Source organism: Dendrobates tinctorius, unplaced genomic scaffold, assembly GCF_039654945.1.
Source record: "Dendrobates tinctorius isolate UK_male_01 unplaced genomic scaffold, ASM3965494v1 ptg000432c, whole genome shotgun sequence".
Lineage (NCBI taxonomy): Eukaryota > Metazoa > Chordata > Amphibia > Anura > Dendrobatidae > Dendrobates > Dendrobates tinctorius.
Window position 1 is genome coordinate 1 of NW_027362095.1, and position 139835 is coordinate 139835.

General features: G+C 44.6%; 62 non-coding genes across 62 annotated transcripts; all 62 read left to right on the forward strand.

Moving 5' to 3' along the window:
• Positions 1-650: 650 nt before the first annotated feature.
• TRNAV-CAC (transfer RNA valine (anticodon CAC)) lies at positions 651-723 on the forward strand. The gene has a single exon. It is a non-coding gene; the product is annotated as a tRNA-Val (tRNA).
• Positions 724-819: 96 nt separating this feature from the next.
• TRNAV-UAC (transfer RNA valine (anticodon UAC)) lies at positions 820-892 on the forward strand. Its single transcript has one exon. It is a non-coding gene; the product is annotated as a tRNA-Val (tRNA).
• Positions 893-2831: 1939 nt separating this feature from the next.
• On the forward strand, positions 2832-2904 carry TRNAV-AAC (transfer RNA valine (anticodon AAC)). The gene has a single exon. It is a non-coding gene; the product is annotated as a tRNA-Val (tRNA).
• Positions 2905-3161: 257 nt separating this feature from the next.
• Positions 3162-3234, forward strand: TRNAV-UAC (transfer RNA valine (anticodon UAC)). The gene has a single exon. It is a non-coding gene; the product is annotated as a tRNA-Val (tRNA).
• Positions 3235-8123: 4889 nt separating this feature from the next.
• TRNAV-AAC (transfer RNA valine (anticodon AAC)) lies at positions 8124-8197 on the forward strand. Its single transcript has one exon. It is a non-coding gene; the product is annotated as a tRNA-Val (tRNA).
• An 86-nt stretch (positions 8198-8283) lies between these two features.
• Positions 8284-8356, forward strand: TRNAV-CAC (transfer RNA valine (anticodon CAC)). Its single transcript has one exon. It is a non-coding gene; the product is annotated as a tRNA-Val (tRNA).
• Positions 8357-8453: 97 nt separating this feature from the next.
• On the forward strand, positions 8454-8526 carry TRNAV-UAC (transfer RNA valine (anticodon UAC)). Its single transcript has one exon. It is a non-coding gene; the product is annotated as a tRNA-Val (tRNA).
• Positions 8527-9294: 768 nt separating this feature from the next.
• TRNAV-AAC (transfer RNA valine (anticodon AAC)) lies at positions 9295-9367 on the forward strand. The gene has a single exon. It is a non-coding gene; the product is annotated as a tRNA-Val (tRNA).
• A 256-nt stretch (positions 9368-9623) lies between these two features.
• Positions 9624-9696, forward strand: TRNAV-UAC (transfer RNA valine (anticodon UAC)). Its single transcript has one exon. It is a non-coding gene; the product is annotated as a tRNA-Val (tRNA).
• A 768-nt stretch (positions 9697-10464) lies between these two features.
• Positions 10465-10537, forward strand: TRNAV-AAC (transfer RNA valine (anticodon AAC)). The gene has a single exon. It is a non-coding gene; the product is annotated as a tRNA-Val (tRNA).
• Positions 10538-11295: 758 nt separating this feature from the next.
• On the forward strand, positions 11296-11368 carry TRNAG-ACC (transfer RNA glycine (anticodon ACC)). The gene has a single exon. It is a non-coding gene; the product is annotated as a tRNA-Gly (tRNA).
• Positions 11369-12465: 1097 nt separating this feature from the next.
• On the forward strand, positions 12466-12538 carry TRNAV-AAC (transfer RNA valine (anticodon AAC)). Its single transcript has one exon. It is a non-coding gene; the product is annotated as a tRNA-Val (tRNA).
• A 10862-nt stretch (positions 12539-23400) lies between these two features.
• TRNAV-CAC (transfer RNA valine (anticodon CAC)) lies at positions 23401-23473 on the forward strand. Its single transcript has one exon. It is a non-coding gene; the product is annotated as a tRNA-Val (tRNA).
• Positions 23474-27028: 3555 nt separating this feature from the next.
• Positions 27029-27101, forward strand: TRNAI-UAU (transfer RNA isoleucine (anticodon UAU)). The gene has a single exon. It is a non-coding gene; the product is annotated as a tRNA-Ile (tRNA).
• Positions 27102-27869: 768 nt separating this feature from the next.
• Positions 27870-27942, forward strand: TRNAV-AAC (transfer RNA valine (anticodon AAC)). Its single transcript has one exon. It is a non-coding gene; the product is annotated as a tRNA-Val (tRNA).
• Positions 27943-28028: 86 nt separating this feature from the next.
• On the forward strand, positions 28029-28101 carry TRNAV-CAC (transfer RNA valine (anticodon CAC)). The gene has a single exon. It is a non-coding gene; the product is annotated as a tRNA-Val (tRNA).
• Positions 28102-28198: 97 nt separating this feature from the next.
• Positions 28199-28271, forward strand: TRNAV-UAC (transfer RNA valine (anticodon UAC)). Its single transcript has one exon. It is a non-coding gene; the product is annotated as a tRNA-Val (tRNA).
• A 12037-nt stretch (positions 28272-40308) lies between these two features.
• On the forward strand, positions 40309-40381 carry TRNAV-AAC (transfer RNA valine (anticodon AAC)). Its single transcript has one exon. It is a non-coding gene; the product is annotated as a tRNA-Val (tRNA).
• An 86-nt stretch (positions 40382-40467) lies between these two features.
• TRNAV-CAC (transfer RNA valine (anticodon CAC)) lies at positions 40468-40540 on the forward strand. Its single transcript has one exon. It is a non-coding gene; the product is annotated as a tRNA-Val (tRNA).
• Positions 40541-40639: 99 nt separating this feature from the next.
• On the forward strand, positions 40640-40712 carry TRNAV-UAC (transfer RNA valine (anticodon UAC)). The gene has a single exon. It is a non-coding gene; the product is annotated as a tRNA-Val (tRNA).
• A 768-nt stretch (positions 40713-41480) lies between these two features.
• TRNAV-AAC (transfer RNA valine (anticodon AAC)) lies at positions 41481-41553 on the forward strand. The gene has a single exon. It is a non-coding gene; the product is annotated as a tRNA-Val (tRNA).
• A 10594-nt stretch (positions 41554-52147) lies between these two features.
• Positions 52148-52220, forward strand: TRNAV-CAC (transfer RNA valine (anticodon CAC)). Its single transcript has one exon. It is a non-coding gene; the product is annotated as a tRNA-Val (tRNA).
• A 3554-nt stretch (positions 52221-55774) lies between these two features.
• TRNAV-UAC (transfer RNA valine (anticodon UAC)) lies at positions 55775-55847 on the forward strand. The gene has a single exon. It is a non-coding gene; the product is annotated as a tRNA-Val (tRNA).
• A 768-nt stretch (positions 55848-56615) lies between these two features.
• On the forward strand, positions 56616-56688 carry TRNAV-AAC (transfer RNA valine (anticodon AAC)). Its single transcript has one exon. It is a non-coding gene; the product is annotated as a tRNA-Val (tRNA).
• Positions 56689-58113: 1425 nt separating this feature from the next.
• On the forward strand, positions 58114-58186 carry TRNAI-UAU (transfer RNA isoleucine (anticodon UAU)). The gene has a single exon. It is a non-coding gene; the product is annotated as a tRNA-Ile (tRNA).
• Positions 58187-58954: 768 nt separating this feature from the next.
• Positions 58955-59027, forward strand: TRNAV-AAC (transfer RNA valine (anticodon AAC)). The gene has a single exon. It is a non-coding gene; the product is annotated as a tRNA-Val (tRNA).
• An 86-nt stretch (positions 59028-59113) lies between these two features.
• Positions 59114-59186, forward strand: TRNAV-CAC (transfer RNA valine (anticodon CAC)). Its single transcript has one exon. It is a non-coding gene; the product is annotated as a tRNA-Val (tRNA).
• Positions 59187-59283: 97 nt separating this feature from the next.
• Positions 59284-59356, forward strand: TRNAV-UAC (transfer RNA valine (anticodon UAC)). The gene has a single exon. It is a non-coding gene; the product is annotated as a tRNA-Val (tRNA).
• A 12037-nt stretch (positions 59357-71393) lies between these two features.
• On the forward strand, positions 71394-71466 carry TRNAV-AAC (transfer RNA valine (anticodon AAC)). Its single transcript has one exon. It is a non-coding gene; the product is annotated as a tRNA-Val (tRNA).
• Positions 71467-71552: 86 nt separating this feature from the next.
• Positions 71553-71625, forward strand: TRNAV-CAC (transfer RNA valine (anticodon CAC)). Its single transcript has one exon. It is a non-coding gene; the product is annotated as a tRNA-Val (tRNA).
• Positions 71626-71724: 99 nt separating this feature from the next.
• Positions 71725-71797, forward strand: TRNAV-UAC (transfer RNA valine (anticodon UAC)). Its single transcript has one exon. It is a non-coding gene; the product is annotated as a tRNA-Val (tRNA).
• Positions 71798-72565: 768 nt separating this feature from the next.
• On the forward strand, positions 72566-72638 carry TRNAV-AAC (transfer RNA valine (anticodon AAC)). The gene has a single exon. It is a non-coding gene; the product is annotated as a tRNA-Val (tRNA).
• An 86-nt stretch (positions 72639-72724) lies between these two features.
• On the forward strand, positions 72725-72797 carry TRNAV-CAC (transfer RNA valine (anticodon CAC)). Its single transcript has one exon. It is a non-coding gene; the product is annotated as a tRNA-Val (tRNA).
• Positions 72798-72894: 97 nt separating this feature from the next.
• On the forward strand, positions 72895-72967 carry TRNAV-UAC (transfer RNA valine (anticodon UAC)). The gene has a single exon. It is a non-coding gene; the product is annotated as a tRNA-Val (tRNA).
• Positions 72968-74053: 1086 nt separating this feature from the next.
• TRNAV-AAC (transfer RNA valine (anticodon AAC)) lies at positions 74054-74126 on the forward strand. Its single transcript has one exon. It is a non-coding gene; the product is annotated as a tRNA-Val (tRNA).
• An 86-nt stretch (positions 74127-74212) lies between these two features.
• On the forward strand, positions 74213-74285 carry TRNAV-CAC (transfer RNA valine (anticodon CAC)). Its single transcript has one exon. It is a non-coding gene; the product is annotated as a tRNA-Val (tRNA).
• Positions 74286-75219: 934 nt separating this feature from the next.
• On the forward strand, positions 75220-75292 carry TRNAV-AAC (transfer RNA valine (anticodon AAC)). The gene has a single exon. It is a non-coding gene; the product is annotated as a tRNA-Val (tRNA).
• An 86-nt stretch (positions 75293-75378) lies between these two features.
• On the forward strand, positions 75379-75451 carry TRNAV-CAC (transfer RNA valine (anticodon CAC)). The gene has a single exon. It is a non-coding gene; the product is annotated as a tRNA-Val (tRNA).
• A 97-nt stretch (positions 75452-75548) lies between these two features.
• TRNAV-UAC (transfer RNA valine (anticodon UAC)) lies at positions 75549-75621 on the forward strand. The gene has a single exon. It is a non-coding gene; the product is annotated as a tRNA-Val (tRNA).
• Positions 75622-76388: 767 nt separating this feature from the next.
• Positions 76389-76461, forward strand: TRNAV-AAC (transfer RNA valine (anticodon AAC)). The gene has a single exon. It is a non-coding gene; the product is annotated as a tRNA-Val (tRNA).
• Positions 76462-76547: 86 nt separating this feature from the next.
• On the forward strand, positions 76548-76620 carry TRNAV-CAC (transfer RNA valine (anticodon CAC)). The gene has a single exon. It is a non-coding gene; the product is annotated as a tRNA-Val (tRNA).
• A 1265-nt stretch (positions 76621-77885) lies between these two features.
• On the forward strand, positions 77886-77958 carry TRNAV-UAC (transfer RNA valine (anticodon UAC)). The gene has a single exon. It is a non-coding gene; the product is annotated as a tRNA-Val (tRNA).
• A 927-nt stretch (positions 77959-78885) lies between these two features.
• Positions 78886-78958, forward strand: TRNAV-CAC (transfer RNA valine (anticodon CAC)). Its single transcript has one exon. It is a non-coding gene; the product is annotated as a tRNA-Val (tRNA).
• Positions 78959-81067: 2109 nt separating this feature from the next.
• Positions 81068-81140, forward strand: TRNAV-AAC (transfer RNA valine (anticodon AAC)). The gene has a single exon. It is a non-coding gene; the product is annotated as a tRNA-Val (tRNA).
• An 86-nt stretch (positions 81141-81226) lies between these two features.
• On the forward strand, positions 81227-81299 carry TRNAV-CAC (transfer RNA valine (anticodon CAC)). The gene has a single exon. It is a non-coding gene; the product is annotated as a tRNA-Val (tRNA).
• A 37719-nt stretch (positions 81300-119018) lies between these two features.
• Positions 119019-119091, forward strand: TRNAV-AAC (transfer RNA valine (anticodon AAC)). The gene has a single exon. It is a non-coding gene; the product is annotated as a tRNA-Val (tRNA).
• A 256-nt stretch (positions 119092-119347) lies between these two features.
• Positions 119348-119420, forward strand: TRNAV-UAC (transfer RNA valine (anticodon UAC)). The gene has a single exon. It is a non-coding gene; the product is annotated as a tRNA-Val (tRNA).
• A 768-nt stretch (positions 119421-120188) lies between these two features.
• TRNAV-AAC (transfer RNA valine (anticodon AAC)) lies at positions 120189-120261 on the forward strand. Its single transcript has one exon. It is a non-coding gene; the product is annotated as a tRNA-Val (tRNA).
• A 255-nt stretch (positions 120262-120516) lies between these two features.
• On the forward strand, positions 120517-120589 carry TRNAV-UAC (transfer RNA valine (anticodon UAC)). The gene has a single exon. It is a non-coding gene; the product is annotated as a tRNA-Val (tRNA).
• Positions 120590-121357: 768 nt separating this feature from the next.
• TRNAV-AAC (transfer RNA valine (anticodon AAC)) lies at positions 121358-121430 on the forward strand. Its single transcript has one exon. It is a non-coding gene; the product is annotated as a tRNA-Val (tRNA).
• A 256-nt stretch (positions 121431-121686) lies between these two features.
• Positions 121687-121759, forward strand: TRNAV-UAC (transfer RNA valine (anticodon UAC)). The gene has a single exon. It is a non-coding gene; the product is annotated as a tRNA-Val (tRNA).
• A 768-nt stretch (positions 121760-122527) lies between these two features.
• On the forward strand, positions 122528-122600 carry TRNAV-AAC (transfer RNA valine (anticodon AAC)). The gene has a single exon. It is a non-coding gene; the product is annotated as a tRNA-Val (tRNA).
• Positions 122601-122686: 86 nt separating this feature from the next.
• On the forward strand, positions 122687-122759 carry TRNAV-CAC (transfer RNA valine (anticodon CAC)). Its single transcript has one exon. It is a non-coding gene; the product is annotated as a tRNA-Val (tRNA).
• A 97-nt stretch (positions 122760-122856) lies between these two features.
• On the forward strand, positions 122857-122929 carry TRNAV-UAC (transfer RNA valine (anticodon UAC)). The gene has a single exon. It is a non-coding gene; the product is annotated as a tRNA-Val (tRNA).
• Positions 122930-123697: 768 nt separating this feature from the next.
• On the forward strand, positions 123698-123770 carry TRNAV-AAC (transfer RNA valine (anticodon AAC)). Its single transcript has one exon. It is a non-coding gene; the product is annotated as a tRNA-Val (tRNA).
• Positions 123771-123856: 86 nt separating this feature from the next.
• Positions 123857-123929, forward strand: TRNAV-CAC (transfer RNA valine (anticodon CAC)). Its single transcript has one exon. It is a non-coding gene; the product is annotated as a tRNA-Val (tRNA).
• Positions 123930-124026: 97 nt separating this feature from the next.
• TRNAV-UAC (transfer RNA valine (anticodon UAC)) lies at positions 124027-124099 on the forward strand. The gene has a single exon. It is a non-coding gene; the product is annotated as a tRNA-Val (tRNA).
• Positions 124100-125876: 1777 nt separating this feature from the next.
• TRNAV-AAC (transfer RNA valine (anticodon AAC)) lies at positions 125877-125949 on the forward strand. Its single transcript has one exon. It is a non-coding gene; the product is annotated as a tRNA-Val (tRNA).
• Positions 125950-127038: 1089 nt separating this feature from the next.
• TRNAV-AAC (transfer RNA valine (anticodon AAC)) lies at positions 127039-127111 on the forward strand. The gene has a single exon. It is a non-coding gene; the product is annotated as a tRNA-Val (tRNA).
• Positions 127112-128047: 936 nt separating this feature from the next.
• TRNAV-AAC (transfer RNA valine (anticodon AAC)) lies at positions 128048-128120 on the forward strand. The gene has a single exon. It is a non-coding gene; the product is annotated as a tRNA-Val (tRNA).
• Positions 128121-128206: 86 nt separating this feature from the next.
• Positions 128207-128279, forward strand: TRNAV-CAC (transfer RNA valine (anticodon CAC)). Its single transcript has one exon. It is a non-coding gene; the product is annotated as a tRNA-Val (tRNA).
• A 97-nt stretch (positions 128280-128376) lies between these two features.
• TRNAV-UAC (transfer RNA valine (anticodon UAC)) lies at positions 128377-128449 on the forward strand. Its single transcript has one exon. It is a non-coding gene; the product is annotated as a tRNA-Val (tRNA).
• The last annotated feature ends 11386 nt before the right edge of the window (positions 128450-139835 follow it).

The following is a 139835-nucleotide window of genomic DNA, read 5'->3' on the forward strand; positions in this document are numbered from 1 at the left end:
AGCAATGCCAGCGTGTCAGGAAGCCTTAAAAGGCAGCCCAACAACCAACACCACTGATACACCACAATATAGCCTCCCCTTACACTGCACACACAGTGACTTGTGTGTTGTGCAGGCCAAATCGCTAGCAGCAGAAGCAGTTTTTTTGTCTTCTTCCCTGCCTAACGCTCTCCCTACAGAATCAGCAGCAACCTCTCCCTATACTAAGATCGGCAGAAGTAAGATGGTGGTCGGCGTGCACGCCCTTTTATACCCCCTGTGACGCCCACCAAAGCAAGCCAATCACTTGCATGCCATTCTGAAAGATGGTGGTGACCCGTGCCTAGGTCATCACGTTGCTCACAGTGTCCGTGGATCCTGATTGGCTGAAAAAGAGCGCAAAACAAACTTTTGAAACGCGACTTTGGCGCGTAAGTCGCTGACCTCGTGGCCGACCTCATCCTAGGGTCGGGTTTCGTTTCATGAAACCCGACTTTTGAATTTTTTCGACCCGTTTCGCTCAACTCTAGTTATCACGTTCGCCTAACACGCGAAAGGTCCCCAGATCGAAACTGGGCAGAAACACGCTGTTACCCTTTGGTATCCAAGCTTTTGACTTTCAGTTCTTGATCTCGATTGCTTGTTGTCACCACAGTAAGCGCTTGCATCCGGTTTCTGTAGTGTAGAGGTTATCACGTTCGCCTCACACGCGAAAGGTCCCCAGTTCGAAACTGGGCAGAAACACAGCTTTTTCTCTTGGAAAACGATCTTTTTGACTTTCAGTGCTTGTTCTTTATTGCTTGCCATGACCACAGCATTTTTTTTTGTTTGAATCAGTTGGTTTCTGTAGTGTAGCGGTTATCACGTTCGCTTTACACGCGAAAGGTCCTCAGTTCGAAACTGGGCAGAAACACAGCGTTCCTCTCGCAAACTAGCGCTTTTGACAATGAGTGCTTGATCTTTAATGCTTGCCATGACCACAGTAAACGCTCTTGTCTGGTTACTGTAGTGTAGTGATTGTCCTGTTTGCCATCCTCCTGAAAGTTCCCTGTTTTGATCCCGGGCAGAAACATGTGGCTTTTCTTTATTTTGATCACAAACGTATATTGTTGGCTTAATTAGCCTTAGTTAGCATATTCTATTGCTGGTTTAATGAGCATTACTTTTACCAATGTGATTATTTCTACCCGTTTTTGCTTTTGGCAAGCATGTGTGTTTTTGACAGTGTCTAAGGCTGGTTTCACATTTGCGTTTTTTAGAGCTGGAAAAAAATGCTAACCTGCGCATGCGTTTTTTCCCCTATATTTAACATGGGTGCGCATACCTGCGAGCTGCCATGCGCATGTATGCGATTTTCATGCGCTGCGTTTTTTTGGTGTATGCGTTGGTATTTTCCAGACGCAGCATGTTGCATTTTTTGGCCCTGCAAAAAAGCGCATGCGCACATATGCGCACGTTTTGCGCTAAAAATGGCCATTATAGCCTATGGGTGCGCATATGTGCGCATTGGCATGCTTATGTATGCGTTTTTTTGCACAAGCGTTTTTTTTTTTTAACCATGGAATTTACGGGTTTGGGTTAGAGTTAGGGTTAGTTAAAGGGGTTTAGGGTTAGGGTTAGGGTCAGGGTCAGGGTTAGGGTTGGGGTTAGGGTCAGGGTTAGGGTTAAGTATGGTTTGGTTAAGGGTTGGGGTCAGGGTTAGGGTTAGGGTTAGGGTTAGGGTCAGGGTTAGGGTTAAGTATGGTTTGGTTAAGGGTTAGGGTCAGGGTTAGGGTTAGGGTCAGGGTTATGGTTAAGTATGGTTTGGTTAAGGGTTAGTGTCAGGGTTAGGGTCAGGGTTAGGGTTAGGGTTAGGGTTCGTTAGGGTTAGGGTTAGTTAGGGTTAGGGTTAGGGTTAGGGTTAGGGTCAGGGTTAGGGTTAGGGTTAGTTAGGGTTAGGGTTAGGGTTAGGTTTAGGGTCAGGGTTAGGGTTAGGGTTAGGGTTAGGGTTAGTTAGGGTTAGGGTTAGGGTTAGGGTCAGGGTTAGGGTTAGGGTTAGTTAGGGTTTAGGGTTTGGGTTAGGGTTAAGTATGGTTTGGTTAAGGGTTAGGGTCAGGGTTAGGGTTAGGGTTAGGGTTAGTTAGGGTTAGGGTTAGGGTTAGGGTCAGGGTCAGGGTTAGGGTTAGTAAAGTCTTGGTTTGGGTTAGTGTGAGGGGCCACCTAATGTTGGAAAAAAACGCAAATGCGGTAAAAACGCACTAAAAACGCTTACAAACGCATAAAAACGCTGCGTTTTTTTCATGCATGCTCATAAAAATGCTTGAAAAAAATGCAGCAGTTGTATGCTTTTGTATGCGTTTTTTTAATGCGTTTTTTTGCGGGAAAAACGCGCTGCAAAAAAAAGCAAGTGAGAAACTAGATTAAGTGTTCCTAATTCAAGTAACACCTGATAGGATCAAGGTGCGAAAGCAGGCATCTAGGTGCTTTTTCTTTTTGGCTTTTGGACAAAGGCATGAGAATGTTTTGTGGAGCATGGTTTTGTTTCCCTGTTTGTTCTTTTTCTCCAATAGCCTGACAAATGAAAGGTTCCTGTGTTGCAAAATGCACTTTGTCCTGTCTTCAGACATAGAGGAAGACCTCTTGACTTTGGCTGGCTGTTTTTTTCTTTTTCAAGTTCATTTCAGCATGTTAAAACATCTTTAGCTTTGCATGGAGTTTCTGAAGTGTAGTGGTTGTCACGTTCACCTCACATGCGAACGGTCCCCAGTTAGAAACTGGATAGAAGCATGACATTAGGCGTTGATATTAAAGCTTTTGATGTTGAGTCTTTGTTCTCGATGGCTCGTCATGACTACAGTAACCTTCCGCAGCCGGTTTCTGTAGTGTAGTGGTTATCACGTTCGCCTAACACGCGAAAGATCCCCAGTTCGAAACTGGGCAGAAACACGCTGTTACCCTTTGGTATCCAAGCTTTTGACTTTCAGTTCTTGATCTCGATTGCTTGTTGTCACCACAGTAAGCGCTTGCATCCAGTTTCTGTAGTGTAGAGGTTATCACGTTCGCCTCACACGTGAAAGGTCCCCAGTTTGAAACTGGGCAGAAACACAGCTTTTTCTCTTGGAAAATGTTTTTTTTGACTTTCAGTGCTTGTTCTTTATTGCTTTTCATGACCACAGCATTTTTTTTTTTGTTTGAATTGGTTGGTTTCTGTAGTGTAGCGTTTATCACGTTCGCTTTACACGCGAAAGGTCCTCAGTTCGAAACTGGGCAGAAACACAGCGTTCCTCTTGCAAACTAGCGCTTTTGACAATGAGTGCTTGATCTTTAATGCTTGCCATGACCACAGTAAACTCTCTTGTCTTGTTACTGTAGTGTAGTGATTGTCCTACAGGGGAAGAGTCTTGAGGAGATCATTTGCATATTCCCAGTGCCTTCTGGGATAAGTGAAGAGTCTCCGCGAGCTCAACGATCACTGGGTTTTGGCCGTTGCAGCTGAAAAGAGGAAATCGGAAAAAACGAATTTTGGCTCATCTTTCATCGTTTTTAAGAAATCTCAAGATGGAAGAGGCCAGGAGCCATTTGGTGAGCTGCATTTCTTGCTACATGTTCACAGACTTACCAGTGGAAAAGCCAAACTTCACATGCCACAAATGCAAGCTTGTGTCCCTGTTGGAGGAAAAGTTGCAAAATCTCGAAGAGAGTTTGGCTACGTTGAAGATCATTAAGGAAGGTGAAGAGTTCTTGGACAGAGCAGAATTATCTCTTCATGTTACAGAAAGAGAAGAAATTCGAAGTGCACCTGAAGAAACAGAGGAATGGAGACATGTGACCCAGAGAAGCAGGAGGATCAGGAGGCAGTCAGCACCCATACTGCTCAGAAACCAGTACCAGGCTTTCACGCAGGAAAATGATGAAGAAATACATCAGGATAAGACTTTGCCAACAAACAGCAACCTTGTACGCCTTCAGAGTCCTCCTGGATGGAGAAAGAAAAATGTTGTGAAGAAGAAACAGAGAGTGGTGGTCATGGGGGATTCCCTGTTGAGAGGAACAGAGGCCGCTATCTGCAGACCGGATATAACTTCAAGAGAAATGTGCTGTCTTCCAGGTGCAAAAATTAAAGATGTGTCTGACAGGATATCAGGACTCTTCAGACCTACAGATGACTACCCATTCCTGCTACTACATGTGGGGACAAATGACACCGCAAGAAATGACCTGGAAACCATCTGCAGAGACTTTGAAGACTTAGGCAAGAAAGTGAAAGAACTGGGAGCGCAGGTGTTCTTCTTTTCCATCCTCCTAGTGGATGGCCATGGAACAAGGAGGTGGAATAAGATTCTGCAGGTGAACAACTGGCTACGTCGATGGTGCCGTCAGCAACGATTTGGATTTCTGGATCACGGAGTGAACTACTTATACGATGGACTACTTGCTAGAGATGGGGTGCACCTTACGAAGACTGGAAAGCATGTATTTGGAAGTCGCCTTGCTACACTTGTAAGGAGAGCTTTAAACTAGAATAACATGGGAAGGGAAGCAAAAGACCAGAAAAAGCCATACACCGGACAAATGCTATTGAGAACTCTGCTAATAGAAGTGGAAAGGAAGAACAAAGACGAAAGAATCTAATTAATAAAAATATTGGAGAAAGAGAAACCAATCACAAACTAAAATGTTTCTATACTAATGCACAAAGCATGGGCAACAAACAAGGAGAATTGGAACTACTAACACAGGAAAAGAAATATGATGTCATTGGAATCACTGAAACTTGGTGGGACGATACACATGATTGGAATACAAGACTAGAAGGATACAACTTATTTGCAAGAAACAGACTTGATAAACGAGGAGGGGGTGTTGCATTGTATGTTAGAAACGCATATATCTGCACAGAGATTGAAGCTTCAGAGACTGGGAGTTCTGTGGAAACTGTTTGGGTAAGAATACAAGGACAGAACAATGGAAAGGACACCATTGTAGGCATTTACTACAGGCCGCCTGTGCAAGCTGAAGATATGGATGAACTCTTTATGCATCAAATGGCCAAGTTCTCCAAAAAATATGACATAGTTGTCATGGGAGATTTCAACTATCCAGACATTTGTTGGGAATCTCTCTCAGGCAAAACTAACAGGTCAAGGAAATTCCTATCCTCTCTTGCTGACAACTTTATCTTCCAAAAGGTAGGGGAGAAAACAAGGGGAACTGCTACCTTGGATCTAATCCTTATAAACAGGGAGGAAATGGTTGAGGAGGTAAAAGTGGCTGGAACCCTAGGAGGTAGCGACCATGCTATTTTAGAATTTTGGATAACTAGAGGCGGAAGACCTGTGAAGACTCAGACGTCAAGGTTAGATTTCAGAAAGGCAGATTTTAAGGGATTCAGAAAGAGAATTGGAGGGATCCAATGGCTGGATATCCTTAAAGACAAAAATGTCCAGGAAGGATGGGAAATCTTGAAAAATGAAATTCTCAAAGCACAGTTGTTAACAATTCCGAAAAGAGGGAAGAATAGGAAGCATTTAAGGAAACCAGGATGGGTGAACACAGAACTTAAGCACATGCTAAAAAGGAAGAAAAAAATGTTTATAAAATGGAAAGAGGGAGGCATATCTAAAGAAGAATATAATGCTGTCTGCAGAATCTGCAGGGCACAAATCAGATTAGCTAAAGCTGAAAATGAATTGAGGCTTGCAAGAGATGTCAAAAGCAATAATAAAGGATTTTGGGGATATGTCAAAAGTAAAAGAAAAGTCAAAGATGCTATAGGATTTTTACAGGATGAAAATGATGAAATGGTAAGACAGGATGTTGAGAAGGCTGAACTTTTAAATTCCTATTTTGCATTTGTTTTCTCTCAGAAAGGAAATGTAACACCAACTGTTATTCACTGTCCTATTAAGGGAATAGAAGAATCCAGGATATCTATAAACAGAAAGATAGTGAGGAAACACTTAGCTAACCTAAATGAATTCAAGTCTCCAGGTCCAGATGAATTACACCCCAGAGTACTGAAGGAGATAGCAGAAGAAATTTCTGAACCACTCTCCATAATCTTTGAAAATTCTTGGAGAACAGGAGAAGTGCCAGAAGACTGGAGAAGAGCAAATGTTGTTCCTATCTTCAAAAAGGGGAAGAAGGTGGACCCAGGCAACTATAGGCCGGTGAGTCTGACTTCTATACCAGGAAAGATCTTTGAACAAATTATTAAACAACATGTAAGTCAATACCTGGATAAGAATGAAGTGATCAAACAGAGTCAGCATGGGTTTGTAACTAATAAGTCATGTCAGACTAACTTAATTTCCTTCTATGACGGTATCACTGATTGGTTGGATCAAGGAAATGCTGTAGATATAGTATATCTTGACTTCAGCAAAGCATTTGACAAAGTCTCTCATACAATCCTTATTGAAAAAATGACTAAGTATGGAATGGACAAGGCAACTGTTAGGTGGATTCATAGCTGGCTTAGTGATCGGACCCAAAGAGTGGTCGTAAATGGCTGCACATCCAGTTGGAAGAATGTCTCAAGTGGGGTACCACAGGGCTCTGTCCTGGGCCCTGTATTGTTCAACATCTTTATCAACGATTTAGATGAAGGAATTGAGGGTAAACTGATTAAATTTGCTGATGACACAAAGCTAGGAGGGATAGCTAATACTAGAGAAGAGAGAGAGAGGATTCAAAAAGATTTAAATAAACTGGAGAAGTGGGCAGTAACTAACAGAATGGTTTTTAACAGGGAGAAATGCAAAGTACTACATCTGGGCAATAAAAATGAAAAAAACATATATAGAATGGGAGGAATAGGGCTAAGTGACAGCACATGTGAAAAAGACTTGGGTATACTAATAGATCACAGACTGAATATGAGTCAACAGTGTGATGCAGCAGTAAAAAAGGCAAATGCAGTTCTAGGATGTATTAACAGAAGCATACAGTCTAGATCACGTGAAGTCATTATTTCCCTCTACTCCTCTTTGGTCAGACCTCATCTGGAATATTGTGTCCAGTTTTGGGCACCACATTTTAAAAAAGACATCAACAAACTGGAGCAAGTTCAGAAAAGAGCGACCAGAATGGTGACCGGTCTGCAAACCCTGTCTTATGAGGAAAGGTTGCAGGATTTGGGAATGTTTAGTTTGCAAAAGAGAAGACTGAGAGGAGACTTAATTGCTGTCTACAAATATCTAAAGGGCTGTCACATTGTAGAAGGATCAACTTTATTCTCATTTGCACAAGGAAAGACTAGAAGCAATGGGATGAAACTGAATGGGAGGAGACACAGATTAGATATTAGAAAAAACTTTTTGACAGTTAGAGTGATCAATGAGTGGAACAGGCTGCCACGAGAAGTGGTGAGTTCTCCTTCAATGGAAGTCTTCAAACAGAGGCTGGACAGACATCTGACTGGGATGATTTAGCGAATCCTGCTTTGAGCAGGGGGTTGGACCAGATGGCCCAGGAGGTCCCTTCCAACTCTAAGATTCTATGATTCCTGTTTGTCATCCTCCTGAAAGTTCCCTGTTTTGATCCCGGGCAGAAACATGTGGCTTTTCTTTATTTTGATCACAAACGTATATTGTTGGCTTAATTAGCCTTAGATAGCATATTCTATTGCTGGTTTAATGAGCATTACTTTTACCAATGTGATTATTTCTACCCGTTTTTGATTTTGGCAAGCATGTGTGTTTTTGACAGTGTCTAAGTGTTCCTAATTCAAGTAACACCTGATAGGATCAAGGTGCGAAAGCAGGCATCTAGGTGCTTTTTCTTTTTGGCTTTTGGACAAAGGCATGAGAATGTTTTGTGGAGCATGGTTTTGTTTCCCTGTTTGTTCTTTTTCTCCAATAGCCTGACAAATGAAAGGTTCCTGTGTTGCAAAATGCACTTTGTCCTGTCTTCAGACATAGAGGAAGACCTCTTGACTTTGGCTGGCTGTTTTTTTCTTTTTCAAGTTCATTTCAGCATGTTTAAACATCTTTAGCTTTGCATGGAGTTTCTGAAGTGTAGTGGTTGTCACGTTCACCTCACGCGCTAACGGTCCCCAGTTCGAAACTGGATAGAAGCATGACATTAGGCGTTGATATTAAAGCTTTTGACGTTGAGTCTTTGTTCTCGATGGCTCGTCATGACCACAGTAACCTTCTGCAGCCGGTTTCTGTAGTGTAGTGGTTATCACGTTCGCCTAACATGCGAAAGGTCCCCAGTTCGAAACTGGGCAGAACCACGCTGTTACCCTTTGATGTCCAAGCTTTTGACTTTCAGTTCTTGATCTCGATTGCTTGTTGTCACCACAGTAAGCGCTTGCATCCGGTTTCTGTAGTGTAGCGGTTATCACGTTCGCCTCACACGCGAAAGGTCCCCAGTTCGAAACTGGGCAGAAACACATCTTTTTCTCTAGGAAAACGATCTTTTTGACTTTCAGTGCTTGTTCTTTATTGCTTGCCATGACCACAGCATTTTTTGTTTGTTTGAATCGGTTGGTTTCTGTAGTGTAGTGGTTATCACGTTCGCTTTACACGTGAAAGGTCCTCAGTTCGAAACTGGGCAGAAACACAGCGTTCCTCTTGCAAACTAGCGCTTTTGACAATGAGTGCTTGATCTTTAATGCTTGCCATGATCACAGTAAACGCTCTTGTCTGGTTACTGTAGTGTAGTGATTGTCCTGTTTGCCATCCTCCTGAAAGTTCCATGTTTTGATCCCGGGCAGAAACATGTGGCTTTTCTTTATTTTGATCACAAATGTATATTGTTGGCTTAATTAGCATTCGTTAGCATATTCTATTGCTGGTTTAATGAGCATTACTTTTACCAATGTGATTATTTCTACCCGTTTTTGCTTTTGGCAAGCATGTGTGTTTTTGACAGTGTCTAAGTGTTCCTAATTCAAGTAACACCTGATAGGATCAAGGTGCGAAAGCAGGCATCTGGGTGCTTTTTCTTTTTGGCTTTTGGACAAAGGCATGAGAATGTTTTGTGGAGCATGGTTTTGTTTCCCTGTTTGTTCTTTTTCTCCAATAGCCTGACAAATGACAGGTTCCTGTGTTGCAAAATGCACTTTGTCCTGTCTTCAGACATAGAGGAAGACCTCTTGACTTTGGCTGGCTGTTTTTTTCTTTTTCAAGTTCACTTCAGCATGTTTAAACATCTTTAACTTTGCATGGAGTTTCTGAAGTGTAGTAGTTGTCACGTTTACCTCACACGCGAACGGTTCCCAGTTTGAAACTGGATAGAAGCATGACATTAGGCGTTGATATTAAAACTTTTGACGTTGAGTCTTTGTTCTCGATGGCTCGTCATGACCACAGTAACCTTCTGCAGCTGGTTTCTGTAGTGTAGTGGTTATCACGTTCGCCTAACACGCGAAAGGTCCCTAGTTCGAAACTGGGCAGAAACACGCTGTTACCCTTTGGTATCCAAGCTTTTGACTTTCAGTTCTTGATCTCGATTGCTTGTTGTCACCACAGTAAGCGCTTGCTTCCGGTTTCTGTAGTGTAGCGGTTATCACGTTCGCCTCACACGTGAAAGCTCACCAGTTCGAAACTGGGCAGAAACACAGCTTTTTCTCTTGGAAAACGATCTTTTTGACTTTCAGTGCTTGTTCTTTATTGCTTGCAATGACCACAGCATTTTTTGGTTGTTTGAATCGGTTGGTTTCTGTAGTGTAGCGGTTATCACGTTCGCTTTACACGCGAAAGGTCCTCAGTTCGAAACTGTGCAGAAACACAGCGTTTCTCTTGCAAACTAGCGCTTTTGACAATGAGTGCTTGATCTTTAATGCTTGCCATGACCACAGTAAACGCTCTTGTCTTGTTACTGTAGTCTAGTGATTGTCCTGTTTGCCATCCTCCTGAAAGTTCCCTGTTTTGATCCCGGGCAGAAACATGTGGCTTTTCTTTAATTTGATCACAAATGTATATTGTTGGCTTAATTAGCATTAGTTAGCATATTCTATTGCTGGTTTAATGAGCATTACTTTTACCAATGTGATTATTTCTACCCGTTTTTGCTTTTGGCAAGCATGTGTGTTTTTGACAGTGTCTAAGTGTTCCTAATTCAAGTAACACCTGATAGGATCAAGGTGCGAAAGCAGGCATCTAGGTGCTTTTTCTTTTTGGCTTTTGGACAAAGGCATGAGAATGTTTTGTGGAGCATGGTTTTGTTTCCCTGTTTGTTCTTTTTCTCCAATAGCCTGACAAATGACAGGTTCCTGTGTTGCAAAATGCACTTTGTCCTGTCTTCAGACATAGAGGAAGACCTCTTGACTTTGGCAGGATGTTTTTTTCTTTCTCAAGTTCATTTCAGCATGTTTAAACATCTTTAGCTTTGCATGGAGTTTCAGAAGTGTAGTGGTTGTCACTTTCACCTCACACGCGAACGGTCCCCAGTTCGAAACTGGATAGAAGCATGACATTAGGCGTTGATATTAAAGCTTTTGACGTTGAGTTTTTGTTCTCGATGGCTCGTCATGACCACAGTAACCTTCCGCAGCCGGTTTCTGTAGTGTAGTGGTTAACACGTTCGCCTAACACGCGAAAAGTCCCCAGTTCGAAACTGGGCAGAAACACGCTATTACCCTTTAGTATCCAAGCTTTTGACTTTCAGTTCTTGATCTCGATTGCTTGTTTTCACCACAGTAAGCACTTGCATCCGTTTTCTGTAGTGTAGCGGTTATCACGTTCGCCTCACACGTGACAGGTCACCAGTTCGAAACTGGGCAGTAACACTGCTTTTTCTCTTGGAAAACGATCTTTTTGACTTTCAGTGCTTGTTCTTTATTGCTTGCCATGACCACAGCATTTTTTTTTTTTTTTTTTTTTTTTTTTTTAATTGGTTGGTTTCTGTAGTGTAGCGGTTATCACGTTCGCTTTACACGCGAAAGGTCCCCAGTTTGAAACTGGGCATAAACACGATGTTACCCTTTGGTATTCAATCTTTTGACTTTCAGTTCTTGATCTCGATTGCTTGTTGTCACCACAGTAAGCGCTTGCTTCCGGTTTCTGTAGTGTAGCGGTTATCACGTTTGCCTCACACGTGACTTGTCCCCAGTTCGAAACTGGGCAGAAACACAGCTTTTTCTCTTGGAAAACGATCTTTTTGACTTTCAGTGCTTGTTCTTTATTGCTTGCCATGACCACAGCATTTTTTGTTTGTTTGAATCGGTTGGTTTCTGTAGTGTAGCGGTTATCACGTTTGCTTTACACGCGAAAGGTCCTCAGTTCGAAACTGGATAGAAGCATGACATTAGGCGTTAATATAAAAGCTTTTGACGTTGAGTCTTTGTTCTCGATGGCTCGTCATGACCACAGTAACCTTCCGCAGCCGGTTTCTGTAGTGTAGTGGTTATCACGTTCGCCTACCATGCGAAAGGTCCCCAGTTCGAAACTGGGCATAAACACGCTGTTACCCTTTGGTATCCAAGCTTTTGACTTTCGGTTCTTGATCTCGATTGCTTGTTGTCACCACAGTAAGCACTTGCATCCGGTTTCTGTAGTGTAGCGGGTATCACGTTCGCCTCACATGCGAAAGGTCCCCATTTCGAAACTGGGCAGAAACACAGCTTTTTCTCTTGGAAAACGATCTTTTTGACTTTCAGTGCTTGTTCTTTATTGCTTGCCATGACCACAGCATTTTTTGATTTTTTGAATCGGTTGGTTTCTGTAGTGTAGCGTTTATCATGTTCGCTTTACACGTGAAAGGTCCTCAGTTTGAAACTGGGCAGAAACACAGCATTCCTCTTGCAAACTAGTGCTTTTGACAATGAGTGCTTGATCTTTAATGCTTGCCATGCCCACAGTAAACGCTCTTGTCTGGTTACTGTAGTGTAGTGATTGTCCTGTTTGCCATCCTCCTGAAAGTTCCCTGTTTTGATCCCGGGCAGAAACATGTGGCTTTTCTTTATTTTGATCACAAACGTATATTGTTGGCTTAATTAGCCTTAGTTAGCATATCCTATTGCTGGTTTAATGAGCATTACTTTTACCAATGTGATTATTTCTACCCGTTTTTGCTTTTGGCAAGCATGTGTGTTTTTGACAGTGTCTAAGTGTTCCTAATTCAAGTAACACCTGATAGGATCAAGGTGCGAAAGCAGGCATCTAGGTGCTTTTTCTTTTTGGCTTTTGGACAAAGGCATGAGAATGTTTTGTGGAGCATGGTTTTGTTTCACTGTTTGTTCTTTTTCTCCAATAGCCTGACAAATGAAAGGTTCCTGTGTTGCAAACTGCACTTTGTCCTGTCTTCAGACATAGAGGAAGACCTCTTGACTTTGGCTGGCTGTTTTTTTCTTTTTCAAGTTCATTTCAGCATGTTTAAACATCTTTAGCTTTGCATGGAGTTTCTGAAGCATAATGGTTGTCACGTTCACCTCACACGCGAACGGTCCCCAGTTAGAAACTGGATAGAAGCATGACATTAGGTGTTGATATTAAAGCTTTTGACGTTGAGTCTTTGTTCTCGATGGCTCGTCATGACCACAGTAACCTTCCGCAGCAGGTTTCTGTAGTGTAGTGGTTATCACGTTCGCCTAACACGCGAAAGGTCCCCAGTTCGAAACTGGGCAGAAACACGCTGTTAGGCTAGTCTCACACTTGATTCTTTTTGCAGCGCGTTTTTCCCGCAAAAAAACGCATTAAAAAAACGCATACAAATGCATACAAATGCTGCGTTTTTTTCAAGCATTTTTATGCGCATGCAGGAAAAAAACGCAGCGTTTTTGTGCGTTTGTATGCGTTTTTTGTGCGTTTGCGTTTTTTTACAGATTTTGGAAAAACCCCACAAAAAAGAAAAAACAACCAATCAACAACACACAAGACCAATGGGACTGCATTGTGGGTGTGGTATGTTAATATATAGACCCTGTCTACAGTATTCTTCACATTTGCTTGATTCTTCTCGTGACCATGGATCTGCGCTGGAAGAGTTTTCACTTCAACTTGGATTTGGACATCGTGATGGCTCAGACGTATGCAGTTGCTTGCCATGAACAAAGGAAGAGAGAGAGGCAGCGAAGACGGCGGCGTATGTGGATACATCCGATTGTTGAACTCCGGGAGAGCCGTGGGGCATACCACACCCTCTACAGCGAGCTCCAGTCAAACCCGGAGAAATTTACAGATTGTATCCGGATGTCCCACGAAAGTTTCATGGATTTGCTTGCTCGTGTCCAACAATCCATCCGGAGACAGGACACACAGCTCCGTCGTGCGATTCCTCCTGAGGAACGGCTACTGGTGACATTACGGTATGTTTTAAAAACCAAGGGGTGCGGTCTGATGTTTTTTTTTTAAATTTAGTATTCAAAACCTTGGGTAATTAGTTTTCGTGAATGTACTAATATTTTATTTTATAGTTTTTTAAAATAATATACATAAATATTAATTTTACTTCTTTGTCTGTTCACAGATTCCTGGCGACTGGAGAAACCCTATCTTTACTACACTTCCAGTACCGTATTGGAATTTCTACCTTGTCTGGAATTGTTGCTGACACCTGCCGGGCTCTCTGGAATGTTCTTTGTCCAGAATTTATGCCCCTGCCCACCGCTGAAAAGTGGATGGAAATTGCTGACAAATTCTGGACAGTATGCAATTTTCCCAACTGTTTGGGAGCTGTTGATGGTAAACACATACGGATCATCAAACCCCAAAGAACGGGATCTGAGTACTATAATTACAAAAAGTACTTTTCAATAGTACTCATGGCGATTGCGGATGCCGGATGTATGTTTGTAGCAGTGGACATTGGAGCATTTGGCCGTGGTAATGACTCACAGGCTTTTAAAAACTCAGACATGGGCCGGAGGTTGTATGGCAACTAGAGTTGAGCGATACCGTCCGATACTTCAAAGTATCGTATCGGATGGTATCGGCCGATCTTTAAAAAAAGTATCGGTATCGCCGATTCCGATACCGGAAGTCCCATTCAAGTCTATGGGACTTCCGGTATCGGAATAAGAAAAACCCTTTCCTGCCCTTGTACAGCCTCTCTGGGGTCTGTACGGGCCTTTCGGGGGGCTGTGCCGGCCTGCCAGGGGGTCTGTGCAGGCTCCGGTGGTCTGTGCCGGCCTGCCGGTGGTCTGTGCAGGCTCCGGGGGGCTGTGCCGGCCTGCCGGGGGGCTGTGCCGGCCTGCCGGGGGGCTGTGCAGGCTCCGGGGGGCTGTGCCGGCCTGCCGGGGGGCTGTGCCGGCCTGCCGGGGGGCTGTGCCGGCCTGCCGGTGGTCTGTGCAGGCTCCGGGGGTCTGTGCAGGCATCGTCCGATGGGACTACAAGTCCCATCGGGCGATGCCTGCTACCATGACAGTGATTGACACATTAGCCAATGATGGGACAGTAGTAGTCCCATCATCCGGCTAATGTGTTAAATGTAAAAAAAAAATAAAAAAATTACATGCTACATACATACAACATGCATACTACATACATGCTACATTCATACTACATACTACATACATGCTACATTCATACTACATGCAACATACATACTACATATATACTACATGCATGCTACATACATACTGCATGCTACATACATACCACATATATACTACATACATACTACATGCATGCTACATGCATGCTACATGCTACATACATAACACATATATACTACATGCATGCTACATACATACTACATGCTACATACTACATATATACTACATGCATGCTACATACTACATGCTACATACATACTACATATATACTACATGCATGCTACATACATACTGCATGCTACATGCATGCTACATACATACTACATACATACTACATGCTACATACATACTACATATATACTACATACATACTACATACATACTACATGCATGCTACATGCATGCTACATACATACCACATACATAACACATATATACTACATGCATGCTACATACATACTACATGCTACATACATACCATATACATACTACATGCATGCTACATACATACTACATGCATGCTACATACATACTACATGCTACATACATACTACATATATACTACATGCATGCTACATACATACTACATGCTACATACATACTACATATATACTACATGCATGCTACATACATACTACATGCTACATACATACTACATATATACTACATGCATGCTACATACATACTGCATGCTACATGCATGCTACATACATACTACATACATACTACATGCTACATACATACCACATATATACTACATACATACAATACATTCATACAATACATACATAGACATACAGTACATATAACATAGAGTAACATACTTACCAATACTTGTCACATTGTTCCCCGAAGCCATTGTCTTTCCGGAATAAATATTAACATAACAAACCACAAAAATACTCACCCACGATCCGAAGCAGTCCACGAGTGTGTCCCACGACGATCTTGGGTAGAGAACGGCAGCAACAGATGATGCTGCCGTTCTCTACGGGCTGCAGGAATCCAATGACGGAAGGTAGGTATCCTTCCGCACTGTATTCCTCCGCCACTTAAAAAAAAAAAAAGTCCCTAGTCTCACTTTATGCCATTGCTGTGTGGGAAATTCCCACGCAGCAATGGCATAAAGTGAGACTAGGGACTTTTTTTTTTTTCTAAGTGGCGGAGGAATACAGTGCGGAAGGATACCTACCTTCCGTCATTGGATTCCTGCAGCCCGTAGAGAACGGCAGCATCATCTGATGCTGCAGTTCTCTACCCAAGATCGTCGTGGGACACACTCGTGGACTGCTTCGGATCGTGGGTGAGTATTTTTGTGGTTTGTTATGTTAATATTTATTCCGGAAAGACAATGGCTTCGGGGAACAATGTGACAAGTATTGGTAAGTATGTTACTCTATGTTATATGTACTGTATGTCTATGTATGTATTGTATGAATGTATTGTATGTATGTAGTATATATGTGGTATGTATGTAGCATGTAGTATGTATGTAGTATGTATGTAGCATGCATGTAGCATGTAGTATGTATGTAGCATGCATGTAGTATATATGTAGTATGTATGTAGCATGCATGTAGTATATATGTAGCATGTATGTAGTATGTATGTGGTATGTATGTAGCATGTAGTATGTATGTAGCATGCATGTAGTATATATGTAGTATGTATGTAGCATGTAGTATGTATGTAGTATGTATGTGGTATGTATGTAGCATGTAGTATGTATGTAGCATGCATGTAGTATATATGTAGTATGTAGTATGTATGTAGTATGTATGTGGTATGTATGTAGCATGTAGTATGTATGTAGCATGCATGTAGTATATATGTAGTATGTAGTATGTATGTAGTATGTATGTGGTATGTATGTAGCATGTAGTATGTATGTAGCATGCATGTAGCATGCATGTAGTATGTATGTAGCATGCATGTAGTATGTATGTAGCATGCATGTAGTATGTATGTAGTATGTATGTAGTATGTATGTAGCATGCAGTATGTATGTAGCATGTATGTAGTATGTATGTAGTATATATGTAGTATGTATGTAGCATGTAGTATGTATGTAGCATGCATGTAGTATATATGTAGTATGTATGTAGCATGCATGTAGTATGTATGTAGTATGTATGTAGTATGTATGTAGCATGCAGTATGTATGTAGCATGTATGTAGTATGTATGTAGTATATATGTAGTATGTATGTAGCATGCATGTAGTATGTATGTAGCATGTAGTATGTATGTAGCATGCATGTAGTATGTATGTAGCATGTATGTAGTATGTATGTAGTATTTTTTTTTTTTTTTTTTTTTAACATTTAACACATTAGCCGGATGATGGGACTACTACTGTCCCATCATTGGCTAATGTGTCAATCACTGTCATGGTAGCAGGCATCGCCCGATGGGACTTGTAGTCCCATCGGACGATGCTTGCACAGACCCCCGGACATCAGCACAGCCCCCCGGCAGGCCGGCACAGCCCCCCGGCAGGCCGGTACAGACCCCCACAGGGTGCACAGACCACCGGCAGGCCGGCACAGCCCCCCGGCAGGCCGGCAGAGACCCCGGGCAGTCCACACAGCCCCCCGGCAGGCCGGCACAGCCCCCCGGCAGGCCGGCAGAGACCCCCGGAAGGCCCGAAATGACGGCGCATCATGATGCGCACACACCGCGCATCATGATGACGTCAGGCCGTCAATCAACTGAACTTCCGATTCCGATGCCGAATTCCGATATTGAAAAAATATCGGAAGTCGGTATCGGAATTCCGATACAGCAAGTATCGGCCGATACCCGATACTTGCGGTATCGGAATGCTCAACACTAATGGCAACCAATTTAATTTCCCTATGCCACGGCCTCTTCCTCACACCGAAGCTCCGCCACTGCCCTTTGTAATGGTTGGCGATGAGGCTTTTCAAATGTGCGGAAACTTACTGAAACCCTACTCCAGCCGTGACTTGGACCACACCAAAAAAATATTTAATTACAGGCTGACCAGGGCCAGAAGAACTGTCGAGTGTGCTTTTGGGATTCTTGTCTCCAGATGGCGAATTCTGGGCACGGCCATTAATCTTAAACTTGAAACAGTCGATGAGGTGGTGAAGGCCTGTGTGGTTCTACATAACTTTGTGATGGCTAAAGAGCACCCGACCTTTGAACTGGACGATGATGCTCCTAACCCATTGCCTCAATTCACTCAGCACACTCTCAGGTCATCCGTTGAAGTTGGCCAAATGAGGGACCAATTTGCGGCCTACTTTATTTCTGATGTAGGACGGGTGCACTGGCAAGATGAAATGGTGTAATGTTTTTGTTTGTTTATGGTAATAAAAAACCTTATTTGATACCATTACTGAGTGCACTATATTTTTTAAACTCCAATTAAATAAAAAACTACCCATGTATAACTGAATTTTTTGATGTTCACACACCTGGGCAGGTAAATACACATACGAGTTAAAATGCAGCATTGCTAGTCTGCGTGAAATATATTGGAACGAGCAAAGCTGCAGGCCATGAATCAGGAAACCAAATTTTTTCAAGAGAAAATTGTGCAACTAGTTGAAAAAAAAGTATGTGATTTTCTCAAAACACAACCCTCAAAACCCAACCCCAATGAAAGTCAATGGTGAATACAAGTCAGCATTGAGTGGATGAATGTAATCTGCTCCATTCCAACTTACAAGTTATTACACTAGGCCTTGGAATAACTATACTAGGCCGTGGTATTTCAAATATGAGTATAGTAGGCCTTGGGCCTACTAGTATAGTCATATGTGAAATACCACGGCCTAGTATAGTCATACCAAGGCCTACTCGATTTTTACCAACTAGGATCTTGTTTCACGAAAAACAAACTGTTGAAACTTGACAAGTTTCAACAGTTTGTTTTTCATGAAACCAGATTCTAGTTGGTAAAACTAGAGTTATTACACTAGGCCTTGGAATGACTACACTAGGCCGTGGTATTTCAAATATGAGTATAGTAGGCCTTGGGGCTAGTAGTATAGTCATATGTGAAATACCACGGCCTAGTATAGTCATACCAAGGCCTACTCGATTTTTACCAACTAGGATCTTGTTTCACGAAAAACAAACTGGTGAAACTTGACAAGTTTCAACAGTTTGTTTTTCATGAAACCAGATTCTAGTTGGTAAAACTAGAGTTATTACACTAGGCCTTGGAATGACTACACTAGGCCGTGGTATTTCAAATATGAGTATAGTAGGCCTTGGGGCTAGTAGTATAGTAATATGTGAAATACCACGGCCTAGTATAGTCATACCAAGGCCTACTGTAATAACTTGATTTTTAACAACTAGCATCTTGTTTCACAAAAAACAAACTGGTGAAACTAGAAAGAAACTTATTTTTTAGACAAGTTTCAACAGTTTGTTTTTCATGAAACCAGATTCTAGTTGGTAAAACTAGAGTTATTACACTAGGCCTTGGAATGACTACACTAGGCCGTGGTATTTCAAATATGAGTATAGTAGGCCTTGGGGCTAGTAGTATAGTAATATGTGAAATACCACGGCCTAGTATAGTCATACCAAGGCCTACTGTAATAACTTGATTTTTAACAACTAGCATCTTGTTTCACAAAAAACAAACTGGTGAAACTAGAAAGAAACTTATTTTTTAGACAAGTTTCAACAGTTTGTTTTTCATGAAACCAGATTCTAGTTGGTAAAACTAGAGTTATTACACTAGGCCTTGGAATGACTACACTAGGCCGTGGTATTTCAAATATGAGTATAGTAGGCCTTGGGGCTAGTAGTATAGTAATATGTGAAATACCACGGCCTAGTATAGTCATACCAAGGCCTACTGTAATAACTCGATTTTTAACAACTAGCATCTTGTTTCACAAAAAACAAACTGTTGAAACTAGAAAGAAACTTATTTTTTAGACAAGTTTCAACAGTTTGTTTTTCATGAAACCAGATCCAAGTTGGTAAAACTAGAGTTATTACACTAGGCCTTGGTATGACTATACTAGGCCGTGGTATTTCACATATGACTATACTAGGCCTTGGGTTGGTTTTTAACATGTATTTACCCATCAGTGTGTGTGAGCGGCGCAAACAACATTAATGAAACTTTTTAATGGTGAACCACAAATGTAAATTTATTTTTAATCAAAAAAAGTAAACCAAAAAATTATTTTTTACGGCGTTTGGGGGCAGATGGTTTCAATTTGGGGGTGTGCAGGGAATATGCAACACTTGAAGTTGAAGACGGTGTTTGAGGGGAAGGGGCAACAAAACTTGTGGGGGAAGGTAGTCCAGTTAAGGGAATTAAACTAGGAACACTTGGAGGAGAGGAAATCTGTTCAGGTACATTAGTTGTAATGGCATGTCGCCGTAGGCTTGTGTGCCTGGACCGACTTTGGCCCAATGCCCGCCTTGATAGATTTTGCCTTGAACTAGGGGCAAATATTGAGTGTAGGTCCCCCGTCTGCTGGTGTGGCTGCTGCTGCTGCTGAGGTGGCGGCTGCTGCTGAGGTGGCGGCTGCTGCTGAGGTGGCTGCTGCTGCTGGTGTGGCTGCTGCTGAGGTGGCTGCTGCTGCTGGTGTGGCTGCTGCTGCTGAGGTGGCTGCTGCTGCTGCTGAGGTGGCGGCTGCTGCGGTGGTGGCTGCTGCTGCTGCTGTGGTGGCTGCTGCTGAGGTGGTTGCTGCTGCTGCTGAGGTGGCTGCTGCTGCTGAGGTGGCTGCTGCTGCTGCTCTTCGTTGGCAGTGCTCGTCCTTGCAGGAGGACTGGTGGCGGCAGTGATGGTCCAGGTTTGCAGAGTGGTGGTGGCAGGGCTACTACATGTTGTTGTAGCGGCAGGGCTGTTCCATGTTTGCCTAGTGGTGGCTGAGCTCCACGCATGCATGGGAGTGGCGGTGGTGCTCCAGACAGGAGCAGCGCTTGCCATGGTGGTGTCGGTGAAGTGACCAGCTGCACTCAGACTTGTGGTGGTGTAACGGTGGGTGTCCTGGCTTTGAATAGAGGTGTCCGTGCAGTGGTATGCAGCACAAGTCGGTAGTGAGGTGAAGCGAGTCAATGGTGGCACAGGTGGAAATGACACCACTGACTGCTGACCGTACCGATTATGCTGCATAGCCTGCAAGAAAGCATTGTTGCAGGCCTGCAGCACATTCAGCTGTTGCTCAGGACTAAGGTGTTCCGCCATGCCCTTTTCAATCTTACTAAAAAAATGTTGTGCTGGTCTGTTGAGGTCGGCCTCCAGACGGTCAAGGCGCTGTTCTACAGAATTGAAGCGGTGTTCAAAGTGGTTAAAACCACGTTCCATGAGTGCAAAACCGCTTTCAACTCTGTCGGACAGTGACTTGAGGCTGGAATTAAAGACCTCGCTCAAATGCATAAACTCGGGCAAGACATTCCTGTCCAAGGCCCTCTGCCGCTGGCGGGTAGTGCCCGCATAACCAGTGGCAGAGACCTGGGACAGGGGAACACCTGATGGCCCAGCTTCCTGGTCACCAGCTGTGTGTGTGGCTGACCTGCAAGGTGCTTCCTGGCTGTCGGATGGCTGGGACGGGTCAGAGGACGTCCGAGGAAGGACCGCTCCAGGGCCAGGTTGCAGGGTGCTGCTCCAGGTGCTGTGGAATAAAGGAAAATCATTACTACAATGCCTTTACAAGAAGCATCAGCTGTGGATTAGAAAAACACAGATTAATAAAAATAAAAACCCAAAATTTATAATACTTACGATCTCGTGGCAAGGACCGGTCTTAGGAACTGCAACGCGTGATAGTGACGGTATCTAGTTCTGGTCCTTGATGCAGCTCCACTGCGAACCTGGCCCTCAGCACGAACATCACTGTTGAAGCGGTCCTTGATCGAACGCCAACGTGTTCGTACTTTGTCCACTGTTGTTAAAAAAAAAACAGTGCCGTCAAGGACAACAGTCACTGCGGCACAATATAGCAATACAATACTCAAAGCAGTCACTGTAGACCCCGATGACACTGTTGGGTTTCCTGCTAGAATACACCTAGCACGAAACCCAACAGTGCCGTCAAGGACAACAGTCACTGCGGCACAATGTAGCAATACAATACTCAAAGCAGTCACTGTAGACCCCGATGACACTGTTGGGTTTCCTGCTAGAATACACCTAGCACGAAACCCAATAGTGCCGTCAAGGACAACAGTCACTGCGGCACAATGTAGCAATACAATACTCAAAGCAGTCACTGTAGACCCCGATGACACTGTTGGGTTTCCTGCTAGAATACACCTAGCACGAAACCCAACAGTGCCGTCAAGGACAACAGTCACTGCGGCACAATGTAGCAATACAATACTCAAAGCAGTCACTGTAGACCCCGATGACACTGTTGGGTTTCCTGCTAGAATACACCTAGCACAAAACCCAACAGTGCCGTCAAGGACAACAGTCACTGCGGCACAATGTAGCAATACAATACTCAAAGCAGTCACTGTAGACTCCGATGACACTGTTGGGTTTCCTGCTAGAATACACCTAGCACGAAACCCAACAGTGCCGTCAAGGACAACAGTCACTGCGGCACAATGTAGCAATACAATACTCAAAGCAGTCACTGTAGACCCCGATGACACTGTTGGGTTTCCTGCTAGAATACACCTAGCACGAAACCCAACTGTGCCGTCAAGGACAACAGTCACTGCGGCACAATGTAGCAATACAATACTCAAAGCAGTCACTGTAGACCCCAATGACACTGTTGGGTTTCCTGCTAGAATACACCTAGCACGAAACCCAACAGTGCCGTCAAGGACAACAGTCACTGCGGCACAATACAGAGCAGGGAAATACTCACTAAACGCCTTTTTGGAGGATGCTGTGGCGCTGTCCCAGCCATCCATCAACGCTGCGGCCACCTCATTCCATAGCCGCCGGGTCACCACAATGTCCTTGTGCAGCCGGTCACGGCTGTCCCACAACGGCGAACGATCCTGGACCAGGCTGATGAGCTGCTCATTATCCAGGTAGATGTCTTCATCCCGTTGTGGAACCAAGACAAAACACATTCATTAGAATAATCAAATTTAAATTGAATAAAACGTTACAAAAAAAGAAACATAAAAAAGAGTAAAAATAGAAGATAAAAAATAAAGAACATTACAAATCATTTGATACATACATTCCGTATCACCACCGGGACTTGGCTTCGCTGCTCCTGCTCTTTGCCCTCACTAGTCCCGTCCGCAGAAGATGATGATGATGACGATGTCTTAAAAAAGTAGAAAAAAACGTAAGAGATTTGGAGAAGCAGCAGATATACTTACCAGATGCACGAAAATAATCACCTCACGGTCTGCTTGCGCCAATTCCTGCCGCGATGGGGAATACTCGGATTCTGAAGACATACTGCATGTAAAAATAATAAAAATCATTAGTACATACATAATTTAAAAGGACAGGCATATAATGTAATATACTCACATTCTTCGCTGATAGAAGATGGGTTCCTTGTTGACTGTCTGCTCTCCAATCTGTCAGTGTAGTAGTGGCAGAGTTTTGGCAGGCACCTCCTTTATATAGACTTTTTTTTTTGACTTTAGAAGATTATAACTAGTACAACAAGTGGACACTACCAAAAAAACGCAGCGCTAAAAAAACGCTTACATGCGCATGCGAGTGCGCACGTATGCGCATCTATAGGCTATAATGGCCATTTTTAGCGCAAAACGTGCGCATACGTGCGCATGCGCTTTTTTGCAGGGCCAAAAAATGCAACATGCTGCGTCTGGAAAATACAAACGCACACCCCAAAAAAACGCAGCGCATGAAAATCGCATCCGTGCGCTTACCAGCGCGCAGGTATGCGCACCCATGTTAAATATAGGGGAAAAAACGCATGCGCAGGTATGCGTTTTTTTCCAGCGCAAAAAAACGCAAATGTGAAACCAGCCTTACCCTTTGGTATCCAAGCTTTTGACTTTCAGTTCTTGATCTCGATTGCTTGTTGTCACCACAGTAAGCGCTTGCATCTGGTTTCTGTAGTGTAGTGGTTATCACGTTGGTCTCACACGCGAAAGGTCCCCAGTTCGAAACTGGGCAGAAACACAGCTTTTTCTCTTGGAAAACGATCTTTTTGACTTTCAGTGCTTGTTCTTTATTGCTTGCCATGACCACAGCATTTTTTGTTTGTGTGAATCGGTTGGTTTCTGTAGTGTAGCCGTTATCAAGTTCGCCTCACACGCGATAGGTCCTCAGTTCGAAACTGGGCAGAAACACTGCGTTCCTCTTGCAAACAAGTGCTTTTGAGAATGAGTGCTTGATCTTTAAAGCTTGCCATGACCACATTAAACGCTCTTGTCTGGTTACTGTAGTGTAGTGATTGTCCTGTTTGCCATCCTCCTGAAAGTTCCCTGTTTTGATCCCGGGCAGAAACATGTGGCTTTTCTTTATTTTGATCACAAACGTATATTGTTGGCTTAATTAGCCTTAGTTAGCATATTCTATTGCTGGTTTAATCAGCATTACTTTTACCAATGTGATTATTTCTACCCGTTTTTGCTTTTGGCAAGCATGTGTGTTTTTGACAGTGTCTAAGTGTTCCTAATTCAAGTAACACCTGATAGGATCAAGGTGCGAAAGCAGGCATCTAGGTGCTTTTTCTTTTTGGCTTTTGGACAAAGGCATGAGAATGTTTTGTGGAGCATGGTTTTGTTTCCCTGTTTGTTCTTTTTCTCCAATAGCCTGACAAATAAAAGGTTGCTGTGTTGCAAAATGCACTTTGTCCTGTCTTCAGATTTAGAGGAAGACCTCTTGACTTTGGCTGGCTGTTTTTTTCTTTTTCAAGTTCATTTCAGCATGTTTAAACATCTTTAGCTTTGCATGGAGTTTCTGAAGTATAGTGGTTGTCACGTTCACCTCACACGCGAACGGTCCCCAGTTCGAAACTGGAAAGAAGCATGACATTAGGCGTCGATATTAAAGCATTTGACGTTGAGTCTTTGTTCTCGATGGCTCGTCATGACCACAGTAACCTTCCGCAGCCGGTTTCTGTAGTGTAGTGGTTATCACGTTCGCCTAACACGCGCAAGGTCCCCAGTTCGAAACTGGGCAGAACCACACTGTTACCCTTTGGTATCCAAGCTTTTGACTTTCAGTTCTTGATCTCGATTGCTTGTTGTCACCACAGTAAGCACTTTCATCCGGTTTCTGTAGTGTAGCGGTTATCACGTAAGACTCACACGCGAAAAGTCCCCAGTTCGAAACTGGGCAGAAACACAGCTTTTTCGCTTGGAAAACGATCTATTTGACTTTCAGTGCTTGTTCTTTATTGCTTGCCATGACCACAGCATTTTTTGTTTGTTTGAATCGGTTGGTTTCTGTAGTGTAGCGGTTATCACGTTGGCTTTACACGTGAAAGGTCCTCAGTTCGAAACTGTGCAGAAACACAGCGTTCCTCTCGCAAACTAGCGCTTTTGACAATGAGTGCTTGATCTTTAATGCTTGCCATGACCACAGTAAACGCTCTTGTCTGGTTACTGTAGTGTAGTGATTGTCCTGTTTGTCATCCTCCTGAAAGTTCCCTGTTTTGATCCCGGGCAGAAACATGTGGCTTTTCTTTATTTTGATCACAAACGTATATTGTTGGCTTAATTAGCCTTAGTTAGCATATTCTATTGCTGGTTTAATGAGCATTACTTTTACCAATGTGATTATTTCTACCCGTTTTTGCTTTTGGCAAGCATGTGTGTTTTTGACAGTGTCTAAGTGTTCCTAATTCAAGTAACACCTGATAGGATCAAGGTGCGAAAGCAGGCATCTAGGTGCTTTTTCTTTTTGGCTTTTGGACAAAGGCATGAGAATGTTTTGTGGAGCATGGTTTTGTTTCCCTGTTTGTTCTTTTTCTCCAATAGCCTGACAAATGAAAGGTTCCTGTGTTGCAAAATGCACTTTGTCCTGTCTTCAGACATAGAGGAAGACCTCTTGACTGTGACTGGCTGTTTGCCGGGTTCGGAAGTGTAGTGGTTATCACGTTTGCCTAACACGCGAAAGGTCCCCAGTTCGAAACTGGGCAGAACCACACTGTTACCCTTTGGTATCCGAGCTTTTGACTTTCAGTTCTTGATCTCGATTGCTTGTTGTCACCACAGTAAGCACTTGCATCCGGTTTCTGTAGTGTAGCGGTTATCACGTTCGCCTCACACGCGAAAGGTCACCAGTTCGAAACTGTGCAGAAACACAGCTTTTTCTCTAGGATAACGATATTTTTGACTTTCAGTGCTTGTTCTTTATTGCTTGCCATGACCACAGCATTTTTTGTTTGTTTGAATTGGTTGGTTTCTGTAGTGTAGTGGTTATCATGTTGGCTTTACATGTGCAAGGTCCTCAGTTTGAAACTGGGCAGAAACATAGCGTTCCTCTTGCAAACTAGCGCTTTTGACAATGAGTGCTTGATCTTTAATGCTTGCCATGACCACAGTAAATGCTCTTGTCTGGTTACTGTAGTGTAGTGATTGTCCTGTTTGCCATCCTCCTGAAAGTTCCCTGTTTTGATCCCGGGCAGAAACATGTGGCTTTTCTTTATTTTGATCACAAACGTATATTGTTGGCTTAATTAGCCTTAGTTAGCTTATTCTATTGCTGGTTTAATGAGCATTACTTTTACCAATGTGATTATTTCTACCAGTTTTTGCTTTTGGCAAGCATGTGTGTTTTTGACAGTGTCTATGTTCCTAATTCAAGTAACACCTGATAGGATCAAGGTGCGAAAGCAGGCATCTAGGTGCTTTTTCTTTTTGGCTTTTGGACAAAGGCATGAGAATGTTTTGTGGAGCATGGTTATATTTCCCTGTTTGTTCTTTTTCTCCAATAGCCTGACAAATGAAAGGTTCCTGTGTTGCAAAATGCACTTTGTCCTGTCTTCAGACAGAGAGGAAGACCTCTTGACTTTGGCTGGCTGTTTTTTTCTTTTTCAAGTTCATTTCAGCATGTTTAAACATCTTTATCTTTGCATAGAGTTTCTGAAGTGTAGTGGTTGTCACGTTCTCCTCACACGCGAACGGTCCCCATTTCGAAACTGGATAGAAGCATGACATTAGGCGTTGATATTAAAGCTTTTGACGTTGAGTCTTTGTTCTCGATGGCTCGTCATGACCACAGTAACCTTCCTCAGCCGGTTTCTGTAGTGTAGTGGTTATCACGTTCGTCTAACACGCGAAAGGTCCCCTGTTCGAAACTGGATAGAAGCATGACATTAGGCGTTGATATTAAAGCTTTTGACGTTGAGTCTTTGTTCTCGATGGCTCGTCATGACCACAGTAACCTTCCGCAGCCTGTTTCTGTAATGTAGTGGTTATCACGTTCGCCTAACACGCGAAAGGTCCCCAGTTCGAAACTGGGCAGAAACACGCTGTTAACCTTTGGTATCCAAGCTTTTGACTTTCAGTTCTTGATCTCGATTGCTTGTTGTCACCACAGTAAGCGCTTGCATCCGGTTTCTGTAGTGTAGCGGTTATCACGTTGGCCTCACACGCGAAAGGTCGCCAGTTCGAAACTGGGCAGAAACACAGCTTTTTCTCTTGGAAAACGATCTTTTTGACTTTCAGTGCTTGTTCTTTGTTGCTTGCCATGACCACAGCATTTTTTGTTTGTTTGAATCGCTTGGTTTCTGTAGTGTAGCGGTTATCACGTTCGCTTTATAAGCGAAAGGTCCTCAGTTCAAAACTGGGCAGAAACACAGCGTTCCTCTTGCAAACTAGCGCTTTTGACAATAAGTGCTTCATCTTTAATGCTTTCCATGACCACAGTAAACGCTCTTGTCTGGTTACTGTAGTGTAGTGATTGTCCTGTTTGCCATCCTCCTGAAAGTTCCCTGTTTTGATCCCGAGCAGAAACATGTGGCTTTTCTTTATTTTGATCACAAACGTATATTGTTGTCTTAATTAGCCTTAGTTAGCATATTCTATTGCTGGCTTAATGAGCATTACTTTTACCAATGTGATTATTTCTACCCATTTTTGCTTTTGGCAAGCATGTGTGTTTTTGACAGTGTCTAAGTGTTCCTAATTCAAGTAACACCTGATAGGATCAAGGTGCGAAAGCAGGCATCTAGGTGCTTTTTCTTTTTGGCTTTTGGACAAAGGCATGAGAATGTTTTGTGCAGCATGGTTTTGTTTCCCTGTTTGTTCTTTTTCTCCAATAGCCTGACAAGTGAAAGGTTCCTGTGTTGCAAAATGCACTTTGTCCTGTCTTCAGACATAGAGGAAGATCTCTTGAGTTTGGCTGGCTGTTTTTTTCTTTTTCAAGTTCATTTCAGCATGTTTAAACATCTGTAGCTTTGCATTGAGTTTCTGAAGTGTAATGGTTGTCACGTTCACCTCACACGCGAACGGTCCCCAGTTCGAAACTGGATAGAAGCATGAAATTAGGCGTTGATATTAAAGCTTTTGACGTTGAGTCTTTGTTCTCGATGGCTCGTCATGACCACAGTAACCTTCCGCAGCCGGTTTCTGTAGTGTAGTGGTTATCACATTCGCCTAACACGTGAAAGGTCCCCAGTTCGAAACTGGGCAGAAACACGCTGTTACCCTTTGGTATCCAAGCTTTTGACTTTCAGTTCTTGATCTCGATTGCTTGTTGTCACCACAGTAATCACTTGCATCCGGTTTCTGTAGTGTAGCGGTTATCACCTTCGCCTCACATGCGAAAGGTCCCCAGTTCAAAACTGGGCAGAAACACAGCTTTTTCTCTTGGAAAACGATCTTTTTGACTTTCAGTGCTTGTTCTTTATTGCTTGCCATGACCACAGCATTTTTTGTTTGTTTGAATCGGTAGGTTTCTGTAGTGTAGTTGTTATCACGTTTGCTTTACACGCGAAAGGTCCTCAGTTCGAAACTGGGCAGAAACACAGTGTTTCTCTTGCAAACTAGCACTTTTGACAATGAGTGCTTGATTTTTAATGCTTGCCATGACCACAGTAAACGCTCTTGTCTGGTTACTGTAGTGTAGTGATTGTCCTGTTTGCCATCCTCCTGAAAGTTCCCTGTTTTGATCCCGGGCAGAAACATGTGGCTTTTCTTTATTTTGATCACAAACGTATATTGTTGGCTTAATTAGCCTTAGTTAGCATATTCTATTGCTGGTTTAATGAGCATTACTTTTACCAATGTGATTATTTCTACCCGTTTTTGCTTTTGGCAAGCATGTGTGTTTTTGACAGTGTCTAAGTGTTCCTAATTCAAGTAACACCTGATAGGATCAAGGTGCTGTCGGGAACCCTCAGATTACTCTTTCATCTGAAGGACCGATGTTCTTAGGTGTGAAGCACCATATGTCTCTAATCAATTGCTCCGTCGATAAGGATAACACAGACACGGGCTGTATAATACCACTCGGGATGCCTGCCAAGACACCTCTGGCTTATCAGTTAGGCTTCCGTCTTTTATAGTAAAGAATTTAAACATTTACAGACATGCGCAGTACAAATGATTTCACAACTTGTTTTCTACAAAGAAAGTCACTTAGGTGAAAAAGCAGAGGTATTTGACCTTGGTTCACAAGGGAGATGTCTGAGACATCTCCTCGAAGAACAGATAAGGTTTTAAACAAGAGAATGCAACATAGACAGAACTCAATTTAACTCCTTCAGTTCCTATCATTCCCCCCTTTGACATCTTCATTTTCCACAATCTGGAACACTGGATCCTGCAACAACAGCGTATAGTGGCTCGTTCACCAGGTACTATCCCAGGCCGACGGGTTGCCCAAGGGAGACAGGTCTTCTACCTTCTCCATCCCCCAGATACTGAAGCCACGTCCATCATTGCAAGAGTACGCTCCTTCATGCCAGAAATGAGATGTCAATCTAGGACTCAAAGGAATAATAGTTAAATTCTTGTTGTTTACAGTCAAACTTCCTTATCTATTTCTACATCTTTTCTTGCATACAGAGATACACAAAAAAACAAGTTTCAATAGCACATATATTACGAAGATACAAACAACAATACATAATAGACTTAGTATAATCCCAGCTATCCAGCCTCCAATACCCTTAAACCAATTAGCTGGATTAAGAAAGGAGAATGTATCTGACCACCAACTATCCTTAGTACGATCATTGTCTTTATCGTACTGATCTCTAAGTTTTTGAACATCCTCTATTTTCAATTTTAACTTTATAATGCTGTTGGGATCTATATAATGACAGCAAGCTGGTCCGATGACTTGACACATACCTCCTTGCGCTGCAGTTAAATAATCTAATACTATGGTATGCTGATTAGTGGCTATGATGAGCTGATTTTGGACAGCAACGGTGGTGTTCAATATATCCAATATATCCCATATTTGGTCATCTAAGTAATCTGTAGCCCTGACTAATTTATCCCACATTTGAGTAATCATAGGATAAATAAAAATAGAACTGACAATTTTATTAGCCACACTCATCTGCACTATATGTGGTCTCCCAGAGAGGTGAGGTGTATTGTCAGCAGCTCTTTTGTACAACGTGTGTTTAGGTATGCTCTGAGTATTCAACTGGTCATTCGGAATAACAAAGTTAGCTGGAGTCAAACGACCCAGAGTACAAGCACCTTTTACCCCTACTGGCAACCATTTATATGCATTGTCTCCACATATCCAGTACATGTCACTAGGTAGGTCCCATAGGGCTGAATGTTGTAATACCAGTCTATGAACTAAATCTATGAGCGCAGATACATTCTGAAGCATACACCAATTTGGAAGTTGTCCTAAAGGGCTACAATTCCCTACATCGGGATTTCCACAGGTGGGAGTTCCTTTCTCATATCCAGATGACTCATTGCAAGGTATATTACCTGAAATATTAAAACAAGTTTCATTGTTGCCCTGGGGAAATAAATTGGAATACTCACAGGACGTGTTATGCAACCTTCTTTCTAGCAGTATTGGTTTGAAGGCATCAGTAGAGTGGGAAGTTACATTAAAACTAACTTGTAGGCCATACATTGGAATTTGCCCCAGGTAGGTTAATCGAGTTCTATTCCTGGGTACCCAAGCCCCCCCTTTATATGCCAGATATTGAAGGTATGTATTACTTCCTGAAAGATTACCCTGCCACCAAGGGTATCCTACCCATCCCACAATAGGTATTCCAACAGTTGTGTTCCATAACTTCACATTATTTGTGGCATTATTAGCAAGTGTATCAGAACAACTGGTCCAGGCAAATAATTCCTCGGGTGGCATAGGAATAACAAGGAACGGAATACTAGTGGCTGATACTGGTGAATGTGTTCAGATCCAGCAATCTGCTGGAGACTGAGTGTCATTTGACCAATCATTCAGTAATTTTTCATGATGTTGTATAAACTTATTATTCAAGGACATTGGAGCATTTAGACTGTCCCACGCAGCTACCATTATTACAGATAATGCAACAAAACCAAACCAAAACATTATGCACTCTTATGCTTTGTTAACTCCTGTGGCTAGTTTGCAATGCGATGCGTGGATCCAGGTTGGTCGTCCTTCCAACTTAACAGAAGTAGGCGTTGTTAGGAGTACTTGGTAAGGTCCTTGATATCGGGGTTCAAGGGTCTTTCTGGAGTGTTTCTTGACATATACGTAATCACCAGGTTGAAGACAGTGAGTTCCTTCCACACTATCTGGATCTGGAATGAAAGAGAAAACTAGAGAATGCATTTGAGTTAAATGCTTTTGCAACTGGATTACATAACTTGTCAAATTATCCACATTGAGTGTTAAGACCTGTGGGTAGTACAACCCTGTGTTCGGTGGTCTTCCAAACAGTATCTCGAAGGGTGACAGTTTAGTTTTCCCCGTGGGTGTGTACCCTACTGAGAATAATGCTAATGGGAGACACTCTGGCCATGGTTTATGGGTTTGTTCCATGGTTTTCTGTATTTTCAATTTTAGTGTCCCGTTCATTCTCTCTACCTTCCCTGAACTCTGTGGGTGGTAGGGTGTATGAAATGCTTGTTCTACACCTATCTTGCTACATGTTCACAGACTTACCAGTGGAAAAGCCAAACTTCACATGCCACAAATGCAAGCTTGTGTCCCTGTTGGACGAAAAGTTGCAAAATCTCGAAGAGAGGTTAGCTACGTTGAAGATCATTAAGGAAGGTGAAGAGTTCTTGGACAGAGCAGAATTATCTCTTCATGTTACAGAAAGAGAAGAAATTCGAAGTGCACCTGAAGAAACAGAGGAATGGAGACATGTGACCCAGAGAAGCAGGAGGATCAGGAGGCAGTCAGCACCCATACTGCTCAGAAACCAGTACCAGGCTCTCACGCAGGAAAACAATGAAGAAATACATCAGGATAAGACATTGCCAACAAGCAGCAACCTTGTATGCCTTCAGAGTCCTCCTGGATGGAGAAAGAAAAATGTTGTGAAGGAGAAACGGAGAGTGGTGGTCATGGGGGATTCCCTGTTGAGAGGAACTGAGGCCGCTATCTGCAGACCGGATATAACTTCAAGAGAAATGTGTTGTCTTCCAGGTGAAAAAATTAAAGATGTGTCTGACAGGATATCAGGACTCTTCAGACCTACAGATGACTACCCATTCCTGCTACTACATGTGGGGACAAATGACACTGCAAGAAACGACCTGGAAACCATCTGCAGAGACTTTGAAGACTTAGGCAAGAAAGTGAAAGAACTGGGAGCGCAAGTGGTCTTCTCTTCCATCCTCCCAGTGGATGGCCATGGAACAAGGAGGTGGAATAAGATTCTGCAGGTGAACAACTGGCTACGTCGATGGTGCCGTCAGCAACGATTTGGATTTCTGGATCACGGAGTGAACTACTTATACGATGGACTACTTGCTAGAGATGGGGTGCACCTTACGAAGACTGGTAAGCATGTATTTGGAAGTCGCCTTGCTACACTTGTAAAGAGAGCTTTAAACTAGAACAACATGGGAAGGGAAGCAAAAGACCAGAAAAAGCCATACACCTGACAAATCCTATTGAGAACTCTGCTATTAGAAGTGGAAAGGAAGAACAAAGACGAAAGAATCTAATTAATAAAAATATTGGAGAAAGAGAAACCAATCACAAACTAAAATGTTTCTATACTAATGCACAAAGCATGGGCAACAAACAAGGAGAATTGGAACTACTAACACAGGAAAATAAATATGATGTCATTGGAATCACTGAAACTTGGTGGGACAATACACATGATTGGAATACAAGACTAGAAGGATACAACTTATTTGCAAGAAACAGACTTGATAAACGAGGAGGGGGTGTCGCATTGTATGTTAGAAATGCGTATATCTGCACAGAGATTGAAGCTTCAGAGACTGGGAGTTCTGTGGAAACTGTTTGGGTAAGAATACAAGGACAGAACAATGGAAAGGACACCATTGTAGGCATTTACTACAGGCCGCCTGTGCAAGCTGAAGCTATGGATGAACTCTTTATGCATCAAATGGCCAAGTTCTCCAAAAAATATGACATAGTTGTCATGGGAGATTTCAACTATCCAGACATTTGTTGGGAATCTCTCTCAGGCAAAACTAACAGGTCAAGGAAATTCTTATCCTCTCTTGCTGACAACTTTATCTTCCAAAAGGTCAGGGAGAAAACAAGGGGAACTGCTACCTTGGATCTAATCCTTATAAACAGGGAGGAAATGGTTGAGGAGGTAAAAGTGGCTGGGACCCTAGGAGGTAGCGACCATGCTATTTTAGAATTTTGGATAACTAGAGGCGGAAGACCTGTGAAGACTCAGACGTCAAGGTTAGATTTCAGAAAGGCAGATTTTAAGGGATTCAGAAAGAGAATTGGAGGGATCCAATGGCTGGATATCCTTAAAGACAAAAATGTCCAGGAAGGATGGGAAATCTTGAAAAATGAAATTCTCAAAGCACAGTTGTTAACAATTCCGAAAAGAGGGAAGAATAGGAAGCAGTTAAGGAAACCAGGATGGATGAACACAGAACTTAAGCACATGCTAAAAAGGAAGAAAAAAATGTTTATAAAATGGAAAGAGGGAGGCATATCTAAAGAAGAATATAATGCTGTCTGCAGAACCTGCAGGGCACAAATCAGATTAGCTAAAGCTGAAAATGAATTGAGGCTTGCAAGAGATGTCAAAAGCAATAATAAAGGATTTTGGGGATATGTCAAAAGTAAAAGAAAAGTCAAAGATGCTATAGGATTTTTACAGGATGAAAATGATGAAATGGTAAGACAGGATGTTGAGAAGGCTGAACTTTTAAATTCCTATTTTGCATCTGTTTTCTCTCAGAAAGGAAATGTAACATCAACTGTTATTCACTGTCCTATTAAGGGAATAGAAGAATCCAGGATATCTATAAACAGAAAGATAGTGAGGAAACACTTAGCTAGCCTAAATGAATTCAAGTCTCCAGGTCCAGATGAATTACACCCCAGAGTACTGAAGGAGATAGCAGAAGAAATTTTTGAACCCCTCTCTATAATCTTTGAAAATTCTTGGAGAACAGGAGAAGTGCCAGAAGACTGGAGAAGAGCAAATGTTGTTCCTATCTTCAAAAAGGGGAAGAAGGTGGACCCAGGCAACTATAGGCCGGTGAGTCTGACTTCTATACCAGGAAAGATCTTTGAACAAATTATTAAACAACATGTATGTCAATACCTGGATAAGAATGAAGTGATTAAACAGAGTCAGCATGGGTTTGTAACTAATAAGTCATGTCAGACTAACTTAATTTCCTTCTATGACGGTATCACTGATTGGGTGGATCAAGGAAATGCTGTAGATATAGTATATCTTGACTTCAGCAAAGCATTTGACAAAGTCTCTCATACAATCCTTATTGAAAAAATGATTAAGTATGGAATGGACAAGGCAACTGTTAGGTGGATTCATAACTGGCTTAGTGATCGGACCCAAAGAGTGGTCGTAAATGGCTGCACATCCAGTTGGAAGAATGTCTCAAGTGGGGTACCACAGGGCTCTGTCCTGGGCCCTGTATTGTTCAACATCTTTATCAACGATTTAGATGAAGGAATTGAGGGTAAACTGATTAAATTTGCTGATGACACAAAGCTAGGAGGGATAGCTAATACTAGAGAAGAGAGAGAGAGGATTCAAAAAGATTTAAATAAACTGGAGAAGTGGGCAGCAACTAACAGAATGGTTTTTAACAGGGAGAAATGCAAAGTACTACATCTGGGCAATAAAAATGGAAAAAGCATATATAGAATGGGAGGAATAGGGCTAAGTGACAGCACATGTGAAAAAGACTTGGGTATACTAATAGATCACAGACTGAATATGAGTCAACAATGTGATGCAGCAGCAAAAAAGGCAAATGCAATTCTAGGATGTATTAACAGAAGCATACAGTCTAGATCACGTGAAGTCATTATTTCCCTCTACTCCTCTTTGGTCAGACCTCATCTGGAATATTGTGTCCAGTTTTGGGCACCACATTTTAAAAAAGACATCAACAAACTGGAGCAAGTTCAGAAAAGAGCGACCAGAATGGTGACCGGTCTGCAAACCCTGTCTTATGAGGAAAGGTTGCAGGATTTGGGAATGTTTAGTTTGCAAAAGAGAAGACTGAGAGGAGACTTAATAGCTGTCTACAAATATCTAAAGGGCTGTCACATTGTAGAAGGATCAACTTTATTCTCATTTGCACAAGGAAAGACTAGAAGCAATGGGATGAAACTGAATGGGAGGAGACACAGATTAGATATTAGAAAAAACTTTTTGACAGTTAGAGTGATCAATGAGTGGAACAGGCTGCCACGAGAAGTGGTGAGTTCTCCTTCAATGGAAGTCTTCAAACAGAGGCTGGACAGACATCTGACTGGGATGATTTAGCGAATCCTGCTTTGAGCATGGGGTTGGACCAGATGGCCCAGGAGGTCCCTTCCAACTCTACGATTCTATGATTCTATGATTCTATGATCATTTGCATTACATTTTGCATTACCTCAGCAGTAAAGTGTGTACCTCTGTCTGATTCAATTGTTTCAGGGACACCGAATCGTGGTACTAGTTCCATCACCAGTTTCTTTGCAGTGGCTCGAGCTGTAGCCGTTTTCACCGGGTAGGCCTCTGGCCATCCAGAGAAGAGATCTACACATACTAGGATATTTGCATACACTCCTACCTTGGTAGCTGTATGTCGTCAATCTGCCGTCTCTGAAATGGGTAGAGAGGCCTAGGTGTCGCTTTCTTAGGGACTTTTACTGTTTTACCTGGGTTGTGCTGTGCACAGATGAGGCATGATTGTACAAGTTTCGCGGCTGCGCAACTGAAGCCAGGAGCGATCCAGAAGGCATCTACCATGGCACACATGTGACTTTTTGAGGTGTGATTGGGGCCATGTGCTGCTTGCGCCATGATTGGGAACAGGGACTTTGGTGGGCACATTTTATCCTTATTCTCCCATACTCCATTTGAGTTCAGCTCAGCTCCCAGTCTCCCCCGGTTTACCTTCTCTGTTTGGGCAGCCTTTTGCTGGAGGGATTTCAGGACTTCTAGACCCAATGTGGCTGGAATACGCTGACTCCCCGCCACCATCCACTGCTCTCTCTAGGCCGCCTTGTGCTATTTTAGCAGCCTCGTTCGCCCTTCTATTGCCCTCTACCTCCACGGAGTCACCTTTGTGTGTGCTTTTACCTTGACAATGCCAACCTGGACTGGTAACATCAATGCCTCCATCAATTGTTTCACCAGCTCTGCATTTTTAATGGGCTTCTAATCTGTGAAAATATCAGCGACTTTACCTGCAGCGGCTCTACACGCCTCAGTGAGTGCCTTCAACTCTGCCTCCTGCGCCGACATGTGAGGAGAGAGTGGCTCCGCTCGGATTACCTCATGTGAGGATACTACTGCATATCCAGTGTAGAATCGTCCATCCTGGTGGTATCTGGGGCCATCTACAAAAAAGAAACTCAAAGTCTGCATTAGGAACAGGTTTTTCATGAATGTGTGCAAACCCAACTGTCTCCTGACTCATCAGTTCTATGCAGACATGTTCATGCGTCATGTCAAAGTATCCTTCCTCACTTGCCAATACGGTCACCAATTCCCCCTTTTCTGAATCCACAGGCAGGAGGGTGGCTGGATTCAGAACATTACATCTTGTGAGGAGTGACATACTCAGGAATTAGTAGAGCACACTCAAGTTGGAGCTATCTGGCCATAGACAGATGTTTTGGTTGAACTTGTAGGAGTATGGCATGGATGTCATGTGGGGAATAGATTGTCAAAAGAAACGTCAGTGTCATCTCACATGCCTTCCCTATTACGTCTCCACTTTTTTCCTTGTGCTCCAGCATACATGACAGGTCGTTTTATTGTCCTTGTTTGCTCAATTTCTTTAGCTACCTTAAGGAGGTCTTTCAGATCTACATATCTCCATTCAGGTCTGGCTGTCTGTACTGCGTCTCGTAAGTCTTTGTTCATACCGTCAATGAATGCATTCACCAGTATTCTAACATCAAGTGGGTTTATGCAAATGTACCCCATGTCTGCCCATTTCAGCTGTAACCGTCCAAGGTATATCTCTACTCTCTCTCATCTTTGCTGTGTCACATTAGTCAGGAGTACAGACTGCTCTGATTGTTCCACTGCAGCCCATTGTCTTAGTGACTCACAGTACGTCTCCCCAGATCGTGCAGATTTATCATCCATGCCCCAAGCCTGATTCTTTGTCACATCTGTGTGTCTTAATTATATGATCTAGTGCGTCACCTGCCTTTAAACTCACCAACCTCTCTAAGTCTGCCCAGGTACACTTATATGTTTGCTGTACTTCCTTTATGTGTCTGTAAAACGGGAATGGTTGGTCTTCAGGGGCAGGCAGCTGCTTCAGCAAAGCTAGCTGGTCAGAGGGGCTCCAGGGATAATACACCTGTATCTTTCTTATTCTAGTCACACTTCTAGGTCCTGATGGGGTTGGTCGTCTGATGTCTACTGTCAGCTTACTCCTCAAGGGCCAATGTCCCCACTACCCACTATCCACACTATTATGTCAGCTTCTTATAATCTTGTCTGGATAGGATTTAGTGCAATTCTCTTAGGTCAGTAGCACAGGTCACACAAGTAGCTATTCAGTCTGGATTTGTCTGAGTCTGACCACAGTGTTTACAAGTCCATCTGTTTTGTCTGGGTCTCTGATTACACTTTGTCAATCAAACATTCATAATACACCTTCCACACTGCTGCACATTCTCAAGCATCATTTATTCACTTGCTATTTTCTTCCCTTGTCTGTGCCTTTTTGTACATCCAAACATTCACACTCTGGTATTTTTGCCTTTTTCAATATTTGTCCCACTTGTTTTACTGCTTCCTTCCTTCTCTGTCTCTTGTAATTTGACACAATTTGCTATACAAATCAATCACACAACTAGAAGCAGGTTCAAACACATTAATGACCAAGCAATCACTTACAATTCCCTTCTAAATTAGGCACCATATCTTACTTTTAACTTCCAATCTTCAATTAAGTACTGTTGCTTTAAAATGCACAAATCTTTCAGCGTGTACCTTACGGATAGAATTACAGAGAATTTTGAGCACAGCTCACACTCAGCAGAGATAAGAGCGAAGGGAGAAGAAAAACTGCGCAGCGCCATCCTTCACCCCTCCCATCAGAATGCAGCGTCGTCCTTCACAGAATTCTGTAGTTCTTTAGACTTATCAAAATCAATTTCTACAAAGAAACTCAAAATCACGGGATTTCACTGTAAGGGCAGATAACTGTATAATGAGATTAACCATGCCTTGCCCTTTTTCTGGCCAAATGCATTCAGGAAACTTTACAATGTAATGCCACATATAACACGAACTATATCATTACTCAATTCATTCAGTCTCAGATGTAGATTTGAATTATCTATAACGCATCTGTCCGGGATTCCACCACAACTAGAAAGGTCACAAATCTCTTGACACAAAAATGATGTGTGATGATTCATTCATACGTGCTCATTCACTGATTTTTTTTTATTTATTTTTTTTTTTTACTCAATTACTCATCTCTCATCTTATTCAGAGGTTCTCATAGACATATATACAAGGATTCACACAGCCTGCCTATCTTGCACTTTGGATTTGATTAATACTTTTTCCAGGTTCTTTGCTGCACTACTTCCATATCTATCCTCAATTATATCACATAACCGATTTCCTTCTTCAGGTGTCTTTCCCTGACTGTTCCCCATTTTATCTTTTATTCTTATCCTGTTTCTCTTGTTGTCTTCCTGTTAGTCCCCTGCCTTAGGTGGTGTATTGGGTAAGCTCAAGACTAGGCTCTACTATACCTCGTTACCTTCTTCCTAAGGTGCTAACAGGCTAAATGGAGTGTCTGTTCCTCGGTGTACTACGTGTTTTGTGTACTTATATGCTATGTAGCATCCGAACAGAAATACTCCCACAACACACAGGATTGTAAACAAAGTGTCCATCTATCGGGGTTCTTCAGTCATATCCTGTCACAGGCTCATTTCGTGGTCCTGTGCTCATTCTATCACACTCTTATCTGTCACAAGGTTTATTCGTAAAGGGTGTTGATTTAAGCTTAGGCGGTGACCTCCCCGAAAGGACGCTGTCACATGACCCAGTTAGGCAATATCACCACTCTTTGAACGAATACCTACTGTGCAGCTTATTTGTCTACTTTTCACAGTCCTTCAAATCAAGGCAGTCACTCAACAACCTCCTCTATTTCTAGTGCGGAATCGTCTATTGTGAAAAACTTGTCCGTCCGGGCTGCGCAGTATGAACTGTTCACCCAGCCTTATATTCCGTAATGTCAGACCTCTCCCATTTTGATTTGCATCAGCTCTTTTTCTAAAAATAGCTGTGCACAGACAGAACCTACAGTAACCTCTCATTCGAGCAGAAATTACATATGCGTGTCACACCCGATTTCCTCAGAGTTCTTATATGGACCTGATTTTACGGCCCCCTCCTCTACTAGATTCCCCTTTATACGGACCTTAGTTATAATGATAGATTATAAAGAGCAGAGAAGAGAAAAATTGATCTCTTACCTGGCCAGGTGTTTAGGTCTGCTGTTCACAATTTCATCAGTAACTGGAGTGGTCTGTAGATCGGGTAGTCTTGGAGAGGTGCCTATATCAGGTCCCTGTTTCGGGCGCCAGGAAACTGTCGGGATCCCTCAGATTACTCTTTCATCTGAAGGACCGATGTTCTTAGGTGTGAAGCACCATATGTCTCTAATCAATTGCTCCGTCGAGAAGGATAACACAGACACGGGCTGTATAATACCACTCGGGATGCCTGCCAAGACGCCTCTGGCTTATCAGTTAGGCTTCCGTCTTTTATAGTAAAGAATTTAAACATTTACAGACATGCGCAGTACAAATGATTTCACAACTTGTTTTCTACAAAGAAAGTCACTTAGGCAAAAAAGCAGAGGTATTTGACCTTGGTTCACAAGGGAGATGTCTGAGACATCTCCTCGAAGAACAGATAAGGTTTTAAACAAGAGAATGCAACATAGACAGAACTCAATTTAACTCCTTCAGTTCCTATCAGTGCGAAAGCAGGCATCCAGGTGCTTTTTCTTTTTGGCTTTTGGACAAAGGCATGAGAATGTTTTGTGGAGCATGGTTTTGTTTCCCTGTTTGTTCTTTTTCTCCAATAGCCTGACAAATGAAAGGTTCCTGTGTTGCAAAATGCACTTTGTCCTGTCTTCAGACATAGAGGAAGACCTCTTGACTTTGGCTGGCTGTTTTTTTCTTTTTCAAGTTCATTTCAGCATGTTTAAACATCTTTAGCTTTGCATGGAGTTTCTGAAGTGTAGTGGTTGTCACGTTCACCTCACACGCGAACGGTCCCCAGTTCGAAACTTGATAGAAGCATGACATTAGGCGTTGATATTAAAGCTTTTGACATTGAGTCTTTGTTCTTGGTGGTTCGTCATGACCACAGTAACCTTCCGCAGCCGGTTTCTGTAGTGTAGTGGTTATCACGTTCGCCTAACACGCGAAAGGTCCCCAGTTCGAAACTGGGCAGAAACACGCTGTTACCCTTTGGTATCCAAGCTTTTGACTTTCAGTTCTTGATCTCGATTGCTTGTTGTCACCACAGTAAGTGCTTGCATCCGGTTTCTGTAGTGTAGCGGTTATCACGTTCGCCTCACACGCGAAAGGTCCCCAGTTCGAAACTGGGCAGAAACACAGCTTTTTTTCTCTTGGAAAACGATCTTTTTGACTTTCAGTGCTTGTTCTTTATTGCTTGCCATGAACACAGCATTTTTTGTTTGTTTGAATCGGTTGGTTTCTGTAGTGTAGCGGTTATCACGTTCACTTTACACGCGAAAGGTCCTCAGTTCGAAACTGGGCAGAAACACAGCGTTCCTCTCGCAAACTAGTGCTTTTGACAATGAGTGCTTGATCTTTAATGCTTGCCATGACCACAGTAAACCCTCTTGTCTGGTTACTGTAGTGTAGTGATTGTCCTGTTTGCCATCCTCCTGAAAGTTCCCTGTTTTGATCCCGGGCAGAAACATGTGGCTTTTCTTTATTTTGATCACAAACGTATATTGTTGGCTTAATTAGCCTTAGTTAGCATATTCTATTGCTGGTTTAATGAGCATTACTTTTACCAATGTGATTATTTCTACCCGTTTTTGCTTTTGGCAAGCATGTGTGTTTTTGACAGTGTCTAAGTGTTCCTAATTCAGGTAACACCTGATAGGATCAAGGTGCGAAAGCAGGCATCTAGGTGCTTTTTCTTTTTGGCTTTTGGACAAAGGCATGAGAATGTTTTGTGGAGCATGGTTTTGTTTCCCTGTTTGTTCTTTTTCTCCAATAGCCTGACAAATGAAAGGTTCCTGTGTTGCAAAATGCACTTTGTCCTGTCTTCAGACATAGAGGAAGACCTCTTGACTTTGGCTGGCTGTTTTTTTCTTTTTCAAGTTCATTTCAGCATGTTTAAACATCTTTAGCTTTGCATGGAGTTTCTGAAGCATAATGGTTGTCACGTTCACCTCACACGCGAACGGTCCCCAGTTCGAAACTGGATAGAAGCATGACATTAGGCGTTGATATTAAAGCTTTTGACGTTGAGTCTTTGTTCTCGATGGCTCGTCATGACCACAGTAACCTTCCGCAGCCGGTTTCTGTAGTGTAGTGGTTATCACGTTCGCCTAACACGCGAAAGGTCCCCAGTTCGAAACTGGGCAGAAACACGCTGTTAGGCTAGTCTCACACTTGATTCTTTTTGCAGCGCGTTTTTCCCGCAAAAAAACGCATTAAAAAAACGCATACAAATGCATACAAATGCTGCGTTTTTTTCAAGCATTTTTATGCGCATGCAGGAAAAAAACGCAGCGTTTTTGTGCGTTTGTATGCGTTTTTTGTGCGTTTGCGTTTTTTTACAGATTTTGGAAAAACCCCACAAAAAAGAAAAAACAACCAATCAACAACACACAAGACCAATGGGACTGCATTGTGGGTGTGGTATGTTAATATATAGACCCTGTCTACAGTATTCTTCACATTTGCTTGATTCTTCTCGTGACCATGGATCTGCGCTGGAAGAGTTTTCACTTCAACTTGGATTTGGACATCGTGATGGCTCAGACGTATGCAGTTGCTTGCCATGAACAAAGGAAGAGAGAGAGGCAGCGAAGACGGCGGCGTATGTGGATACATCCGATTGTTGAACTCCGGGAGAGCCGTGGGGCATACCACACCCTCTACAGCGAGCTCCAGTCAAACCCGGAGAAATTTACAGATTGTATCCGGATGTCCCACGAAAGTTTCATGGATTTGCTTGCTCGTGTCCAACAATCCATCCGGAGACAGGACACACAGCTCCGTCGTGCGATTCCTCCTGAGGAACGGCTACTGGTGACATTACGGTATGTTTTAAAAACCAAGGGGTGCGGTCTGATGTTTTTTTTTTAAATTTAGTATTCAAAACCTTGGGTAATTAGTTTTCGTGAATGTACTAATATTTTATTTTATAGTTTTTTAAAATAATATACATAAATATTAATTTTACTTCTTTGTCTGTTCACAGATTCCTGGCGACTGGAGAAACCCTATCTTTACTACACTTCCAGTACCGTATTGGAATTTCTACCTTGTCTGGAATTGTTGCTGACACCTGCCGGGCTCTCTGGAATGTTCTTTGTCCAGAATTTATGCCCCTGCCCACCGCTGAAAAGTGGATGGAAATTGCTGACAAATTCTGGACAGTATGCAATTTTCCCAACTGTTTGGGAGCTGTTGATGGTAAACACATACGGATCATCAAACCCCAAAGAACGGGATCTGAGTACTATAATTACAAAAAGTACTTTTCAATAGTACTCATGGCGATTGCGGATGCCGGATGTATGTTTGTAGCAGTGGACATTGGAGCATTTGGCCGTGGTAATGACTCACAGGCTTTTAAAAACTCAGACATGGGCCGGAGGTTGTATGGCAACTAGAGTTGAGCGATACCGTCCGATACTTCAAAGTATCGTATCGGATGGTATCGGCCGATCTTTAAAAAAAGTATCGGTATCGCCGATTCCGATACCGGAAGTCCCATTCAAGTCTATGGGACTTCCGGTATCGGAATAAGAAAAACCCTTTCCTGCCCTTGTACAGCCTCTCTGGGGTCTGTACGGGCCTTTCGGGGGGCTGTGCCGGCCTGCCAGGGGGTCTGTGCAGGCTCCGGTGGTCTGTGCCGGCCTGCCGGTGGTCTGTGCAGGCTCCGGGGGGCTGTGCCGGCCTGCCGGGGGGCTGTGCCGGCCTGCCGGGGGGCTGTGCAGGCTCCGGGGGGCTGTGCCGGCCTGCCGGGGGGCTGTGCCGGCCTGCCGGGGGGCTGTGCCGGCCTGCCGGTGGTCTGTGCAGGCTCCGGGGGTCTGTGCAGGCATCGTCCGATGGGACTACAAGTCCCATCGGGCGATGCCTGCTACCATGACAGTGATTGACACATTAGCCAATGATGGGACAGTAGTAGTCCCATCATCCGGCTAATGTGTTAAATGTAAAAAAAAAATAAAAAAATTACATGCTACATACATACAACATGCATACTACATACATGCTACATTCATACTACATACTACATACATGCTACATTCATACTACATGCAACATACATACTACATATATACTACATGCATGCTACATACATACTGCATGCTACATACATACCACATATATACTACATACATACTACATGCATGCTACATGCATGCTACATGCTACATACATAACACATATATACTACATGCATGCTACATACATACTACATGCTACATACTACATATATACTACATGCATGCTACATACTACATGCTACATACATACTACATATATACTACATGCATGCTACATACATACTGCATGCTACATGCATGCTACATACATACTACATACATACTACATGCTACATACATACTACATATATACTACATACATACTACATACATACTACATGCATGCTACATGCATGCTACATACATACCACATACATAACACATATATACTACATGCATGCTACATACATACTACATGCTACATACATACCATATACATACTACATGCATGCTACATACATACTACATGCATGCTACATACATACTACATGCTACATACATACTACATATATACTACATGCATGCTACATACATACTACATGCTACATACATACTACATATATACTACATGCATGCTACATACATACTACATGCTACATACATACTACATATATACTACATGCATGCTACATACATACTGCATGCTACATGCATGCTACATACATACTACATACATACTACATGCTACATACATACCACATATATACTACATACATACAATACATTCATACAATACATACATAGACATACAGTACATATAACATAGAGTAACATACTTACCAATACTTGTCACATTGTTCCCCGAAGCCATTGTCTTTCCGGAATAAATATTAACATAACAAACCACAAAAATACTCACCCACGATCCGAAGCAGTCCACGAGTGTGTCCCACGACGATCTTGGGTAGAGAACGGCAGCAACAGATGATGCTGCCGTTCTCTACGGGCTGCAGGAATCCAATGACGGAAGGTAGGTATCCTTCCGCACTGTATTCCTCCGCCACTTAAAAAAAAAAAAAGTCCCTAGTCTCACTTTATGCCATTGCTGTGTGGGAAATTCCCACGCAGCAATGGCATAAAGTGAGACTAGGGACTTTTTTTTTTTTCTAAGTGGCGGAGGAATACAGTGCGGAAGGATACCTACCTTCCGTCATTGGATTCCTGCAGCCCGTAGAGAACGGCAGCATCATCTGATGCTGCAGTTCTCTACCCAAGATCGTCGTGGGACACACTCGTGGACTGCTTCGGATCGTGGGTGAGTATTTTTGTGGTTTGTTATGTTAATATTTATTCCGGAAAGACAATGGCTTCGGGGAACAATGTGACAAGTATTGGTAAGTATGTTACTCTATGTTATATGTACTGTATGTCTATGTATGTATTGTATGAATGTATTGTATGTATGTAGTATATATGTGGTATGTATGTAGCATGTAGTATGTATGTAGTATGTATGTAGCATGCATGTAGCATGTAGTATGTATGTAGCATGCATGTAGTATATATGTAGTATGTATGTAGCATGCATGTAGTATATATGTAGCATGTATGTAGTATGTATGTGGTATGTATGTAGCATGTAGTATGTATGTAGCATGCATGTAGTATATATGTAGTATGTATGTAGCATGTAGTATGTATGTAGTATGTATGTGGTATGTATGTAGCATGTAGTATGTATGTAGCATGCATGTAGTATATATGTAGTATGTAGTATGTATGTAGTATGTATGTGGTATGTATGTAGCATGTAGTATGTATGTAGCATGCATGTAGTATATATGTAGTATGTAGTATGTATGTAGTATGTATGTGGTATGTATGTAGCATGTAGTATGTATGTAGCATGCATGTAGCATGCATGTAGTATGTATGTAGCATGCATGTAGTATGTATGTAGCATGCATGTAGTATGTATGTAGTATGTATGTAGTATGTATGTAGCATGCAGTATGTATGTAGCATGTATGTAGTATGTATGTAGTATATATGTAGTATGTATGTAGCATGTAGTATGTATGTAGCATGCATGTAGTATATATGTAGTATGTATGTAGCATGCATGTAGTATGTATGTAGTATGTATGTAGTATGTATGTAGCATGCAGTATGTATGTAGCATGTATGTAGTATGTATGTAGTATATATGTAGTATGTATGTAGCATGCATGTAGTATGTATGTAGCATGTAGTATGTATGTAGCATGCATGTAGTATGTATGTAGCATGTATGTAGTATGTATGTAGTATTTTTTTTTTTTTTTTTTTTTAACATTTAACACATTAGCCGGATGATGGGACTACTACTGTCCCATCATTGGCTAATGTGTCAATCACTGTCATGGTAGCAGGCATCGCCCGATGGGACTTGTAGTCCCATCGGACGATGCTTGCACAGACCCCCGGACATCAGCACAGCCCCCCGGCAGGCCGGCACAGCCCCCCGGCAGGCCGGTACAGACCCCCACAGGGTGCACAGACCACCGGCAGGCCGGCACAGCCCCCCGGCAGGCCGGCAGAGACCCCGGGCAGTCCACACAGCCCCCCGGCAGGCCGGCACAGCCCCCCGGCAGGCCGGCAGAGACCCCCGGAAGGCCCGAAATGACGGCGCATCATGATGCGCACACACCGCGCATCATGATGACGTCAGGCCGTCAATCAACTGAACTTCCGATTCCGATGCCGAATTCCGATATTGAAAAAATATCGGAAGTCGGTATCGGAATTCCGATACAGCAAGTATCGGCCGATACCCGATACTTGCGGTATCGGAATGCTCAACACTAATGGCAACCAATTTAATTTCCCTATGCCACGGCCTCTTCCTCACACCGAAGCTCCGCCACTGCCCTTTGTAATGGTTGGCGATGAGGCTTTTCAAATGTGCGGAAACTTACTGAAACCCTACTCCAGCCGTGACTTGGACCACACCAAAAAAATATTTAATTACAGGCTGACCAGGGCCAGAAGAACTGTCGAGTGTGCTTTTGGGATTCTTGTCTCCAGATGGCGAATTCTGGGCACGGCCATTAATCTTAAACTTGAAACAGTCGATGAGGTGGTGAAGGCCTGTGTGGTTCTACATAACTTTGTGATGGCTAAAGAGCACCCGACCTTTGAACTGGACGATGATGCTCCTAACCCATTGCCTCAATTCACTCAGCACACTCTCAGGTCATCCGTTGAAGTTGGCCAAATGAGGGACCAATTTGCGGCCTACTTTATTTCTGATGTAGGACGGGTGCACTGGCAAGATGAAATGGTGTAATGTTTTTGTTTGTTTATGGTAATAAAAAACCTTATTTGATACCATTACTGAGTGCACTATATTTTTTAAACTCCAATTAAATAAAAAACTACCCATGTATAACTGAATTTTTTGATGTTCACACACCTGGGCAGGTAAATACACATACGAGTTAAAATGCAGCATTGCTAGTCTGCGTGAAATATATTGGAACGAGCAAAGCTGCAGGCCATGAATCAGGAAACCAAATTTTTTCAAGAGAAAATTGTGCAACTAGTTGAAAAAAAAGTATGTGATTTTCTCAAAACACAACCCTCAAAACCCAACCCCAATGAAAGTCAATGGTGAATACAAGTCAGCATTGAGTGGATGAATGTAATCTGCTCCATTCCAACTTACAAGTTATTACACTAGGCCTTGGAATAACTATACTAGGCCGTGGTATTTCAAATATGAGTATAGTAGGCCTTGGGCCTACTAGTATAGTCATATGTGAAATACCACGGCCTAGTATAGTCATACCAAGGCCTACTCGATTTTTACCAACTAGGATCTTGTTTCACGAAAAACAAACTGTTGAAACTTGACAAGTTTCAACAGTTTGTTTTTCATGAAACCAGATTCTAGTTGGTAAAACTAGAGTTATTACACTAGGCCTTGGAATGACTACACTAGGCCGTGGTATTTCAAATATGAGTATAGTAGGCCTTGGGGCTAGTAGTATAGTCATATGTGAAATACCACGGCCTAGTATAGTCATACCAAGGCCTACTCGATTTTTACCAACTAGGATCTTGTTTCACGAAAAACAAACTGGTGAAACTTGACAAGTTTCAACAGTTTGTTTTTCATGAAACCAGATTCTAGTTGGTAAAACTAGAGTTATTACACTAGGCCTTGGAATGACTACACTAGGCCGTGGTATTTCAAATATGAGTATAGTAGGCCTTGGGGCTAGTAGTATAGTAATATGTGAAATACCACGGCCTAGTATAGTCATACCAAGGCCTACTGTAATAACTTGATTTTTAACAACTAGCATCTTGTTTCACAAAAAACAAACTGGTGAAACTAGAAAGAAACTTATTTTTTAGACAAGTTTCAACAGTTTGTTTTTCATGAAACCAGATTCTAGTTGGTAAAACTAGAGTTATTACACTAGGCCTTGGAATGACTACACTAGGCCGTGGTATTTCAAATATGAGTATAGTAGGCCTTGGGGCTAGTAGTATAGTAATATGTGAAATACCACGGCCTAGTATAGTCATACCAAGGCCTACTGTAATAACTCGATTTTTAACAACTAGCATCTTGTTTCACAAAAAACAAACTGTTGAAACTAGAAAGAAACTTATTTTTTAGACAAGTTTCAACAGTTTGTTTTTCATGAAACCAGATCCAAGTTGGTAAAACTAGAGTTATTACACTAGGCCTTGGTATGACTATACTAGGCCGTGGTATTTCACATATGACTATACTAGGCCTTGGGTTGGTTTTTAACATGTATTTACCCATCAGTGTGTGTGAGCGGCGCAAACAACATTAATGAAACTTTTTAATGGTGAACCACAAATGTAAATTTATTTTTAATCAAAAAAAGTAAACCAAAAAATTATTTTTTACGGCGTTTGGGGGCAGATGGTTTCAATTTGGGGGTGTGCAGGGAATATGCAACACTTGAAGTTGAAGACGGTGTTTGAGGGGAAGGGGCAACAAAACTTGTGGGGGAAGGTAGTCCAGTTAAGGGAATTAAACTAGGAACACTTGGAGGAGAGGAAATCTGTTCAGGTACATTAGTTGTAATGGCATGTCGCCGTAGGCTTGTGTGCCTGGACCGACTTTGGCCCAATGCCCGCCTTGATAGATTTTGCCTTGAACTAGGGGCAAATATTGAGTGTAGGTCCCCCGTCTGCTGGTGTGGCTGCTGCTGCTGCTGAGGTGGCGGCTGCTGCTGAGGTGGCGGCTGCTGCTGAGGTGGCTGCTGCTGCTGGTGTGGCTGCTGCTGAGGTGGCTGCTGCTGCTGGTGTGGCTGCTGCTGCTGAGGTGGCTGCTGCTGCTGCTGAGGTGGCGGCTGCTGCGGTGGTGGCTGCTGCTGCTGCTGTGGTGGCTGCTGCTGAGGTGGTTGCTGCTGCTGCTGAGGTGGCTGCTGCTGCTGAGGTGGCTGCTGCTGCTGCTCTTCGTTGGCAGTGCTCGTCCTTGCAGGAGGACTGGTGGCGGCAGTGATGGTCCAGGTTTGCAGAGTGGTGGTGGCAGGGCTACTACATGTTGTTGTAGCGGCAGGGCTGTTCCATGTTTGCCTAGTGGTGGCTGAGCTCCACGCATGCATGGGAGTGGCGGTGGTGCTCCAGACAGGAGCAGCGCTTGCCATGGTGGTGTCGGTGAAGTGACCAGCTGCACTCAGACTTGTGGTGGTGTAACGGTGGGTGTCCTGGCTTTGAATAGAGGTGTCCGTGCAGTGGTATGCAGCACAAGTCGGTAGTGAGGTGAAGCGAGTCAATGGTGGCACAGGTGGAAATGACACCACTGACTGCTGACCGTACCGATTATGCTGCATAGCCTGCAAGAAAGCATTGTTGCAGGCCTGCAGCACATTCAGCTGTTGCTCAGGACTAAGGTGTTCCGCCATGCCCTTTTCAATCTTACTAAAAAAATGTTGTGCTGGTCTGTTGAGGTCGGCCTCCAGACGGTCAAGGCGCTGTTCTACAGAATTGAAGCGGTGTTCAAAGTGGTTAAAACCACGTTCCATGAGTGCAAAACCGCTTTCAACTCTGTCGGACAGTGACTTGAGGCTGGAATTAAAGACCTCGCTCAAATGCATAAACTCGGGCAAGACATTCCTGTCCAAGGCCCTCTGCCGCTGGCGGGTAGTGCCCGCATAACCAGTGGCAGAGACCTGGGACAGGGGAACACCTGATGGCCCAGCTTCCTGGTCACCAGCTGTGTGTGTGGCTGACCTGCAAGGTGCTTCCTGGCTGTCGGATGGCTGGGACGGGTCAGAGGACGTCCGAGGAAGGACCGCTCCAGGGCCAGGTTGCAGGGTGCTGCTCCAGGTGCTGTGGAATAAAGGAAAATCATTACTACAATGCCTTTACAAGAAGCATCAGCTGTGGATTAGAAAAACACAGATTAATAAAAATAAAAACCCAAAATTTATAATACTTACGATCTCGTGGCAAGGACCGGTCTTAGGAACTGCAACGCGTGATAGTGACGGTATCTAGTTCTGGTCCTTGATGCAGCTCCACTGCGAACCTGGCCCTCAGCACGAACATCACTGTTGAAGCGGTCCTTGATCGAACGCCAACGTGTTCGTACTTTGTCCACTGTTGTTAAAAAAAAAACAGTGCCGTCAAGGACAACAGTCACTGCGGCACAATATAGCAATACAATACTCAAAGCAGTCACTGTAGACCCCGATGACACTGTTGGGTTTCCTGCTAGAATACACCTAGCACGAAACCCAACAGTGCCGTCAAGGACAACAGTCACTGCGGCACAATGTAGCAATACAATACTCAAAGCAGTCACTGTAGACCCCGATGACACTGTTGGGTTTCCTGCTAGAATACACCTAGCACGAAACCCAATAGTGCCGTCAAGGACAACAGTCACTGCGGCACAATGTAGCAATACAATACTCAAAGCAGTCACTGTAGACCCCGATGACACTGTTGGGTTTCCTGCTAGAATACACCTAGCACGAAACCCAACAGTGCCGTCAAGGACAACAGTCACTGCGGCACAATGTAGCAATACAATACTCAAAGCAGTCACTGTAGACCCCGATGACACTGTTGGGTTTCCTGCTAGAATACACCTAGCACAAAACCCAACAGTGCCGTCAAGGACAACAGTCACTGCGGCACAATGTAGCAATACAATACTCAAAGCAGTCACTGTAGACTCCGATGACACTGTTGGGTTTCCTGCTAGAATACACCTAGCACGAAACCCAACAGTGCCGTCAAGGACAACAGTCACTGCGGCACAATGTAGCAATACAATACTCAAAGCAGTCACTGTAGACCCCGATGACACTGTTGGGTTTCCTGCTAGAATACACCTAGCACGAAACCCAACTGTGCCGTCAAGGACAACAGTCACTGCGGCACAATGTAGCAATACAATACTCAAAGCAGTCACTGTAGACCCCAATGACACTGTTGGGTTTCCTGCTAGAATACACCTAGCACGAAACCCAACAGTGCCGTCAAGGACAACAGTCACTGCGGCACAATACAGAGCAGGGAAATACTCACTAAACGCCTTTTTGGAGGATGCTGTGGCGCTGTCCCAGCCATCCATCAACGCTGCGGCCACCTCATTCCATAGCCGCCGGGTCACCACAATGTCCTTGTGCAGCCGGTCACGGCTGTCCCACAACGGCGAACGATCCTGGACCAGGCTGATGAGCTGCTCATTATCCAGGTAGATGTCTTCATCCCGTTGTGGAACCAAGACAAAACACATTCATTAGAATAATCAAATTTAAATTGAATAAAACGTTACAAAAAAAGAAACATAAAAAAGAGTAAAAATAGAAGATAAAAAATAAAGAACATTACAAATCATTTGATACATACATTCCGTATCACCACCGGGACTTGGCTTCGCTGCTCCTGCTCTTTGCCCTCACTAGTCCCGTCCGCAGAAGATGATGATGATGACGATGTCTTAAAAAAGTAGAAAAAAACGTAAGAGATTTGGAGAAGCAGCAGATATACTTACCAGATGCACGAAAATAATCACCTCACGGTCTGCTTGCGCCAATTCCTGCCGCGATGGGGAATACTCGGATTCTGAAGACATACTGCATGTAAAAATAATAAAAATCATTAGTACATACATAATTTAAAAGGACAGGCATATAATGTAATATACTCACATTCTTCGCTGATAGAAGATGGGTTCCTTGTTGACTGTCTGCTCTCCAATCTGTCAGTGTAGTAGTGGCAGAGTTTTGGCAGGCACCTCCTTTATATAGACTTTTTTTTTTGACTTTAGAAGATTATAACTAGTACAACAAGTGGACACTACCAAAAAAACGCAGCGCTAAAAAAACGCTTACATGCGCATGCGAGTGCGCACGTATGCGCATCTATAGGCTATAATGGCCATTTTTAGCGCAAAACGTGCGCATACGTGCGCATGCGCTTTTTTGCAGGGCCAAAAAATGCAACATGCTGCGTCTGGAAAATACAAACGCACACCCCAAAAAAACGCAGCGCATGAAAATCGCATCCGTGCGCTTACCAGCGCGCAGGTATGCGCACCCATGTTAAATATAGGGGAAAAAACGCATGCGCAGGTATGCGTTTTTTTCCAGCGCAAAAAAACGCAAATGTGAAACCAGCCTTACCCTTTGGTATCCAAGCTTTTGACTTTCAGTTCTTGATCTCGATTGCTTGTTGTCACCACAGTAAGCGCTTGCATCTGGTTTCTGTAGTGTAGTGGTTATCACGTTGGTCTCACACGCGAAAGGTCCCCAGTTCGAAACTGGGCAGAAACACAGCTTTTTCTCTTGGAAAACGATCTTTTTGACTTTCAGTGCTTGTTCTTTATTGCTTGCCATGACCACAGCATTTTTTGTTTGTGTGAATCGGTTGGTTTCTGTAGTGTAGCCGTTATCAAGTTCGCCTCACACGCGATAGGTCCTCAGTTCGAAACTGGGCAGAAACACTGCGTTCCTCTTGCAAACAAGTGCTTTTGAGAATGAGTGCTTGATCTTTAAAGCTTGCCATGACCACATTAAACGCTCTTGTCTGGTTACTGTAGTGTAGTGATTGTCCTGTTTGCCATCCTCCTGAAAGTTCCCTGTTTTGATCCCGGGCAGAAACATGTGGCTTTTCTTTATTTTGATCACAAACGTATATTGTTGGCTTAATTAGCCTTAGTTAGCATATTCTATTGCTGGTTTAATCAGCATTACTTTTACCAATGTGATTATTTCTACCCGTTTTTGCTTTTGGCAAGCATGTGTGTTTTTGACAGTGTCTAAGTGTTCCTAATTCAAGTAACACCTGATAGGATCAAGGTGCGAAAGCAGGCATCTAGGTGCTTTTTCTTTTTGGCTTTTGGACAAAGGCATGAGAATGTTTTGTGGAGCATGGTTTTGTTTCCCTGTTTGTTCTTTTTCTCCAATAGCCTGACAAATAAAAGGTTGCTGTGTTGCAAAATGCACTTTGTCCTGTCTTCAGATTTAGAGGAAGACCTCTTGACTTTGGCTGGCTGTTTTTTTCTTTTTCAAGTTCATTTCAGCATGTTTAAACATCTTTAGCTTTGCATGGAGTTTCTGAAGTATAGTGGTTGTCACGTTCACCTCACACGCGAACGGTCCCCAGTTCGAAACTGGAAAGAAGCATGACATTAGGCGTCGATATTAAAGCATTTGACGTTGAGTCTTTGTTCTCGATGGCTCGTCATGACCACAGTAACCTTCCGCAGCCGGTTTCTGTAGTGTAGTGGTTATCACGTTCGCCTAACACGCGCAAGGTCCCCAGTTCGAAACTGGGCAGAACCACACTGTTACCCTTTGGTATCCAAGCTTTTGACTTTCAGTTCTTGATCTCGATTGCTTGTTGTCACCACAGTAAGCACTTTCATCCGGTTTCTGTAGTGTAGCGGTTATCACGTAAGACTCACACGCGAAAGGTCCCCAGTTCGAAACTGGGCAGAAACACAGCTTTTTCGCTTGGAAAACGATCTATTTGACTTTCAGTGCTTGTTCTTTATTGCTTGCCATGACCACAGCATTTTTTGTTTGTTTGAATCGGTTGGTTTCTGTAGTGTAGCGGTTATCACGTTGGCTTTACACGTGAAAGGTCCTCAGTTCGAAACTGTGCAGAAACACAGCGTTCCTCTCGCAAACTAGCGCTTTTGACAATGAGTGCTTGATCTTTAATGCTTGCCATGACCACAGTAAACGCTCTTGTCTGGTTACTGTAGTGTAGTGATTGTCCTGTTTGTCATCCTCCTGAAAGTTCCCTGTTTTGATCCCGGGCAGAAACATGTGGCTTTTCTTTATTTTGATCACAAACGTATATTGTTGGCTTAATTAGCCTTAGTTAGCATATTCTATTGCTGGTTTAATGAGCATTACTTTTACCAATGTGATTATTTCTACCCGTTTTTGCTTTTGGCAAGCATGTGTGTTTTTGACAGTGTCTAAGTGTTCCTAATTCAAGTAACACCTGATAGGATCAAGGTGCGAAAGCAGGCATCTAGGTGCTTTTTCTTTTTGGCTTTTGGACAAAGGCATGAGAATGTTTTGTGGAGCATGGTTTTGTTTCCCTGTTTGTTCTTTTTCTCCAATAGCCTGACAAATGAAAGGTTCCTGTGTTGCAAAATGCACTTTGTCCTGTCTTCAGACATAGAGGAAGACCTCTTGACTGTGACTGGCTGTTTGCCGGGTTCGGAAGTGTAGTGGTTATCACGTTTGCCTAACACGCGAAAGGTCCCCAGTTCGAAACTGGGCAGAACCACACTGTTACCCTTTGGTATCCGAGCTTTTGACTTTCAGTTCTTGATCTCGATTGCTTGTTGTCACCACAGTAAGCACTTGCATCCGGTTTCTGTAGTGTAGCGGTTATCACGTTCGCCTCACACGCGAAAGGTCACCAGTTCGAAACTGTGCAGAAACACAGCTTTTTCTCTAGGATAACGATATTTTTGACTTTCAGTGCTTGTTCTTTATTGCTTGCCATGACCACAGCATTTTTTGTTTGTTTGAATTGGTTGGTTTCTGTAGTGTAGTGGTTATCATGTTGGCTTTACATGTGCAAGGTCCTCAGTTTGAAACTGGGCAGAAACATAGCGTTCCTCTTGCAAACTAGCGCTTTTGACAATGAGTGCTTGATCTTTAATGCTTGCCATGACCACAGTAAATGCTCTTGTCTGGTTACTGTAGTGTAGTGATTGTCCTGTTTGCCATCCTCCTGAAAGTTCCCTGTTTTGATCCCGGGCAGAAACATGTGGCTTTTCTTTATTTTGATCACAAACGTATATTGTTGGCTTAATTAGCCTTAGTTAGCTTATTCTATTGCTGGTTTAATGAGCATTACTTTTACCAATGTGATTATTTCTACCAGTTTTTGCTTTTGGCAAGCATGTGTGTTTTTGACAGTGTCTATGTTCCTAATTCAAGTAACACCTGATAGGATCAAGGTGCGAAAGCAGGCATCTAGGTGCTTTTTCTTTTTGGCTTTTGGACAAAGGCATGAGAATGTTTTGTGGAGCATGGTTATATTTCCCTGTTTGTTCTTTTTCTCCAATAGCCTGACAAATGAAAGGTTCCTGTGTTGCAAAATGCACTTTGTCCTGTCTTCAGACAGAGAGGAAGACCTCTTGACTTTGGCTGGCTGTTTTTTTCTTTTTCAAGTTCATTTCAGCATGTTTAAACATCTTTATCTTTGCATAGAGTTTCTGAAGTGTAGTGGTTGTCACGTTCTCCTCACACGCGAACGGTCCCCATTTCGAAACTGGATAGAAGCATGACATTAGGCGTTGATATTAAAGCTTTTGACGTTGAGTCTTTGTTCTCGATGGCTCGTCATGACCACAGTAACCTTCCTCAGCCGGTTTCTGTAGTGTAGTGGTTATCACGTTCGTCTAACACGCGAAAGGTCCCCTGTTCGAAACTGGATAGAAGCATGACATTAGGCGTTGATATTAAAGCTTTTGACGTTGAGTCTTTGTTCTCGATGGCTCGTCATGACCACAGTAACCTTCCGCAGCCTGTTTCTGTAATGTAGTGGTTATCACGTTCGCCTAACACGCGAAAGGTCCCCAGTTCGAAACTGGGCAGAAACACGCTGTTAACCTTTGGTATCCAAGCTTTTGACTTTCAGTTCTTGATCTCGATTGCTTGTTGTCACCACAGTAAGCGCTTGCATCCGGTTTCTGTAGTGTAGCGGTTATCACGTTCGCCTCACACGTGAAAGGTGCCCAGTTCAAAACTGGGCAAAAACACAGCTTTTCTCTTGGAAAACGATCTTTTTGACTTTCAGTGCTTGTTCTTTATTGCTTGCCATGACCACAGCATTTTTTGTTTTCTTGAATCGGTTTGTTTTTGTAGTGTAGCGGTTATCACGTTTGCTTTACACGCGAAAGGTCCTCAGTTCGAAACTGGGCAGAAACACAGCGTTCCTCTTGCAAACTAGCGCTTTTGACAATGAGTGCTTGATCTTTAATGCTTGCCATGACCACAGTAAACTCTCTTGTCTGGTTACTGTAGTGTAGTGATTGTCCTGTTTGCCATCCTCCTGAAAGTTCCCTGTTTTGATCCCGGGCAGAAACATGTGGCTTTTCTTTATTTTGATCACAAACGTATATTGTTGGCTTAATTAGCCTTAGTTAGCATATTCTATTGCTGGTTTAATGAGCTTTACTTTTTCCAATGTGATTATTTCTACACGTTTTTGCTTTTGGCAAGGATGTGTGTTTTTGACAGTGTCTAAGTGTTCCTAATTCAAGTAACACCTGATAGGATCAAGGTGCGAAAGCAGGCATCTAGGTGCTTTTTCTTTTTGGCTTTTGGACAAAGGCATGAGAATGTTTTGTGGAGCATGGTTTTGTTTCCCTGTTTGTTCTTTTTCTCCAATAGCCTGACAAATGAAAGGTTCCTGTGTTGCAAAATGCACTTTGTCCTGTCTTCAGACATAGAGGAAGACCTCTTGACTTTGGCTGGCTGTTTTTTTCTTTTTCAAGTTCATTTCAGCATGTTTAAACATCTTTAGCTTTGCATGGAGTTTCTGAAGTGTAGTGGTTGTCACGTTCACCTCAAACGCGAACGGTCCCCAGTTCAAAACTAGATAGAAGCATGACAATAGGCGTTGATATTAAAGCTTTTGACGTTGAGTCTTTGTTCTCGATGGCTCGTCATGACCACAGTAACATTCCGCAGCTGGTTTCTGTAGTGTAGTGGTTATCACGTTCGCTTAACTCGCGAAAGGTCCCCAGTTCGAAACTGGGCAGAAACACGCTGTTACCCTTTGGTATCCAAGCTTTTGACTTTCAGTTCTTGATCTCGATTGCTTGTTGTCACCACAGTAAGCACTTGCATCCGGTTTCAGTAGTGTAGCGGTTATCACGTTCGCCTCACACGCGAAAGGTCCCCAGTTCGTAACTGGGCAGAAACACAGCTTTTTCTCTTGGAAAACGATCTTTTTGACTTTCAGTGCTTGTTCTTTATTGCTTGCCATGACCACAGCATTTTTTGTTTGTTTGAATCGGTTGGTTTCTGTAGTGTAGCGGATATTACGTTCGCTTTACACGCGAAAGGTCCACAGTTCGAAACTGGGCAGAAACACAGCGTTTCTCTTGCAAACTAGCGCTTTTGACAATGAGTGCTTGATCTTTATTGCTTGACATGACCACAGTAAACGCTCTTGTCTGGTTACTGTAGTGTAGTGATTGTCCTGTTTGCCATCCTCCTGAAAGTTCCCTGTTTTGATCCCGGGCAGAAACATGTGGCTTTTCTTTATTTTGATCACAAAGGTATATTGTTGGCTTAATTAGCCTTAGTTAGCATATTCTATTGCTGGTTTAATGAGCATTACTTTTACCAATGTGATTATTTCTACCCGTTTTTGCTTTTGGCAAGCATGTGTGTTTTTGACAGTGTCTAAGTGTTCCTAATTCAAGTAACACCTGATAGGATCAAGGTGCGAAAGCAGGCATCTAGGTGCTTTTTCTTTTTGGCTTTTGGACAAAGGCATGAGAATGTTTTGTGGAGCATGGTTTTGTTTCCCTGTTTGTTCTTTTTCTCCAATAGCCTGACAAATGAAAGGTTCCTGTGTTGCAAAATGCACTTTGTCCTGTCTTCAGACATAGAGGAAGACCTCTTGACTTTGGCAGGCTGTTTTTTCTTTTTCAAGTTCATTTCAGCATGTTTAAACATCTTTAGCTTTGCATGGAGTTTCTGAAGTTTCGTGGTTGTCACGTTCACCTCACACGCGAACGGTCCCCAGTTCGAAACTGGATAGAAGCATGACATTAGGCGTTGATATTAAAGCTTTTGACGTTGAGTCTTTGTTCTCGATGGCTCGTCATGACCACAGTAACATTCCGCAGCCGGTTTCTGTAGTGTAGTGGTTATCACGTTCGCCTAACACGAGAAAAGTACCCAGTTCGAAACTGGGCAGAAACACGCTGTTACCCTTTGGTATCCAAGCTTTTGACTTTCAGTTCTTGATCTCGATTGCTTGTTGTCACCACAGTAAGCGCTTGCATCCGGTTTCTGTAGTGTAGCGGTTATCACGTTGGCCTCACACGCGAAAGGTCGCCAGTTCGAAACTGGGCAGAAACACAGCTTTTTCTCTTGGAAAACGATCTTTTTGACTTTCAGTGCTTGTTCTTTGTTGCTTGCCATGACCACAGCATTTTTTGTTTGTTTGAATTGCTTGGTTTCTGTAGTGTAGCGGTTATCACGTTCGCTTTATAAGCGAAAGGTCCTCAGTTCAAAACTGGGCAGAAACACAGCGTTCCTCTTGCAAACTAGCGCTTTTGACAATAAGTGCTTCATCTTTAATGCTTTCCATGACCACAGTAAACGCTCTTGTCTGGTTACTGTAGTGTAGTGATTGTCCTGTTTGCCATCCTCCTGAAAGTTCCCTGTTTTGATCCCGAGCAGAAACATGTGGCTTTTCTTTATTTTGATCACAAACGTATATTGTTGTCTTAATTAGCCTTAGTTAGCATATTCTATTGCTGGCTTAATGAGCATTACTTTTACCAATGTGATTATTTCTACCCATTTTTGCTTTTGGCAAGCATGTGTGTTTTTGACAGTGTCTAGGTGTTCCTAATTCAAGTAACACCTGATAGGATCAAGGTGCGAAAGCAGGCATCTAGGTGCTTTTTCTTTTTGGCTTTTGGACAAAGGCATGAGAATGTTTTGTGCAGCATGGTTTTGTTTCCCTGTTTGTTCTTTTTCTCCAATAGCCTGACAAGTGAAAGGTTCCTGTGTTGCAAAATGCACTTTGTCCTGTCTTCAGACATAGAGGAAGATCTCTTGAGTTTGGCTGGCTGTTTTTTTCTTTTTCAAGTTCATTTCAGCATGTTTAAACATCTGTAGCTTTGCATTGAGTTTCTGAAGTGTAATGGTTGTCACGTTCACCTCACACGCGAACGGTCCCCAGTTCGAAACTGGATAGAAGCATGAAATTAGGCGTTGATATTAAAGCTTTTGACGTTGAGTCTTTGTTCTCGATGGCTCGTCATGACCACAGTAACCTTCCGCAGCCGGTTTCTGTAGTGTAGTGGTTATCACATTCGCCTAACACGTGAAAGGTCCCCAGTTCGAAACTGGGCAGAAACACGCTGTTACCCTTTGGTATCCAAGCTTTTGACTTTCAGTTCTTGATCTCGATTGCTTGTTGTCACCACAGTAATCACTTGCATCCGGTTTCTGTAGTGTAGCGGTTATCACCTTCGCCTCACATGCGAAAGGTCCCCAGTTCAAAACTGGGCAGAAACACAGCTTTTTCTCTTGGAAAACGATCTTTTTGACTTTCAGTGCTTGTTCTTTATTGCTTGCCATGACCACAGCATTTTTTGTTTGTTTGAATCGGTAGGTTTCTGTAGTGTAGTTGTTATCACGTTTGCTTTACACGCGAAAGGTCCTCAGTTCGAAACTGGGCAGAAACACAGTGTTTCTCTTGCAAACTAGCACTTTTGACAATGAGTGCTTGATTTTTAATGCTTGCCATGACCACAGTAAACGCTCTTGTCTGGTTACTGTAGTGTAGTGATTGTCCTGTTTGCCATCCTCCTGAAAGTTCCCTGTTTTGATCCCGGGCAGAAACATGTGGCTTTTCTTTATTTTGATCACAAACGTATATTGTTGGCTTAATTAGCCTTAGTTAGCATATTCTATTGCTGGTTTAATGAGCATTACTTTTACCAATGTGATTATTTCTACCCGTTTTTGCTTTTGGCAAGCATGTGTGTTTTTGACAGTGTCTAAGTGTTCCTAATTCAAGTAACACCTGATAGGATCAAGGTGCTGTCGGGAACCCTCAGATTACTCTTTCATCTGAAGGACCGATGTTCTTAGGTGTGAAGCACCATATGTCTCTAATCAATTGCTCCGTCGATAAGGATAACACAGACACGGGCTGTATAATACCACTCGGGATGCCTGCCAAGACACCTCTGGCTTATCAGTTAGGCTTCCGTCTTTTATAGTAAAGAATTTAAACATTTACAGACATGCGCAGTACAAATGATTTCACAACTTGTTTTCTACAAAGAAAGTCACTTAGGTGAAAAAGCAGAGGTATTTGACCTTGGTTCACAAGGGAGATGTCTGAGACATCTCCTCGAAGAACAGATAAGGTTTTAAACAAGAGAATGCAACATAGACAGAACTCAATTTAACTCCTTCAGTTCCTATCATTCCCCCCTTTGACATCTTCATTTTCCACAATCTGGAACACTGGATCCTGCAACAACAGCGGATAGTGGCTCGTTCACCAGGTACTATCCCAGGCCGACGGGTTGCCCAAGGGAGACAGGTCTTCTACCTTCTCCATCCCCCAGATACTGAAGCCACGTCCATCATTGCAAGAGTACGCTCCTTCATGCCAGAAATGAGATGTCAATCTAGGACTCAAAGGAATAATAGTTAAATTCTTGTTGTTTACAGTCAAACTTCCTTATCTATTTCTACATCTTTTCTTGCATACAGAGATACACAAAAAAACAAGTTTCAATAGCACATATATTACGAAGATACAAACAACAATACATAATAGACTTAGTATAATCCCAGCTATCCAGCCTCCAATACCCTTAAACCAATTAGCTGGATTAAGAAAGGAGAATGTATCTGACCACCAACTATCCTTAGTACGATCATTGTCTTTATCGTACTGATCTCTAAGTTTTTGAACATCCTCTATTTTCAATTTTAACTTTATAATGCTGTTGGGATCTATATAATGACAGCAAGCTGGTCCGATGACTTGACACATACCTCCTTGCGCTGCAGTTAAATAATCTAATACTATGGTATGCTGATTAGTGGCTATGATGAGCTGATTTTGGACAGCAACGGTGGTGTTCAATATATCCAATATATCCCATATTTGGTCATCTAAGTAATCTGTAGCCCTGACTAATTTATCCCACATTTGAGTAATCATAGGATAAATAAAAATAGAACTGACAATTTTATTAGCCACACTCATCTGCACTATATGTGGTCTCCCAGAGAGGTGAGGTGTATTGTCAGCAGCTCTTTTGTACAACGTGTGTTTAGGTATGCTCTGAGTATTCAACTGGTCATTCGGAATAACAAAGTTAGCTGGAGTCAAACGACCCAGAGTACAAGCACCTTTTACCCCTACTGGCAACCATTTATATGCATTGTCTCCACATATCCAGTACATGTCACTAGGTAGGTCCCATAGGGCTGAATGTTGTAATACCAGTCTATGAACTAAATCTATGAGCGCAGATACATTCTGAAGCATACACCAATTTGGAAGTTGTCCTAAAGGGCTACAATTCCCTACATCGGGATTTCCACAGGTGGGAGTTCCTTTCTCATATCCAGATGACTCATTGCAAGGTATATTACCTGAAATATTAAAACAAGTTTCATTGTTGCCCTGGGGAAATAAATTGGAATACTCACAGGACGTGTTATGCAACCTTCTTTCTAGCAGTATTGGTTTGAAGGCATCAGTAGAGTGGGAAGTTACATTAAAACTAACTTGTAGGCCATACATTGGAATTTGCCCCAGGTAGGTTAATCGAGTTCTATTCCTGGGTACCCAAGCCCCCCCTTTATATGCCAGATATTGAAGGTATGTATTACTTCCTGAAAGATTACCCTGCCACCAAGGGTATCCTACCCATCCCACAATAGGTATTCCAACAGTTGTGTTCCATAACTTCACATTATTTGTGGCATTATTAGCAAGTGTATCAGAACAACTGGTCCAGGCAAATAATTCCTCGGGTGGCATAGGAATAACAAGGAACGGAATACTAGTGGCTGATACTGGTGAATGTGTTCAGATCCAGCAATCTGCTGGAGACTGAGTGTCATTTGACCAATCATTCAGTAATTTTTCATGATGTTGTATAAACTTATTATTCAAGGACATTGGAGCATTTAGACTGTCCCACGCAGCTACCATTATTACAGATAATGCAACAAAACCAAACCAAAACATTATGCACTCTTATGCTTTGTTAACTCCTGTGGCTAGTTTGCAATGCGATGCGTGGATCCAGGTTGGTCGTCCTTCCAACTTAACAGAAGTAGGCGTTGTTAGGAGTACTTGGTAAGGTCCTTGATATCGGGGTTCAAGGGTCTTTCTGGAGTGTTTCTTGACATATACGTAATCACCAGGTTGAAGACAGTGAGTTCCTTCCACACTATCTGGATCTGGAATGAAAGAGAAAACTAGAGAATGCATTTGAGTTAAATGCTTTTGCAACTGGATTACATAACTTGTCAAATTATCCACATTGAGTGTTAAGACCTGTGGGTAGTACAACCCTGTGTTCGGTGGTCTTCCAAACAGTATCTCGAAGGGTGACAGTTTAGTTTTCCCCGTGGGTGTGTACCCTACTGAGAATAATGCTAATGGGAGACACTCTGGCCATGGTTTATGGGTTTGTTCCATGGTTTTCTGTATTTTCAATTTTAGTGTCCCGTTCATTCTCTCTACCTTCCCTGAACTCTGTGGGTGGTAGGGTGTATGAAATGCTTGTTCTACACCTATCTTGCTACATGTTCACAGACTTACCAGTGGAAAAGCCAAACTTCACATGCCACAAATGCAAGCTTGTGTCCCTGTTGGACGAAAAGTTGCAAAATCTCGAAGAGAGGTTAGCTACGTTGAAGATCATTAAGGAAGGTGAAGAGTTCTTGGACAGAGCAGAATTATCTCTTCATGTTACAGAAAGAGAAGAAATTCGAAGTGCACCTGAAGAAACAGAGGAATGGAGACATGTGACCCAGAGAAGCAGGAGGATCAGGAGGCAGTCAGCACCCATACTGCTCAGAAACCAGTACCAGGCTCTCACGCAGGAAAACAATGAAGAAATACATCAGGATAAGACATTGCCAACAAGCAGCAACCTTGTATGCCTTCAGAGTCCTCCTGGATGGAGAAAGAAAAATGTTGTGAAGGAGAAACGGAGAGTGGTGGTCATGGGGGATTCCCTGTTGAGAGGAACTGAGGCCGCTATCTGCAGACCGGATATAACTTCAAGAGAAATGTGTTGTCTTCCAGGTGAAAAAATTAAAGATGTGTCTGACAGGATATCAGGACTCTTCAGACCTACAGATGACTACCCATTCCTGCTACTACATGTGGGGACAAATGACACTGCAAGAAACGACCTGGAAACCATCTGCAGAGACTTTGAAGACTTAGGCAAGAAAGTGAAAGAACTGGGAGCGCAAGTGGTCTTCTCTTCCATCCTCCCAGTGGATGGCCATGGAACAAGGAGGTGGAATAAGATTCTGCAGGTGAACAACTGGCTACGTCGATGGTGCCGTCAGCAACGATTTGGATTTCTGGATCACGGAGTGAACTACTTATACGATGGACTACTTGCTAGAGATGGGGTGCACCTTACGAAGACTGGTAAGCATGTATTTGGAAGTCGCCTTGCTACACTTGTAAAGAGAGCTTTAAACTAGAACAACATGGGAAGGGAAGCAAAAGACCAGAAAAAGCCATACACCTGACAAATCCTATTGAGAACTCTGCTATTAGAAGTGGAAAGGAAGAACAAAGACGAAAGAATCTAATTAATAAAAATATTGGAGAAAGAGAAACCAATCACAAACTAAAATGTTTCTATACTAATGCACAAAGCATGGGCAACAAACAAGGAGAATTGGAACTACTAACACAGGAAAATAAATATGATGTCATTGGAATCACTGAAACTTGGTGGGACAATACACATGATTGGAATACAAGACTAGAAGGATACAACTTATTTGCAAGAAACAGACTTGATAAACGAGGAGGGGGTGTCGCATTGTATGTTAGAAATGCGTATATCTGCACAGAGATTGAAGCTTCAGAGACTGGGAGTTCTGTGGAAACTGTTTGGGTAAGAATACAAGGACAGAACAATGGAAAGGACACCATTGTAGGCATTTACTACAGGCCGCCTGTGCAAGCTGAAGCTATGGATGAACTCTTTATGCATCAAATGGCCAAGTTCTCCAAAAAATATGACATAGTTGTCATGGGAGATTTCAACTATCCAGACATTTGTTGGGAATCTCTCTCAGGCAAAACTAACAGGTCAAGGAAATTCTTATCCTCTCTTGCTGACAACTTTATCTTCCAAAAGGTCAGGGAGAAAACAAGGGGAACTGCTACCTTGGATCTAATCCTTATAAACAGGGAGGAAATGGTTGAGGAGGTAAAAGTGGCTGGGACCCTAGGAGGTAGCGACCATGCTATTTTAGAATTTTGGATAACTAGAGGCGGAAGACCTGTGAAGACTCAGACGTCAAGGTTAGATTTCAGAAAGGCAGATTTTAAGGGATTCAGAAAGAGAATTGGAGGGATCCAATGGCTGGATATCCTTAAAGACAAAAATGTCCAGGAAGGATGGGAAATCTTGAAAAATGAAATTCTCAAAGCACAGTTGTTAACAATTCCGAAAAGAGGGAAGAATAGGAAGCAGTTAAGGAAACCAGGATGGATGAACACAGAACTTAAGCACATGCTAAAAAGGAAGAAAAAAATGTTTATAAAATGGAAAGAGGGAGGCATATCTAAAGAAGAATATAATGCTGTCTGCAGAACCTGCAGGGCACAAATCAGATTAGCTAAAGCTGAAAATGAATTGAGGCTTGCAAGAGATGTCAAAAGCAATAATAAAGGATTTTGGGGATATGTCAAAAGTAAAAGAAAAGTCAAAGATGCTATAGGATTTTTACAGGATGAAAATGATGAAATGGTAAGACAGGATGTTGAGAAGGCTGAACTTTTAAATTCCTATTTTGCATCTGTTTTCTCTCAGAAAGGAAATGTAACATCAACTGTTATTCACTGTCCTATTAAGGGAATAGAAGAATCCAGGATATCTATAAACAGAAAGATAGTGAGGAAACACTTAGCTAGCCTAAATGAATTCAAGTCTCCAGGTCCAGATGAATTACACCCCAGAGTACTGAAGGAGATAGCAGAAGAAATTTTTGAACCCCTCTCTATAATCTTTGAAAATTCTTGGAGAACAGGAGAAGTGCCAGAAGACTGGAGAAGAGCAAATGTTGTTCCTATCTTCAAAAAGGGGAAGAAGGTGGACCCAGGCAACTATAGGCCGGTGAGTCTGACTTCTATACCAGGAAAGATCTTTGAACAAATTATTAAACAACATGTATGTCAATACCTGGATAAGAATGAAGTGATTAAACAGAGTCAGCATGGGTTTGTAACTAATAAGTCATGTCAGACTAACTTAATTTCCTTCTATGACGGTATCACTGATTGGGTGGATCAAGGAAATGCTGTAGATATAGTATATCTTGACTTCAGCAAAGCATTTGACAAAGTCTCTCATACAATCCTTATTGAAAAAATGATTAAGTATGGAATGGACAAGGCAACTGTTAGGTGGATTCATAACTGGCTTAGTGATCGGACCCAAAGAGTGGTCGTAAATGGCTGCACATCCAGTTGGAAGAATGTCTCAAGTGGGGTACCACAGGGCTCTGTCCTGGGCCCTGTATTGTTCAACATCTTTATCAACGATTTAGATGAAGGAATTGAGGGTAAACTGATTAAATTTGCTGATGACACAAAGCTAGGAGGGATAGCTAATACTAGAGAAGAGAGAGAGAGGATTCAAAAAGATTTAAATAAACTGGAGAAGTGGGCAGCAACTAACAGAATGGTTTTTAACAGGGAGAAATGCAAAGTACTACATCTGGGCAATAAAAATGGAAAAAGCATATATAGAATGGGAGGAATAGGGCTAAGTGACAGCACATGTGAAAAAGACTTGGGTATACTAATAGATCACAGACTGAATATGAGTCAACAATGTGATGCAGCAGCAAAAAAGGCAAATGCAATTCTAGGATGTATTAACAGAAGCATACAGTCTAGATCACGTGAAGTCATTATTTCCCTCTACTCCTCTTTGGTCAGACCTCATCTGGAATATTGTGTCCAGTTTTGGGCACCACATTTTAAAAAAGACATCAACAAACTGGAGCAAGTTCAGAAAAGAGCGACCAGAATGGTGACCGGTCTGCAAACCCTGTCTTATGAGGAAAGGTTGCAGGATTTGGGAATGTTTAGTTTGCAAAAGAGAAGACTGAGAGGAGACTTAATAGCTGTCTACAAATATCTAAAGGGCTGTCACATTGTAGAAGGATCAACTTTATTCTCATTTGCACAAGGAAAGACTAGAAGCAATGGGATGAAACTGAATGGGAGGAGACACAGATTAGATATTAGAAAAAACTTTTTGACAGTTAGAGTGATCAATGAGTGGAACAGGCTGCCACGAGAAGTGGTGAGTTCTCCTTCAATGGAAGTCTTCAAACAGAGGCTGGACAGACATCTGACTGGGATGATTTAGCGAATCCTGCTTTGAGCAGGGGGTTGGACCAGATGGCCCAGGAGGTCCCTTCCAACTCTACGATTCTATGATTCTATGATTCTATGATCATTTGCATTACATTTTGCATTACCTCAGCAGTAAAGTGTGTACCTCTGTCTGATTCAATTGTTTCAGGGACACCGAATCGTGGTACTAGTTCCATCACCAGTTTCTTTGCAGTGGCTCGAGCTGTAGCCGTTTTCACCGGGTAGGCCTCTGGCCATCCAGAGAAGAGATCTACACATACTAGGATATTTGCATACACTCCTACCTTGGTAGCTGTATGTCGTCAATCTGCCGTCTCTGAAATGGGTAGAGAGGCCTAGGTGTCGCTTTCTTAGGGACTTTTACTGTTTTACCTGGGTTGTGCTGTGCACAGATGAGGCATGATTGTACAAGTTTCGCGGCTGCGCAACTGAAGCCAGGAGCGATCCAGAAGGCATCTACCATGGCACACATGTGACTTTTTGAGGTGTGATTGGGGCCATGTGCTGCTTGCGCCATGATTGGGAACAGGGACTTTGGTGGGCACATTTTATCCTTATTCTCCCATACTCCATTTGAGTTCAGCTCAGCTCCCAGTCTCCCCCGGTTTACCTTCTCTGTTTGGGCAGCCTTTTGCTGGAGGGATTTCAGGACTTCTAGACCCAATGTGGCTGGAATACGCTGACTCCCCGCCACCATCCACTGCTCTCTCTAGGCCGCCTTGTGCTATTTTAGCAGCCTCGTTCGCCCTTCTATTGCCCTCTACCTCCACGGAGTCACCTTTGTGTGTGCTTTTACCTTGACAATGCCAACCTGGACTGGTAACATCAATGCCTCCATCAATTGTTTCACCAGCTCTGCATTTTTAATGGGCTTCTAATCTGTGAAAATATCAGCGACTTTACCTGCAGCGGCTCTACACGCCTCAGTGAGTGCCTTCAACTCTGCCTCCTGCGCCGACATGTGAGGAGAGAGTGGCTCCGCTCGGATTACCTCATGTGAGGATACTACTGCATATCCAGTGTAGAATCGTCCATCCTGGTGGTATCTGGGGCCATCTACAAAAAAGAAACTCAAAGTCTGCATTAGGAACAGGTTTTTCATGAATGTGTGCAAACCCAACTGTCTCCTGACTCATCAGTTCTATGCAGACATGTTCATGCGTCATGTCAAAGTATCCTTCCTCACTTGCCAATACGGTCACCAATTCCCCCTTTTCTGAATCCACAGGCAGGAGGGTGGCTGGATTCAGAACATTACATCTTGTGAGGAGTGACATACTCAGGAATTAGTAGAGCACACTCAAGTTGGAGCTATCTGGCCATAGACAGATGTTTTGGTTGAACTTGTAGGAGTATGGCATGGATGTCATGTGGGGAATAGATTGTCAAAAGAAACGTCAGTGTCATCTCACATGCCTTCCCTATTACGTCTCCACTTTTTTCCTTGTGCTCCAGCATACATGACAGGTCGTTTTATTGTCCTTGTTTGCTCAATTTCTTTAGCTACCTTAAGGAGGTCTTTCAGATCTACATATCTCCATTCAGGTCTGGCTGTCTGTACTGCGTCTCGTAAGTCTTTGTTCATACCGTCAATGAATGCATTCACCAGTATTCTAACATCAAGTGGGTTTATGCAAATGTACCCCATGTCTGCCCATTTCAGCTGTAACCGTCCAAGGTATATCTCTACTCTCTCTCATCTTTGCTGTGTCACATTAGTCAGGAGTACAGACTGCTCTGATTGTTCCACTGCAGCCCATTGTCTTAGTGACTCACAGTACGTCTCCCCAGATCGTGCAGATTTATCATCCATGCCCCAAGCCTGATTCTTTGTCACATCTGTGTGTCTTAATTATATGATCTAGTGCGTCACCTGCCTTTAAACTCACCAACCTCTCTAAGTCTGCCCAGGTACACTTATATGTTTGCTGTACTTCCTTTATGTGTCTGTAAAACGGGAATGGTTGGTCTTCAGGGGCAGGCAGCTGCTTCAGCAAAGCTAGCTGGTCAGAGGGGCTCCAGGGATAATACACCTGTATCTTTCTTATTCTAGTCACACTTCTAGGTCCTGATGGGGTTGGTCGTCTGATGTCTACTGTCAGCTTACTCCTCAAGGGCCAATGTCCCCACTACCCACTATCCACACTATTATGTCAGCTTCTTATAATCTTGTCTGGATAGGATTTAGTGCAATTCTCTTAGGTCAGTAGCACAGGTCACACAAGTAGCTATTCAGTCTGGATTTGTCTGAGTCTGACCACAGTGTTTACAAGTCCATCTGTTTTGTCTGGGTCTCTGATTACACTTTGTCAATCAAACATTCATAATACACCTTCCACACTGCTGCACATTCTCAAGCATCATTTATTCACTTGCTATTTTCTTCCCTTGTCTGTGCCTTTTTGTACATCCAAACATTCACACTCTGGTATTTTTGCCTTTTTCAATATTTGTCCCACTTGTTTTACTGCTTCCTTCCTTCTCTGTCTCTTGTAATTTGACACAATTTGCTATACAAATCAATCACACAACTAGAAGCAGGTTCAAACACATTAATGACCAAGCAATCACTTACAATTCCCTTCTAAATTAGGCACCATATCTTACTTTTAACTTCCAATCTTCAATTAAGTACTGTTGCTTTAAAATGCACAAATCTTTCAGCGTGTACCTTACGGATAGAATTACAGAGAATTTTGAGCACAGCTCACACTCAGCAGAGATAAGAGCGAAGGGAGAAGAAAAACTGCGCAGCGCCATCCTTCACCCCTCCCATCAGAATGCAGCGTCGTCCTTCACAGAATTCTGTAGTTCTTTAGACTTATCAAAATCAATTTCTACAAAGAAACTCAAAATCACGGGATTTCACTGTAAGGGCAGATAACTGTATAATGAGATTAACCATGCCTTGCCCTTTTTCTGGCCAAATGCATTCAGGAAACTTTACAATGTAATGCCACATATAACACGAACTATATCATTACTCAATTCATTCAGTCTCAGATGTAGATTTGAATTATCTATAACGCATCTGTCCGGGATTCCACCACAACTAGAAAGGTCACAAATCTCTTGACACAAAAATGATGTGTGATGATTCATTCATACGTGCTCATTCACTGATTTTTTTTTATTTATTTTTTTTTTTTACTCAATTACTCATCTCTCATCTTATTCAGAGGTTCTCATAGACATATATACAAGGATTCACACAGCCTGCCTATCTTGCACTTTGGATTTGATTAATACTTTTTCCAGGTTCTTTGCTGCACTACTTCCATATCTATCCTCAATTATATCACATAACCGATTTCCTTCTTCAGGTGTCTTTCCCTGACTGTTCCCCATTTTATCTTTTATTCTTATCCTGTTTCTCTTGTTGTCTTCCTGTTAGTCCCCTGCCTTAGGTGGTGTATTGGGTAAGCTCAAGACTAGGCTCTACTATACCTCGTTACCTTCTTCCTAAGGTGCTAACAGGCTAAATGGAGTGTCTGTTCCTCGGTGTACTACGTGTTTTGTGTACTTATATGCTATGTAGCATCCGAACAGAAATACTCCCACAACACACAGGATTGTAAACAAAGTGTCCATCTATCGGGGTTCTTCAGTCATATCCTGTCACAGGCTCATTTCGTGGTCCTGTGCTCATTCTATCACACTCTTATCTGTCACAAGGTTTATTCGTAAAGGGTGTTGATTTAAGCTTAGGCGGTGACCTCCCCGAAAGGACGCTGTCACATGACCCAGTTAGGCAATATCACCACTCTTTGAACGAATACCTACTGTGCAGCTTATTTGTCTACTTTTCACAGTCCTTCAAATCAAGGCAGTCACTCAACAACCTCCTCTATTTCTAGTGCGGAATCGTCTATTGTGAAAAACTTGTCCGTCCGGGCTGCGCAGTATGAACTGTTCACCCAGCCTTATATTCCGTAATGTCAGACCTCTCCCATTTTGATTTGCATCAGCTCTTTTTCTAAAAATAGCTGTGCACAGACAGAACCTACAGTAACCTCTCATTCGAGCAGAAATTACATATGCGTGTCACACCCGATTTCCTCAGAGTTCTTATATGGACCTGATTTTACGGCCCCCTCCTCTACTAGATTCCCCTTTATACGGACCTTAGTTATAATGATAGATTATAAAGAGCAGAGAAGAGAAAAATTGATCTCTTACCTGGCCAGGTGTTTAGGTCTGCTGTTCACAATTTCATCAGTAACTGGAGTGGTCTGTAGATCGGGTAGTCTTGGAGAGGTGCCTATATCAGGTCCCTGTTTCGGGCGCCAGGAAACTGTCGGGATCCCTCAGATTACTCTTTCATCTGAAGGACCGATGTTCTTAGGTGTGAAGCACCATATGTCTCTAATCAATTGCTCCGTCGAGAAGGATAACACAGACACGGGCTGTATAATACCACTCGGGATGCCTGCCAAGACGCCTCTGGCTTATCAGTTAGGCTTCCGTCTTTTATAGTAAAGAATTTAAACATTTACAGACATGCGCAGTACAAATGATTTCACAACTTGTTTTCTACAAAGAAAGTCACTTAGGCAAAAAAGCAGAGGTATTTGACCTTGGTTCACAAGGGAGATGTCTGAGACATCTCCTCGAAGAACAGATAAGGTTTTAAACAAGAGAATGCAACATAGACAGAACTCAATTTAACTCCTTCAGTTCCTATCAGTGCGAAAGCAGGCATCCAGGTGCTTTTTCTTTTTGGCTTTTGGACAAAGGCATGAGAATGTTTTGTGGAGCATGGTTTTGTTTCCCTGTTTGTTCTTTTTCTCCAATAGCCTGACAAATGAAAGGTTCCTGTGTTGCAAAATGCACTTTGTCCTGTCTTCAGACATAGAGGAAGACCTCTTGACTTTGGCTGGCTGTTTTTTTCTTTTTCAAGTTCATTTCAGCATGTTTAAACATCTTTAGCTTTGCATGGAGTTTCTGAAGTGTAGTGGTTGTCACGTTCACCTCACACGCGAACGGTCCCCAGTTCGAAACTTGATAGAAGCATGACATTAGGCGTTGATATTAAAGCTTTTGACATTGAGTCTTTGTTCTTGATGGTTCGTCATGACCACAGTAACCTTCCGCAGCCGGTTTCTGTAGTGTAGTGGTTATCACGTTCGCCTAACACGCGAAAGGTCCCCAGTTCGAAACTGGGCAGAAACACGCTGTTACCCTTTGGTATCCAAGCTTTTGACTTTCAGTTCTTGATCTCGATTGCTTGTTGTCACCACAGTAAGTGCTTGCATCCGGTTTCTGTAGTGTAGCGGTTATCACGTTCGCCTCACACGCGAAAGGTCCCCAGTTCGAAACTGGGCAGAAACACAGCTTTTTTTCTCTTGGAAAACGATCTTTTTGACTTTCAGTGCTTGTTCTTTATTGCTTGCCATGAACACAGCATTTTTTGTTTGTTTGAATCGGTTGGTTTCTGTAGTGTAGCGGTTATCACGTTCACTTTACACGCGAAAGGTCCTCAGTTCGAAACTGGGCAGAAACACAGCGTTCCTCTCGCAAATTAGTGCTTTTGACAATGAGTGCTTGATCTTTAATGCTTGCCATGACCACAGTAAACCCTCTTGTCTGGTTACTGTAGTGTAGTGATTGTCCTGTTTGCCATCCTCCTGAAAGTTCCCTGTTTTGATCCCGGGCAGAAACATGTGGCTTTTCTTTATTTTGATCACAAACGTATATTGTTGGCTTAATTAGCCTTAGTTAGCATATTCTATTGCTGGTTTAATGAGCATTACTTTTACCAATGTGATTATTTCTACCCGTTTTTGCTTTTGGCAAGCATGTGTGTTTTTGACAGTGTCTAAGTGTTCCTAATTCAGGTAACACCTGATAGGATCAAGGTGCGAAAGCAGGCATCTAGGTGCTTTTTCTTTTTGGCTTTTGGACAAAGGCATGAGAATGTTTTGTGGAGCATGGTTTTGTTTCCCTGTTTGTTCTTTTTCTCCAATAGCCTGACAAATGAAAGGTTCCTGTGTTGCAAAATGCACTTTGTCCTGTCTTCAGACATAGAGGAAGACCTCTTGACTTTGGCTGGCTGTTTTTTTCTTTTTCAAGTTCATTTCAGCATGTTTAAACATCTTTAGCTTTGCATGGAGTTTCTGAAGTGTAGTGGTTGTCACGTTCACCTCACACGCGAATGGTCTCCAGTTCAAAACTGGATAGAAGCATGACATTAGGTGTTGATATTAAAGCTTTTGACGTTGAGTCTTTGTTCTCGATGGCTCATCATGACCACAGTAAACTTCCGCAGCCGGTTTCTGTAGTGTAGTGGTTATCACGTTCGCCTAACACGCGAAAGGTCCCCAGTTCGAAACCGGGCAGAAACACGCTGTTACCCTTTGGTTCCCAAGCTCTTGACTTTCAGTTCTTGATCTTGATTGCTTGTTGTCACCACAGTAAGCGCTTGCATCCGGTTTCTGTAGTGTAGCGGTTATCACGTTCGCCTCACACGCGAAAGGTCTCCAGTTCGAAACTGGGCAGAAACACAGCTTTTTCTCCTGGAAAACGATCGTTTTGACTTTCAGTGCTTGTTCTTTATTGCTTGCCATGACCACAGCATTTTTTGTCTGTTTGAATCGGTTGGTTTCTGTAGTGTAGCGGTTATCACGTTCGCTTTACACGCGAAAGGTCCCCAGTTCGAAACTGGGCAGAAACACGCTGTTACCCTTTGGTATCCAAGCTTTTGACTTTCAGTTCTTGATCTTGATTGCTTGTTGTCACCACAGTAAGTGCTTGCATCCGGTTTCTGTAGTGTAGCGGTTATCACGTTCGCCTCACACGCGAAAGGTCCCCAGTTCGAAACTGGGCCGAAAAAAAACTTTTTCTCTTGGAAAACGATCTTTTTGACTTTCAGTGCTTGTTCTTTATTGCTTGCCATGACCACAGCATTTTTTGTTTGTTTGAATTGGTTGGTTTCTGTAGTGTAGCGGTTATCACGTTCGCTTTGCACGCGAAAGGTCCTCAGTTAGAAACACAGCGTTCCTCTTGCAAACTAGCGCTTTTGACAATGAGTGCTTGATCTTTAATGCTTGCCATGACCACAGTAAACTCTCTTGTCTGGTTACTGTAGTGTAGTGATTGTCCTGTTTGCCATCCTCCTGAAAGTTCCCTGTTTTGATCCCGGGCAGAAACATGTGGCTTTTCTTTATTTTGATCACAAACGTATATTGTTGGCTTAATTAGCCTTAGTTAGCATATTCTATTGCTGGTTTAATGAGCATTACTTTTACCAATGTGATTATTTCTACCCGTTTTTGCTTTTGGCAAGCATGTGTGTTTTTGACAGTGTCTAAGTGTTCCTAATTCAAGTAACACCTGATAGGATCAAGGTGCGAAAGCAGGCATCTAGGTGCTTTTTCTTTTTGGCTTTTGGACAAAGGCATGAGAATGTTTTGTGGAGCATGGTTTTGTTTCCCTGTTTGTTCTTTTTCTCCAATAGCCTGACAAATGAAAGGTTCCTGTGTTGCAAAATGCACTTTGTCCTGTCTTCAGACATAGAGGAAGACCTCTTGACTTTGGCTGGCTGTTTTTTTCTTTTTCAAGTTCATTTCAGCATGTTTAAACATCTTTAGCTTTGCATGGAGTTTCTGAAGTGTAGTGGTTGTCACATTCACCTCACACGCGAACGGTCCCCATTTCGAAACTGGATAGAAGCATGACATTAGGCGTTGATATTAAAGCTTTTGATGTTGAGTCTTTGTTCTCGATGGCTTCTCATGACCACAGTAACCTTCCGCAGCCGGTTTCTGTAGTGTAGTGGTTATCACGTTCGCCTAACACGCGAAAGGTCCCCAGTTCGAAACTGGGCAGAAACACGCTGTTACCCTTTGGTATCCAAGCTTTTGACTTTCAGTTCTTGATCTCGATTGCTTGTTGTCACCACAGTAAGCACTTGCATCCGGTTTCTGTAGTGTAGTGGTTATCACGTTCGCCTCACACGCGAAAGGTCCCCAGTTCGAAACTGGGCAGAAACACAGCTTTTTCTCTTGGAAAACGATCTTTTTCACTTTCAGTGCTTGTTCTTTATTGCTTGCCATGACCACAGCATTTTTTGTTTGTTTGAATTGGTTGGTTTCTGTAGTGTTGCGGTTATCACGTTTGCTTTACACGCGAAAGGTCCTCAGTTCGAAACTGGGCAGAAACACAGCGTTCCTCTTGCCAACTAGTGCTTTTGACAATGAGTGCTTGATCTTTAATGCTTGCCATGACCACAGTAAACGCTCTTGTCTGGTTACTGTAGTGTAGTGATTGTCCTGTTTGCCATCCTCCTGAAAGTTCCCTGTTTTGATCCCGGGCAGAAACATGTGGCTTTTCTTTATTTTGATCACAAACGTATATTGTTGGCTTAATTAGCCTTAGTTAGCATACTCTATTGCTGGTTTAATGAGGATTACTTTTACCAATGTGATTATTTCTACCCGTTTTTGCTTTTGGCAAGCATGTGTGTTTTTGACAGTGTCTAAGTGTTCCTAATTCAAGTAACACCTGATAGGATCAAGGTGCGAAAGCAGGCATCTAGGTGCTTTTTCTTTTTGGCTTTTGGACAAAGGCATGAGAATGTTTTGTGGAGCATGGTTTTGTTTCCCTGTTTGTTCTCTTTCTCCAATAGCCTGAAAAATGAAAGGTTCCTGTGTTGCAAAATGCACTTTGTCCTGTCTTCAGACAGGAAGACCTCTTGACTTTGGCTGGCTGTTTTTTTCTTTTTCAAGTTCATTTCAGCATGTTTAAACATCTTTAGCTTTGCATGGAGTTTCTGAAGTGTAGTGGTTGTCACGTTCATCTCACGTGCGAACGGTCCCCAGTTCGAAACTGGATAGAAGCATGACATTAGGCGTTGATATTAAAGCTTTTGACGTTGAGTCTTTGTTCTCGATGGCTCGTCATGACCACAGTAACTTTCCGCAGCCGGTTTCTGTAGTGTAGTGGTTATCACGTTCGCCTAACACGCGAAAGGTCCCCAGTTCGAAACTGGGCAGAAACACGCTGTTACCCTTTGGTATCCAAGCTTTTGACTTTCAGTTCTTGATCTCGATTGCTTGTTGTCACCACAGTAAGCGCTTGCATCCGGTTTCTGTAGTGTAGAGGTTATCACGTTCGCCTCACAAGTGAAAGGTTCCCAGTTCGAAACTGGGCAGAAACACTGCTTTTTCTCTTGGAAAATGATCTTTTTGACTTTCAGTGCTTGTTCTTTATTGCTTGCCATGACCACAGCATTTTTTTTATGTTTGAATTGGTTGGTTTCTGTAGTGTAGAGGTTATCACGTTCGCTTTACACGCGAAAGGTCCTCAGTTCGAAACTGGGCAGAAACACAGCGTTCCTCTTGTAAACTATCGGTTTTGACAATGAGTGCCTGATCTTTAATGCTTGCCATGACCACAGTAAACGCTCTTGTCTGGTTACTGTAGTGTAGTGATTGTCCTGTTTGCCATCCTCCTGAAAGTTCCCTGTTTTGATCCCGGGCAGAAACATGTGGCTTTTCTTTATTTTGATCACAAACGTATATTGTTGGCTTAATTAGCCTTAGTTAGCATATTCTATTGCGGTTTAATGAGCATTACTTTTACCAATGTGATTACTTCTACCCGTTTTTGCTTTTGGCAAGCATGTGTGTTTTTGACAGTGTCTAAGTGTTCCTAATTCAAGTAACACCTGATAGGATCAAGGTGCAAAAGCAGGCATCTAGGTGCTTTTTCTTTTTGGCTTTTGGACAAAGGCATGAGAATGTTTTGTGGAGCATGGTTTTGTTTCCCTGTTTGTTCTTTTTCTCCAATAGCCTGACAAATGAAAGGTTCCTGTGTTTCAAAATGCACTTGGTCCTGTCTTCAGACATAGAGGAAGACCTCTTGACTTTGGCTGGCTGTTTTTTTCTTTTTCAAGTTCATTTCAGCATGTTTAAACATCTTAAGCTTTGCATGGAGTTTCTGAAGTGTAGTGGTTGTCACGTTCACCTCACACGCGAACGGTCCCCAGTTCTAAACTGGATAGAAGCATGACATTAGGTGTTGATATTAAAGCTTTTGACATTGAGTCTTTGTTCTCTATGGCTCGTCATGACCACAGTAATCTTCCGCAGCCGGTTTCTGTAGTGTAGTGGTTATCACGTTCGCCTAACACGCGAAAGGTCCCCAGTTCGAAACTGGGCAGAAACACGCTGTTACCCTTTGGTATCCAAGCTTTTGACTTTCAGTTCTTGATCTCGATTGCTTGTTGTCACCACAGTAAGCACTTGCATCCGGTTTCTGTAGTGTAGCGGTTATCACGTTCGCCTCACATGCGAAAGGTCCCCAGTTCGAAACTGGGCAGAAACACAGCTTTTTCTCTTGGAAAACGATCTTTTTGACTTTCATTGCTTGTTCTTTATTGTTTGCCATGACCACAGCATTTTTTGTTTGTTTGAATCGGTTGGTTTCTGTAGTGTAGCGGTTTACACGTTCGCTTTACACGAGAAAGGTCCTCAGTTTGAAACTGGGCAGAAACACAGCGTTCCTCTTGCAAACTAGCGCTTTTGACAATGAGTGCTTGATCTTTAATGCTTTCCATGACCACAGTAAACTCTCTTGTCTGGTTACTGTAGTGTAGTGGTTGTCCTGTTTGCTATACTCCTGAAAGTTCCCTGTTTTGATCCCGGTCAGAAACATGTGGCTTTTCTTTATTTTGATCACAAACGTATATTGTTGGCTTAATTAGCCTTAGTTAGCATATTCTATTGCTGGTTTAATGAGCATTACTTTTACCAATGTGATTATTTCTACCCGTTTTTGCTTTTGGCAAGCATGTGTGTTTTTGACAGCGTCTAAGTGTTCCTAATTCAAGTAACACCTGATAGTATCAAGGTGCGAAAGTAGGTATCTAGGTGCTTTTTCTTTTTGGCTTTTGGACAAAGGCATGAGAATGTTTTGTGGAGCATGGTTTTGTTTCCCTGTTTGTTCTTTTTCTCCAATAGCCTGACAAATGAAAGGTTCCTGTGTTGCAAAATGCACTTTGTCCTGTCTTCAGACATAGAGGAAGACCTCTTGACTTTGGCTGGCTGTCTTTCTTTTTCAAGTTCATTTCAGCATGTTTAAACATCTTTAGCTTTGCATGGAGTTTCTGAAGTGTAGTGGTTGTCACGGTCACCTCACACGCGAACGGTCCCCAGTTCGAAACTGGATAGAAGCATGACATTAGTCGTTAATATTAAAGCTTTTGACGTTGAGTCTTTGTTCTCGATGGCTCGTCATGACCACAGTAACCTTCCACAGCCAGTTTCTGTAGTGTAGTGGTTAACACGTTCGCCTCACACACCAAAGGTCCCCAGTTCAAAACTGGGCAGGAACACACTGTTACCCTTTGGTATCCAAGATTTTGACTTTCAGTTCTTGATCTCGATTGCTTGTTGTCACCACAGTAAGCGTTGGCATCCGGTTTCTGTAGTGTAGCGGTTATCACGTTTCAATCACACGCGTAAGGTCCCCAGTTCGAAACTGGGCAGAAACACTGTTTTTTCTCTTGGAAAACGATCTTTTTGACTTTCAGTGCTTGTTCTTTATTGCTTGCCATGACCACAGCATTTTTTGTTTGTTTGAATCGGTTGGTTTCTGTAGTGTAGCGGTTATCACGTTTGCTTTACACGCGAATGGTCCTCAGTTCGAAACTGGGCAGAAACACAGCGTTCCTCTTGCAAACTAGTGCTTTTGACAATGAGTGCTTGATCTTTAATGCTTGCCATGACCACAGTAAATGCTCTTGTCTGGTTACTGTAGTGTAGTGATTGTCCAGTTTGCCATCCTCCTGAAAGTTCCCTGTTTTGATCCCAGGCAGAAACATGTGGCTTTTCTTTATTTTGATCACAAACGTATATTGTTGGCTTAATTAGCCTTAGTTAGCATATTCTATTGCTGGTTTAATGAGCATTACTTTTACCAATGTGATTATTTCTACCCGTTTTTGCTTTTGGCAAGCATGTGTGTTTTTGACAGTGTCTAAGTGTTCCTAATTCAAGTAACACCTGATAGGATCAAGGTGCGAAAGCAGGCATCTAGGTGCTTTTTCTTTTTGGCTTTTGGACAAAGGCATGAGAATGTTTTGTGGAGCATGGTTTTGTTTCCCTGTTTGTTCTTTTTCTCCAATAGCCTGACAAATGAAAGGTTTCTGTGTTGCAAAATGCACTTTGTCCTGTCTTCAGACATAGAGGAAGACCTCTTGACTTTGGCTGGCTGTTTTTTTCTTTTTCAAGTTCATTTCAGCATGTTTTAACATCTTTATCTTTGCATGGAGTTTCTGAAGTGTAGTGGTTGTCACGTTCACCTCACACGCGAACGGTCCCCAGTTCGAAACTGAATATAAGCATGACATTAGGTGTTGATAATAAAGCATTTGACGTTGAGTCTTTTATCTCGATGGCTCGTCATGACCACAGTAACCTTCCGCAGCCGGTTTCTGTAGTGTAGTGGTTATCATGTTCTCCTAACACGCGAAAGGTCCCCAGTTCGAAACTGGGCAGAAACACGCTGTTACCCTTTGGTATCCAAGCTTTTGACTTTCAGTTCTTGATCTCGATTGCTTGTTGTCACCACAGTTAGCGCTTGCTTCCGGTTTCTGTAGTGTAGCGGTCATCACGTTCGCCTCACACGCGAAAGGTCCCCAGTTCGAAACTGGGCAGAAACACAGCTTTTTCTCTTGGAAAACGATCTTTTTGACTTTCAGTCCTTGTTCTTTATTGCTTGCCATGACCACAGCATTTTTTGTTTGTTTGAATCGGTTGGTTTTGGTAGTGTAGCGGTTATCACGTTTGCTTTACACGAGAAAGGTTCTACGTTCGAAACTGGACAGAAACACAGTGTTCCTCTTGCAAACTAGCGCTTTTGACAATGAGTGCTTGATCTTTAATGCTTGCCATGACCACAGTAAACGCTCTTGTATGGTTACTGTAGTGTAGTGATTGTCCTGTTTGCCATCCTCCTGAAAGTTCCCTGTTTTGATCCCGGACCGAAACATGTGGCTTTTCTTTATTTTGATCACAAACGTATATTGTTGGCTTTATTAGCCTTAGTTAGCATATTCTATTGCTGGTTTAATGAGCATTACTTTTACCAATGTGATTATTTCTACCCGTTTTTGCTTTTGGCAAGCATGTGTGTTTTTGACAGTGTCTAAGTGTACCTAATTCAAGTAACACCTGATAGGATCAAGGTGCGAAAGCAGGCATCTAGGTGCTTTTCCTTTTTGGCTTTTGGACAAAGGCATGAGAATGTTTTGTGGAGCATGGTTTTGTTTCCCTGTTTGTTCTTTTTCTCCAATAGCCTGATAAATGAAAGGTTCCTGTGTTGCAAAATGCACTTTGTCCTGTCTTCAGACATAGAGGAAGACCTCTTGACTTTGGCTGGCTGATTTTTTTCTTTTTCAAGTTCATTTCAGCATGTTTAAACATCTTTAGCTTTGCATGGAGTTTCTGAAGTGTAGTGGTTGTCACGTTCACCTCACACGTGAACGGTCCCCAGTTCGAAACTGGATGGAAGAATGACATTAGGCGTTGAGATTAAAGCTTTTGACGTTGAGTCTTTGTTCTCGATGGCTCGTCATGACCACAGTAACCTTCCGCAGCCGGTTTCTGTAGTGTAGTGGTTATCACGTTCGCCTAACACGTGATAGGTCCCCAGTTCGATACTGGGCAGAAACACGCTGTTACCCTTTGGTATCCAAGCTTTTGACTTTCAGTTCTTGATCTCGATTGCTTGTTGTCACCACAGTAAGCGCTTGCATCCGGTTTCTGTAGTGTAGCCGTTATCACGTTGCACTCACACGTGAAAGGTCCCCAGTTCGAAACTGGGCAGAAACACAGTTTTTTCTCTTGGAAAACGATCTTTTTGACTTTCAGTGCTTGTTCTTTATTGCTTGCCATGACCACAGCATTTTTTGTCTGTTTGAATCGGTTGGTTTCTGTAGTGTAGTAGTTATCACGTTCGCTTTACACGCGAAAGGTCCTCAGTTCGAAACTGGGCAGAAAAACAGCGTTCCTCTTGCAAACTAGCGCTTTTGACAATGAGTGCTTGATCTTTAATGCTTGCCATGACCACAGTAAACGCTCTTGTATGGTTACTGTAGTGTAGTGATTGTCCTGTTTGCCATCCTCCTGAAAGTTCCCTGTTTTGATCCCGGGCCGAAACATGTGGCTTTTCTTTATTTTGATCACAAACGTATATTGTTGGCTTTATTAGCCTTAGTTAGCATATTCTATTGCTGGTTTAATGAGCATTACTTTTACCAATGTGATTATTTCTACCCGTTTTTGCTTTTGGCAAGCATGTGTGTTTTTGACAGTGTCTAAGTGTACCTAATTCAAGTAACACCTGATAGGATCAAGGTGCGAAAGCAGGCATCTAGGTGCTTTTTCTTTTTGGCTTTTGGACAAAGGCATGAGAATGTTTTGTGGAGCATGGTTTTGTTTCCCTGTTTGTTCTTTTTCTCCAATAGCCTGATAAATGAAAGGTTCCTGTGCTGCAAAATGCACTTTGTCCTGTCTTCAGACATAGAGGAAGACCTCTTGACTTTGGCTGGCTGTTTTTTTCTTTTTCAAGTTCATTTCAGCATGTTTAAACATCTTTAGCATTGCATGGAGTTTCTGAAGTGTAGTGGTTGTCACGTTCACCTCACACGCGAACGGTCCCCAGTTCGAAACTGGATGGAAGCATGACATTAGGTGTTGATAATAAAGCTTTTGACGTTGAGTCTTTGATCTCGATGGCTCGTCATGACCACAGTAACCTTCCGCAGCCGGTTTCTGTAGTGTAGTGGTTATCATGTTCGCTTAACACGCGAAAGGTCCCCAGTTCGAAACTGGGCAGAAACACGCTGTTACCCTTTGGTATCCAAGCTTTTGACTTTCAGTTCTTGATCTCGATTGCTTGTTGTCACCACAGTATGCGCTTGCTTCAGGTTTCTGTAGTGTAGCGGTTATCACGTTCGCCTCACACGCGAAAGGTCCCCAGTTCGAAACTGGGCAGAAACCCAGCTTTTTCTCTTGGAAAACGATCTTTTTGACTTTCAGTGCTTGTTCATTATTGCTTGCCATGACCACAGCATTTTTTGTTTGTTTGAATTGGTTGGTTTCTGTAGTGTAGCGGTGATGTTCGCTTTATACGCGAAAGGTCCTCAGTTCGAAACTGGGCAGAAACACAGCGTTCCTCTTGCAAACTAGCGCTTTTGACAATGAGTGCTTGATCTTTAATGCTTGCCATGACCACAGTAAACACTCTTGTCTGGTTACTGTAGTGTAGTGATTGTCCTGTTTGCCATCCTCCTGAAAGTTCCCTGTTTTGATCCCGGGCAGAAACATGTGGCTTTTCTTTATTTTGATCACAAACGTATATTGTTGGCTTAATTAGCCTTAGTTAGCATATTCTATTGCTGGTTTAATGAGCATTACTTTTAGCAATGAGATTATTTCTACCCGTTTTTGCTTTTGGCAAGCATGTGTGTTTTTGACAGTGTCTAAGTGTTCCTAATTCAAGTAACACCTGATAGGATCAAGGTGCGAAAGCAGGCATCTAGGTGCTTTTTCTTTTTGGCTTTTGGACAAAGGCATGAGAATGTTTTGTGGAGCATGGTTTTGTTTCCCTGTTTGTTCTTTTTCTCCAATAGCCTGACAAATGAAAGGTTCCTGTGTTGCAAAATGCACTTTGTCCTGTCTTCAGACATAGAGGAAGACCTCTTGACTTTGGCTGGCTGTTTTTTTCTTTTTCAAGTTCATTTCAGCATGTTTAAACATCTTTAGCTTTGCATTGAGTTTCTGAAGTGTAGTGGTTGTCACGTTCACCTCACACGCGAACGGTCCCCAGTTCGAAACTGGATAGAAGCATGACATTAGGCGTTGATATTAAAGCTTTTGACGTTGAGTCTTTGTTCTCGATGGCTCGTCATGACCACAGTAACCTTCCGCAGCCGGTTTCTGTAGTGTAGTGGTTATCACTAGAGTTGAGCGACTTTTGGTTTTTTAGGGTCGCGTTTCGTTTCGTGAAACCCGACTTTTCCAAAAGTCGGGTCGAGCAAGATCGTCCGATTATAGGGAAAAGTCGGGGTCGTCCTGAAACACAAAACCTAATGTAAGTCAATGGTGAATAAAAGTCGGCAGTGAGAGGAGGACAGGAAACACACCAACAGTGCCCATTTGAATGCCAAAAGCATCAATTCTTCTTACTTAAGCTTGTCAACCTTAATTAACTTCATAATACAAGTTACACACTGAAAAATGGGTGTTATTTGGCTAAAGTTGTGGGGGGGAGGGCTGGCTGCAGGTTTTCATGTGCCCTGGGCGAAAGAGCGCCCCTTTAACACATACCACAACTCATCATGCTCCGATATGGCAGATAAATAGCGGTATAGTACAATGAAAAATACCTCACTTTTTACATCTCATGACGAGGCCCATCTATTTCTCCATACAGAATCATTGGTCCCATAAAATGTTTGAAACAGTATATGATGAGCTCCACATAATGCTACAGTATATGTTGGTCCCCATGGATGAAGCTCCACTGTCTTATAGGCCCAAATAATGCTCCAAACATAATGGGCCCCATTTCTAATGCTCTAGTGTATAATGGGCCCTGTAAATGCTGCTCCAGTGTCTGATGTCCACCTTTGGAATGTTCCAGTGTATGGTGGGCCCCATCTATCATTCTCCAGAGTATAGTGCTCCCCAAAAATTGCTGTCCCAACATTGAAAACAATCAAATAAGTCTCCTCGCTAGGGAATCCCTGTACTTGTCTGGACAGGTGCTGTAGCTTGCTTAACAGCTCGCCAGCCGTTCTCACGCCCAGTATGGATTGCACGTGATTGCACAAAGGTTAGAAAGGGTACCGTATCCCTGGATAACATGTATGGATAGCGTACACATTCAAAATATATGTCTATACAGCATGAGGCAGGCTCAGACGGTGTTAGGCCCAGTATGGATTGCACGTCATTGCACAAAGGTTAGAAAGGGTACCGTATCCCCGGATAACATGTATGGATAGCGTACACATTCAAAATATATGTCTATACAGCATGAGGCAGGCTCAGACGGTGTTAGGCCCAGTATGGATTGCACGTCATTGCACAAAGGTTAGAAAGGGTACCGTATCCCCGGATAACATGTATGGATAGCGTACACATTCAAAATATATGTCTATACAGCATGAGGCAGGCTCAGACGGTGTTAGGCCAGTATGGATTGCACGTCATTGCACAAAGGTTAGAAAGGGTACCGTATCCCTGGATAACATGTATGGATAGCGTACACATTCAAAATATATGTCTATACAGCATGAGGCAGGCTCAGACGGTGTTAGGCCCAGTATGGATTGCACGTCATTGCACAAAGGTTAGAAAGGGTACCGTATCCCTGGATAACATGTATGGATAGCGTACACATTCAAAATATATGTCTATACAGCATGAGGCAGGCTCAGACGGTGTTAGGCCCAGTATGGATTGCACGTCATTGCACAAAGGTTAGAAAGGGTACCGTATCCCCGGATAACATGTATGGATAGCGTACACATTCAAAATATATGTCTATACAGCATGAGGCAGGCTCAGACGGTGTTAGGCCCAGTATGGATTGCACGTCATTGCACAAAGGTTAGAAAGGGTACCGTATCCCCGGATAACATGTATGGATAGCGTACACATTCAAAATATATGTCTATACAGCATGAGGCAGGCTCAGACGGTGTTAGGCCCAGTATGGATTGCACGTCATTGCACAAAGGTTAGAAAGGGTACCGTATCCCCGGATAACATGTATGGATAGCGTACACATTCAAAATATATGTCTATACAGCATGAGGCAGGCTCAGACGGTGTTAGGCCCAGTATGGATTGCACGTCATTGCACAAAGGTTAGAAAGGGTACCGTATCCCCGGATAACATGTATGGATAGCGTACACATTCAAAATATATGTCTATACAGCATGAGGCAGGCTCAGATGGTGTTAGGCCCAGTATGGATTGCACGTCATTGCACAAAGGTTAGAAAGGGTACCGTATCCCTGGATAACATGTATGGATAGCGTACACATTCAAAATATATGTCTCAGGAGGCAGGCTCAGACGGTGTCAGGCACAGTATGGATTTGACGGCCCAGATTACACAGCGGAGGAGCAGGGAGAGGTAAAGATTGCAAATGCTGGGGCCCTGCCCAAGCAAGGGGGGCCCACACTTGGGCGTCGGTACTGGCACTGGGCCCCTCATAGTACAGCGGTGTGTCTGACGGCGGGTGTGCACCACCACCGTCAGAGACACTTGATTGCACTATGAGGGACCCTGTGCCAGTGCCCGCGCCCAAGAGTCGGCCTACCCACCTATCCAGGGCAACGGCACTCGCACGGTGTCGTGCGCTAGGTGGTTACCCCGGCCATGGGGGGGGAGGCAGCACAGTTAGGAAGTTTTAGAAAGTGGCATATGTTGATGTTGGACATTCAGCTGATGCAAAAGGCGAAATAGGTGAAGTACCAGGAAGAGGTGGACCAAAGCAAGCCATTTTTCTGTCACCCTATGTGTCATCAGGGGAAGGTGGGACAAAATCCTTGGAAACCCATGCATGGTTCATTTTAATGAAGGTTAGATCATCCACATTTTGGGTTGAAAGACGGGTCCTTTTTTCTGTCAGGATTGATCCAGCTGCACTGAAGACTCTTTCCGATAGCACACTTGCAGCTGGGCAAGCGAGCTCCTGTAAGGCATATTGGGCCAATTCAGGCCAGGTGTCCAGTTTAGCGGCCCAATAGTCAAAGGGGAATGACCTGTGTGGGAGAACATCGATATGGGAGGAAAAGTAGTTTGTAACCATAGTTGACAACTGCTGTCTCCTGTCACTTTCCATCGATGCAGTATTACCAGTTGTGTGAGCGGTATTTGAAAAATCAGTCCACAACATTGTCATGAAACCCCTGTCTCCAACGCCACTTCTGCTGTGTGCACCACGAACACCTCTGCCAAGCTGCCCCCGGCCCGTACGGCTCGTGTGAGAACCATCACCGCTGCTGTGTGCTGGGAATGCCTCAAGCAACCGATTTACCAGAGTTGCTTGTTTCTTAGCCAATATTAGGTCAAGGTTCTCCTGTGGCATGATGTTTTGTAATTTGCCTTTATAGCGTGGATCCAGGATGCTGGCCAACCAGTAGTCGTCATCGTTCATCATTTTGGCAATGCGGGGGTCCCTTTTTAGGATCCGCAAGGCATAATCTGACATGTGGGCCAATGTTCCCGGTGTCAATGATGCACTGCGAGTGCTGGGTGGAGGAGCACTTTCTGGCAAATCCACATCCCTCCAGTCACGCACAAACCCTGTACCAGACCTTGCCACGCCAACATTTTCACTTGCCCCACGAGATGCATCCTCCTCCCCTAAGTAATCATCCCCATCATCCTCCTCCTCCTCTTCTTCCTCCACCTCGTCCAGGAGAGGTCCCTGAGCAGACAATGGCTGAATGTCATCAAGGATTCCCTCCTCCTCTTCCTCCTCATCAACATTGGCTGCAGACGCCTGCTCCTTAAGGTGCGTCAAAGTTTGCATGAGCAGACGCATAAGTGGGATGCTCATGCTTAGGATGGCGTCGTCTGCGCTTACCAGCCGTGTGCATTCCTCAAAACACTGAAGGACTTTACAAAGGTCTTTCAGCTTCGACCACTGCACGCCTGTCAACTCCATGTCTGCTCTCAAAGTGCCTGGCCGTGTATCCTCCCACAAATGCATTATGGCCTGCCTCTGCTCGCACAGCCGCTCCACCATGTGCAGGGTGGAGTTCCACCTTGTTGCAATGTCGATAATGAGGCGGTGGTTGGGAAGGTGGAGCAATCGCTGCAGCTTCTGCATACGAACGGAGTGTACAGGCGACCGGCGGATGTGCGCGCACAGTCTTCGCACCTTCTGGAGCAGGGCTGTTAACTCCGGATAATTTTTGAGGAAGCACTGCACCACCAGGTTCAAGGTGTGAGCCAAGCAAGGTATGTGGCTGAGTTTTGAAAGGGCTATGGCTGCCACAAAATTACGGCCGTTATCACTAACTACCTTGCCTGCCTCAAGTTGTACACTGCCCAGCCATGACTCAGTTTGTCGCTTCAAGTACTCGGCCAGCACCTCGGCGGTGTGTCTATCGCCCAAACACATCATCTGCAACACAGCCTGCTGACGCTTTCCACTAGCTGCTCGATAGGGGGACACATCGTGTGCAACAGTGGCAGCTGCAGATGGAGTGCTCGTACGACTGCGCTCTGTGGACAAGCTTTCGCTTCTGGAGGAGGAGGAGGAGGAGGGTCGAACGCCTACAGCCAACTGTTTCCTATACCGTGGGCTAGGCAGCACTGTCCCACCACCGCTGTCCCCTGTGGACCCTGCATCCACCACATTAACCCAGTGCGCAGTGATGGACACGTAACGGCCCTGGCCATGCCGACTGGACCATGCATCAGTTGTGAGGTGCACCTTTCCGCTCACTGACTGCTTGAGTGCATGGACAATGCGGTCTTTCACATGATGGTGGAGGGCTGGGATGGCTTTGCGAGAGAAGAAGTGGCGACTGGGTAGGTCATAGCGTGGTACTGCATAGGCCATGAGTTCGCGGAAAGCTGTGCTTTCCACCAACCGAAAGGGCATCATCTCAAACGAGATTAGTTTGGCAATGTGGGCGTTCAAACCCACTGTACGCGGATGAGAGACTGAGTACTTTCTTGACCTACTCATAGTGTCTGGGAGGGTGAGCTGGACTTGAGAGCTGCATATGGTGGAAGTAGCGGTGGACAGGGCGGACTGAGAGAGGGTTGATGATGGTGATGGAGTTGGTGTTCTTTCTGATGGCCTAGAATCAGTCTTTCGTTGATATAACAGTGGGATTCCCTGACTGCTGTGGCCTTGCAACGACACCTCAACATTTGCTGCTGTGCTAACCGGTGGGCTTACAGTGGGGGAAACAATGTAGCGTTGCTGACTACCTTCGTTGTGATCAGTTGCACATGTGGCACTTGAGGTTTGGTGTTGTGTCCATGCTTGCAAGTGCTTGCTGGTTAAATGTCTAAGCATGCAACTGGTATTCAAATTTTTCAGATTTTTCCCTCGGCTAAAGGTCTTTGCGCACTTCTTACAGATAACCTTGGCCTGATCATGAGGATTTTGTTCAAAAAAGTGCCACACTGCACTCTTCCTACTTTGGCAGACATTTTGCGGCCTAGCACGCTGTGATCTTTTGACCCTCTGGACAAGCTGTCCAGCAACTCTTTTGATGTTTGGAACCTGTCTTTGGAGTGCTCCGGGCCTGCCAGATAACAGCTGTTGCGATGTCGATGTCTGCTGTGGATGCTCCTCATCTGAGCTATTGGAAGCAGCACCCTCTTCCCCCAATGGATGCCAATCTGGGTCAACAACTGGGTCATCCATCACCTCCTCTTCTATGTCATGTGCACCTTTCTCTGTGTCACCGTGTATGGTGGTATAGTGTGCGGGAAGGGGCACCTGAGTCTCATCAGGGTCAAAATCTGGCTCTGTACACTGCGAGGACAATGTAGTGCTCTGAGTGAATGTACCAGCAGAATCATCCATCAGCGGCTGTGCATCAGTGCACTCCATGTCAGATTCATCTTGGCCTGGGTAATTCACCATTTGACTTGATAATCCAGGCATGGTATGTGAAAACAGCTCCATGGAGTAATCAGTAGTATGGCCTGCGTCATCCTTCAATCTTGGTTGGGGTGAAGGACACAAGGAAAGGTGTGGTTCATGAACATCAGCCTCCAATGACGACTCAGTGCTTTTACTTTTTACAACTGAAGAAGAGGAGGCGATAGAGCTGGAGGCTGAGTCAGCAATGTAAGACAAAACTTTTTCCTGATGCTCTGCCTTTAAAAGTGGTTTGCCAACTCCTAGAAAACTAAGCGTTCGAGGCCTTATGTAGCCAGACGATGACGCAGGGTCAGCACCTCCTGCATTCGGTCCTATTTTGCTCTTGCCACTACCATCAGATCCACCACCAACACCATCATTACCAGCTGCCAACCCCCGCCCAATTCCACGGCCTCTTCCACCAGCCTTCCTCATTTTTGGTAGAAATGTAGACAAAGTCCAACAAACTATATAGTAATGTAAAACAAGGTACAAGGTGTCTATAGGACAGGGGAGATTTAGAATTTCTGCACACACTTGTGGACAGTGGACACTTTTGGATTGTGTGAGGCCCACTGATATCTGAGCGCTATGTGACACGCTCGATGGCACAGCTGCCTGTGACCAAAGTGACGAGAGGATAATGGAGATTTTGAATCTCTGCGTACACTTTTGGACACTGGACACTGGTGGATTGTGTGAGGCCCACTGATATCTGAGCGCTATGTGACACGCTCGATGGCACAGCTGCCTGTGACCAAAGTGACGAGAGGATAATGGAGATTTAGAATCTCTACGTACACTTTTGGACACTGGACACTTGTAGATTGTGTGAGGCCCACTGATATCTGAGCGCTATGTGACAGGCTCGATGGCACAGCTGCCTGTGACCAAAGTGACGATAGGATAATGGAGATTTTGAATCTCTGCGTACACTTTTGGACACTGGACACTTGTGGATTGTGTGAGGCCCACTGATATCTGAGCGCTATGTAACACGCTCGATGGCACAGCTGCCTGTGACCAAAGTGACGAGAGGATAATGGAGATTTTGAATCTCTGCGTACACTTTTGGACACTGGACACTTGTAGATTGTGTGAGGCCCACTGATATCTGAGCGCTATGTGACACGCTCGATGGCACAGCTGCCTGTGACCAAAGTGATGAGAGGATAATGGAGATTTTGAATCTCTGCGTACACTTTTGGACACTGGACACTTGTGGATTGTGTGAGGCCCACTGATATCTGAGCGCTATGTGACACGCTCGATGGCACAGCTGCCTGTGACCAAAGTGACGAGAGGATAATGGAGATTTTGAATCTCTGCGTACACTTTTGGACACTGGACACTTGTGGATTGTGTGAGGCCCACTGATATCTGAGCGCTATGTGACACGCTCGATGGCACAGCTGCCTGTGACCAAACTGACGAGAGGATAATGGAGATTTTGAATCTCTGCGTACACTTTTGGACACTGGACACTTGTGGATTGTGTGAGGCCCACTGATATCTGAGCGCTATGTGACACGCTCGATGGCACAGCTGCCTGTGACCAAAGTGACGAGAGGATAATGGAGATTTTGAATCTCTGCGTACACTTTTGGACACTGGACACTTGTGGATTGTGTGAGGCCCACTGATATCTGAGCGCTATGTGACACGCTCGATGGCACAGCTGCCTGTGACCAAAGTGACGAGAGGATAAGGGAGATTTTGAATCTCTGCGTACACTTTTGGACACTGGACACTTGTGGATTGTGTGAGGCCCACTGATATCTGAGCGCTATGTGACACGCTCGATGGCACAGCTGCCTGTGACCAAAGTGACGAGAGGATAATGGAGATTTTGAATCTCTGCGTACACTTTTGGACACTGGACACTTGTGGATTGTGTGAGGCCCACTGATATCTGAGCGCTATGTGACATGCTCGATGGCACAGCTGCCTGTGACCAAAGTGAAGAGAGGATAATGGAGATTTTGAATCTCTGCGTACACTTTTGGACACTGGACACTTGTGGATTGTGTGAGGCCCACTGATATCTGAGCGCTATGTGACACGCTCGATGGCACAGCTGCCTGTGACCAAAGTGACGAGAGGATAATGGAGATTTTGAATCTCGGCGTACACTTTTGGACACTGGACACTTGTAGATTGTGTGAGGCCCACTGATATCTGAGCGCTATGTGACACGCTCGATGGCACAGCTGCCTGTGACCAAAGTGACGAGAGGATAATGGAGATTTTGAATCTCTGCGTACACTTTTGGACACTGGACACTTGTAGATTGTGTGAGGCCCACTGATATCTGAGCGCTATGTGACACACTCGATGGCACAGCTGCCTGTGACCAAAGTGACGAGAGGATAATGGAGATTTTGAATCTCTGCGTACACTTTTGGACACTGAACACTTGTGGATTGTGTGAGGCCCACTGATATCTGAGCGCTATGTGACACGCTCGATGGCACAGCTGCCTGTGACCAAAGTGACGAGAGGATAATGGAGATTTTGAATCTCTGCGTACACTTTTGGACACTGGACACTTGTGGATTGTGTGAGGCCCACTGATATCTGAGCGCTATGTGACACGCTCGATGGCACAGCTGCCTGTGACCAAAGTGACGAGAGGATAATGGAGATTTTGAATCTCTGCGTACACTTTTGGACACTGGACACTTGTGGATTGTGTGAGGCCCACTGATATCTGAGCGCTATGTGACACACTCGATGGCACAGCTGCCTGTGACCAAAGTGACGAGAGGATATTGGAGATTTTGAATCTCTACGTACACTTTTGGACACTGGACACTTGTAGATTGTGTGAGGCCCACTGATATCTGAGCGCTATGTGACACGCTCGATGTCACAGCTGCCTGTGACCATAGTGACGAGAGGATAATGGAGATTTTGAATCTCTGCGTACACTTTTGGACACTGGACACTTGTGGATTGTGTGAGGCCCACTGATATCTGAGCGCTATGTGACATGCTCGATGGCACAGCTGCCTGTGACCAAAGTGACAAGAGGATAATGGAGATTTTGAATCTCTGCGTACACTTTTGGACACTGGACACTTGTAGATTGTGTGAGGCCCACTGATATCTGAGCGCTATGTGACACGCTCGATGGCACAGCTGCCTGTGACCAAAGTGACGAGAGGATAATGGAGATTTTGAATCTCTGCGTACACTTTTGGACACTGGACACTTGTGGATTGTGTGAGGCCCACTGATATCTGAGCGCTATGTGAGACGCTCGATGGCACAGCTGCCTGTGACCAAAGTGACGAGAGGATAATGGAGATTTTGAATCTCTGCGTACACTTTTGGACACTGGACACTTGTAGATTGTGTGAGGCCCACTGATATCTGAGCGCTATGTGACAGGCTCGATGGCACAGCTGCCTGTGACCAAAGTGACGAGAGGATAATGGAGATTTTTAATCTCTGCGTACACTTTTGGACACTGGACACTTGTGGATTGTGTGAGGCCCACTGATATCTGAGCGCTATGTGACACGCTCGATGTCACAGCTGCCTGTGACCATAGTGACGAGAGGATAATGGAGATTTTGAATCTCTGCGTACACTTTTGGACACTGGACACTTGTGGATTGTGTGAGGCCCACTGATATCTGAGCGCTATGTGACATGCTCGATGGCACAGCTGCCTGTGACCAAAGTGACAAGAGGATAATGGAGATTTTGAATCTCTGCGTACACTTTTGGACACTGGACACTTGTAGATTGTGTGAGGCCCACTGATATCTGAGCGCTATGTGACACGCTCGATGGCACAGCTGCCTGTGACCAAAGTGACGAGAGGATAATGGAGATTTTGAATCTCTGCGTACACTTTTGGACACTGGACACTTGTAGATTGTGTGAGGCCCACTGATATCTGAGCGCTATGTGACACGCTCGGTGGCACAGCTGCCTGTGACCAAAGTGACGAGAGGATAATGGAGATTTTGAATCTCTGCGTACACTTTTGGACACTGGACACTTGTAGATTGTGTGAGGCCCACTGATATCTGAGCGCTATGTGACACGCTCGATGGCACAGCTGCCTGTGACCAAAGTGACGAGAGGATAATGGAGATTTTGAATCTCTGCGTACACTTTTGGACACTGGACACTTGTGGATTGTGTGAGGCCCACTGATATCTGAGCGCTATGTGACACACTCGATGGCACAGCTGCCTGTGACCAAAGTGACGAGAGGATAATGGAGATTTTGAATCTCTGCGTACACTTTTGGACACTGGACACTTGTGGATTGTGTGAGGCCCACTGATATCTGAGCGCTATGTGACACACTCGATGGCACAGCTGCCTGTGACCAAAGTGACGAGAGGATAATGGAGATTTTGAATCTCTGCGTACACTTTTGGACACTGGACACTTGTGGGTTGTGTGAGGCCCACTGATATCTGAGCGCTATGTGACACGCTCGATGGCACAGCTGCCTGTGACCAAAGTGACGAGAGGATAATGGAGATTTTGAATCTCTGCGTACACTTTTGGACACTGGACACTTGTGGATTGTGTGAGGCCCACTGATATCTGAGCGCTATGTGACACGCTCGATGGCACAGCTGCCTGTGACCAAAGTGACGAGAGGATAATGGAGATTTTGAATCTCTGCGTACACTTTTGGACACTGGACACTTGTAGATTGTGTGAGGCCCACTGATATCTGAGCGCTATGTGACAGGCTCGATGGCACAGCTGCCTGTGACCAAAGTGACGAGAGGATAATGGAGATTTTTAATCTCTGCGTACACTTTTGGACACTGGACACTTGTGGATTGTGTGAGGCCCACTGATATCTGAGCGCTATGTGACACGCTCGATGGCACAGCTGCCTGTGACCAAAGTGACGAGAGGATAATGGAGATTTTGAATCTCTGCGTACACTTTTGAACACTGGACACTTGTGGATTGTGTGAGGCCCACTGATATCTGAGCGCTATGTGACACGCTCGATGGCACAGCTGCCTGTGACCAAAGTGACGAGAGGATAATGGAGATTTTGAATCTCTGCGTACACTTTTGGACACTGGACACTTGTGGATTGTGCGAGGCCCACTGATATCTGAGCGCTATGTGACACGCTCGATGGCACAGCTGCCTGTGACCAAAGTGACGAGAGGATAATGGAGATTTTGAATCTCTGCGTACACTTTTGGACACTGGACACTTGTGGATTGTGTGAGGCCCACTGATATCTGAGCGCTATGTGACACGCTCGATGGCACAGCTGCCTGTGACCAAAGTGACGAGAGAATAATGGAGATTTTGAATCTCTGCGTACACTTTTTTTACACTGGACACTTGTGGATTGTGTGGGGCCCACTGATATCTGAGCGCTATGTGACACGCTCGATGGCACAGCTGCCTGTGATCAAAGTGACGAGAGGATAATTGAGATTTTGAATCTCTGCGTACACTTTTGGACACTGGACACTTGTGGATTGTGTGAGGCCCACTGATATCTGAGCGCTATGTGACACGCTCGATGGCACAGCTGCCTGTGACCAAAATGACGAGAGGATAATGGAGATTTTGAATCTCTGCGTACACTTTTGGACACTGGACACTTGTGGATTGTGTGAGGCCCACTGATATCTGAGCGCTATGTGACACGCTCGATGGCACAGCTGCCTGTGACCAAAGTGACGAGAGGATAATGGAGATTTTGAATCTCTACGTACACTTTTGGACACTGGACACTTGTGGATTGTGTGAGGCCCACTGATATCTGAGCGCTATGTGACACGCTCGATGGCACAGCTGCCTGTGACCAAAGTGACGAGAGGATAATGGAGATTTTGAATCTCTGCGTACACTTTTGGACACTGGACACTTGTGGATTGTGTGAGGCCCACTGATATCTGAGCGCTATGTGACAGGCTCGATGGCACAGCTGCCTGTGACCAAAGTGACGAGAGGATAATGGAGATTTTGAATCTCTGCGCACACTTTTGGACACTGGACACTTGTGGATTGTGTGAGGCCCACTGATATCTGAGCACTATGTGACACGCTCGATGGCACAGCTGCCTGTGACCAAAGTGATGAGAGGATAATGGAGATTTTGAATCTCTGCGTACACTTTTGGACACTGGACACTTGTGGATTGTGTGAGGCCCACTGATATCTGAGCGCTATGTGACACGCTCGATGGCACAGCTGCCTGTGACCAAAGTGACGAGAGGATAATGGAGATTTTGAATCTCTGCGTACACTTTTGGACACTGGACACTTGTGGATTGTGTGAGGCCCACTGATATCTGAGCGCTATGTGACACGCTCGATGGCACAGCTGCCTGTGACCAAAGTGACGAGAGGATAATGGAGATTTTGAATCTCTGCGTACACTTTTGGACACTGGACACTTGTGGATTGTGTGAGGACCACTGATATCTGAGTGCTATGTGACACGCTCGATGGCACAGCTGCCTGTGACCAAAGTGACGAGAGGATAATGGAGATTTTGAATCTCTGCGTACACTTTTGGACACTGGACACTTGTAGATTGTGTGAGGCCCACTTATATCTGAGCGCTATGTGACAGGCTCGATGGCACAGCTGCCTGTGACCAAAGTGACGAGAGGATAATGGAGATTTTTAATCTCTGCGTACACTTTTGGACACTGGACACTTGTGGATTGTGTGAGGCCCACTGATATCTGAGCGCTATGTGACACGCTCGATGGCAAAGCTGCCTGTGACCAAAGTGACGAGAGGATAATGGAGATTTTGAATCTCTGCGTACACTTTTGGACACTGGACACTTGTGGATTGTGTGAGGCCCACTGATATCTGAGCGCTATGTGACATGCTCGATGGCACAGCTGCCTGTGACCAAAGTGACGAGAGGATAATGGAGATTTTGAATCTCTGCGTACACTTTTGGACACTGGACACTTGTAGATTGTGTGAGGCCCACTGATATCTGAGCGCTATGTGACACGCTCGATGGCACAGCTGCCTGTGACCAAAGTGACGAGAGGATAATGGAGAATTTGAATCTCTGCGTACACTTTTGGACACTGGACACTTGTGAATTGTGTGAGGCCCACTGATATCTGAGCGCTATGTGACACGCTCGATGGCACAGCTGCCTGTGACCAAAGTGACGAGAGGATAATGGAGATTTTGAATCTCTGCGTACACTTTTGGACACTGGACACTTGTAGATTGTGTGAGGCCCACTGATATCTGAGCGCTATGTGACACGCTCGATGGCACAGCTGCCTGTGACCAAAGTGACGAGAGGATAATGGAGATTTTGATTCTCTGCGTACACTTTTGGACACTGGACACTTGTAGATTGTGTGAGGCCTACTGATATCTGAGCGCTGTGACACGCTCGATGGCACAGCTGCCTGTGACCAAAGTGACGAGAGGATAATGGAGATTTTGAATCTCTGCGTACACTTTTGGACACTGGACACTTGTGGATTGTGTGCGGCCCACTGATATCTGAGCGCTATGTGACACGCTCGATGGCACAGCTGCCTGTGACCAAAGTGACGAGAGGATAATGGAGATTTTGAATCTCTGCGTACACTTTTGAACACTGGACACTTGTGGATTGTGTGAGGCCCACTGATATCTGAGCGCTTTGTGACACGCTCGATGGCACAGCTGCCTGTGACCAAAGTGACGAGAGGATAATGGAGATTTTGAATCTCTGCGTACACTTTTGGACACTGGACACTTGAGGATTGTGTGAGGCCCACTGATATCTGAGCGCTATGTGACACGCTCGATGGCACAGCTGCCTGTGACCAAAGTGACGAGAGGATAATGGAGATTTTGAATCTCTGCGTACACTTTTGGACACTGGACACTTGTGGATTGTGTGAGGCCCACTGTGCGCATCTACTCCCCCTCCAACCTCCAACTGGCTGTCATCTACCGCCCCCCAGGGCCAGCCACCACCTTCTTTGACCACTTCACCACCTGGTTACTTCATTTCCTTTCCGCGGACATCCCTACTATCATCATGGGCGACTTCAACATCCCCATTGACACCTCCCTCTCAGCTGTCACTAAACTTCTATCTCTCACTTCCTCCTTCGGCCTCACTCAATGGTCTTCTACAGCCACCCACAAAGATGGCCACACACTGGACCTCATCTTCACCCGCCTCTGCTCCCTATCTAACCTCTCTAACTCACCTCTTCCTCTCTCTGACCACAACCTGCTCACATTCTCTTCCCTCTTCACTCCATGCCTACAATCCCCACCCCACAAACTTTCACACCCTCGCAGGAATCTTAAACACCTTGACCTACACTCATTCTCCGAATCCCTCCTCCCTCTTACAGATATAAGTTCCTTACACAATGCGGATGACGCTGCCGCTCTATATAACACCACAATAGCTGTAGCTTTGGAATCCGCTGCCCCACTTACACATACCAAAACTCGCAAAATTAACAGACAGCCCTGGCACACCAGCCTGACCAAAGAGCTGAGGCGAGCTTCCAGGGCTGCTGAGCGCAGATGGAAAAGATCCCACTCCAACGAGCATTTCATCGCATTCAAACAGTCCCTCACTACTTTCAAGACCACACTCGCCACAGCTAAACAAACCTACTTCTCATCTCTCATATCCTCCCTGTCTCACAACCCTAAACAGTTATTCAACACCTTCAATTCTCTCCTCCGCCCCCCAGCACCTCCTCCCTCCCCACTCATCTCAGCTGAAGACTTTGCCTCATTTTTCAAGCAGAAAATTGATAACATCAGGGACAGTTTTGGTCAACAACCCCCAGAGCCCTTCCTCCCGACTTCCCAGCCCTCCACCTTCAAAACCAACTTCTCCACCATTACAGAAGATCGACTCTCCACTCTACTCTCAAGATCACATCTCACCACCTGTGCACTCGACCCGATCCCATCCCACTTCATCCCAAACCTCACCACAGTCTTCATCCCAACCCTAACCCATCTCTTCAACCTATCACTAACAACTGGTGTTTTCCCCTCAAGCTTTAAACATGCCTCCATCACACCTATCCTCAAAAAGCCCTCTCTTGACCCATCCTCTGTATCTAGCTATCGCCCTATATCACTTCTCCCATACGCCTCCAAGCTACTGGAACAACACGTCTACCTTGAACTGTCCTCCCATCTCTCTTCTTGCTCCCTCTTCGACCGCTTACAATCTGGCTTCCGGTCACACCACTCCACTGAAACTGCCCTTACTAAGGTCACCAATGACCTCTTAACTGCCAAGAGCAAGCGACACTACTCCGTCCTCCTCCTCCTGGACCTGTCGGCTGCCTTTGACACAGTGGACCATTCCCTATTATTACAGACCCTCTCATCCCTCGGCATCACAGACTTGGCCCTCTCCTGGATCTCATCATACCTAACAGACCGGACATTCAGCGTCTCCCACTCACACACCACCTCCTCACCTCGCCCCCTATCTGTCGGAGTCCCACAAGGTTCAGTCCTAGGGCCCCTGCTGTTCTCTATTTACACCTTTGGCCTGGGACAGCTCATAGAATCTCATGGCTTTCAGTATCATCTTTATGCTGATGACACACAGATCTACATCTCTGGACCAGATATCACCTCCCTACTAACCAGAATCCCTCAATGTCTGTCCACTATTTCATCCTTCTTCTCCACTAGATATCTGAAACTCAACATGGACAAAACAGAATTCATCATCTTTCCCCCATCTCACGTGACCCCCCCTACGAACCTATCAATTACAGTAAATGACTGCCCACTCTCCCCAGTCCCACAAGCTCGCTGCCTCGGAGTAATCCTTGATGCTGATCTCTCCTTCAAACCACATATCCAAACCCTTTCCACTTCCTGCCGACTTCAACTCAAAAATATTTCACGCATCCGTTCATTCCTCACCCAAGAATCTGCAAAAAACCTTGTCCATGCCCTCATCATCTCTCGCCTTGACTACTGCAACCTCATGCTCTGTGGCCTCCCCTCAAACACTCTCGCACCCCTCCAATCTATTCTAAACTCTGCTGCCCGACTAATCCACCTGTCCCCCCGCTATTCCCCAGCTTCTCCCCTCTGTCAATCCCTTCATTGGCTCCCAATTGCCCAGAGACTCCATTACAAAACCCTAACCATGACATACAAAGCCATCCACAACTTGTCTCCTCCATACATCTGTGACCTCGTCTCCCGGTACTTTCCTGCACGCAACCTCCGATCCTCACAAGATCTCCTTCTCTACTCCCCTCTTATCTCCTCTTCCCACAATCGCATACAAGATTTCTCTCGCGCATCACCCCTACTCTGGAACTCTCTACCACAACATATCAGACTCTCGCCTACCATCGAAACCTTCAAAAAGAGCCTGAAGACCCACCTCTTCCGACAAGTCTATAACCTGCAGTAACCACTGATCGACCAAACCGCTGCACGACCAGCTCTACCCTCGCCTACTGTATTATCACCCATCCCGCTGTAGATTGTGAGCCTTCGCGGGCAGGGTCCTCTCTCCTCCTGTACCAGTTATGACTTGTATTGTTTAAGATTATTGTACTTGTTTTTATGCATACCCCCCTCACATGTAAAGCGCCATGGAATAAATGGCGCTATAACAATAAATAATAATAATAATAATAATATCTGAGCGCTATGTGACATGCTCAATGGCACAGCTGCCTGTGACCAAAGTGACGAGAGGATAATGGAGATTTTGAATCTCTGCGTACACTTTTGGACACTGGACACTTGTGGATTGTGTGAGGCCCACTGATATCTGAGCGCTATGTGACACGCTCGATGGCACAGCTGCCTGTGACCAAAGTGACGAGAGGATAATGGAGATTTTGAATCTCTGCGTACACTTTTGGACACTGGACACTTGTAGATTGTGTGAGGCCCATTGATATCTGAGCGCTATGTGACACGCTCGATGGCACAGCTGCCTGTGACCAAAGTGACGAGAGGATAATGGAGATTTTGAATCTCTGCGTACACTTTTGGACACTGGACACTTGTAGATTGTGTGAGGCCCACTGATATCTGAGCGCTATGTGACACGCTCGATGGCACAGCTGCCTGTGACCAAAGTGACGAGAGGATAATGGAGATTTTGAATCTCTGCGTACACTTTTGGACACTGAACACTTGTGGATTGTGTGAGGCCCACTGATATCTGAGCGCTATGTGACACACTCGATGGCACAGCTGCCTGTGACCAAAGTGACAAGAGGATAATGGAGATTTTGAATCTCTGCGTACACTTTTGGACACTGGACACTTGTGGATTGTGTGAGGCCCACTGATATCTGAGCGCTATGTGACACGCTCGATGGCACAGCTGCCTGTGACCAAAGTGACGAGAGGATAATGGAGATTTTGAATCTCTGCGTACACTTTTGGACACTGGACACTTGTGGATTGTGTGAGGCCCACTGATATCTGAGCGCTATGTGACACACTCGATGGCACAGCTGCCTGTGACCAAAGTGACGAGAGGATAATGGAGATTTTGAATCTCTGCGTACACTTTTGGACACTGGACACTTGTAGATTGTGTGAGGCCCACTGATATCTGAGCGCTATGTGACACGCTCGATGGCACAGCTGCCTGTGACCAAAGTGAAGAGAGGATAATGGAGATTTTGAATCTCTGCGTACACTTTTGGACACTGGACACTTGTGGATTGTGTGAGGCCCACTGATATCTGAGCGCTATGTGACACGCTCGATGGCACAGCTGCCTGTGACCAAAGTGACGAGAGGATAATGGAGATTTTGAATCTCTGCGTACACTTTTGGACACTGGACACTTGTGGATTGTGTGAGGCCCACTGATATCTGAGCGCTATGTGAGACGCTCGATGGCACAGCTGCCTGTGACCAAAGTGACGAGAGGATAATGGAGATTTTGAATCTCTGCGTACACTTTTGGACACTGGACACTTGTGGATTGTGTGAGGCCCACTGATATCTGAGCGCTATGTGACACGCTCGATGGCACAGCTGCCTGTGACCAAAGTGACGAGAGGATAATGGAGATTTTGAATCTCTGCGTACACTTTTGGACACTGGACACTTGTGGATTGTGTGAGGCCCACTGATATCTGAGCGCTATGTGAGACGCTCGATGGCACAGCTGCCTGTGACCAAAGTGACGAGAGGATAATGGAGATTTTGAATCTCTGCGTACACTTTTGGACACTGGACACTTGTAGATTGTGTGAGGCCCACTGATATCTGAGCGCTATGTGACAGGCTCGATGGCACAGCTGCCTGTGACCAAAGTGATGAGAGGATAATGGAGATTTTTAATCTCTGCGTACACTTTTGGACACTGGACACTTGTGGATTGTGTGAGGCCCACTGATATCTGAGCGCTATGTGACACGCTCGATGGCACAGCTGCCTGTGACCAAAGTGACGAGAGGATAATGGAGATTTTTAATCTCTGCGTACACTTTTGGACACTGGACACTTGTGGATTGTGTGAGGCCCACTGATATCTGAGCGCTATGTGACACGCTCGATGGCACAGCTGCCTGTGACCATAGTGACGAGAGGATAATGGAGATTTTGAATCTCTGCGTACACTTTTGGACACTGGACACTTGTGGATTGTGTGAGGCCCACTGATATCTGAGCGCTATGTGACACGCTCGATGGCACAGCTGCCTGTGACCAAAGTGACGAGAGGATAATGGAGATTTTTAATCTCTGCGTACACTTTTGGACACTGGACACTTGTGGATTGTGTGAGGCCCACTGATATCTGAGCGCTATGTGACACGCTCGATGGCACAGCTGCCTGTGACCATAGTGACGAGAGGATAATGGAGATTTTGAATCTCTGCGTACACTTTTGGACACTGGACACTTGTGGATTGTGTGAGGCCCACTGATATCTGAGCGCTATGTGACACGCTCGATGGCACAGCTGCCTGTGACCAAAGTGACGAGAGGATAATGGAGATTTTGAATCTCTGCGTACACTTTTGGACACTGGACACTTGTGGATTGTGTGAGGCCCACTGATATCTGAGCGCTATGTGACACGCTCGATGGCACAGCTGCCTGTGACCAAAGTGACGAGAGGATAATGGAGATTTTGAATCTCTACGTACACTTTTGGACACTGGACACTTGTGGATTGTGTGAGGCCCACTGATATCTGAGCGCTATGTGACACGCTCGATGGCACAGCTGCCTGTGACCAAAGTGACGAGAGGATAATGGAGATTTTGAATCTCTGCGTACACTTTTGGACACTGGACACTTGTGGATTGTGTGAGGCCCACTGATATCTGAGCGCTATGTGACAGGCTCGATGGCACAGCTGCCTGTGACCAAAGTGACGAGAGGATAATGGAGATTTTGAATCTCTGCGTACACTTTTGGACACTGGACACTTGTGGATTGTGTGAGGCCCACTGATATCTGAGCGCTATGTGACACGCTCGATGGCACAGCTGCCTGTGACCAAAGTGACGAGAGGATAATGGAGATTTTGAATCTCTGCGTACACTTTTGGACACTGGACACTTGTAGATTGTGTGAGGCCCACTGATATCTGAGCGCTATGTGACACGCTCGATGGCACAGCTGCCTGTGACCAAAGTGAAGAGAGGATAATGGAGATTTTGAATCTCTGCGTACACTTTTGGACACGGGACACTTGTGGATTGTGTGAGGCCCACTGATATCTGAGCGCTATGTGACACGCTCGATGGCACAGCTGCCTGTGACCAAAGTGACGAGAGGATAATGGAGATTTTGAATCTCTGCGTACACTTTTGGACACTGGACACTTGTGGATTGTGTGAGGCCCACTGATATCTGAGCGCTATGTGACACGCTCGATGGCACAGCTGCCTGTGACCAAAGTGACGAGAGGATAATGGAGATTTTGAATCTCTGCGTACACTTTTGGACACTGGACACTTGTGGATTGTGTGAGGCCCACTGATATCTGAGCGCTATGTGAGACGCTCGATGGCACAGCTGCCTGTGACCAAAGTGACGAGAGGATAATGGAGATTTTGAATCTCTGCGTACACTTTTGGACACTGGACACTTGTAGATTGTGTGAGGCCCACTGATATCTGAGCGCTATGTGACAGGCTCGATGGCACAGCTGCCTGTGACCAAAGTGATGAGAGGATAATGGAGATTTTTAATCTCTGCGTACACTTTTGGACACTGGACACTTGTGGATTGTGTGAGGCCCACTGATATCTGAGCGCTATGTGACACGCTCGATGGCACAGCTGCCTGTGACCAAAGTGACGAGAGGATAATGGAGATTTTTAATCTCTGCGTACACTTTTGGACACTGGACACTTGTGGATTGTGTGAGGCCCACTGATATCTGAGCGCTATGTGACACGCTCGATGGCACAGCTGCCTGTGACCATAGTGACGAGAGGATAATGGAGATTTTGAATCTCTGCGTACACTTTTGGACACTGGACACTTGTGGATTGTGTGAGGCCCACTGATATCTGAGCGCTATGTGACACGCTCGATGGCACAGCTGCCTGTGACCAAAGTGACGAGAGGATAATGGAGATTTTTAATCTCTGCGTACACTTTTGGACACTGGACACTTGTGGATTGTGTGAGGCCCACTGATATCTGAGCGCTATGTGACATGCTCGATGGCACAGCTGCCTGTGACCATAGTGACGAGAGGATAATGGAGATTTTGAATCTCTGCGTACACTTTTGGACACTGGACACTTGTGGATTGTGTGAGGCCCACTGATATCTGAGCGCTATGTGACACGCTCGATGGCACAGCTGCCTGTGACCAAAGTGACGAGAGGATAATGGAGATTTTGAATCTCTGCGTACACTTTTGGACACTGGACACTTGTGGATTGTGTGAGGCCCACTGATATCTGAGCGCTATGTGACACGCTCGATGGCACAGCTGCCTGTGACCAAAGTGACGAGAGGATAATGGAGATTTTGAATCTCTACGTACACTTTTGGACACTGGACACTTGTGGATTGTGTGAGGCCCACTGATATCTGAGCGCTATGTGACACGCTCGATGGCACAGCTGCCTGTGACCAAAGTGACGAGAGGATAATGGAGATTTTGAATCTCTGCGTACACTTTTGGACACTGGACACTTGTGGATTGTGTGAGGCCCACTGATATCTGAGCGCTATGTGACAGGCTCGATGGCACAGCTGCCTGTGACCAAAGTGACGAGAGGATAATGGAGATTTTGAATCTCTGCGTACACTTTTGGACACTGGACACTTGTGGATTGTGTGAGGCCCACTGATATCTGAGCGCTATGTGACACGCTCGATGGCACAGCTGCCTGTGACCAAAGTGACGAGAGGATAATGGAGATTTTGAATCTCTACGTACACTTTTGGACACTGGACACTTGTGGATTGTGTGAGGCCCACTGATATCTGAGCGCTATGTGACACGCTCGATGGCACAGCTGCCTGTGACCAAAGTGACGAGAGGATAATGGAGATTTTGAATCTCTGCGTACACTTTTGGACACTGGACACTTGTGGATTGTGTGAGGCCCACTGATATCTGAGCGCTATGTGACACGCTCGATGGCACAGCTGCCTGTGACCAAAGTGACGAGAGGATAATGGAGATTTTGAATCTCTACGTACACTTTTGGACACTGGACACTTGTGGATTGTGTGAGGCCCACTGATATCTGAGCGCTATGTGACACGCTCGATGGCACAGCTGCCTGTGACCAAAGTGACGAGAGGATAATGGAGATTTTGAATCTCTGCGTACACTTTTGTACACTGGACACTTGTGGATTGTGTGAGGCCCACTGATATCTGAGCGCTATGTGACAGGCTCGATGGCACAGCTGCCTGTGACCAAAGTGACGAGAGGATAATGGAGATTTTGAATCTCTGCGTACACTTTTGGACACTGGACACTTGTGGATTGTGTGAGGCCCACTGATATCTGAGCGCTATGTGACACGCTCGATGGCACAGCTGCCTGTGACCAAAGTGACGAGAGGATAATGGAGATTTTGAATCTCTGCGTACACTTTTGGACACTGGACACTTGTGGATTGTGTGAGGCCCACTGTGCGCATCTACTCCCCCTTCCACCTCCAACTGGCTGTCATCTACCGCCCCCCAGGGCCAGCCACCACCTTCTTTGACCACTTCACCACCTGGTTACTTCATTTCCTTTCCGCGGACATCCCTACTATCATCATGGGCGACTTCAACATCCCCATTGACACCTCCCTCTCAGCTGCCACTAAACTTCTATCTCTCACTTCCTCCTTCGGCCTCACTCAATGGTCTTCTACAGCCACCCACAAAGATGGCCACACACTGGACCTCATCTTCACCCGCCTCTGCTCCCTATCTAACCTTTCTAACTCACCTCTTCCTCTCTCTGACCACAACCTGCTCACATTCTCTTCCCTCTTCACTCCATGCCTACAATCCCCACCCCACAAACTTTCACACCCTCGCAGGAATCTTAAACACCTTGACCTACACTCATTCTCCGAATCCCTCCTCCCTCTTACAGATATAAGTTCCTTACACAATGCGGATGACGCTGCCGCTCTATATAACACCACAATAGCTGTAGCTTTGGAATCCGCTGCCCCACTTACACATACCAAAACTCGCAAAATTAACAGACAGCCCTGGCACACCAGCCTGACCAAAGAGCTGAGGCGAGCTTCCAGGGCTGCTGAGCGCAGATGGAAAAGATCCCACTCCAACGAGCATTTCATCGCATTCAAACAGTCCCTCACTACTTTCAAGACCACACTCGCCACAGCTAAACAAACCTACTTCTCATCTCTCATATCCTCCCTGTCTCACAACCCTAAACAGTTATTCAACACCTTCAATTCTCTCCTCCGCCCCCCAGCACCTCCTCCCTCCCCACTCATCTCAGCTGAAGACTTTGCCTCATTTTTCAAGCAGAAAATTGATAACATCAGGGACAGTTTTGGTCAACAACCCCCAGAGCCCTTCCTCCCGACTTCCCAGCCCTCCACCTTCAAAACCAACTTCTCCACCATTACAGAAGATCGACTCTCCACTCTACTCTCAAGATCACATCTCACCACCTGTGCACTCGACCCGATCCCATCCCACTTCATCCCAAACCTCACCACAGTCTTCATCCCAACCCTAACCCATCTCTTCAACCTATCACTAACAACTGGTGTTTTCCCCTCAAGCTTTAAACATGCCTCCATCACACCTATCCTCAAAAAGCCCTCTCTTGACCCATCCTCTGTATCTAGCTATCGCCCTATATCACTTCTCCCATACGCCTCCAAGCTACTGGAACAACACGTCTACCTTGAACTGTCCTCCCATCTCTCTTCTTGCTCCCTCTTCGACCGCTTACAATCTGGCTTCCGGTCACACCACTCCACTGAAACTGCCCTTACTAAGGTCACCAATGACCTCTTAACTGCCAAGAGCAAGCGACACTACTCCGTCCTCCTCCTCCTGGACCTGTCGGCTGCCTTTGACACAGTGGACCATTCCCTATTATTACAGACCCTCTCATCCCTCGGCATCACAGACTTGGCCCTCTCCTGGATCTCATCATACCTAACAGACCGGACATTCAGCGTCTCCCACTCACACACCACCTCCTCACCTCGCCCCCTATCTGTCGGAGTCCCACAAGGTTCAGTCCTAGGGCCCCTGCTGTTCTCTATTTACACCTTTGGCCTGGGACAGCTCATAGAATCTCATGGCTTTCAGTATCATCTTTATGCTGATGACACACAGATCTACATCTCTGGACCAGATATCACCTCCCTACTAACCAGAATCCCTCAATGTCTGTCCACTATTTCATCCTTCTTCTCCACTAGATATCTGAAACTCAACATGGACAAAACAGAATTCATCATCTTTCCCCCATCTCACGTGACCCCCCCTACGAACCTATCAATTACAGTAAATGACTGCCCACTCTCCCCAGTCCCACAAGCTCGCTGCCTCGGAGTAATCCTTGATGCTGATCTCTCCTTCAAACCACATATCCAAACCCTTTCCACTTCCTGCCGACTTCAACTCAAAAATATTTCACGCATCCGTTCATTCCTCACCCAAGAATCTGCAAAAACCCTAGTCCATGCCCTCATCATCTCTCGCCTTGACTACTGCAACCTCATGCTCTGTGGCCTCCCCTCAAACACTCTCGCACCCCTCCAATCTATTCTAAACTCTGCTGCCCGACTATTCCACCTGTCCCCCCGCTATTCCCCAGCTTCTCCCCTCTGTCAATCCCTTCACTGGCTCCCAATTGCCCAGAGACTCCATTACAAAACCCTAACCATGACATACAAAGCCATCCACAACTTGTCTCCTCCATACATCTGTGACCTCGTCTCCCGGTACTTTCCTGCACGCAACCTCCGATCCTCACAAGATCTCCTTCTCTACTCCCCTCTTATCTCCTCTTCCCACAATCGCATACAAGATTTCTCTCGCGCATCACCCCTACTCTGGAACTCTCTACCACAACATATCAGACTCTCGCCTACCATCGAAACCTTCAAAAAGAGCCTGAAGACCCACCTCTTCCGACAAGACTATAACCTGCAGTAACCACTGATCGACCAAACCACTGCACGACCAGCTCTACCCTCGCCTACTGTATTATCACCCATCCCGCTGTAGATTGTGAGCCTTCGCGGGTAGGGTCCTCTCTCCTCCTGTACCAGTTATGACTTGTATTGTTTAAGATTATTGTACTTGTTTTTATGCATACCCCCCTCACATGTAAAGCGCCATGGAATAAATGGCGCTATAACAATAAATAATAATAATAATAATAATATCTGAGCGCTATGTGACATGCTCGATGGCACAGCTGCCTGTGACCAAAGTGAAGAGAGGATAATGGAGATTTTGAATCTCTGCGTACACTTTTGGACACTGGACACTTGTGGATTGTGTGAGGCCCACTGATATCTGAGCGCTATGTGACACGCTCGATGGCACAGCTGCCTGTGACCAAAGTGACGAGAGGATAATGGAGATTTTGAATCTCTGCGTACACTTTTGGACACTGGACACTTGTAGATTGTGTGAGGCCCATTGATATCTGAGCGCTATGTGACATGCTCGATGGCACAGCTGCCTGTGACCAAAGTGACGAGAGGATAATGGAGATTTTGAATCTCTGCGTACACTTTTGGACACTGGACACTTGTAGATTGTGTGAGGCCCACTGATATCTGAGCGCTATGTGACACGCTCGATGGCACAGCTGCCTGTGACCAAAGTGACTAGAGGATAATGGAGATTTTGAATCTCTGCGTACACTTTTGGACACTGAACACTTGTGGATTGTGTGAGGCCCACTGATATCTGAGCGCTATGTGACACGCTCGATGGCACAGCTGCCTGTGACCAAAGTGACGAGAGGATAATGGAGATTTTGAATCTCTGCGTACACTTTTGGACACTGGACACTTGTGGATTGTGTGAGGCCCACTGATATCTGAGCGCTATGTGACACACTCGATGGCACAGCTGCCTGTGACCAAAGTGACGAGAGGATAATGGAGATTTTGAATCTCTGCGTACACTTTTGGACACTGGACACTTGTGGATTGTGTGAGGCCCACTGATATCTGAGCGCTATGTGACACGCTCGATGGCACAGCTGCCTGTGACCAAAGTGACGAGAGGATAATGGAGATTTTGAATCTCTGCGTACACTTTTGGACACTGGACACTTGTGGATTGTGTGAGGCCCACTGATATCTGAGCGCTATGTGACACACTCGATGGCACAGCTGCCTGTGACCAAAGTGACGAGAGGATAATGGAGATTTTGAATCTCTGCGTACACTTTTGGACACTGGACACATGTAGATTGTGTGAGGCCCACTGATATCTGAGCGCTATGTGACACGCTCGATGGCACAGCTGCCTGTGACCAAAGTGACGAGAGGATAATGGAGATTTTGAATCTCTGCGTACACTTTTGGACACTGGACACTTGTGGATTGTGTGAGGCCCACTGATATCTGAGCGCTATGTGACACGCTCGATGGCACAGCTGCCTGTGACCAAAGTGACGAGAGGATAATGGAGATTTTGAATCTCTGCGTACACTTTTGGACACTGGACACTTGTGGATTGTGTGAGGCCCACTGATATCTGAGCGCTATGTGAGACGCTCGATGGCACAGCTGCCTGTGACCAAAGTGACGAGAGGATAATGGAGATTTTGAATCTCTGCGTACACTTTTGGACACTGGACACTTGTGGATTGTGTGAGGCCCACTGATATCTGAGCGCTATGTGACACGCTCGATGGCACAGCTGCCTGCGACCAAAGTGACGAGAGGATAATGGAGATTTTGAATCTCTGCGTACACTTTTGGACACTGGACACTTGTAGATTGTGTGAGGCCCACTGATATCTGAGCGCTATGTGACAGGCTCGATGGCACAGCTGCCTGTGACCAAAGTGACGAGAGGATAATGGAGATTTTTAATCTCTGCGTACACTTTTGGACACTGGACACTTGTGGATTGTGTGAGGCCCACTGATATCTGAGCGCTATGTGACACGCTCGATGGCACAGCTGCCTGTGACCAAAGTGACGAGAGGATAATGGAGATTTTTAATCTCTGCGTACACTTTTGGACACTGGACACTTGTGGATTGTGTGAGGCCCACTGATATCTGAGCGCTATGTGACACGCTCGATGGCACAGCTGCCTGTGACCATAGAGACGAGAGGATAATGGAGATTTTGAATCTCTGCGTACACTTTTGGACACTGGACACTTGTGGATTGTGTGAGGCCCACTGATATCTGAGCGCTATGTGACATGCTCGATGGCACAGCTGCCTGTGACCAAAGTGACGAGAGGATAATGGAGATTTTGAATCTCTGCGTACACTTTTGGACACTGGACACTTGTAGATTGTGTGAGGCCCACTGATATCTGAGCGCTATGTGACACGCTCGATGGCACAGCTGCCTGTGACCAAAGTGACGAGAGGATAATGGAGATTTTGAATCTCTGCGTACACTTTTGGACACTGGACACTTGTAGATTGTGTGAGGCCCACTGATATCTGAGCGCTATGTGACACGCTCGATGGCACAGCTGCCTGTGACCAAAGTGACGAGAGGATAATGGAGATTTTGAATCTCTGCATACACTTTTGGACACTGGACACTTGTAGATTGTGTGAGGCCCACTGATATCTGAGCGCTATGTGACACGCTCGATGGCACAGCTGCCTGTGACCAAAGTGACGAGAGGATAATGGAGATTTTGAATCTCTGCGTACACTTTTGGACACTGGACACTTGTGGATTGTGTGAGGCCCACTGATATCTGAGCGCTGTGTGACACGCTCGATGGCACAGCTGCCTGTGACCAAAGTGACGAGAGGATAATGGAGATTTTGAATCTCTGCGTACACTTTTGGACACTGGACACTTGTGGATTGTGTGAGGCCCACTGATATCTGAGCGCTATGTGACACGCTCGATGGCACAGCTGCCTGTGACCAAAGTGACGAGAGGATAATGGAGATTTTGAATCTCTGCGTACACTTTTTTTACACTGGACACTTGTGGAATGTGTGAGGCCCACTGATATCTGAGCGCTATGTGACACGCTCGATGGCACAGCTGCCTGTGACCAAAGTGACGAGAGGATAATGGAGATTTTGAATCTCTGCGTACACTTTTGGACACTGGACACTTGTAGATTGTGTGAGGCCCACTGATATCTGAGCGCTATGTGACACGCTCGATGGCACAGCTGCCTGTGACCAAAGTGACGAGAGGATAATGGAGATTTTGAATCTCTGCGTACACTTTTGGACACTGGACACTTGTGGATTGTGTGAGGCCCACTGATATCTGAGCGCTATGTGACACGCTCGATGGCACAGCTGCCTGTGACCAAAGTGACGAGAGGATAATGGAGATTTTGAATCTCTGCGTACACTTTTGGACACTGGACACTTGTGGATTGTGTGAGGCCCACTGATATCTGAGCGCTATGTGACACGCTCGATGGCACAGCTGCCTGTGACCAAAGTGACGAGAGGATAATGGAGATTTTGAATCTCTGCGTACACTTTTTTTACACTGGACACTTGTGGAATGTGTGAGGCCCACTGATATCTGAGCGCTATGTGACACGCTCGATGGCACAGCTGCCTGTGACCAAAGTGACGAGAGGATAATGGAGATTTTGAATCTCTGCGTACACTTTTGGACACTGGACACTTGTGGATTGTGTGAGGCCCACTGATATCTGAGCGCTATGTGACACGCTCGATGGCACAGCTGCCTGTGACCAAAGTGACGAGAGGATAATGGAGATTTTGAATCTCTGCGTACACTTTTGGACACTGGACACTTGTGGATTGTGTGAGGCCCACTGATATCTGAGCGCTATGTGACAGGCTCGATGGCACAGCTGCCTGTGACCAAAGTGACGAGAGGATAATGGAGATTTTGAATCTCTGCGCACACTTTTGGACACTGGACACTTGTGGATTGTGTGAGGCCCACTGATATCTGAGCGCTATGTGACACGCTCGATGGCACAGCTGCCTGTGACCAAAGTGACGAGAGGATAATGGAGATTTTGAATCTCTGCGTACACTTTTGGACAATGGACACTTGTGGATTGTGTGAGGCCCACTGATATCTGAGCGCTATGTGACACGCTCGATGGCACAGCTGCCTGTGACCAAAGTGACGAGAGGATAATGGAGATTTTGAATCTCTGCGTACACTTTTGGACACTGTACACTTGTGGATTGTGTGAGGCCCACTGATATCTGAGCGCTATGTGACACGCTCGATGGCACAGCTGCCTGTGACCAAAGTGACGAGAGGATAATGGAGATTTTGAATCTCTGCGTACACTTTTGGACACTGGACACTTGTGGATTGTTTGAGGACCACTGATATCTGAGCGCTATGTGACACGCTCGATGGCACAGCTGCCTGTGACCAAAGTGACGAGAGGATAATGGAGATTTTGAATCTCTGCGTACACTTTTGGACACTGGACACTTGTAGATTGTGTGAGGCCCACTGATATCTGAGCGCTATGTGACAGGCTCGATGGCACAGCTGCCTGTGACCAAAGTGACGAGAGGATAATTGAGATTTTTAATCTCTGCGTACAATTTTGGACACTGGACACTTGTGGATTGTGTGAGGCCCACTGATATCTGAGCGCTATGTGACACGCTCGATGGCACAGCTGCCTGTGACCAAAGTGACGAGAGGATAATGGAGATTTTGAATCTCTGCGTACACTTTTGGACACTGGACACTTGTGGATTGTGTGAGGCCCACTGATATCTGAGCGCTATGTGACATGCTCGATGGCACAGCTGCCTGTGACCAAAGTGGCGAGAGGATAATGGAGATTTTGAATCTCTGCGTACACTTTTGGACACTGGACACTTGTAGATTGTGTGAGGCCCACTGATATCTGAGCACTATGTGACACGCTCGATGGCACAGCTGCCTGTGACCAAAGTGACGAGAGGATAATGGAGATTTTGAAACTCTGCGTACACTTTTGGACACTGGACACTTGTAGATTGTGTGAGGCCCACTGATATCTGAGCGCTATGTGACACGCTCGATGGCACAGCTGCCTGTGACCAAAGTGACGAGAGGATAATGGAGATTTTGAATCTCTGCGTACACTTTTGGACACTGGACACTTGTGAATTGTGTGAGGCCCACTGATATCTGAGCGCTATGTGACACGCTCGATGGCACAGCTGCCTGTGACCAAAGTGACGAGAGGATAATGGAGATTTTGAATCTCTGCATACACTTTTGGACACTGGACACTTGTAGATTGTGTGAGGCCCACTGATATCTGAGCGCTATGTGACACGCTCGATGGCACAGCTGCCTGTGACCAAAGTGACGAGAGGATAATGGAGATTTTGAATCTCTGCGTACACTTTTGGACACTGGACACTTGTGGATTGTGTGAGGCCCACTGATATCTGAGCGCTATGTGACATGCTCGATGGCACAGCTGCCTGTGACCAAAGTGACGAGAGGATAATGGAGATTTTGAATCTCTGCGTACACTTTTGGACAATGGACACTTGTGGATTGTGTGAGGCCCACTGATATCTGAGCGCTATGTGACACACTCGATGGCACAGCTGCCTGTGACCAAAGTGACGAGAGGATAATGGAGATTTTGAATCTCTGCGTACACTTTTGGACACTGGACACTTGTGGATTGTGTGAGGCCCACTGATATCTGAGCGCTATGTGACACACTCGATGGCACAGCTGCCTGTGACCAAAGTGACGAGAGGATAATGGAGATTTTGAATCTCTGCGCACACTTTTGGACACTGGACACTTGTAGATTGTGTGAGGCCCACTGATATCTGAGCGCTATGTGACACGCTCGATGGCACAGCTGCCTGTGACCAAAGTGACGAGAGGATAATGGAGATTTTGAATCTCTGCGTACACTTTTGGACACTGGACACTTGTGGATTGTGTGAGGCCCACTGATATCTGAGCGCTATGTGACACGCTCGATGGCACAGCTGCCTGTGACCAAAGTGACGAGAGGATAATGGAGATTATGAATCTCTGCGTACACTTTTGGACACTGGACACTTGTGGATTGTGTGAGGCCCACTGATATCTGAGCGCTATGTGACACGCTCGATGGCACAGCTGCCTGTGACCAAAGTGACGAGAGGATAATGGAGATTTTGAATCTCTGCGTACACTTTTGGACACTGGACACTTGTAGATTGTGTGAGGCCCACTGATATCTGAGCGCTATGTGACAGGCTCGATGGCACAGCTGCCTGTGACCAAAGTGACGAGAGGATAATGGAGATTTTTAATCTCTGCGTACACTTTTGGACACTGGACACTTGTGGATTGTGTGAGGCCCACTGATATCTGAGCGCTATGTGACACGCTCGATGGCACAGCTGCCTGTGACCAAAGTGACGAGAGGATAATGGAGATTTTGAATCTCTGCGTACACTTTTTAACACTGGACACTTGTGGATTGTGTGAGGCCCACTGATATCTGAGCGCTTTGTGACACGCTCGATGGCACAGCTGCCTGTGACCAAAGTGACGAGAGGATAATGGAGATTTTGAATCTCTGCGTACACTTTTGGACACTGGACACTTGAGGATTGTGTGAGGCCCACTGATATCTGAGCGCTATGTGACACGCTCGATGGCACAGCTGCCTGTGACCAAAGTGACGAGAGGATAATGGAGATTTTGAATCTCTGCGTACACTTTTGGACACTGGACACTTGTGGATTGTGTGAGGCCCACTGATATCTGAGCGCTATGTGACATGCTCGATGGCACAGCTGCCTGTGACCAAAGTGACGAGAGGATAATGGAGATTTTGAATCTCTGTGTACACTTTTGGACACTGGACACTTGTGGATTGTGTGAGGCCCACTGATATCTGAGCGCTATGTGACACGCTCGATGGCACAGCTGCCTGTGACCAAAGTGACGAGAGGATAATGGAGATTTTGAATCTCTGCGTACACTTTTGGACACTGGACACTTGTGGATTGTGTGAGGCCCACTGATATCTGAGCGCTATGTGACACGCTCGATGGCACAGCTGCCTGTGACCAAAGTGACGAGAGGATAATGGAGATTTTGAATCTCTACGTACACTTTTGGACACTGGACACTTGTGGATTGTGTGAGGCCCACTGATATCTGAGAGCTATGTGACACGCTCGATGGCACAGCTGCCTGTGACCAAAGTGACGAGAGGATAATGGAGATTTTGAATCTCTGCGTACACTTTTGGACAATGGACACTTGTGGATTGTGTGAGGCCCACTGATATCTGAGCGCTATGTGACAGGCTCGATGGCACAGCTGCCTGTGACCAAAGTGACGAGAGGATAATGGAGATTTTGAATCTCTGCGCACACTTTTGGACACTGGACACTTGTGGATTGTGTGAGGCCCACTGATATCTGAGCGCTATGTGACACGCTCGATGGCACAGCTGCCTGTGACCAAAGTGACGAGAGGATAATGGAGATTTTGAATCTCTGCGTACACTTTTGGACACTGGACACTTGTGGATTGTGTGAGGCCCACTGATATCTGAGCGCTATGTGACACGCTCGATGGCACAGCTGCCTGTGACCAAAGTGACGAGAGGATAATGGAGATTTTGAATCTCTGCGTACACTTTTGGACACTGGACACTTGTGGATTGTGTGAGGCCCACTGATATCTGAGCGCTATGTGACACGCTCGATGGCACAGCTGCCTGTGACCAAAGTGACGAGAGGATAATGGAGATTTTGAATCTCTACGTACACTTTTGGACACTGGACACTTGTGGATTGTGTGAGGCCCACTGATATCTGAGCGCTATGTGACACGCTCGATGGCACAGCTGCCTGTGACCAAAGTGACGAGAGGATAATGGAGATTTTGAATCTCTGCGTACACTTTTGTACACTGGACACTTGTGGATTGTGTGAGGCCCACTGATATCTGAGCGCTATGTGACAGGCTCGATGGCACAGCTGCCTGTGACCAAAGTGACGAGAGGATAATGGAGATTTTGAATCTCTGTGCACACTTTTGGACACTGGACACTTGTGGATTGTGTGAGGCCCACTGATATCTGAGCGCTATGTGACATGCTCGATGGCACAGCTGCCTGTGACCAAAGTGACGAGAGGATAATGGAGATTTTGAATCTCTGTGTACACTTTTGGACACTGGACACTTGTGGATTGTGTGAGGCCCACTGATATCTGAGCGCTATGTGACACGCTCGATGGCACAGCTGCCTGTGACCAAAGTGACGAGAGGATAATGGAGATTTTGAATCTCTGCGTACACTTTTGGACACTGGACACTTGTGGATTGTGTGAGGCCCACTGATATCTGAGCGCTATGTGACACGCTCGATGGCACAGCTGCCTGTGACCAAAGTGACGAGAGGATAATGGAGATTTTGAATCTCTGCGTACACTTTTGGACACTGGACACTTGTGGATTGTGTGAGGCCCACTGATATCTGAGCGCTATGTGACACGCTCGATGGCACAGCTGCCTGTGACCAAAGTGACGAGAGGATAATGGAGATTTTGAATCTCTGCGTACACTTTTGGACACTGGACACTTGTGGATTGTGTGAGGCCCACTGATATCTGAGCGCTATGTGACAGGCTCGATGGCACAGCTGCCTGTGACCAAAGTGACGAGAGGATAATGGAGATTTTGAATCTCTGCGCACACTTTTGGACACTGGACACTTGTGGATTGTGTGAGGCCCACTGATATCTGAGCGCTATGTGACACGCTCGATGGCACAGCTGCCTGTGACCAAAGTGACGAGAGGATAATGGAGATTTTGAATCTCTGCGTACACTTTTGGACACTGGACACTTGTGGATTGTGTGAGGCCCACTGATATCTGAGCGCTATGTGACACGCTCGATGGCACAGCTGCCTGTGACCAAAGTGTCGAGAGGATAATGGAGATTTTGAATCTCTGCGTACACTTTTGGACACTGGACACTTGTGGATTGTGTGAGGCCCACTGATATCTGAGCGCTATGTGACACGCTCGATGGCACAGCTGCCTGTGACCAAAGTGACGAGAGGATAATGGAGATTTTGAATCTCTACGTACACTTTTGGACACTGGACACTTGTGGATTGTGTGAGGCCCACTGATATCTGAGCGCTATGTGACACGCTCGATGGCACAGCTGCCTGTGACCAAAGTGACGAGAGGATAATGGAGATTTTGAATCTCTGCGTACACTTTTGGACACTGGACACTTGTGGATTGTGTGAGGCCCACTGATATCTGAGCGCTATGTGACAGGCTCGATGGCACAGCTGCCTGTGACCAAAGTGACGAGAGGATAATGGAGATTTTGAATCTCTGTGCACACTTTTGGACACTGGACACTTGTGGATTGTGTGAGGCCCACTGATATCTGAGCGCTATGTGACACGCTCGATGGCACAGCTGCCTGTGACCAAAGTGACGAGAGGATAATGGAGATTTTGAATCTCTGCGCACACTTTTGGACACTGGACACTTGTGGATTGTGTGAGGCCCACTGATATCTGAGCGCTTTGTGACACGCTCGATGGCACAGCTGCCTGTGACCAAAGTGACGAGAGGATAATGGAGATTTTGAATCTCTGCGTACACTTTTGGACACTGGACACTTGTGGATTGTGTGAGGCCCACTGATATCTGAGAGCTATGTGACACGCTCGATGGCACAGCTGCCTGTGACCAAAGTGACGAGAGGATAATGGAGATTTTGAATCTCTGCGTACACTTTTGGACACTGGACACTTGTGGATTGTGTGAGGCCCACTGATATCTGAGCGCTATGTGACAGGCTCGATGGCATAGCTGCCTGTGACCAAAGTGACGAGAGGATAATGGAGATTTTGAATCTCTGCGCACACTTTTGGACACTGGACACTTGTGGATTGTGTGAGGCCCACTGATATCTGAGCGCTATGTGACACGTTCGATGGCACAGCTGCCTGTGACCAAAGTGACGAGAGGATAATGGAGATTTTGAATCTCTGCGTACACTTTTGGACACTGGACACTTGTGGATTGTGTGAGGCCCACTGATATCTGAGCGCTATATGACACGCTCGATGGCACAGCTGCCTGTGACCAAATTGACGAGAGGATAATGGAGATTTTGAATCTCTGCGTACACTTTTGGACACTGGACACTTGTGGATTGTGTGAGGCCCACTGATATCTGAGCGCTATGTGACACGCTCGATGGCACAGCTGCCTGTGACCAAAGTGATGAGAGGATAATGGAGATTTTGAATCTCTGCGTACACTTTTGGACACTGGACACTTGTGGATTGTGTGAGGCCCACTGATATCTCAGCGCTATGTGACAGGCTCGATGGCACAGCTGCCTGTGACCAAAGTGACGAGAGGATAATGGAGATTTTGAATCTCTGCGCACACTTTTGGACACTGGACACTTGTGGATTGTGTGAGGCCCACTGATATCTGAGCGCTATGTGACACGCTCGATGGCACAGCTGCCTGTGACCAAAGTGACGAGAGGATAATGGAGATTTTGAATCTCTGCGCACACTTTTGGACACTGGACACTTGTGGATTGTGTGAGGCCCACTGATATCTGAGCGCTATGTGACATGCTCGATGGCACAGCTGTCTGTGACCAAAGTGACGAGAGGATAATGGAGATTTTGAATCTCTGCGTACACTTTTGGACACTGGACACTTGTGGATTGTGTGAGGCCCACTGATATCTGAGCGCTATGTGACACGCTCGATGGCACAGCTGCCTGTGACCAAAGTGACGAGAGGATAATGGAGATTTTGAATCTCTGCGTACAATTTTGGACACTGGACACTTGTGGATTGTGAGAGGCCCACTGATATCTGAGCGCTATTTGACACGCTCGATGGCACAGCTGTGACAAAAGTGACTAGAGGATAAGGGAGATTGGATTGCTTTTAAAAAAGCAGTTTGCAGAGCAGTGGGTAAACAGCAATGCCAGCGTGTCAGGAAGCCTTAAAAGGCAGCCCAACAACCAACACCACTGATACACCACAATATAGCCTCCCCTTGCACTGCACACACAGTGACTTGTGTGTTGTGCAGGCCAAATCGCTAGCAGCAGAAGCAGTTTTTTTGTCTTCTTCCCTGCCTAACGCTCTCCCTACAGAATCAGCAGCAACCTCTCCCTATACTAAGATCGGCAGAAGTAAGATGGCGGTCGGCGTGCACGCCCTTTTATACCCCCTGTGACGCCCACCAAAGCAAGCCAATCACTTGCATGCCATTCTGAAAGATGGTGGTGACCCGTGCCTAGGTCATCACGTTGCCCACATTGTCCGTGGATCCTGATTGGCTGAAAAAGAGCCCAAAACAAACTTTTGAAACGCGACTTTGGCGCGTAAGTCGCCGACCTCGTGGCCGACCTCATCCTAGGGTCGGGTTTCGTTTCATGAAACCCGACTTTTGAATTTTTTCGACCCGTTTCGCTCAACTCTAGTTATCACGTTCGCCTCACACGCGAAAGGTCCCCAGTTCGAAACTGGGCAGAAACACAGCTTTTTTATCTTGGAAAAAGATCTTTTTGACTTTCAGTGCTTGTTCTTTATTGCTTGCCATGACCACAGCATTTTTTTTTTGTATGAATCGGTTGGTTTCTGTAGTGTAGCGGTTATCACGTTCACTTTACACGCGAAAGGTCCTCAGTTCGAAACTGGGCATAAACACAGCTTTTCTCTTGCAAACTAGTGCTTTTGACAATGAGTGCTTGATCTTTAATGCTTGCCATGACCACAGTAAACGCTCTTGTCTGGTTACTGTAGTGTAGTGATTGTCCTGTTTGCCATCCTCCTGAAAGTTCCCTGTTTTGATCCTGGGCAGAAACATGTGGCTTTTCTTTATTTTGATCACAAACGTATATTGTTGGCTTAATTAGCCTTAGTTAGCATATTCTATTGCTGGTTTAATGAGCATTACTTTTACCAATGTGATTATTTCTACCCGTTTTTGCTTTTGGCAAGCATGTGTGTTTTTGACAGTGTCTAAGTGTTCCTAATTCAAGTAACACCTGATAGGATCAAGGTGCGAAAGCAGGCATCTAGGTGCTTTTTCTTTTTGGCTTTTGGACAAAGGCATGAGAATGTTTTGTGGAGCATGGTTTTTTTTCCCTGTTTGTTCTTTTTCTCCAATAGCCTGACAAATGAAAGGTTCCTGTGTTGCAAAATGCACTTTGTCCTGTCTTCAGACATAGAGGAAGACCTCTTGACTTTGGCTGGCTGTTTTTTTCTTTTTCAAGTTCATTTCAGCATGTTTAAACAATTTTAGCTTTGCATGCAGTTTCTTAATTGTAGTGGTTGTCACGTTCACCTCACATGCGATCGGTCCCCAGTTCGAAACTGGATAGAAGCATGACATTAGGCGTTGATATTAAAGCTTTTGACGTTGAGTCTTTGTTCTCGATGGCTTGTCATGACCACAGTAACCTTCCACAGCCCGTTTCTGTAGTGTAGTGGTTATCACGTTCGCCTAACATGCGAAAGGTCCCCAGTTCGAACCTGGGCAAAAACACGCTGTTACCCTTTGGTATCCGAGCTTTTGAATTTCAGTTCTTGATCTCGATTGCTTGTTGTCACCACAGTATGCGCTTGCATCAGGTTTCTGTAGTGTAGCGGTTATCACGTTCGCCTCACACGCAAAAGGTCCCCAGTTCGAAACAGGGCAGAAACACAACTTTTTCTCTTGGAAAACGATCTTTTTGACTTTCAGTGCTTGTTCTTTATTGCTTGCCATGACTACAGCATTTTTTGGTTGTTTGAATCACTTGGTTTCTGTAGTGTAGCGGTTATCACGTTCGCTTTACACGCGAAAGGTCCTCAGTTCGAAACTGGGCAGAAGCACAGCGTTCCTCTTGCAAACTAGCGCTTTTGACAATGAGTGCTTGATCTTTAATGCTTGCCATGACCACAGTAAACGCTCTTGTCTGGTTACTGTAGTGTAGTGATTGTCCTGTTTGCCATCCTCCTGAAAGTTCCCTGTTTTGATCCCGGGCAGAAACATGTGGCTTTTCTTTATTTTGATCACAAACGTATATTGTTGGCTTAATTAGCCTTAGTAAGCATATTCTATTGCTGGTTTAATGAGCATTACTTTTACCAATGTGATTATTTCTACCCGTTTTTGCTTTTGGCAAGCATGTGTGTTTTTGACAGTGTCTAAGTGTTCCTAATTCAAGTAACACCTGATAGGATCAAGGTGCGAAAGCAGGCATCTAGGTGCTTTTTCTTTTTGTCTTTTGGACAAAGGCATGAGAATGTTTTGTGGAGCATGGTTTTGTTTCCCTGTTTGTTCTTTTTCTCCAATAGCCTGACAAATGAAAGGTTCCTGTGTTGCAAAATGCACTTTGTCCTGTCTTCAGACATAGAGGAAGACCTCTTGACTTTGGCTGGCTGTTTTTTTCTTTTTCAAGTTCATTTCAGCATTTTTAAACATCTTTAGCTTTGCATGGAGTTTCTGAAGTTTAGTGGTTGTCACGTTCACCTCACACGCGAACGGTCCCCAGTTCGAAACTTGATAGAAGCATGACATTAGGCATTGATATTAAAGCTTTTGACGTTGAGTCTTTGTTCTCGATGGCTCGTCATGACCACAGTAACCTTCCACAGCCGGTTTCTGTAGTGTAGTGGTTATCACGTTCGCCTAACACGCGTAAGGTCCCCAGTTCGAAACTGGGCAGAAACACGCTGGTACCCTTTGGTATCCAAGCTTTTGAATTTCAGTTCTTGATCTCGATTGCTTGTTGTCACCACAGTAAGCGCTTGCATCAGGTTTTTTAGTGTAGCGGTTATCACGTTCGCCTCACACGCGAAAGGTCCCCATTTTGAAACTGGGCAGAAACACAGCTTTTTCTGTTGGAAAACGATCTTTTTGACTTTCAGTGCTTGTTCTTTATTGCTTGCCATGACCACAGCATTTTTTGTTTGTTTGAATCGCTTGGTTTCTGTAGTGTAGTGGTTATCACGTTCGCTTTACACGCGAAAGGTCCTCAGTTCGAAACTGGGCAGAAACACAGCGTTCCTCTTGCAAACTAGCGCTTTTGACAATGAGTGCTTTATCTTTAATGCTTGCCATGACCACAGTAAACGCTCTTGTCTGGTTACTGTAGTGTAGTGATTGTCCTGTTTGCCATTCTCCTGAAAGTTCCCTGTTTTGATCCCCGGCAGAAACATGTGGCTTTTCTTTATTTTGATCACAAACGTATATTGTTGGCTTAATTAGCCTTAGTTAGCATATTCTATTGCTGGTTTAATGAGCATTACTTTTACCAATGTGATTATTTCTTCCCGTTTTTGCTTTTAGCAAGCATGTGTGTTTTTGACAGTGTCTAAGTTTTCCTAATTCAAGTAACACCTGATAGGATCAAGGTGCTAAAGCAGGCATCTAGGTGCTTTTTCTTTTTGGCTTTTGGACAAAGGCATGAGAATGTTTTGTGGAGCATGGTTTTGTTTCCCTGTTTGTTCTTTTTCTCCAATAGCCTGACAAATGAAAGGTTCCTGTGTTGCAAAATGCACTTTGTCCTGTCTTCAGACATAGAGGAAGACCTCTTGACTTTGGCTGGCTGTTTTTTTCTTTTCCAAGTTCATTTCAGCATGTTTAAACATCTTTAGCTTTGAATGGAGTTTCTGAAGTGTAGTGGTTGTCACGTTCACCTCACACGCGAACGGTCCCCAGTTCGAAACTGGATAGAAGCATGACATTAGGCGTTGATATAAAAGCTTTTGACGTTGAGTCTTTGTTCTCAATGGCTCGTCATGACCACAGTAACCTTCCGCAGCAGGTTTCTGTAGTGTAGTGGTTATCACGTTCGCCTAACACACGAAAGGTCCCCAGTTCGAAACTGGGCAGAAACACGCTGTTACCCTTTGGTATCCAAGCTTTTGACTTTCAGTTCTTGATCTCGATTGCTTGTTGTCACCACAGTAAGCGCTTGCATCCGCTTTCTGTAGTGTAGCAGTTATCACGTTCGCCACACACGCGAAAGGTCCCCAGTTCGAAACTGGGCAGAAACACAGCTTTTTCTCTTGGAAAACGATCTTTTTGACTTTCAGTGCTTGTTCTTTATTGCTTGCCATGACCACAGCATTTTTTGTTTGTTTGACTTGGTTGGTTGCTGTAGTGTAGTGGTTATCACGTTCGCTTTACACGCGAAAGGTCCTCAGTTCGAAACTGGGCAGAAACACAGCGTTCCTCTTGCAAACTATCGCTTTTGACAATGAGTGCTTGATCTTTAATGCTTGCCAAGACCACAGTAAATGCTCTTGTCTGGTTACTGTAGTGTACTGATTGTCCTGTTTGCCATCCTCCTGAAAGTTCCCTGTTTTGATCCCGGGCAGAAACATGTGGCTTTTCTTTATTTTGATCACAAACGTATATTGTTGGCTTAATTAGCCTTAGTTAGCATATTCTATTGCTGGTTTAATGAGCATTACTTTTACCAATGTGATTATTTCTACCCGTTTTTGCTTTTGGCAAGCATGTGTGTTTTTGACAGTGTCTATGTGTTCCTAATTCAAGTAACACCTGATAGGATCAAGGTGCTAAAGCAGGCATCTAGGTGCTTTTTCTTTTTGCCTTTTGGACAAAGGCATGAGAATGTTTTGTGGAGCATGGTTTTGTTTCCCTGTTTGTTCTTTTTCTCCAATAGCCTGACAAATGAAAGGTTCCTGTGTTGCAAAATGCACTTTGTCCTGTCTTCAGACATAGAGGAAGACCTCTTGACTTTGGCTGGCTGTTTTTTTCTTTTTCAAGTTCATTTCAGCATGTTTAAACATCTTTATCTTTGAATGGAGTTTCTGAAGTGTAGTGGTTGTCACGTTCACCTCACACGCGAACGGTCCCCAGTTCGAAACTGGATAGAAGCATGACATTAGGCGTTGATATTAAAGCTTTTGACGTTGAGTCTTTGTTCTCGATAGCTCGTCATGACCACAGTAACCTTCCGCAGCCGGTTTCTGAAGTGTAGTGGTTATCACGTTCGCCTAACACGCGAAAGGTCCCCAGTTCGAAACTGGGCAGAAACACGCTGTTACCCTTTGGTATCCAAGCTTTTGAATTTCAGTTCTTGATCTCGATTGCTTGTTGTCACCACAGTAAGTGCTTGCATCAGGTTTCTGTAGTGTAGCGGTTATCACGTTCGCCTCACACGCGAAAGGTCCCCAGTTCGAAACTGGGCAGTAACACAGCTTTTTCTCTTGGAAAACAATCTTTTTGACTTTCAGTGCTTGTTCTTTATTGCTTGCCATGACCACAGCATTTTTTGTTTGTTTGAATCGCTTGGTTTCTGTAGTGTAGCGGTTATCACGTTCGCTTTACACGCGAAAGGTCCTCAGTTCGAAACTGGGCAGAAACACAGCGTTCCTCTTGCAAACTAGCGCTTTTGACAATGAGTGCTTTATCTTTAATGCTTGCCATGACCACAGTAAACGCTCTTGTCTGGTTACTGTAGTGTAGTGATTGTCCTGTTTGCCATTCTCCTGAAAGTTCCCTGTTTTGATCCCGGGCAGAAACATGTGGCTTTTCTTTATTTTGATCACAAACGTATATTGTTGGCTTAATTAGCCTTAGTTAGCATATTCTATTGCTGGTTTAATGAGCATTACTTTTACCAATGTGATTATTTCTTCCCGTTTTTGCTTTTGGCAAGCATGTGTGTTTTTGACAGTGTCTAAGTGTTCCTAATTCAAGTAACACCTGATAGGATCAAGGTGCTAAAGCAGGCATCTAGGTGCTTTTTCTTTTTGGCTTTTGGACAAAGGCATGAGAATGTTTTGTGGAGCATGGTTTTGTTTCCCTGTTTGTTCTTTTTCTCCAATAGCCTGACAAATGAAAGGTTCCTGTGTTGCAAAATGCACTTTGTCCTGTCTTCAGACATAGAGGAAGACCTCTTGACTTTGGCAGGCTGTTTTTTTCTTTTTCAAGTTCATTTCAGCATGTTTAAACATCTTTAGCTTTGAATGGAGTTTCTCAAGTGTAGTGGTTGTCACGTTCACCTCACACGCGAACGGTCCCCAGTTCGAAACTGGATAGAAGCATGACATTAGGCGTAGATATTAAAGCTTTTGACGTTGAGTCTTTGTTCTCAATGGCTCATCATGACCACAGTAACCTTCCGCAGCCGGTTTCTGTAGTGTAGTGGTTATCACGTTCGCCTAACACGCGAAAGGTCCCCAGTTCGAAACTGGGCAGAAACACGCTGTTACCCTTTGGTATCCAAGCTTTTGAATTTCAGTTCTTGATCTCGATTGCTTGTTGTCACCACAGTAAGCGCTTGCATCCGGTTTCTGTAGTGTAGCGGTGATCACGTTCGCCTCACACGCGAAAGGTCCCCAGTTCGAAACTGGGCAGAAACACAGCTTTTTCTCTTGGAAAACGATCTTTTTGACTTTCAGTGCTTGTTCTTTATTGCTTGCCATGACCACAGCATTTTTTGCTTGTTTGAATCGCTTGGTTTCTGTAGTGTAGAGGTTATCACGTTCACTTTACATGCGAAAGGTCCTCAGTTCGAAACTGGGCAGAAACACAGCGTTCCTCTTGCAAACTAGCGCTTTTGACAATGAGTGCTTGATCTTTAATGCTTGCCATGACCACAGTAAACGCTCTTGTCTGGTTACTGTAGTGTAGTGATTGTCCTGTTTGCCATCCTCCTGAAAGTTCCCTGTTTTGATCCCGGGCAGAAACATGTGGCTTTTCTTTATTTTGATCACAAACGTATATTGTTGGCTTAATTAGCCTTAGTTAGCATATTCTATTGCTGGTTTAATATGCATTACTTTTACCAATGTGATTATTTCTACCCGTTTTTGCTTTTGGCAAGCATGTGTGTTTTTGACAGTGTCTAAGTGTTCCTAATTCAAGTAACACCTGATAGGATCAAGGTGCGAAAGCAGGCATCTAGGTGCTTTTTCTTTTTGGCTTTTGGACAAAGGCATGAGAATGTTTTGTGGAGCATGGTTTTGTTTCCCTGTTTGTTCTTTTTCTCCAATAGCCTGACAAATGAAAGGTTCCTGTGTTGCAAAATGCACTTTGTCCTTTCTTCAGACATAGAGGAAGACCTCTTGACTTTGGCTGGCTGTTTTTTTCTTTTTCAAGTTCATTTCAGCATGTTTAAACATCTTTAGCTTTGCATGGAGTTTCTGAAGTTTAGTGGTTGTCACGTTCACCTCACACGCGAAAGGTCCCCAGTTTGAAACTGGATAGAAGCATGACATTAGGCGTTGATATTAAAGCTTTTGACGTTGAGTCTTTGTTCTCGATGGCTCGTCATGACCACAGTAACCTTCCACAGCCGGTTTCTGTAGTGTAGTTGTTATCACGTTCGCCTCACACGCGAAAGGTCGCCAGTTCGAAACTGGGCAGAAACACAGCTTTTTCTCTTGGAAAACGATCTTTTTGACTTTCAGTGCTTGTTCTTTATTGCTTGCCATGACCACAGCATTTTTTGTTTGTTTGAATAGGTTGGTTTCTGTAGTGTAGCGGTTATCACGTTAGCTTTACACGCGAAAGGTCCTCAGTTTGAAACTGGGCATAAACACAGCGTTCCTCTTGCAAACTAGCGCTTTTGACAATGAGTGCTTGATCTTTAATGCTTGCCATGACCACAGTAAACGCTCTTGTCTGGTTACTGTAGTGTAGTGATTGTCCTGTTTGCCATCCTCCTGAAAATTCCCTGTTTTGATCCCGGGCAGAAACATGTGGCTTTTCTTTATTTTGATCACAAACGTATATTGTTGGCTTAATTAGCCTTAGTTAGCATATTCTATTGCTGGTTTAATGGGCATTACTTTTACCAATGTGATTATTTCTACCCGTTTTTGCTTTTGGCAAACGTGTGTTTTTGACAGTGTCTAAGTGTTCCTAATTCAAGTAACACCTGATAGGATCAAGGTGCGAAAGCAGGCATCTAGGTGCTTTTTGTTTTAGGCTTTTGAACAAAGGCATGAGAATGTTTTGTGGAGCATGGTTTTGTTTCCCTGTTTGTTCTTTTTCTCCAATAGCCTGACAAATGAAAGGTTCCTGTGTTGCAAAATGCACTTTGTCCTGTCTTCAGACATAGAGGAAGACCTCTTGACTTTGGCTGGCTGTTTTTTTCTTTTTCAAGTTAATTTCAGCATGTTTAAACTTATTCAGCTTTGCATGGCGTTTCTGAAGTGTAGTGGTTGTCACGTTCACCTCAAACGCGAACGTTCCCCAGTTCGAAACTGCATAGAAGCATGACATTAGGCGTTGATATTAAAGCTTTTGATGTTGAGTCTTTGTTCTCGATGGCGCGTCATGACCACAGTAACCTTCCTCAGCCGGTTTCTGTAGTGTAGTGGTTATCACGTTCGCCTAACACGCGAAAGGTCCCCAGTTCGAAACTGGGCAGAAACACGCTGTTACCCTTTGGTATCCAAGCTTTTGACTTTCAGTTCTTGATCTCGATTGCTTGTTGTCACCACAGTAAGTACTTGCATCCGCTTTCTGTAGTGTAGTGGTTATCACGTTTTTCTCACACGCGAAATGTCCTCAGTTCGAAACTGGGCAGAAACACAGCTTTTTCTCTTGGAAAACGATCTTTTTGACTTTCAGTGCTTGTTCTTTATTGCTTGCCATGACCACAGCATTTTTTGTTTGTTTGAATTGGTTGGTTTCTGTAGTGTAGCGGTTATCCTGTTAGCTTTACACGCGAAAGGTCCTCAGTTCAAAACTGGGCAGAAACACAGTGTTTCTCTTGCAAACTTGCGCTTTTGACAATGAGTGCTTGATCTTTAATGCTTGCCATGACCACAGTAAACGCTCTTGTCTGGTTACTGTAGTGTAGTGATTGTCCTGTTTGCCATCCTCCTGAAAGTTCCCTGTTTTGATCCCGGGCAGAAACATGTGGCTTTTCTTTATTTTGATCACAAACGTATATTGTTGGCTTAATTAGCCTTAGTTAGCATATTCTATTGCTGGTTTAATGAGCATTACTTTTACCAATGTGATTATTTCTACCCGTTTTTGCTTTTGGCAAGCATGTGTGTTTTTGACAGTGTCTAAGTGTTCCTAATTCAAGTAACACCTGATAGGATCTAGGTGCTTTTTCTTTTTGGCTTTTGGACAAAGGCATGAGAATGTTTTGTGGAGCATGGTTTTGTTTCCCTGTTTGTTCTTTTTCTCCAATAGCCTGACAAATGAAAGGTTCCTGTGTTGCAAAATGCACTTTGTCCTGTCTTCAGACATAGAGGAAGACCTCTTGACTTTGGCTGGCTGTTTTTTTCTTTTTCAAGTTCATTTCAGCATGTTTAAAAATCTTTATCTTTGTATGGAGTTTCTCAAGTGTAGTGGTTCACCTGGTTCACGTGACGTTCACTTCACACGCGAACGGTCCCCACTTCGAAACTGGATAGAAGCATGACATTAGGCCTTGATATTAAAGCTTTTGACGTTGAGTCTTTGTTCTCGATGGCTCGTCATGACCACAGTAACTTTCTGCAGACGGTTTCTGTAGTGTAGTGGTTATCACGTTCGCCTAACACGCGAAAGGTCCCCAGTTCGAAACTGGGCAGAAACACAGCTCTTTCTCTTGGAAAACGATCTTTTTGACTTTCAGTGCTTGTTCTTTATTGCTTGCCATGACCACAGCATTTTTTGTTTGCTTGAATCGGTTGGTTTCTGTAGTGTAGCGGTTATCACGATCGCTTCACACGCGAAAGGTCCTCAGTTCGAAACTCAGCAGAAACTCAGCGTTTCTCTTGCAAACTAGCACTTTTAACAAAGAGTTCTTGATCTTTAATGCTTGCCATGACCACAGTAAACGCTCTTGTCTTGTTACTGTAGTGTAGTGATTGTCCAGTTTGCCATCCTCCTGAAAGTTCCCTGTTTTGATCCCGGGCAGAAACATGTGGCTTTTGTTTATTTTGATCACAAACGTATATTGTTGGCTTAATTAGCCTTAGTTAGCATATTCTATTGCTGGTTTAATGAGCATTACTTTTACCAATGTGATTATTTCTACCCGTTTTTGCTTTTGGCAAACATGTGTTTTTGACAGTGTCTAAGTGTTCCTAATTCAAGTAACACCTGATAGGATCAAGGTGCGAAAGCAGGCATCTAGATGCTTTTTCTTTTTGGCTTTAGGACAAAGGCATGAGAATGTTTTGTGGAGCATGGTTTTGTTTTCCTATTTGTTCTTTTTCTCCAATAGCCTGACAAATGAAAGGTTACTGTGTTGCAAAATGCACTTTGTCCTGTCTTCAGACATAGAGGAAGACCTCTTGACTTTGGCTGGCTGTTTTTTTCTTTTTCAAGTTCATTTCAGCATGTTTAAACATAATTAGCTTTGCATGGAGTTTCTGAAGTGTAGTGGTTGTCACGTTCACCTCACACGCGAACGTTCCCCACTTCGAAACTGCATAGAAGCATGACATTAGGCGTTGATATTTAAGCTTTTGACGTTGAGTCTTTGTTCTCGATGGCTTGTCATGACCACACTAATCTTCCTCAGCCGGTTTCTGTAGTGTAGTGGTTATCACGTTCGCCTAACACGCGAAGGGTCCCCAGTTCGAAACTGGGCAGAAACACGCTGTTACCCTTTGGTATCCAAGCTTTTGACTTTCAGTTCTTGATCTCGATTGCTTGTTGTCACCACAGTAAACACTTGCATCCGGTTTCGGTAGTGTAGCGGTTATCACGTTCGCCTCACACGCGAAAGGTCCCCAGTTCGAACCTGGGCAGAAACTCAGCTTTATCTCTTGGAAAATGATCTTTTTGACTTTCAGTGCTTGTTCTTTATTGCTTGCCATGACCACAGCATTTTTTGTTTGTTTGAATCGGTTGGTTTCTGTAGTGTAGCGGTTATCACGTTTGCTTTACACGCGAAAGGTCCTCAGTTCGAAACTGGGCAGAAACACAGCGTTCCTCTTGCAAACTAGTGCTTTTGACAATGAGTGCTTGATCTTCAATGCTTGCCATGACCACAGTAAACGCTCTTGTCTGGTTACTGTAGTGTAGTGATTGTCCTGTTTGCCATCCTCCTGAAAGTTCCCTGTTTTGATCCCGGGCAGAAACATGTGGCTTTTCTTTATTTTGATCACAAACGAATATTGTTGGCTTAATTAGCCTTAGTTAGCATATTCTATTGCTGGTTTAATGAGCATTACTTTTACCAATGTGATTATTTCTACCCGTTTTTGCTTTTGGCAAGCATGTGTGTTTTTGACAGTGTCTAAGTGTTCCTAATTCAAGTAACACCTGATAGGATCAAGGTGCGAAAGCAGGCATCTAGGTGCTTTTTCTTTTTGGCTTTTGGACAAAGGCATGAGAATGTTTTGTGGAGCATGGTTTTGTTTCCCTGTTTGTTCTTTTTCTCCAATAGCCTGACAAATGAAAGGTTCCTGTGTTGCAAAATGCACTTTGTCCTGTCTTCAGACATAGAGGAAGACCTCTTGACTTTGGCTGGCTGTTTTTTTCTTTTTCAAGTTCATTTCAGCATGTTTAAACATATTTAGCTTTGCATGGAGTTTCTGAAGTGTAGTGGTTGTCACGTTCACCTCACACGCGAACGGTCCCCAGTTCGAAACTGGATAGAAGCATGACATTAGGTGTTGATATTAAAACTTTTGACGTTGAGTCTTTGTTCTCGATGGCTCGTCATGACCACAGTAACCTTCCTCAGCCGGTTTCTGTAGTGTAGTGGTTATCACGTTCGCCTAACACGTGAAAAGTCCCCAGTTCGAAACTGGGCAGAAACACGATGTTACCCTTTGGTATCCAAGCTTTTGACTTTCAGTTCTTGATCTCGATTGCTTGTTGTCACCACAGTAAGAAATTGCATCCGGTTTCTGTAGTGTAGTGGTTGTCACAGTCACCTCCCACGCGAGAGGTCCCCAGTTCTAAACTGGGCAGTAACACAGCTTTTTTTTCTCTTGGAAAACGATCTTTTTGACTTTCAGTGCTTGTTCTTTATTGCTTGCCATGACCACAGCATTTTTTTTTAGTTTGAATCGGTTGGTTTCTGTAGTGTAGCGGTTACTGGAGAACTGGGCAGCAACTAACAGAATGGTTTTTAACAGGGACAAATGCAAAGTACTACATCTGGGCAATAAAAATGAAAAAAGCATATACAGAATGGGAGGAATAGGCCTAAGCAACTGCACATGTGAAAAAGACTTGGGTATACTAATAGATCACAAACTGAATATGAGTCAACAGTGTGATGCAGCAGCAAAAAAAGCAAATGCAATTCTAGGATGTATTAACAGAAGCATACAGTCTAGATCACGTGAAGTCATTATTTCCCTCTACTCCTCTTTGGTCAGACCTCATCTGGAATATTGTGTCCAGTTTTGGGCACCACATTTTAAAAAAGACATCAACAAACTGGAGCAAGTTCAGAAAAGAGCAACCAGAATGGTGACCGGTCTGCAAACCCTGTTTTATGAGGAAAGGTTGCAGAATTTGGGATTGTTTAGTTTGCAAAAGAGAAGACTGAGAGGAGACTTAATAGCTGTCTACAAATATCTCAAGGGCTGTCACATTGTAGAAGGATCATCTTTATTCTCATTTGCACAAGGAAAGACTAGAAGCAATGGGATGAAACTGAATGGGAGGAGACACAGATTAGATATTAGAAAAAACTTTTTGACAGTTAGAGTGATCAATGAGTGGAACAAGCTGCCACGAGAAGTGGTGAGTTCTCCTTCAATGGATGTCTTCAAACAGAGGCTGGACAGACATCTGACTGGAATGATTTAGCGAATCCTGCTTTGAGCAGGGGGTTGGACCAGATGGCCCAGGAGGTCCCTTCCAACTCTATGATTCTATGATCACATTCGCTTTGCACGCGAAAGGTCCCCAGTTCGAAACTGAGCAGAAACACAGCGTTCCGCTTGCAAACTAGCGCTTTTGACAATGAGTGCTTGATCTTTAATGCTTGCCTTGACCACAGTAAACGCTCTTGTCTGGTTACTGTAGTGTAGTGATTGTCCTGTTTGCCATCCTCCTGAAAGTTCCCTGTTTTGATCCCGGGCAGAAACATGTGGCTTTTCTTTATTTTGATCACAAACGTATATTGTTGGCTTAATTAGCCTTAGTTAGCATATTCTATTGCTGGTTTAATGAGCATTACTTTTACCAATGTGATTATTTCTACCCGTTTTTGCTTTTGGCAAGCATGTGTGTTTTTGACAGTGTCTAAGTGTTCCTAATTCAAGTAACACCTGATAGGATCAAGGTGCGAAAGCAGGCATCTAGGTGCTTTTTCTTTTTGGCTTTTGGACAAAGGCATGAGAATGTTTTGTGGAGCATGGTTTTGTTTCCCTGTTTGTTCTTTTTCTCCAATAGCCTGACAAATGAAAGGTTCCGGTGTTGCAAAATGCACTTTGTCCTGTCTTCAGACATAGAGGAAGACCTCTTGACTTTGGCTGGCTGTTTTTTTCTTTTTCAAGTTCATTTCAGCATGTTTAAACATCTTTAGCTTTGCATGGAGTTTCTGAAGTCATAGAATCATAGAATCGTAGAGTTGGAAGGGACCTCCTGGGCCATCTGGTCCAACCCCCTGCTCAAAGCAGGATTCGCTAAATCATCCCAGTCAGATGTCTGTCCAGCCTCTGTTTGAAGACTTCCATTGAAGGAGAACTCACCACTTCTCGTGGCAGCCTGTTCCACTCATTGATCACTCTAACTGTCAAAAAGTTTTTTCTAATATCTAATCTGTGTCTCCTCCCATTCAGTTTCATCCCATTGCTTCTAGTCTTTCCTTGTGCAAATGAGAATAAAGTTGATCCTTCTACAATGTGACAGCCCTTTAGATATTTGTAGACAGCTATTAAGTCTCCTCTCAGTCTTCTCTTTTGCAAACTAAACATTCCAACTAAACAACCAAAGTGTAGTGGTTGTCACATTCACCTCACACGCGAACGGTCCCCAGTTCGAAACTGGATAGAAGCATGACATTAGGCGTTGATATTAAAGCTTTTGATGTTGAGTCTTTGTTCTCGATGGCTCATCATGACCACAGTAACCTTCCCGCAGCCGGTTTCTGTAGTGTAGTGGCTATCACGTTCGCCTAACACGCGAAAGGTCACCAGTTCGAAACTGGGCAGAAACACGCTGTTACCCTTTGGTATCCAAGCTTTTGACTTTCAGTTCTTGATCTTGATTGCTTGTTGTCACCACAGTAAGCGCTTGCATCCGGTTTCTGCAGTGTAGCGGTTATCACGTTCGCCTCACACGCGAAAGGTCCCCAGTTCGAAACTGGGCCGAAACACAGCTTTTTCTCTTGGAAAACGATCTTTTTGCCTTTCCGTGCTTGTTCTTTATTGCTTGTCATGACCACAGCATTTTTTGTTTGTTTGAATTGGTTGGTTTCTGTAGTGTAGCGGTTATCACGTTCGCTTTACACGCGAAAGGTCCTCAGTAGAGTTGAGCGAAACGGGTCGAAAAAATTCAAAATTCCCCGACTTTTGGCAAAGTCGGGTTTCATGAAACGAAACCCGACCCTAGGATGAGGTCGGCCACGAGGTCGGCGACTTACGCGCCAAAGTCGCGTTTCAAAAGTTTGTTTTGCACTCTTTTTCAGCCAATCAGGATCCACGGACACTGTGGGCAACGTGATGACCTAGGCACGGGTCACCACCATCTTTCAGAAGGGCATGCAAGTGATTGGCTTGCTTTGGTGGGCGTCACAGGGGGTATAAAAGGGCGTGCACGCCGACCGCCATCTTACTTCTGCCGATCTTAGTATAGGGAGAGGTTGCTGCTGATTCTGTAGGGAGAGCGTTAGGCAGGGAAGAAGACAAAAAAACTGCTTCTGCTGCTAGCGATTTGGCCTGCACAACACACAAGTCACTGTGTGTGCAGTGCAAGGGGAGGCTATATTGTGGTGTATCAGTGGTGTTGGTTGTTGGGCTGCCTTTTAAGGCTTCCTGACACGCTGCATTGCTGTTTACCCACTGCTCCACAAACTGCTTTTTTAAAAGCAATCCAATCTCCCTTGTCCTCTAGTCACTTTTGTCACAGCTGTGCCATCGAGCGTGTCACATAGCGCTCAGATATCAGTGGGCCTCACACAATCCACAAGTGTCCAGTGTCCAAAAGTGTACGCAGAGATTCAAAATCTCCATTATCCTCTAGTCACTTTGGTCAAAGGCAGCTGTGCCATCGAGCGTGTCACATAGCGCTCAGATATCAGTGGGCCTCACACAATCCACAAGTGTCTAGTGTCCAAAAGTGTACGCAGAGATTCAAAATCTCCATTATCCTCTCGTCACTTTGGTCACAGGCAGCTGTGCCATCGAGCGTGTCACATAGCGCTCAGATATCAGTGGGCCTCACACAATCCACAAGTGTCCAGTGTCCAAAAGTGTACGCAGAGATTCAAAATCTCCATTATCCTCTCGTCACTTTGGTCACAGGCAGCTGTGCCATCGAGCGTGTCACATAGCGCTGAGATATCAGTGGGCCTCACACAATCCACAAGTGTCCAGTGTCCAAAAGTGTACGCAGAGATTCAAAATCTCCATTATCCTCTCGTCACTTTGGTCACAGGCAGCTGTGCCATCGAGCGTGTCACATAGCGCTCAGATATCAGTGGTCCTCACACAATCCACAAGTGTCCAGTGTCCAAAAGTGTACGCAGAGATTCAAAATCTCCATTATCCTCTCGTCACTTTGGTCACAGGCAGCTGTGCCATCGAGCGTGTCACATAGCGCTGAGATATCAGTGGGCCTCACACAATCCACAAGTGTCCAGTGTCCAAAAGTGTACGCAGAGATTCAAAATCTCCATTATCCTCTCGTCACTTTGGTCACAGGCAGCTGTGCCATCGAGCGTGTCACATAGCGCTCAGATATCAGTGGGCCTTACACAATCCACAAGTGTCCAGTGTCCAAAAGTGTACGCAGAGATTCAAAATCTCCATTATCCTCTCGTCACTTTGGTCACAGGCAGCTGTGCCATCGAGCGTGTCACATAGCGCTCAGATATCAGTGGGCCTCACACAATCTACAAGTGTCCAGTGTCCAAAAGTGTACGCAGAGATTCAAAATCTCCATTATCCTCTCGTCACTTTGGTCACAGGCAGCTGTGCCATCGAGCGTGTCACATAGCGCTCAGATATCAGTGGGCCTCACACAATCCACAAGTGTCCAGTGTCCAAAAGTGTACGCAGAGATTCATAATCTCCATTATCCTCTCGTCACTTTGGTCACAGGCAGCTGTGCCATCGAGCGTGTCACATAGTGCTCAGATATCAGTGGGCCTCACACAATCTACAAGTGTCCAGTGTCCAAAAGTGTACGCAGAGATTCAAAATCTCCATTATCCTCTCGTCACTTTGGTCACAGGCAGCTGTGCCATCGAGCGTGTCACATAGCGCTCAGATATCAGTGGGCCTCACACAATCCACAAGTGTCCAGTGTCCAAAAGTGTACGCAGAGATTCAAAATCTCCATTATCCTCTCATCACTTTGGTCACAGGCAGCTGTGCCATCGAGCGTGTCACATAGCGCTCAGATATCAGTGGGCCGCACACAATCCACAAGTGTCCAGTGTCCAAAAGTGTACGCAGAGATTCAAAATCTCCATTATCCTCTCGTCACTTTGGTCACAGGCAGCTGTGCCATTGAGCGTGTCACATAGCGCTCAGATATCAGTGGGCCTCACACAATCCACAAGTGTCCAGTGTCCAAAAGTGTACGCAGAGATTCAAAATCTCCATTATCCTCTCGTCACTTTGGTCACAGGCAGCTGTGCCATCGAGCGTGTCACATAGCGCTCAGATATCAGTGGGCCTCACACAATCCACAAGTGTCCAGTGTCCAAAAGTGTACGCAGAGATTCAAAATCTCCATTATCCTCTCGTCACTTTGGTCACAGGCAGCTGTGCCATCGAGCGTGTCACATTGCGCTCAGATATCAGTGGGCCTCACACAATCTACAAGTGTCCAGTGTCCAAAAGTGTACGCAGAGATTCAAAATATCCATTATCCTCTCGTCACTTTGGTCACAGGCAGCTGTGCCATCGAGCGTGTCACATAGCGCTCAGATATCAGTGGGCCTCACACAATCCAAAAGTGTCCACTGTCCACAAGTGTGTGCAGAAATTCTAAATCTCCCCTGTCCTATAGACACCTTGTACCTTGTTTTACATTACTATATAGTTTGTTGGATTTTGTCTACATTTCTACCAAAAATGAGGAAGGGTGGTGGAAGAGGCCGTGGAATTGGGCAGGGGTTGGCAGCTGGTAATGATGGTGTTGGTGGTGGATCTGATGGTAGTGGCAAGAGCAATATAGGACCGAATGCAGGAGGTGCTGACCCTGCGTCATCGTCTGGCTACATAAGGCCTCGAACGCTTAGTTTTCTAGGAGTTGGCAAACCGCTTTTAAAGGCAGAGCATCAGGAAAAAGTTTTGTCTTACATTGCTGACTCAGCCTCCAGCTCTATCGCCTCTTCTTCTTCAGTTGTAAAAAGTAAAAGCACTGAGTCGTCATTGGAGGCTCATGTTCATGAACCACACCTTTCCTTGTGTCCTTCACCCCAACCAAGATTGAAGGATGACGGAGGCCATACTACTGATTACTCCATGGAGCTGTTTTCACATACCATGCCTGGATTATCAAGTCAAATGGTGAATTACCCAGGCCAAGATGAATCTGACATGGAGTGCACTGATGCACAGCCGCTGATGGATGATTCTGCTGGTACATTCACTCAGAGCACTACATTGTCCTCGCAGTGTACAGAGCCAGATTTTGACCCTGATGAGACTCAGGTGCCCCTTCCCGCACACTATACCACCATACATGGTGACACAGAGAAAGGTGCACATGACATAGAAGAGGAGGTGATGGATGACCCAGTTGTTGACCCAGATTGGCATCCATTGGGGGAAGAGGGTGCTGCTTCCAATAGCTCAGATGAGGAGCATCCACAGCAGACATCGACATCGCAACAGCTGTTATCTGGCAGGCCCGAAGCACTCCAAAGACAGGTTCCAAACATCAAAAGAGTTGCTGGACAGCTTGTCCAGAGGGTCAAAAGATCACAGCGTGCTAGGCCGCAAAATGTCTGCCAAAGTAGGAAGAGTGCAGTGTGGCACTTTTTTGAACAAAATCCTCATGATCAGGCCAAGGTTATCTGTAAGAAGTGCGCAAAGACCTTTAGCCGAGGGAAAAATCTGAAAAATTTGAATACCAGTTGCATGCTTAGACATTTAACCAGCATGCACTTGCAAGCGTGGACACAACACCAAACCTCAAGTGCCACATGTGCAACTGATCACAACGAAGGTAGTCAGCAACGCTACATTGTTTCCCCCCCTGTAAGCCCACCGGTTAGCACAGCAGCAAATGTTGAGGTGTCGTTGCAAGGCCACAGCAGTCAGGGAATCCCACTGTTATATCAACGAAAGACTGATTCTAGGCCATCAGAAAGAACACCAACTCCATCACCATCATCAACCCTCTCTCAGTCCGCCCTGTCCACCGCTACTTCCACCATATGCAGCTCTCAAGTCCAGCTCACCCTCCCAGACACTATGAGTAGGTCAAGAAAGTACTCAGTCTCTCATCCGCGTACACTGGGTTTGAACGCCCACATTGCCAAACTAATCTCGTTTGAGATGATGCCCTTTCGGTTGGTGGAAAGCACAGCTTTCCGCGAACTCATGGCCTATGCAGTACCATGCTATGACCTACCCAGTCGCCACTTCTTCTCTCGCAAAGCCATCCCAGCCCTCCACCATCATGTGAAAGACCGCATTGTCCATGCACTCAAGCAGTCAGTGAGCGGAAAGGTGCACCTCACAACTGATGCATGGTCCAGTCGGCATGGCCAGGGCCGTTACGTGTCCATCACTGCGCACTGGGTTAATGTGGTGGATGCAGGGTCCACAGGGGACAGCGGTGGTGGGACAGTGCTGCCTAGCCCATGGTATAGGAAACAGTTGGCTGTAGGCGTTCGACCCTCCTCCTCCTCCTCCTCCAGAAGCGAAAGCTCGTCCACAGAGCGCAGTCGTACGAGCACTCCATCTGCAGCTGCCACTGTTGCACACGATGTGTCCCCCTATCGAGCAGCTAGTGGAAAGCGTCAGCAGGCTGTGTTGCAGATGATGTGTTTGGGCGACAGACACACCGCCGAGGTGCTGGCCGAGTACTTGAAGCGACAAACTGAGTCATGGCTGGGCAGTGTACATCTTGAGGCAGGCAAGGTAGTTAGTGATAACGGCCGTAATTTTGTGGCAGCCATAGCCCTTTCAAAACTCAGCCACATACCTTGCTTGGCTCACACCTTGAACCTGGTGGTGCAGTGCTTCCTCAAAAATTATCCGGAGTTAACAGCCCTGCTCCAGAAGGTGCGAAGACTGTGCGCGCAGATCCGCCGGTCGACTGTACACTCCGTTCGCATGCAGAAGCTGCAGCGATTGCTCCACCTTCCCAACCACCGCCTCATTATCGACATTGCAACAAGGTGGAACTCCACCCTGCACATGGTGGAGCGGCTGTGCGAGCAGAGGCAGGCCATAATGCATTTGTGGGAGGATACACGGCCAGGCACTTTGAGAGCAGACATGGAGTTGACAGGCGTGCAGTGGTCGAAGCTGAAAGACCTTTGCAAAGTCCTTCAGTGTTTTGAGGAATGCACACGGCTGGTAAGCGCAGACGACGCCATCCTAAGCATGAGCATCCCACTTATGCGTCTGCTCATGCAAACTTTGACGCACCTTAAGGAGCAGGCGTCTGCAGCCAATGTTGATGAGGAGGAAGAGGAGGAGGGAATCCTTGATGACATTCAGCCATTGTCTGCTCAGGGACCTCTCCTGGACGAGGTGGAGGAAGAAGAGGAGGAGGAGGAGGATGATGGGGATGATTACTTAGGGGAGGAGGATGCATCTCGTGGGGCAAGTGAAAATGTTGGCGTGGCAAGGTCTGGTACAGGGTTTGTGCGTGACTGGAGGGATGTGGATTTGCCAGAAAGTGCTCCTCCACCCAGCACTCGCAGTGCATCATTGACACCGGGAACATTGGCCCACATGTCAGATTATGCCTTGCGGATCCTAAAAAGGGACCCCCGCATTGCCAAAATGATGAACGATGACGACTACTGGATGGCCAGCATCCTGGATCCACGCTATAAAGGCAAATTACAAAACATCATGCCACAGGAGAACCTTGACCTAATATTGGCTAATAAACAAGCAACTCTGGTAAATCGGTTGCTTGAGGCATTCCCAGCACACAGCAGCGGTGATGGTTCTCACACGAGCCGTACGGGCTGGGGGCAGCTTGGCAGAGGTGTTCGTGGTGCACACAGCAGAAGTGGCATTGGAGACAGGGGTTTCATGACAATGTTGTGGACTGATTTTTCAAATACCGCTCACACAACTGGTAATACTGCATCGATGGAAAGTGACAGGAGACAGCAGTTGTCAACTATGGTTACAAACTACTTTTCCTCCCATATCGATGTTCTCCCACACAGGTCATTCCCCTTTGACTATTGGGCCGCTAAACTGGACACCTGGCCTGAATTGGCCCAATATGCCTTACAGGAGCTCGCTTGCCCAGCTGCAAGTGTGCTATCGGAAAGAGTCTTCAGTGCAGCTGGATCAATCCTGACAGAAAAAAGGACCCGTCTGTCAACCCAAAATGTGGATGATCTAACCTTCATTAAAATGAACCACGCATGGGTTTCCAAGGATTTTGTCCCACTTTCCCCTGATGACACATAGGGTGACAGAAAAATGGCTTGCTTTGGTCCACCTCTTCCTGGTACTTCACCTATTTTGCCTTTTGCATCAGCTGAATGTCCAACATCAACATATGCCACTTTCTAAAACTCCCTAACTGTGCTGCCTCCCCCCCCATGGCCGGGGTAACCACCTAGCGCACGACACCGTGCGAGTGCCGTTGCCCTGGACAGGTGGGTAGGCCGACTCTTGGGCGCGGGCACTGGCACAGGGTCCCTCATAGTGCAATCAAGTGTCTCTGACGGTGGTGGTGCACACCCACCGTCAGACACACCGCTGTACTATGAGGGGCCCAGTGCCAGTACCGACGCCCAAGAGTGGGCCCCCCTTGCTTGGGCAGGGCCCCAGCATTTGCAATCTTTACCTCTCCCTGCTCCTCCGCTGTGTAATCTGGGCAGTCAAATCAATACTGTGCCTGACACCGTCTGAGCCTGCCTCCTGAGACATATATTTTGAATGTGTACGCTATCCATACATGTTATCCAGGGATACGGTACCCTTTCTAACCTTTGTGCAATGATGTGCAATCCATACTGGGCCTAACACTGTCTGAGCCTGCCTCATGCTGTATAGACATATATTTTGAATGTGTACGCTATCCATACATGTTATCCGGGGATACGGTACCCTTTCTAACCTTTGTGCAATGACGTGCAATCCATACTGGGCCTAACACCGTCTGAGACTGCCTCATGCTGTATAGACATATATTTTGAATGTGTACGCTATCCATACATGTTATCCGGGGATACGGTACCCTTTCTAACCTTTGTGCAATGACGTGCAATCCATACTGGGCCTAACACCGTCTGAGCCCGCCTCATGCTGTATAGACATATATTTTGAATGTCAAACAAAAAGCACAAAATGACAAATGTGCAAAAATACATTGCAATAAGACATAACAGTAGTCAGCAAGTGCTGATAAAAGGTAATAACAAACACAGGGTATTTAGTCGATACGTTTTTTTGCAAAAAAATGTATACCAAGCTGCCTCACCAACGTCAAGGTAACCCGTATTGAAGCAGTCCCTATCTAATGTATTTAATACCTGAACATATGAACTGTGTCTAAATGAGCAGGATTAAGACAGGCGCTTTCTGGTATGGGCACGTGATGCAAGACAGCTCCTTATGTACATGTCACACAAGAGAGGGGTGGGGTCTCTCAAATCATGCATAAGCATGAAAAAAACTGGATTAAAAACACACATGTGACATGCACAATGTGAACAAGTCTGTTGGACCATGTTCACTCCACCCTGACTGAAACACAAACAAAAAGCACAAAATGACAAATGTGCAAAAATACATTGCAATAAGACATAACAGTAGTCAGCAAGTGCTGATAAAAGGTGATAACAAACACAGGGTATTTAGTCGATACTTTTTTTGCAAAAAAATGTATACCAAGCTGCCTCACCAACGTCAAGGTAACCCGTATTGAAGCAGTCCCTATCTAATGTATTTAATACCTGAACATATGAACTGTGTCTAAATGAGCAGGATTAAGACAGGCGCTTTCTGGTATGGGCACGTGATGCA